Source organism: Coregonus clupeaformis, chromosome 23 (genome assembly GCF_020615455.1).
Source record: "Coregonus clupeaformis isolate EN_2021a chromosome 23, ASM2061545v1, whole genome shotgun sequence".
In the NCBI taxonomy this organism is placed as follows: Eukaryota; Metazoa; Chordata; class Actinopteri; order Salmoniformes; family Salmonidae; genus Coregonus; species Coregonus clupeaformis.
The window spans coordinates 23,233,016-23,377,194 of NC_059214.1; the positions used below are offsets into that span (position 1 = coordinate 23,233,016).

The 144,179-nt window shown below is 42.1% G+C and overlaps 3 protein-coding genes and 1 pseudogene across 4 annotated transcripts in view; all 4 read left to right on the plus strand.

The window, feature by feature from the left end:
* Positions 1-18,071: 18,071 nt before the first annotated feature.
* On the plus strand, positions 18,072-67,349 carry LOC121536733 (ATP-binding cassette sub-family C member 4). Its single transcript, XM_041844218.2, has 31 exons — positions 18,072-18,313; positions 18,834-18,944; positions 19,050-19,170; positions 21,150-21,374; positions 21,594-21,683; positions 21,770-21,933; positions 22,496-22,621; positions 23,878-24,127; positions 24,469-24,579; positions 24,951-25,040; positions 25,532-25,723; positions 25,873-25,967; positions 26,196-26,282; positions 26,417-26,513; positions 27,173-27,388; positions 31,187-31,318; positions 31,493-31,530; positions 31,890-31,990; positions 32,467-32,613; positions 38,558-38,637; positions 46,913-47,063; positions 47,776-47,895; positions 47,996-48,106; positions 48,246-48,346; positions 51,059-51,250; positions 52,430-52,585; positions 55,775-55,864; positions 56,353-56,525; positions 57,101-57,206; positions 60,935-61,069; positions 64,207-67,349. The coding sequence occupies exons 1-31, from the start codon at positions 18,240-18,242 to the stop codon at positions 64,300-64,302; spliced, it is 3,978 nt and encodes a 1,325-aa protein (XP_041700152.2). The 5' UTR covers positions 18,072-18,239; the 3' UTR covers positions 64,303-67,349.
* A 30,617-nt stretch (positions 67,350-97,966) lies between these two features.
* sox21b (SRY-box transcription factor 21b) lies at positions 97,967-99,236 on the plus strand. The gene is made up of 2 exons (XM_041844259.1): positions 97,967-98,240; positions 98,446-99,236. The coding sequence occupies exon 2, from the start codon at positions 98,468-98,470 to the stop codon at positions 99,197-99,199; it is 732 nt and encodes a 243-aa protein (XP_041700193.1). The 5' UTR covers positions 97,967-98,240; positions 98,446-98,467; the 3' UTR covers positions 99,200-99,236.
* Positions 99,237-122,621: 23,385 nt separating this feature from the next.
* LOC121536112 lies at positions 122,622-132,461 on the plus strand (annotated as a pseudogene).
* A 1,431-nt stretch (positions 132,462-133,892) lies between these two features.
* The window catches only part of LOC121536738 (L-dopachrome tautomerase-like), a 21,147-nt gene continuing 10,860 nt past the window's right edge, over positions 133,893-144,179 (plus strand). For both annotated transcript variants that reach the window (XM_041844227.2, XM_045206589.1), the window contains exons 1-4: positions 133,893-134,380; positions 135,517-135,816; positions 136,410-136,510; positions 136,603-136,769. In XM_041844227.2, coding sequence (XP_041700161.2) covers positions 134,092-134,380; positions 135,517-135,816; positions 136,410-136,510; positions 136,603-136,769 — 857 coding nt within the window. In that variant the 5' untranslated portion in view covers positions 133,893-134,091. The remainder of the gene's footprint in view (positions 134,381-135,516; positions 135,817-136,409; positions 136,511-136,602; positions 136,770-144,179) is intronic.

A 144,179-nucleotide genomic window follows, 5' to 3' on the forward strand; every position in this document is an offset into this window, starting at 1 on the left:
GTTTCTAACATGTATTGACTCAGGGGGGTAAATACTTATTTAATCAAGTTATAATAATGTTTTTAGAATTTGTCTTCCACTTTGACATTAAATAGTATTTTGTGTAGATTGTTGACAAAAAAAAAGACAATTAAATACATTTTGATCCCACTTTGTAACACAATAAAATGTGAAGAAATCCAAGGGGGGTGAATACTTATTATATACTGGACAGTACAATGCCTATTATTCTTGGATATCCAAACGTTTCAGTTTTGTGTTTTAAATAATGCAGTTTTAGTTTAGTTCCTGTATTTAACAAATTGATGACTTATGAAGATATTCCTGCTTCAATACATCAGTTCTGCACATAGAACTCTGTAATGTTTAGCTAAGAGTGACACCATCAACTGTCCAGATAAATCTTATGCCAAATATGAATCATTTAATTGTCAGCTATCCATTCTAGTCTGTGATTAGTACACTCTTAGAAAAAAGGGTTCCAAAAGGGTTCTTCGGCTGTCCCCATAAGAGAACCCTTTTGGGTTCCATGTAAAACCCTCTATAGAAAGGGTTCTACATGGAACCCAAAAGGTTCTAACTGGAACCAAAAGGGTTCTACCTGGAGCCCAAAAGGGTTCTTCAAAGGGTTCAGCAGATAAAAAAAGAGAATAAATAAAATGCCCCAAGCAAGCAAATTACACAGGGGACAGGTGTTCCACAGAAATGATTTACACTAACGACATTTTGCCTCGCACCATTTACTGAGAAGAGAGGGAAAGACATGGAAGAATAAAGTCAACTGACGGTTATTTTCTTTCTTTCTTTTTTTGGGGGGGGGGCTTTTTGTTTTGCTCTCCAGATTTGGTCTTTGAGTGAGGTGAAGTATCATATTAACATAAAAAAAAAAGGACAATCAGTAAGCCATATGACAATCAGCAATGTGACAAAGTCCAGTTACTAGTAAACTATTGCTGCTTAGAGGAAGACCAACTTGCTGCGTTCGTAACCAAGTGGGAGGTGGGAATTTATCAGTTGTGAAGTCGTAAATACCAGTTGGACGCATTGACGTGCTTTGAACTCGTTGAGAAATGCCGATTGGCTAATGGCCAACAAGCTGTGTCAACCATAAACTAAAAGTACAGCTATAATGCTTGTAAACAAATTATAGATTTCAGAAACCATATTAATAGATTGCTTTTTATAAATCATGTTTTCTTGTTACATTTAACTGCGGAAAATTCTGTTATCATGGTCGTTTACTTAGTAGGTGACGTCAGAGGTCAGCATGTGGGAGAAGTCGGAGCTCAGGAATGATAGACGAGTTTTCCACTAGTAGTTATCAGTTCGAAGGGTGTTCAAGTGGTTTTTCATACAGTCATGTGTGGTAAATTCCCACTTCCCACTTGTTTACGAATGCAGCATTACGGTAAAAATACCTTTCGTTTGACCTTAAAGAAACATTAAAGGCTATAAACTCACTATTATACAATGTATATGTGTTAGAAAGAACCCCCCAAAATGTATGTCTGGAAAAGGAAACAGGAACCTATATCATGAAAATACATGATGCATTACATGAATTCAATTAACCCAAATGCAAATGTCAGGAGCTGACCGTCTTAATTGGGTCAAATTCATTTTGAAATGGGGACCCTGACAGAAACTCCATATATGGGCATATCTGGCTCCTGTAGAATTTGTGTTGAATTGGGGCCCTGTCAGGAACTCCATATATGGACAAAATAATGATGTTGGTAATTCATCACACCTGAGCTCAATCTGAGTTAGGAATCTGATTGGATAGGCCTTTTTATTTAAAAGGGGTGTTCAGGCCAGAAAGAGTTTGAAGCCTTTCATTTGAATGTTGCTGCAAGTCTAATGCAGCAGCACATTTTGTGTGTAGATTGTCTTTGTCTGTTTGGGTTGCTGGAGAGACTCACCTGCGATATACAGGCACACCAGGCCTGATACAGATAAGGGATTCATTTGTGAAGTACCAGTGACTCGCTCAGTACGGAAGTGGTCCAATGAAGCGGATGCTAAGCTACAGGACTGTTTCGCTAGCACAGATTGGAATATGTTCTGGGATTCATCCGATGGCATTGAGGAGTTTACCTCATCAGTCACCGGCTTAATTAATAAGTGCATAGATGACGTCGTCCCCACAGTGACCATACAGTACGAACATATCCCATCCAGAAGCTTTGAATTACAGGCAACATCCGCAATGAGCTAAAGGTAAGAGCTGCCGCTTTCAAGGTGCGGAACACTAATCCTGACGCTTATAAGAAATCCCACTACACCCTCCGACGAACCATCAAACAGGCAAAGTGTCAATACAGGACCAAGATCAAATCCTACTACACCAGCTCTGACGCTCGTCGGATGTGGCAGGGCTTGCAAACTATCATGGATTATTAAGGGACACCAAGCAGCGAGCTGTCCCGTGATGCGAGCCTACCAGATGCGCTAAATACCTTCTATGCTTTCTTCGAGGCTAACAACACTGAACCATGCATGAGAGCACCAGCTGTTCCGTACGACTGTGTGATCACGCTCTCCGTAGCTGATGTGAGTAAGCCCTTTAAACAGGTTAACATTCACAAGGCCGCAGGGCCAGACGGCTTACCAGGACGCGTACTCAAAGCATGCACTGACCAGCTGTCAAGTGTTTTCACTGACATTTTTGACGTCCCCCTGACCCAATCTGTAATACCTACATGTCTCAAGCAGACCACATTTTTACATAAAAAAACAACAACATTTTAGTCATTTAGCAGATGCTCTTATCCAGAGTGACTTACAGTTAGTGAGTGCATACATTATTTTAAAAAAATGTCATACTGCGATGCAGTGCCTTAGACCACTGCGCCACTCGGGAGAGTAGGAGACCACCATAGTCCTTGTGCCCAAGAACGCCAAGGTAACCTGTCTAAATTATTATCGCCCCGTAGCGCTCACATCTGTAGCCATGAAATGCGTTGGAAGGCTGGTCATGGCTCACATTAACACCATTTTTTTGGGTCATTTTTAGCAGACGCTCTTATCCCTAGCGACTTACAGGAGCAATTAGGGTTAAGTGCCTTGCTCAAGGGCACATCGACAGATTTTTCACCTAGTCGGCTCGGGGATTAGAACCAGCGACCTTTCGGTTACTGGCACAACGCTCTTATCCACTAAGCTACCTGCCATCCCAGACACCCTGGACCCACTCCAATTCGCATACCGCCCCAATAGATCCATAGATGACACGATCTCTATTGCAATCCCCACTGTCCTTTCCCACCTGGACAAAAGGAACACCTGTGTGAGAATGCTGTTCATTTACTACAACTCAGTGTTCAAACACCATAGTGCCCTCCAAGCTCATCACTAAGGTAAGGACCTTGGGATTAAACACCTCCCTCTGCAACTGGATCCTGGACTTCCTGACTGGCCGCTCCTGTGTGGTGAGGGTAGGGAACAACACAATCACCATGCTGACCCTCAAAACGAGAGCCTCTCAGGGGTGGGTGCTTAGTCCCCTCCTGTACTCCCTGTTCACCCATGACTGCCGTGCACAACTCCAACACCAAGTTTGCCGACGACACGACGGTGGTAGGCCTGATCACCGATGTGACTGCCTACAGGGAGGTCAGAGACCTTGCAGTGTGGTGCCAGGACAACAACCTCTCCCTCAACGTCAGAAAGACAAAGGAGCTGATCGTGGACTACAGGAAACGGAGGGGCGAGCATGTCCACATCAAAGCGGCTGTAATGGAACAGGTTGAGAGCTTCAAGTTCCTCGGTGTACGCATCACTAAATAATGATCATGGTTCACAACCACCAACACAGTCGTGAAAAGGGCACGACAATGCACGGCAAGGTAACCTGTCTAAATTATTAATTTTATTCCGATCTCTTTTGCATTATTGTAGCCTTTTCTGTAGCCTGTCAACTATGTGTCTGTCTATCCCTGTCCTCTCCTCTCTGCACAGGCCATACAAACGCTTCACACCGTGTGGCTGCTGCCACTCTAACCTGGTGGTCCCTGCGCGCACGACCCACGTGGAGTTCCGGGTCTCCGGCAGCCTCTGGAACTGCCGTTCTGCGGCCAACAAGGCAGAGTTCATCTCAGCCTATGCTACCCTCCAGTCCCTCGACTTCTTGGCGCTGACGGAAACATGGATTACCACAGCAAACACTGCTACTCCTACTGCTCTTTCCTCGTCTGATCATGTGTTCTCGCATACCCCGAGAGCATCTGGTCAGCGCGGCGGTGGCACAGGAATCCTCATCTCTCCCAAGTGGACATTATCTCTTTTCCCCCTGACCCATCTGTCGATCTCCTCATTTGAATTCCATGCTGTCACAGTCACTAGCCCATTCAAGCTTGACATCCTTATCATTTATCGCCCTCCAGGTTCCCTTGGAGAGTTCATCAATGAGTTTGACGCCTTGATAAGTTATTTTCCTGAGGATGGCTCACCCCTCACAGTTCTGGGTAACTTTAGCCTCCCTACGTCTGCCTTTGACTCATTTCTCTCTGCCTCCTTCTTTCCACTCCTTTCCTCTTTTGACCTCACCCTCTCACCCCCCCTACTCACAAGGCAGGCAATACGCTTCACCTCATCTTTACTAGATGCTGTTCTTCTACTAATCTCACTGCAACTCCCCTCCAAGTCTCCGACCACTACTTTGTATCATTTTCTCTATCACTCTCCTCCAACACTACTCACTCTGCCCCTACTCAGATGGTAATGTGCCGTCTGAACCTTCGCTCTCTCTCTCCCGCTACTCTCTCCTCTTCCATCCTATCATCTCTTCCCTGTGCTAAATCCTTCTCTCTCCTGATTCTGCCTCCTCTCCTCCCTTTCTGTGTCTTTTGACTCTCTAGTCCCCTATCCTCCCGGCCAGCTCGGTCCTCCCCTCCTGCTCCATGGCTTGACGACTCATTGCGAGCTCACAAAACAGGGCTCCGGGCAGCCGAGCGGAAATGGAGGAAAACTAGTCTCCCTGTGGACCTGTCATCTTTTCACTCCCTCCTCTCTACATTTTCTTCCTCTGCTTCTACTGCTAAAGCCACTTTCTACCACTCTAAATTTCAAGCCTCTGCCTCTAACCCTAGGAAGTTCTTTGCCACCTTCTCCTCCCTGCTGAATCCTCCTCCTCCCTCTCTGTGGATGACTTCGTCAACCATTTGAAAAGAAGGTTGATGACATCCGATCCTCATTTATTAAGTAAAATGACACCGCTGGTCCTGCTCACACTGCCCTACCCTATGCTTTGACTTATTTCTCCCCTCTCTCTCCAGATGAAATCTTGCGACTTGTGACGGCCGGCCGCCCAACAACCTGCCCGCTTGACCCCATCCCCTCTTCTCCAGACCATTTACGGAGACCTTCTCCATTACCTCGCTCATCAACTCATCCTTGACCGCTGGCTATGTCACTTCCGTCTTCAAGAGAGCGAGAGTTGCACCCCTCCTCAAAAAACCTACACTCTATCCCTCCGATGTCAACAACTACAGACCAGTATCCCTTTCTTTTCTCTCCAAAAGTCTTGAGCATGCCGTCTCTAGCCAACTCTCCTGCTATCTCTCTCAGAATGACCTTCTTGATCCAAACCAGTCAGGTTTCAAGACTGGTCATTCAACTGAGACTGCACTTCTCTGTGTCACAGAGGCTCTCCGCACTGCTAAAGCTAACTCTCTCTCCTCTGCTCTTATCCTTCTAGACCCATCTGCTGCCTTTGATACTGTGAACCATCAGATACTCCTCTCCACCCTCTCCGAATTGGGCATCTCCGGCGCTGCTCACTCTTGGATTGCGTCCTACCTGACAGGTCGCTCCTACCAGGTGGCTGGCGAGAATCTGTCTCCGCATCACGTGCTCTCACCACTGGTGTCCCCCAGGGCTCAGTTCTAGGCACTCTCCTATTCTCTCTATACACCAAGTCACTTGGCTCTGTCATATCCTCACATGGTCTCTCCTATCATTGCTACGCAGACGACACACAATTAATTTTCTCCTTTCCCCCTTCTGATAACCAGGTGGTGAATCGCATCTCTGCATGTCTGGCAGACATATCAGTGTGGATGTTGGATCACCACCTCAAGCTGAACCTCAGCAAGACGGAGCTGCTCTTCCTCCCAGGGAAGGACTGCCCGCTCTGATCTCACATCACGGTTGACAACTCCATTGTGTCCTCCTCCCAGAGTGCAAAGAACCTTGGCGTGACCCTGGACAACACCCTGTCGTTCTCCGCTAACATCAAAGCGGTGACCTGATCCTGCAGGTTCATGCTCTACAACATTCGCAGAGTACGACCCTACCTTACACAGAAAGCGGCACAGGTCCTAATCCAGGCACTTGTCATCTCCCGTCTGGATTACTGCAACTCACTGTTGGCTGGGCTCCCTGCCTGTGCCATTAAACCCCTACAACTTATCCAGAACGCTGCAGCCCATCTGGTGTTCAACCTTCCCAAGTTCTCTCATGTCACCACGCTCCTCCGCACACTCCACTGGCTTCCAGTTGAAGCACGCATCTACTACAAAACCATGGTGCTTGCCTACGGAGCTGTGAGGGGAATGGCACCTCCTTACCTTCAGGCTCTGATCAGACCCTACACCCAAACGAGGGCACTATGTTCATCCACCTCTGGCCTGCTAGCCCCCCTACCTCTACGGAAGCACAGTTCCCGCTCAGCCCAGTCAAAGCTATTCGCTGCTCTGGCACCCCAATGGTGGAACAAGCTCCCCCACGATGCCAGGACAGCAGAGTCACTGACCACCTTCCGGAGACACTTGAAACCCTACCTCTTTAAGGAATACCTGGAATAGTATAACAGTAATCCTTCTACCCCCCAAAAAAAAAAAAAAAAAAAAGGGTGGTTGTCCCACTGGCTATCCTAAGTTGAATGCACCAATTTTTAAGTTGCTCTGGATAAGACTTAAATGTAAATGTAATGCCTCTTCCCCCTCAGGAGGCTGAAAAGATTCAGCATGGGCCATCAGATCCTCAAAGTTCTACAGCTGCACCATTTGAGAGCAGTTTGACTGGCTGCACACCACTTGGTTTGGCATCCAACCGCAAGGTGCTACAGAGGGTAGTACGTATGGCCCAGTACATCACTGGGGCTGAGCTCCCTGTGATCCAGGACCTCTATACCAGGCTGTGTCAGAGGAAGGCTCTAGAAATTGTCAAAGACTCCAGCCACCGAAGTCATAGACTGTTTCTGTGCTACCGCATGGCAAGCGGTATCAATGCATTAAGTCTGGAACCAACAGGAACCTGAACAGCTTCTACCCCCAAGCCATAAGACTGCTAAATGGTTAGTTAAATAGTTCGTCTGGGTAGCTATTGATGATCTGCATTGACCGTTTTTGGACTAACTCTTTTGACCTATCACATACGCTGCTCTTACTGGTTGTCTATCATGTTGCCTAGTCACGTTATCCCTACTTACAGTGCCTTCGGAAAGTATTTATACCCCTTGACTTATTCCACATTTTGTTACAGCCTGAATTTTTAATGGATTAAATGTATTTTTTTTCTCACCATCACACAATACCTCATAACGACAAAGTGAAAACATAATTTAAGGTTTTGCAAATGTATTGAAAATGAAATACAGAAATATCTTGTTTACATAACTATTCACACCCCTGAGTCAATACTTTGTAGAAGCACCTTTGGCTGTGATTATTTCTGGGTAACTAAGAGCTTTCCACAACTGGATTGTGCCACATTTGCCCTTTTTTTTTTTTTTTTTTTTTTATTCTTCAAGCTCTGTCAGCTGATTTTAAGTCAACTGTAACTCTGCCACTCAGAACCATTCATTGTCTTCTTGGTAAGCAACTCCAGTGTAGATTTGGCCTTGTGTTTTAGGTTATTGTCCTGCTGAAAGGTGAATTCATCTCCCAGTGACTTAACCAGGTTTTCCTCTATGATTTTGCTTGTGCTTAGCTCCAATCCGTTTATTTTTTATCCTGAAACTCCCCAGTTCTGAACGATTACAAGCATACCTAAAACATGATGCAGCCACCACCATGCTTGAAAATATAGAGAGTGGTACTTAGTAATGTATTGGATTTACCCCAAACATAACACTATATTCAGGCGAGAAAGTGAACTGCTTTGCCAAATTTTTTGCAGTATTACTTTAGTGCCTTGTTACAAACAGGATGCAAGTTGTTGATTCATCCTCAGTTTTCTCCTATCACAGCCATTAAACTTAGTCACCATTGGCCTCCTGGTGAAATCCCTGAGCGGTTTCCTTCTCCGGCAACTGAGTTAGGAAGGACGCCTGTATCTTTGTAGTGACTGGGTATATTGATACACTAACCAAAGTATTATTAATAACTTCACTGTGCTGAAATGGATTTTCAATGTCTGCTTTTTATTTTTATTTCTACCCATCTACCAACAGGTGCCCTTTGCAAGGCATTGGAAAACCTCCCTGGTCTTTGTGGTTGAATCTGTTTGAAATTCACTGCTCGACTGAGGGACCTTACAGATAATCTGTGTGGGCTACAGAGATGAGGTAGTCATTCAAAAATCATGTTAAACACTATTATTGCACACAGATGGAGTCCATGCAACTTACTGAACTTATTTAGGCTTGCCATAATACAGGGGTTGAATACTTATTGACTCAAGACATTTCAGCTTTTCATTTCTAATTAATTTGTAAACCTTTTGAAAAATCTAATTCCACTTTGACATTATGGGGTATTGTGTGTAGATCAGTGACACAATCTCAGCTAAATGTGGAAGAAGTAAATGGCCGTGAATACTTTCTGAAGGCACTGGATATTTACCTCAATTACCTCGTACCCCTGCACATTGACCCGGTACTGGTACCCCGTGTATATAGCCAAGTTATCATTACTCATTGTGTATTTATTACTATTATTTCTATTTTCTTCCTCTTCGTTGTTGGGAAGGGCCCGTAAGAAAGTATTTCACTGTTGGTCTACCTATACCTGTTAACAAAGGATGTGACAAATACAATTTGATTTGACTTAACCTGTGTGTGTGCGAGAGTAGCAGTTACTTGGTGTCATTGTCCTTCCCCTGAAAGCCTTGTTGTTATTCCGCAGTGTCCCTGGTGGTTGGAGGTCGGAAGGACCGGAGAAGGAGCAGCCTATCGTCACCCTCTAGTACTTGTTTGTCTGTACTGTCCTCTGCTGTTTGAGAGCAGTTCCCCCAAAGTAATCCTCCCTGTTTGTGTTTTTGACATTTCATCTGAACTCACCTTATGTAGATGTTGACCTTTTACCTACAGTGCTTCACCCCAATACTATTGAGTGCAGTGAGAATGCATGTAGTTGACACTTCAATATAGCCAGATCTGGCCCACAGGCTGCTCGTTCCAGACCCAAGATGGTAGCCTACTGTGGGCCTATGATATATTTTGTAATTGTTTTATGTACAATTCTTTTATATATATATATATATACAGTGGGGGGAAAAAGTATTTAGTCAGCCACCAATTGTGCAAGTTCTCCCACTTAAAAAGATGAGAGGCCTGTAATTTTCATCATAGGTACACGTCAACTATGACAGACAAATTGAGAAAAAAAATCCAGAAAATCACATTGTAGGATTTTTAATGAATTTATTTGCAAATTATGGTGGAAAATAAGTAGTTGGTCACCTACAAACAAGCAAGATTTCTGGCTATCACAGACCTGTAACTTCTTCTTTTAAGAGGCTCCTCTGTCCTCCACTCGTTACCTGTATTAATGGCACCTGTTTGAACTTGTTATCAGTATAAAAGACACCTGTCCACAACCTCAAACAGTCACACTCCAAACTCCACTATGGCCTAGACCAAAGAGCTGTCAAAGGACACCAGAAACAAAATTGTAGACCTGCACCAGGCTGGGAAGACTGAATCTGCAATAGGTAAGCAGCTTGGTTTGAAGAAATCAACTGCGGGAGCAATTATTAGGAAATGGAAGACATACAAGACCACTGATAATCTCCCTCGATCTGGGGCTCCACGCAAGATCTCACCCCGTGGGGTCAAAATGACCACAAGAACGGTGAGCAAAAATCCCAGAACCACACGGGGCGACCTAGTGAATGACCTGCAGAGAGCTGGGACCAAAGTAACAAAGCCTACCATCAGTAACACACTACGCCGCCAGGGACTCAAATCCTGCAGTGCCAGACATGTCCCCCTGCTTAAGCCAGTACATGTCCAGGCCCGTCTGAAGTTTGCTAGAGTGCATTTGGATGATCCAGAAGAGGATTGGGAGAATGTCATATGGTCAGATGAAACCAAAATATAACTTTTTGGTAAAAACTCAACTCGTCGTGTTTGGAGGACAAAGAATGCTGAGTTGCATCCAAAGAACACCATACCTACTGTGAAGCATGGGGTGGAAACATCATGCTTTGGGGCTGTTTTTCTGCAAAGGGACCAGGACGACTGATCCGTGTAAAGGAAAGAATGAATGGGCCCATGTATTGTGAGATTTTGAGTGAAAACCTCCTTCCATCAGTAAGGGCATTGAAGATCAAACGTGGCTGGGTCTTTCAGCATGACAATGATCCCAAACACACCGCCCGGGCAACGAAGGAGTGGCTTCGTAAGAAGCATTTCAAGGTCCTGGAGTGGCCTAGCCAGTCTCCAGATCTCAACCCCATAGAAAATCTTTGGAGGGAGTTGAAAGTCCGTGTTGCCCAGCGACAGCCCCAAAACATCACTGCTCTAGAGGAGATCTGCATGGAGGAATGGGCCAAAATACCAGCAACAGTGTGTGAAAACCTTGTGAAGACTTACAGAAAACGTTTGACCTGTGTCATTGCCAACAAAGGGTATACAACAAAGTATTGAGAAACTTGTTATTGACCAAATACTTATTTTCCACCATAATTTGCAAATAAATTCATTAAAAATCCTACAATGTGATTTTCTGGATTTTTCCCCCTCATTTTGTCTGTCATAGTTGACGTGTACCTATGATGAAAATTACAGGCCTCTCTCATCTTTTTAAGTGGGAGAACTTTCACAATTGGTGGCTGACTAAATACTTTTTTCCCCACTGTATATAATATGTCCCCCCCACTTCTAAAACCAAAATTGCACCCCTGGTCATAAGAGACCTTTTGGCAAATTTGACTGATTTATTGAACATGCGAAGCACAATGCATGCAAAGGATAGGTTAGTAATAGAGGAAGACAGTATTGAGGAGCCAAGAATACTAGAGACATATTTTGAATAATAAATCAATATAATTGCAAAATATACTGAACAAGAATATAAACGCAACATGTACATTGTTGGTCCCGTGTTTCATGACCTGAAATAAAAGATCCCAGACATTTTTCATTTTGCTGAGGAGTATTTTTGCCTGTAATAAAGTACTTTTGTGGGGAAAAACTCATTCTGATTGGCTGGGCCTGGCTCCCAAGTGGGTGGGCCTAATTTATTTATTTCAATTGACTGATTTCCTTATATGAACTGTAACTCAGTAAGATTGTTGAAATTGTTGCATGTTGCGTTTATAGTTTTGTTCAGTGTATACACTGAACAAAACTATAAACGCAACCTGTAAAGTGCTGGTCCCATGTTTCATGAGCTGATATAAAAAATCCCAGAAATGTTCCATACGCACAAAAAGCTTATTTCTCTACAATTTTGTGCACAAATTTGTTTACATCCCTGTTAGTGAGCATTTCCCCTTTGCTAAGATAATCCATCCACCTGACTGGTGTGGCATATCAAGAAGCTGATTAAAAAGCATGATCATTACACAGGTGCACCTTGTGCTGGGGACAATAAAAGGCCAATCTAAAATGTGCAGTTTTGTCACACAACACAATGCCACAGATGTGTCAAGTTTTGAGGGAGTGTGCAATTGGCATGCTGACTGCAGGAACGTCCACCAGAGCCAAATAATTGAATGTTAATTTCTCTACCATAAGCTGCCTCCAATGTCGTTTTAGAGAATTTGGCAGTACGTCCAACTGGCCTCACAACCGCAGACCATGTGTAACCACGCCAGCCCAGGACCTCCACATCCGGGTTCTTCACCTGCGGGATCGTCTGAGGGGGGGCTGGCTCCAGAGTGGGTGGTTCACACAGTCAATGAACCAAGCAGACCAGACCCAGCTGCTAATGCATAGAGTACCACAGTATGAGTCATAATACCCATAAAACCTAGCGGTCAAACAGGGAAATGGTTCCAATCGTTTTCCAGCATTCATTTTTCCCCATGTGGGATTTTAGAAACACTTAAAATAAGGGCTGTGTTTCGTGCAGGCTTACCCTGGCGTGACGTTTTGATAACCATGCAAATCTCTCTACTTTTATATTAATATTTGCATGTAATTACCCCCCAAAAAATGAAATGCTAATTTACTGCTGATGTGGCTATCATAAAGAAATACAAATGCCATGATGATCTTGACGAGACTGCCGAATTGAGGCAAAGGTAAGAATCTCTGGATTAACTATGTAATGTTAGCTAAATGTAGTAATGAATAAATTGGCTACGTTTATTTAAATGGACAATTCTGTAAACTGTCTTATGCAAGTTTTAAATTGACACAATACCTGTTAGCAAAGGTGTCAGCTAGAGATGACGTGCAGGAGCTTGCAGGGATTTGTTGTTTTGCATGATTTCTACTTTGATGCTAATTAGCATTTTAGAATCTGAGAGTAAATAGAGCCGAATATATTAATAAAAGTCACCTTGTCCGAGAGAGATTTACATGGTTATCAAAATGTCACGCCAGAGTAAGCCTACATGAAACACAGCCCTTATTTTAAGTGTTTCTAAAATCCCCTATGGGAAAATGAATGGTGGAAAAACTATTGGAACCATTTCCCTGTATGACCGCTAGGTTTTTTGGGTATTATGACACCTCCACTGTGGGGCTCTATGGGTGCCTATGGGAGAGCCACCCAGTAGTTATATGTACACTAGAGGACATATAGGAGGCGCTGTGTTGAAGCCACCGTGCCTCCATCTTGCCACTCCCCCACTGTTGTAAAAAATATTTTGTAAGGTGTAGAAATGCATTTATTAATGTCTACATTCAGTTTTGCCACATTTATTTCATTACAGACACCATAATGCATACTCTTAAATTATATTATCTGAGCTAAACAAAAACATTTGAAATATGTATTTTTTCCTTAAAGTGTATTTTTTTGGAGATTACTAATGTTACTGTCCACACCACAACAAAAATATACTTAAATACATGTAATGCTGTCCTTGAAACATTTAATTAAAATACTGTAGAATTTCATTAATTCCTATGGAGGACTGCTCCTACTTGGGAGTGCCAACATGGTCAACCGGTGGCTTCAAAGCCTCTCAATGGCAATGCATAGCAATCCAGGGTTTATATACATCATTCGAGCCACCCCATTAAGCAGACCGGAACTGACAACTTTTTCAATGGTAAACGGCCTGAGTGGGACATCTTTCTTTATCCATCATCTTCGACTATGGTTTGACGCTAGCTAGCACGAAGGAGAGGATTAGATTAAACTGCCCCAGTGAACAGGGCCAGAGAAGAAGAGCAAGAGAGAGGTCCAACTCGGTGGAACATCTGTCTCCCTCCAGCAGATGGCGTTTTTTCATTGTTTTGCCCACCAAGCAAGGAGTTTTTGTATGGAGGTTAATAAGAGTGTCGAATTTGGTCAACAAAAAAATACATGGCTTATTTGCAACGTGAGGTCTATTTGAACGAACATAAATTTCGTCATGCTTAAGTTGTTAGGAATGTACTGATATAAGTAGGACATGTGACATCCCGGCAACTTTGACTTTATACCGAGATGGCTATGCATTATATCAATGTCATGAGGCTAGTAGCATAGCATTTCTCTCCAATGAATACCGGCGGTTGTGACGTCAACAACCCTCATCGAATATTCCAAAAACGATTACAATAATGAAATATATCCACCAATCCAAAGAAAGGACAGGCGGGATCTAGACAATGACTCACACTGTTATGGTGGAGAGACGTGTATCTTGTCAGTAGATCCATAATCTTTGACCGGGCAATGGCCCGTCACGTGACCGGGCGTAGCCGGTGAGAGATACGCGCCATTTTCAAATCGAACTGTATTCTGCTCCGCTTTGTCATATTGGTCGGGTCTCCCTGCTCAGACATTGCATGCATCAACCATTAGTTGCATGGCACTTCATCGACTGCAACAGATTTTTTATTTTTAAATTTATTTAACCAGGTTGACCAGTTGAGAACAAGTTCTCATTTACAACTGCGACCTGGCCAAGATAAAGCAAAGAAGTGCGATAAAAACAACAACAACACAGAGTTACATATGGGATAAACAAAAACGTACAGTCAATAACACAATAGAAAAATAGAAAATCTATATACAGTGTGTGCAAATGTAGTAAGTTATGGAGGTAAGGCAATAAATAGGCCATAGTGCAAAATAATTACACTTTAGTATTAACACTGGAGTGATAGATGTGCAGAAGATGATTTGCAAATAGAGATACTAAGGTGCAAATGAGCAAAATAGATAACAATATGGGGATGAGGTAGGTGGGCTAATTACAGATGGGCTGTGTACAGGTGCAGTGATCGGTAAGCTGCTCTGACAACTGATGATTAAAGTTAGTGAGGGAGATAAGAGTCTCCAGCTTCAGAGATTTTTGCAGTTCGTTCCAGTCATTGGCAGCAGAGAACTGGAAGGAATGGCGGCCAAAGGAGTTGTTGGCTTTGGGGATGACCAGTGAGATATACCTGCTGAAGCGCATACTACGGGTGGGTGTTGCTATGGTGACCAATGAGCTAAGATAAGGCGGAGATTTGCCTAGCAGTGATTTATAGATGACCTGGAGCCAGTGGGTTTGGCAACGAATATGTAGTTAGGGCCAGCCAACGAGAGCGTACAGGTCACCATGGTGGGTAGTATGTGGGGCTTTGGTGACAAAACGGAGGGCATTGTGATAGACTACATCCAATTTGCTGAGTAGTGTGTTGGAGGCTATTTTGTAAATGACATCGCGTAGAGGTGGATCTGAGAGTCACCAGCAGCAAGAGCGACATCATTGATATACACAGAGAATAGAGTCGTCCCGAGAATTGAACCCTGTGGCACCCCAATAGAGACTGCCAGAGGTCCACACAACAGGCCCTCCGATTTGACACATTGAACTCTATCTGAGAAGTAGTTGGTGAACCAGGCGAGGCAGTCATTTGAGAAACCAAGGCTATTTAGTCTGCCAATAAGAATGCGGTGATTGACAGAGTCGAAAGCCTTGGCCAGGTTGATAAAGACGGCTGCACAGTACTGTCTTTTATCGATCGCGGTTATAATATCGTTTAGGACCTTGAGCGTGGCTGAGGTGCACCCATGAGCAGCTTGGAAACCAGATTGCATAGCGGAGAAGGTACGGTGGGATTCGAAATGGTCGGTGATCTGTTTGTTAACTTGGCTTTCAAATACTTTCGAAAGGCAGGGCAGGATGGATATAGGTCTGTAACAGTTTGGATCTAGAGTGTCACCCCCTTTGAAGAGGGGGATGACCGCGGCAGCTTTCCAATCTCTGGGGATCTCAGACGATACGAAAGAGAGGTTGAACAGGCTAGTAATAGGGGTTGCGACAATTTCGGCGGCTAATTTTAGAAAGAAAGGGTCCAGATTGTCTAGCCTAGATGATTTGTAGGAGTCCAGATTTTGCAGCTCTTTCAGAACATCAGCTATCTGAATTCGGGTGAAGGAGAAGTGTGGGGGGGGCAGGTGGAAAGCCAGGTGGAAAGCATGGCCAGCCGTAGCAAAATGCTTGTTGAAATTCTCGATTATCGTAGATTTATCGGTGGTGACAGTGATTCCTAGCCTCAGTGCAGTGGGCAGCTGGGAGGAGGTGCTCTTATTCTCCATGGACTTTACAGTGTCCCAAAACTTTTTGGAGTTAGTGCTACAGGATGCAAATTTCTGTTTGAAAAAGCTAGCCTTTGCTTTCCTAACTGATTGTGTATATTGGTTCCTGACTCCCTGAAAAGTTGCATATCGCTGGGGCTGTTCGATGCTAATGCAGTACGCCACAGGATGTTTTTGTGCTGGTCAAGGGCAGTCAAGTCTAGGGTGAACCAGGGGCTATATCTGTTCTTAGTTCAGAATTTTTTTAATGGGGCATGCTTATTGAAGAAGGAGAGGAAAGCACTTTTAAAGAACAACCAAGCATCCTCTACTGACGGAATGAGGTCAATATCCATCCAGGATACCCGGGCCAGGTCAATTAGAAAGGCCTGCTCGCTGAAGTGTTTTAGGGAGCGTTTGACAGTGATGAGGGGTGGTCGTTTGACCGCGGACCCATTACAGACGCAGGCAATGAGGCAGTGATCGCTGAGATCTTGGTTGAAGACAGCGGAGGTGTATTTAGAGGGTAAATGAGTCAGGATGATATCTATGAGGGTGCCCATGTTTACGGATTTAGGGTTGTACCTGGTAGGTTCCTTGATAATTTGTGTGAGATTGAGGGCATCTAGTTTAGATTGTAGGACGGCCGGGGTGTTAAGCATATCCCAGTTTAAGTCATCAAGCAGTACGAACTCTGAGGATAGATGGGGGGCAATCAATTCACATATGGTGTCCAGGGCACAGCTGTTGTTGTGCCACGTTCAAAACAACTGGGAACTGGGAACTCGGAAATCTCAAATTTCCGACTTCAGTTTGTTCAAGTCAACTGGGAACTCTGAAAAAACTAGCTCTGACTGAGAAAAATTGTTCTGAATGGTCATCCTTCTCGGAATTCCAAGTCCGAACTGGGGCCTCTTTCTAGAGCTCCAACTTTCCAACCTGAAGATCACTGACGTCATGATTTGACCTCGTTTTTTGTTTGTTTGTTCCCAGTTGTCTTGAAAGCACCATCACGTGGTTAGCTGATACATAACCTATCTAGGCATTGTAAGATCTGGAATGCGTTAGGAATTTCTGGTTATATCAGCATGTCTGGACGGTCTCTGTGGAGAAGATGGCGGAAGTGGATGCTAAGTTCAAATCAAGCAGCGTGTCGAGCAAAGTTGGTGAAGACAAATGTTCTGAATGGACATCAGTAGTATTGAAAACTGAAACAAAAAGGAAATTGTCTCAAATTGGAGTGGAGGATACGTGTATGAATGAAAATGAATTGCTTCTTGTTGGGATGCGTTTGTTGAATAAGGATGCATAAGTGGGAGACCTGTTTGAGGTGTCGAAAATGGTGAAGTCTGTCAGAGTGACCAGGAGTGGTCTTATTTTGATTAATTGTATTTCTGAAGAACAGAGGAAGATTGCAGTGGGCCAATAAAAGTTTTGTGTTTTGAACTTCGGAGTAGAGTACCCGTCAAAGGAGTCATCTCAGGGGTGATGACAAATGTTCAGGTTGAATACCTGAAGAGAATTCCTGGTGTGGTTGGTGCCCAGTGTCTGACCCGCTGGGTGAATAGAGAAAAAGAAGAAAGTCTGTCGATCCTGTTGTTTTTTGATGAAGAGCAAATATCTACGCATGTGAAGCTTGGTTATGCTAGTGAAGATAGGGTAGTAGATGCACCACAGCCTGTAGTAAACGTTTGCTTCCAGACCAAAGATACCCTGTGTGTTAAAAAGGTGGATTTTGTTGTGTTCATTGCCACAGTTATAAACTGTAAGGCACAAGGCTCAAAGAAGTCTAAGAAACTGGACATTTTTGTGTTTTTGTATTTTTTCATAGATTTTTTTTTGTAGTTTGTTTAGTTTTTGGGGAATCCTGTTTCCATCCCGCACAGTAGGTGGCAGGATGATCATTAAATTGTGTGATCGCAATACCATAGAAGATGGCATGCGTCAGCATTGGGAATTCAGATGAAGCGTTTTCATCAAAAGCAATCCACTTTTGAATGTGAACACGGAATCCTACTCATTCTTAACCTATGTCACTTTTGTTTTGAGCCGACTTCGCCGTCGTCCAGACGGGGTACTCAGCTCCAAATCGAATGCAATCAACGTAAACCCGGTTCACCCGGGACATTAATCGAATCTCCTCAATGACACCTGATGGAGAAATATTACAGCCAATCATCAACCTGTAGGCGGGGTGCGCGGTCGCACTGATGAAAGACGAGCCGCAGCTCTTATGCACAGATAATCTAGTTTCACACGGGTTTTATTATCTGTTTTGATTGTAGGCTATGTGCTGCTGGTGAGAAAATAATCTATATTTTCTATTAAGTTGCCTTCTGTATTTAATGATATCTTTTCAGCCACATACAGAGGTTGTTTTCAGTTTACAGTCACTGTTAGAGTATGGAACCTTTGCGGAAAGAGGCGAAGGATAATCCATCGGCTACAGCTAATCTTCTTTCCAAGATTTTCTTCTGGTAAGGAAAGTACAGTAGCAGCAGTGTTTGACAGCTATTGACTGGCAAAGCCGACTCGGGTTTTGACAATTGCTATGAATGGTCAAGTGTGAATGATGCTTGCAGTATCCCTATGTGTGTCCTACCAGCTCAGCTGCCATAGCCTTTTAGAGCGCAAGAACAAGGACGACTACCGGTAGATAAAGTGCTCATACAATGGCCTCATCACTTCCTCTATCAAATTTTAAACATAGCTACTGTCTGTCCACAGGGCTGTTTATGTTGATTGCTGCAGGTGTGCGTAAAGTAAACATGACATTTGAAATGTATTAGGGTACTTTGTTTATTACCCTAAACCTAATGGCCAGAAAATGCATTCAAATGTATTTACGTGTAGGCCCTCTTTTTATGCATGTGTGAATAACAAAAAATCCAACATACTGTTTGTTATTCTCTACCAGTATAACTTACACAGAACTTTAGATTTAATTGACTGTATACATGTACTGTACATAAACACATACTTGTTTCTTGTCACCAGCTGGCTGAATCCTTTATTCCGTATTGGCTATAAGCGGAGGCTAGAGGAACATGACATGTACAAAGTTCTCCCAGAGGATGGATCCGAGAGACTAGGAGAAGATTTACAGTGGTAAGTCACATCTTAATGCAACCAGACACATTCTGAGAGTTTGATGAATGCAGTAAATTGGATGCTATGGCTGTTGTTTGAGTGTTACATTCCTCTTGTCTGTAGGTACTGGGATCAAGAAGTACACAGGGCTGCTAAGGACCTGCGCACACCCAAACTAACCAAAGTCCTCATTGCATGCTATTGGAGGTCCTATTCTGTAATAGGAATATTTACTCTCATTGAGGTACCACAAACACTGTCTGCAGGCATATACTTAACATTTTCACAAAGTAGCTTACCCATGAATATGTAACCAGTGTGAAATGGCTAGCTAGTTAGTGGTGTGTGCTAGTAGCATTTCAGTAGGTGAAGTCAGTCTCTGAGACCTTGAAGTAGTTGTTTCCCTTGCACTGCAAGGGCCGAGGCTTTGTGGAGCGATAGGTAACGATGCTTCGAGGGTGACTGTTGCTGATGTGTGTAGAGGGTCCCCGGTCCCCGGTTCAAGCCCAGGTTGGGGCGAGGAGAGGGACGGAAGCAATACTGTTAGAAATACAAAACTACAATACCAGTCAAAAGTTTGGACACACCTACTCATTCAAGGGTTTTTCTTTATTTGTACTATTTTCTACATTGTAGAATAATAGTGAAGACATCAAAACTATGAAATAACACATATGGAATCATGTAGTAACCCAAAAAGTGTTTAAACAAATCAAAATATATTTGAGATTCTTCAAAGTAGCCACCCTTTGCCTTGATGACAGCTTTGCACACTCTTGGCATTCTCTCAACCAGCTTCACCTGGAATGCTTTTCCAACAGTCTTGAAGGAGTTCCCACATATGCTTAGCACTGTTTGGCTGCTTTTCCTTCACTCTGCCGTCCGACCCATCCCAAACCATCTCAATTGGGTTGAGATTGGGGGATTGTGGAGGCCAGGTCATCTGATGCAGCACTCCATCACTCTCCTTCTTGGTCAAATAGCCCTTACACAGCCTAGAGGTGTGTTTGGTCATTGTCCTGTTGAAAAACAAATGATAGTCCCACTAAGCGCAAACCAGATGGGATGGCGTATCACTGCAGAATGCTGTGGTAGCCATGCTGGTTAAGTGTGCCTTGAATTCTAAATAAATCACAGACAGTGTCACCAGCAAATCACCCCCACACCATAACACCTCCTTCTCGATGCTTTACGTTGGGAACTAAACATGCAGAGATTATCCGTTCACCCACACCGCGTCTCACAAAGACACGGCGGTTGGAACCAAAAATCTCAAATTTGAACTCCAGACCAAAGGACACATTTCCACCAGTCTAATGTCCATTGCTCGTGTTTCTTGGCCCAAGCAGGTCTCTACTTATTATTGGTGACCTTTAGTAGTGGTTTCTTTGCAGCAATTCGACCATGAAGGCCTGATTCACACAGTCCCCTCTGAACAGTTGATGTTGAGATGTGTCTGTGACTTGAACTCTGTGAAGCATTTATTTGGGCTGCAATTTCTGAGGCTGGTAACTCTAATGAACTCATCCTCTGCAGCAGAGGTAACTCTGGGTCTTCCTTTCCTGTGGTGGTTCTCATGAGGGCCATTTTCATCATAGCGCTTGATGGTTTTTGCGACTGCAGTTGAAGAAACTTTCAAAGTTCTTGAAATGTTCCGTATTGACTGACCTTCATGTCTTAAAGTAATGATGCACTGTCGTTTCTCTTTGCTTATTCGAGCTGTTCTTGCCATAATATGGACTTAGCCCTATTTGGTAAAAGACCATCTTCTGTATACCCCCCTACCTCGTCACAACACAACTGATTGGCTCAGACGCATTAAGAAAAATAAATTCCACAAATTAACTTTTTAAGAAGGCACACCTGTTAATTGAAATGTATTCCAGGTGACTACCTCATGAAGCTGGTTGAGAGAATGCCAAGAGTGTGCAAAGCTGTCATCAAGGCAAAGAGTGGCTATTTGAAGAATCTCAAATATATTTTGATTTGTTTAGCACTTTTTTGGTTACTACATGATTCCATATGTGTTATTTCATAGTTTTGATGTCTTCACTATTATTCTACAATGTAAAAATAAAGACAAACACTTGAATGAGTAGGTGTGTCCAAACTTTTGACTGGTAGTGTATATATTTCAAAACACATCCACCTTTAATAGTAATGGTGTTCTATGTACCTGCACTTTTCGGTTAAAACGTATCATGTTTCTTCTCCTCCCATCAGGAAATTATCAAAGTGATTCAGCCAGTACTTCTGGGGAAGCTGATCCAGTATTTTGAGAGCTATGACCCCGACAACATGGATGCTCTGTATGAGGCCTGTGGCTATGCTGCAGGTGTCTCCCTGTCCACCCTGGGTCTGGCTGCTCTGCACCACCTCTACTTCTACCATGTGCAGCGAGCCGGCATGAAGATCCGGGTGGCCATGTGTCACATGATCTATCGGAAGGTCAGTAACCGCCAGCTCTCAGATGAAAGCCTATAAATAGGGCCCTGAGTTTTTTTTCTTGACTCGTCACTATGGAATCACTCCTGGTTATTATGACAGGTCATTCAGTTAGTCATCATCAGCAATCTTTTACATTTCTTTACAATGCATGCAACATGAGGCATACAAATTGACTGTTGCATGAATCTAAATATACATGGTCCTTTGATATCTCCAAAGGCCCTCTGTCTTAACAGCACAGCGTTGGGAAAAACCACCACTGGACAAATCGTCAACCTCTTATCCAACGATGTCAACAAGTTTGATGAGGTATGCTCTGAAAAGACGCATTCAAGATATTTGCATATCAGATGACACTGCTCAATAACATACAGCCTTCTCCCATCCTTCCACAGGTCACTATCTTTTTGCACTTCCTCTGGGTGGGTCCTCTACAAGCAGCAGCTGTGATGGTGTTGTTGTGGTATGAGGTCGGCCCATCATGCCTTGCAGGAATGGCCGTCCTGGTCTTCCTGATGCCTATACAGACTCTGTTCGGGCGCCTGTTCTCCTCCTTCAGGTACTGTACATGTACCATAATGTATCAGTCTGTAGGAATGTATCTGAACCAGTTTTGCTTTGGCGTTGTAAGTAGCTATGTATTTCATATGTGGATACCTTGATGACACTGAATAATAGTGGTGGAGAGACACTTTGATGCCTTTTTACTTTCATGCGACGGGTTTTACAAACTTGTCTGGTTTATTACTGTATCCATGGGTGCTGTGTCCTGTTACAGTCTGCTACAGTACTTGTTCCAGATTGGTTATTACTCTAAGTCCAGGTCTCTTCATTTAAGTGTAGCTCAAGTGAGCTTTTGACCCCAGATGCTTCCTCTAGGCTGGCGACAAAGCCATACCTCCTTACAATCTACAAGGGTGATTCATAATTATGGCCCAGTTTTACCAAGCTTTAGTATAAATATCAGTTGAAAGTCAAAGTGATGAATGTAAAATGAAAACAGGTTCTTGCTGTCATCTGCTGAATAAATAGGTTTGGCAAACTTTGCACTGGCCCCAATGCCTAGAAAAAGTGAAACCTGAACCCTAGGATCTGACTAATTTGTCTCTTGCAATGTTTAGGGGCACAACCGCAGCCTTGACAGACAACAGAATCCGCACAATGAATGAAGTGGTCTCTGGGATCCGAATCATCAAGATGTATGCATGGGAGAAGCCTTTTGCAGCTCTGGTAGATGAAGTCAGAAGGTGAATTATGTTTTATTTACTTATTTTGTGTTTGATTTACATAGTTTACGAAGATTGAGTCTGAATTGTATAGCCTGAAGTCATATTATAACTATTAATACTCTATCAGAACAGTTCCACCATTTCCCAGTGCCTAATCAACCCTATTTTGCAATATGCTTTAGAAAGTGGATACTATCCCAACGCACAGTATTTCACATGTTGAAGTTTGGTGGAATGGATGTCCTTATGCCTCTCCACTTTGTGCTATTGTATACATTAATTAAAGGTAGACTTCAGCGATATGATGTGGATGCAGAAAGTAAACAGCATAGTGGGTAAATTTCCACAACAACTAAGAGCGTTGAAGCACGAGGCCCAACTTCTCTGCTGTTTTGGTCCCGTGGCTACTACGCTCTAACAGCAAGAAGCGATTCTGTACGCATCTGCAGATACTGTGTGAGAGCGAAGTCTTGCATCTCGCTCATCTCATTATCTGTGGTGCTGCACGTGGCATCGTCATTTTGCTGAGTCTACCTTTTTAAGTCAGTCATCATAGTTAGCCTGGCCAGGCATGAGGACCTGAGGTAGTCAGCACCTGACACTCATGAGTTTTTGACTTTGAATGTGTTAGATTAGTGTTTCTTAATCCTGGTCCTTAAAACCCAAAGGAGCGCACATTTTGGGGGTTTTATCTCGCTGAGATGTTGCATGCATCAACCAATGGTTGCGTGCCACTCATCAACAGTGCCTTCGGGCACCAGATTGCTATAACATATGATGTAGTTAGCTGATACGTAAAATACCTATCCTGGCATGCGCCAGAAACGTCTGAGCAGAGGAACACAACCTTAGTTTTTGGCGTAGAACTACACACCTGATTCTACTAATCAAGGGTTTGATGATGAGTTTATTACTTGAATCAGGTGTGTAGTGCTAGGAGAAGGGGGGGAAAAAAGGGTCCCTAGGACCAGGAAAAAAAACACTGTCAGATACCTAAATTAAAGATCTCTTATACAACACAAGTATTCTCTTCATTCAACAGAATGTAATCTACTGCCACCCCACTAAAAACGTAGTCCCCCTATATTAAGAGGGGAAGTTAGATATGATCAACATGTTTGTTCTAATATTATACTGTAGGCTAAACCCAAGAGGTCAACATCAGATTTGTGACCTAGCACCCTTCTGCTCCTTAGGCATGGAACTCATCGTGCTGTAAAATCTTTGTAGGAAAACAAACATCTGAAAACCTCTCCCTCTCCTTGTACTTTCAGGAAGGAGATCTCCAAGATCATGAAGAGCTCTTACCTGAGAGGCCTCAACATGGCCTCCTTCTTTGTGGCCAGCAAGATCATCGTCTTCATCACCTTCACTGTTTACGTGTTGATAGGGAACAGGATCTCTGCCAGCCGGGTGTTTGTGGCTGTTTCTCTGTACGGGGCTGTGAGACTCACCGTCACCCTCTTCTTCCCCAATGCCATAGAGAAGGTCTCTGAGGCTCTCATCAGCATCCGCAGGATCAAAGTAAACGCTCCTGGATGAAATTTCCCCTAGGTGCAGATCTTGAGATCAGCTTCCTCTACCCCAATCCTAGCATTAACAATTAGTGGGAGAAATGCAAAACTGACCCACGATCAGCGTCTAGGGGCAACTTCACCCTACACTAAAGTAAATACACACAGGCATTAACTAGGTACAGCTGGTAGAGTTGAGTATGATACTGCTGTGACACCTGTAGGCTAGAGTACATCATTATTTTACCTGATGGTCTTATGTTCCATTCATGCAGTGATGTAAGGTTTATGTGTCTAAAATGTGTGTTGCTAATCGGATCGTTCGTTTTTTTTTTTTTTTCTCTTTCACAGAATTTCCTTATGTTGGATGAAGTTCGGACGGAGCAGGATCTTAGACTCCCTGTGGCAGAGAAGAAGGACTGTATGGTGGAAATAAAGGATTTAATCTGCTACTGGGACAAGGTGGGGAGGCCTAGTCTTTTGTCCTTGATACACCATAAATATGGAGGCATGTTTCAGTATGGTTGTTTTAACCAAGACTCAAGCTGTTTCAGCGTCAATAGAAAATAGTGTATGTACAAGTCTGCACCAGGATTTGATACCATGCTCCCATCAGTTATCGGCACTCTATGCAACCTTCTAGAAAGCCGCTAGCTTATCGCTTCAGTAAGGACAGTTGACCTTAGATCTCAGGAAGGTGATGTCACTACGCAAATTACCAAGCAGTATCTTCCTTGCTACTATAGGCCTAATCTTGAAGCTGTAAGTGTACAGTAGCCAATGTACTGTAAGGATGTTGTTCACACACTCATGTTCCTCTGTGGTCCCTACAGACAATAGACTCTCCGACGCTGCAGAACCTGTCTTTCACTTTGAGGTCAGATCAACTCCTGGCTGTCATTGGACCAGTCGGGGCTGGAAAGGTCAGACTGACATTTTATACCGTGAAAAACTCACTACAAGTTAGAGATGAAGATGCATACAGTATGTCTTATGGGGCATATGGCGGCGGGAATATAAGCATGTGGTAGTAGTACTCAACAACCTGAGAATATATCAATGATTATCAGAGCGAGGATATTGCCTTGCCAGTGTTTTGTTCTTGACGGCTGGCTATGCTGAAAGCTTGACCTTAATCTTCATTAAACCTTTAAATGGGCAGTATGCCACTGCATTCCTTAATCAAATTACAATTTACTTTCTAGTCTTACTTTACACCTGGTAGAGTTGTACGGTTTCAATGCCATATCTTAACTTCTGAGAGGCCCACACAGAATGTTGCGACTCTCCAGTGCTTCAGGAATAAAAAGCAACTGAGGAGCAACAATATTCTTTGTGCGAGCCCCTCATTTCTTTATCTAAGTATTATTTTATCTTTTTTTTCTTATCTTTAATAACTTATCTCATATCTTAGTCCTCTCTGCTCAGCACCATCCTGGGGGAGCTGACCCCGGATAAGGGCGTGGTCAAGTTCAAAGGTGAACTGACCTACGCATCCCAGCAGCCCTGGATTTTCCCAGGGACCATCAGGAGTAACATCCTGTTTGGCAAAGAGCTCCACCCTCAGAAGTATGAGAAGGTCCTCCGAGCCTGTGCTCTCAAGAGAGTAAGACTCTCATTGACAAATATTCATAATCTGAATCATTGCCGTTCTGGGTTAAATAGATCACTATAAACGTTCTGTGCAGTGCACTGTGTGAATGTGATTGATTCCCCATGGTAAGTGTCGTAGTCTGCTACTGTCTGTATGTGTAGGACATGGAGATGCTGCCTGATGGGGACCTGGAGGTGATCGGGGACAGAGGGGCCACCCTCAGCGGGGGACAGAAGGCCCGGGTCAGCCTGGCCAGGTACGTCTCTCTCTCTGCCCTTATATCAAAAAGCAGTAGTGGAACACATCCACTTTATATTACAAATAGGGCCAAGTGTTTTCCCTAGCCAGGTCATATGGTCAAGAAAACCAATTTTCTGTCATTATAACATATATTATGTATTGTTTTTAAGTTAAGTATGTATTATAGCTGTTGTGTCATTGGTTAAAGTGAATGAACCCGTGTGTGTGTGTCCTTCCTTCCCAGAGCAGTGTACCAGGATGCTGATATCTACCTGCTGGATGACCCTCTCAGTGCTGTGGATGCTGAGGTGGGGAAACACCTCTTTGAGCAGTAAGTCCTTGAGCAGCTGGAAACATTCCCACTAGCACAGCATCTCTCTCCCACATGCAGTTTGAATACTTTGACAAAACTAGTATGCTGTTTATAACATGGTTTGTTGTGCTGCTATCTGTCTATTTGCCTAGGTGTATCTGTGGCCTGTTGAGGAAGAAGCCTCGCATCCTTGTCACCCATCAGCTGCAGTACCTGAAGGCTGCAGACCAGATCCTAGTTCTGAAGGAAGTGAGTGTGTGTATTTGCGTATGGGTGGCTCAAATGGGGTACCATACCATCTCTATTCATGGGTTTCGTCACTATTGTTTTTGAACATTTGTTTAAGGATGACGATCGACTGAGCGTTCTACTCAATGCATTGTCAATTGGCGCTGAGGAAGATTTAATGAACAGGGCATTACAGTGGTTTGGAAATTAAGCAAATAATTAGTAGGAAAACCTTTTGTCATAATTTTGATGTTGTCAGATTTACTTTAGATGCAGTATAATGTTCGCTAGCTAGCTAAGATTGAGGGGAGACCACCGGATTTTAGCATTGCTAGCTATTTTTGACAAACTTTGCAAGCTAATGACGACATTGCTATCTGTCTAAAGTAAATTTGAAGACATGATAATGATGGCAAAGTTGATTCCTACTAAATATTTGCCGCCTTTAGCAATGTCATCGTATTTCCAGGCCACTAGTGTAATTTAGACGAAACCGTCGTAAGCCCCTGTTCAGAATGGTGGGCATCTCTGGACTTTTGGGCACCAATATGGCTGCTGTGTCTGTAGAATGTTCTTAACAATGGCAACGACGCGACAGCGTGACAGAGGTGCAAACCATGAATAGCACAAAACTTTGTAAACACACTTCAGAGGGCTGACTAACAATCTTCTCTTTCTAGGGTCACATGGTGGCGCGGGGTACGTTCACGGAACTCCAGGGCTCCGGAGTGGACTTCACCACGCTGCTGAAAAACGATGAGGAGGACGAGGGGAAGGGGGACACAGAGCCTGCCCCAGGCACACTCACCGGCTCCCCACACACCCTATCCCACAGCTCTATGCCCTCCCTCTCCTCCTCCATGCATTCTGTGATGGAGGGAGTGGACCAACCAGAGGTGGGTAACAGTGTAGTAACACCCTCCCCCCTTTGTGTGTGTGTACTTCCATTCAGTAGCAGTTGAGACAGTTAGAGAAACTGCATTGACTATCCATGTCCAATAGAGGTCGCAGAACCTTCCTGTTCTGTCTTGTTTGTCAGAAGAATTACAGGGCATCATATCTCTGAGGTAGCATCCCAAATGGCAGCCTATTCCATATTTAGTGTACTACTTTTGACCGAAGTCCATAGGGCTCTGGTCAAAAGTAGTGCACTATATAGGAAATAGTTCTGGTCAAAAGTAGTGCACTAAATGTAGACTATGGTGCTGTTTGGGACGGTGACGGACTGTATCAAACCAATGACAGCTCTGAAGTTAGTTGTATACCATGTTCTTTGCAGTTTGTTTCGTGCATTACTTCATATTCCCGGGTAGAACTATTGGAATATGAATCGCTGAGTACTCACCGTCCACCCAACATTTCCGAATTCTCGGGGGAAATGGTCCAGCCTCTTCGGTGAGGCGCCTGGGAGTCCTACCGGTGAGAGGGAAACTCTGACGGAGAGGCAGACGTGGAGGCATCTTAGTGAGATTGAGACGCCTCCATTACCAAGCATACTACTCGCCAATGTTCAATCACTGGTGAATAAACTTGATGAATTGAGAGCGAGGATCTCCTTCCAGAGGGACATCAGATTCTGCAACATACTCTGTTTTTCTGAGACTTGGCTTCCCTCCGACATCCAAACAGAATATATACAACCAGCGGGGTTTACAATTCATTGAATGGATAGGAAGCGGGCTCTCTCTGGCAAGAAGAAAGGCGGTGGCGTCTGCTTTATTACCAATAACAAGTGGTGTGAGGGGGAAACGTACCGGAACTTGCAAGCTTCTGCTCTATCGCCACTGCTTTGTACATCCCGCCCCAGGCAGACACCAAAAATGCTCTCAAGGATCTTCATTGGACCTTGAATAAGCTGAAGACCGCGTGCCTGGAGGCAGCATTCATTGTCGCAGTGGACGCAATTTGAGGTCCGTGCTCCCCAATTACTATCAACACATTGACTGTCCAACTTGCCGAAATTCTAGATTTGACAACTGCTACATGCCTTTTCGACAAGGGAATAAGGCCTTCTCCTTTCGGCAAATCTGACCACGACTCCATTTTGCTCCTTTCCGCCTACAAACAAAGACTTGAGGGAAGTTGCGGTGGTCAGGTCTGTGCAACGCTGGTCTGACCAATCACAATCCATGCTCCAAGACTGTTTTGATCACGTGGACTGTTTTGATCATGTTCCGGGGCGCCTCTGGGGACTAAATCAATGAATACACAGACTCGGTCACCGGATTCATAAAAAAATGCATAGATGATATGATACCGACGGTGTCTTTCAAAACTCACCTGAATCAAAAACTGTGGCTTGATGGCAGCCTTGTCGGGAAACTGAAGGAGAGGGATGCTGCTTATTAATACTGCAAGGAGACCAGGGACCATTGCATGGTTAAACAGTACAAATACGACCTTCGCAGATCGATCAAGATGGAGAGGCACAAGTAAAGGGACAAAGTGGAGGAGCAATTCAGCGGGTTGGACACGATGCGTATGTGGCAGGAGCTTCTAACAATCACGGATTACAAAAAGAAAGCCAGTCATGTCGCTGACACAAACGCCACCCTACTGGATGAGCTAAACGCCTCCCACTTCGAGCATAACGGCTCTGAGCTGCCGAGGAGAGCCCCTGAGGACAACGAGGGCTACGTGTTTACAGTCTCCACAAAGGACGTATGTAAGAGTTAACCCTCGCAAGGCTGCCGGCCCAGACGGTATCCCTAGTCGCACCCTCAGAGTATGTGCATACCAGCTAGCTGTTGTGTTTTCGGGCATTTTGAATCTCTCTCTAGCTCAGGCTGTTATCCCCACCTGTTTCTAGAGGTCCACTATCATCCCTGTGCCCAAGAAATGGGAAGTAACTGAACTGAATTACTACTGACCCGTAGTACTCATTTCCGTCATCATGAAGTGCCTCGAGAGACAAACACCACCTCCCTCCCAGACACACTCGACCCTCTCCAATTCGCCTATCGCCCTGACAGTTCCACAGACGACGCAATCGCCATTGCACTACCAACTGCCCTTATCCATTCCTTTTGTCCAGGTGGGTATGTGAGGATGTTGTTCTTCGACTACAGCTCAGCCTTCAATACCATAGTGCCCTCTAAGCTCATCACAAAGCTCTCAACCCTGGGACTGAACTTCTTATGCAACTGGGTCCTGGACTTCTTGATGGGCCGCCCCCAGGTGGTGAAGGTAGCCAACATTACCTCCTCCACACTGATCCTCAACACGGGGCCCCACAAGGGTGTGTCCTCAGTCCCCTCCTGTACTCCCTGTATACCCACGACTGCGTGGCCTCACACAGTTCCAACTCCATCAAGTTCGCTGACGACACAACAGTAGTAGGCCTGGTTACCAACAACGACGAGACGGCCTACAGAGAGGAGGTAGGCACTCTGACGGCATGGTGCCAGGTAAACAACCTCTCCCTCAACGTCAGCAAAACAAAGGAGCTGATTGTGGACTTCAGAAGGAACCAGATTGGGCACGCCCCCATCCTCATCAACGGGGACACCATGGAGACGGTCAAACATTTTCAAGTTCCTCGGCGTACTCCTCTCCGATGAGCTGAAGTGGTCAAACCACACGGACACCGTGGTGAAGAAGGCATGGCAGTGACTCTTCAACCTCAGGAGGCTGAAGAAATTCGACCTCTCCCCGAGGGCCCTCAGTGTTCTACAGGAGCACCATCGAGAGCGTGCAGTCGGGCTGCATCACGGCCTGGTACGGCAACTCCACTGCCGCTGACCGCAAGGTTCTACAGAGGGTGGTACGCTCATTGCCTTCCCTTTCGCAGGAAGGCCAAGAAGATCATCAAGGACCTCAGCCACCCAAGTCACGGCCTGTTCTCCCCGCTTCCATCACTCAGACGCAGGCAGTATAGGAGTATCATGGAAAAAAACTGTCAGACTGGCCAATCGCTTCTACCCCAAGACCATCAGGCTGCAGAATAGCCACTAGGCAGCCACCTGCTCCCCCTGCCCCCCAAACTTCCTATCCCCCCCCACCCCCAATGGACATTTTATCATTGCTAGTTGTAAATGTGTATTTATTGATTGATTATTATTTTATTATGGTCTCATTCTCTTTTCTGTTACCTGCACTGTTGGAGCTTGGAGCATAATAATTTCACTGTACCCTGCGATTACATCCTGTGACTTAAACTCATCTACTCTACTGAAGTAAAAACATTTGTCTGCTGCTTCCTCTTTTCTCCCACCAGAGGGCAGTAGATATTCTCGCTTGATCTACCATCACGGTGGGCCTACATCAGGGTTCCCCAACAGGCAGGCCGATTTGCCCGGCGGGTAGTTTTATTTGGCCTCCCAAATTTTCTGAGGCAAAAATACAAAAGTAAAAATGTTGTTGGATGTAAAAGACTGTAAAAACACCAGCAAATCAGCTCAGAGATTTTAGTTTTGGAAATCTGTTCCGAAGTATTCCCATGCATAATAGAGATGTATGTGTGATAGCTTACAAACGTAAGCAAGGTTTGAAATGATTGTTTTAGTCAAATATTATATTTGTTTGGGCTTCTTGCGGTCAATTTGCAGTCTACAAATTATTTCCAATTATGTTCTGGCCCCCTGATCATCTGCTCAAGAAAAAAATTGTCCCGCGGCTGAATCTATTTGATTATTCCTGGCCTACATGTACAGAGTAACTGAATCATTTGCATTACTATTTGTGTGTATTTTTAGCCAGTGCAACACATGGTGGAGGAGAGTCGTTCAGAGGGAACCATCGGTCTCCATCTTTATCTGAAGTACTTCAGAGCAGGCGCTAACATCCTGGTTCTCGTGGCCCTAGTTTTCCTTAACCTGCTGGCACATGTGAGTGGCTTTTACACTACACTATAACACAGTAAAGGTATTTTAATGTAGCAACAAAACCGGAATCACAAATTGGCTATTGAACATTTTCTAACATACAGTAGGAGATCAATGTGATTGTAAGGAATAATGTGAAAGGTAGAACTAATGTGCTTTTTCATATATATTTTCAAGATCACATATATTCTACAGGATTGGTGGCTTGCTTACTGGTGAGAAATTCAATCATTTAATGTTTTGATTCCGTTAATACCTATGTTCAGTTGCTGAATTTGTCCCAAAAATTATTTTGACTTAACATTTATAACCTGTTTGCTTACAAATGAATGAAATAATTGGTCAGAACTTTGTGAGAGCTCATGGTTGATTGGACTTTATTGAAATACCATTGGTTTTATGATCCCCACCTATGGTGTTTTTGTTGACCTTGATGTGTTGCCATTCAGGCTGACCTTGTATCCCGGGTTAGGATCATATTGCTTTGTACCCTGCCTCCAGCTTTCTGCTTTCTTCTATTGATGACTGCTGTGTTTATTTGTCCTTGTGGCTTTCATTCCTCTGTGCCGGGCAGGGCCTCTGAACAGGAGCATCTCAATGTGACGGAGCCCATCCACAATGGTAGCAGTGCCACTCAGCAGCTGGACCTTGACCTTTACTTGGGTGTTTACGCAGGTGAGGCACAGTGAGATCCGCTCCCTTTGTCTGCCGCTGAGGCTCCGCACAACCCAGCCATTCACTGAGCACATCCCCGGGCTTTGGCTGGAGCCCAAGGCCTTCAAGGCCCAGTGTCTGTACTCTGTGTACGGGCCTCAGCTGCTAGGGAAGATAGGAGTGCTGTTCTTGTCTTCAAGAGTTGGATTGCTCTCAGGTCTGATGTGATTGTCTTCCCATGACTCCTCACCTCTTCAGTTTCCCCCTCAGCCTGTGTTCACAGTCACTATTGGCAGCTCAGCCTTTGAGAATAAAAAGTGAATCACTGAGGGAGCGATTGTAGTGGAATCTAGCCCCATTTGGAGTTTTCAAGCCCAACAATGGTGCAGTAAAGTGAACAATTGACCTACTTGGAGCAGGAAGAGGGGAAAAAATACTACTGCACACTCCTGATGTATTTTTTTTTTTTTTTTTTACCTTGTTCTGTTGGTGTGTAGGTTTAACGGGGGCCACAATCATATTTGGCTTCCTGCGTAGTCTTGTGTTCTTCAACGTGCTGGTGAACTCAGCCCAGACCCTCCACAACCGCATGTTCACTGCCATCCTCCGCACCCCTGTCCGCTTCTTTGACATCAATCCCATTGGTAAGGGGCCCGGCCATCCCAGGGTTATACCGTTCTTCAAGGACACACAGTATAACCACAAACCACATCTGTTAAAACCACAATGGGCCAGTTAATGTTTCAAGGAGAGATGCCATCCTTACCTATTTAATTTTAAATGTACAGTAGGTTTGCTTACATTTTGGAGTCCTCATCTTAAATGACTATTCTGTCCACTAGAGTGCAGACTATTCCTGGGACATACCAAAGCTTCTGCCTTGGCTTACATACAGTAGGGTAGATGCACACCTATGTCTGTCCCCACTTTACAACTGCTCTCCACTGAGGTAAACACAAAAACACCTTTAGACAATAGATTTGTATCTGTTAAAATTCAAAATATTAGATTTGATTCAAATCAAATACATGCACTATTCTTAGTAATATTGTTATTAATCAATCTAAATAAATTGTTCACGTAATAATATTTTTACATTTTAGTCATTTAGCAGACACTCTTATCCAGAGCGACTTAGTTAGTGAGTGCATACATTTTTCATATATCTGCTAGATATGGTTACAATTCCTGAGTGATTATTATTACAGGCTTACCTTGACTTTAAAGAGCTACTTGCCACTTTTTAGTTATATGGGGACTGTTTAGGGGTTAAGGACAATACTGTCCATTTGGTCCATCCCAGAGTTGATTTTGTTTCAAATAACTGCTTCATATAAACTAATCATTAAAACCAATCACCCGAGAGGCCAATTCTGAGTCAAAATGCATGTGAAATAAGTCTAGACTTAGGTGTAACGTCTTTTGGAAATGAGTGAGAAGATGGTTATCTATTAACCATGAGCCTGAACCAAGAAGCAAACAATGATATTGAATGAATACTGTTTGCAGTAGGTCTTGGACAGAGTGTGGTATTTGAACGACAGAGCTGAGCAAATACAGGTCGATTTGCCTTGTGCGTTGTATCAGAAATCTTTGATTATTTAATTAGCTTTATAGGCTGTAGCTGTTTGGACAGAGTGGAGTGGGCATATGGACATGATCTTAAAACTGAGCAAACACTACAACTAAGATTACCTGCTCTAAAGGAGACTTCCTCCTTATCTTCATATAACAAGGCTGCTTCACAATACGTCTCCATATAAAGGCAGTTTCAACAAGTCTACCTAAATTGTTCAATTAGAAGACTAAATTAGTTCTTCCGCATTTTTAAATTTGACTTCATCTGAAAGTTGATGGTTCTGTGGTAAATGTATGTTTAGGTAAGGTAATGTCATTGCCCATTTTCATTCATATCCCAGGTCAAATGTCATGTGCCACTTTGATAACTAGTCTTTTTCTAGGCCATTGTTCACCTGTCGGCACATAATTACTCAGGCTAATCTCTCCATAGTGACATGCATGTACAGCACAATCAGCACGGTTGGGAATTTTCAGCATGAAGGAAACTTTTATCAGTATAATGAGTCACAAAAGATGGTAACAAAACTGCAAGTATGATTTGAGGGTGTTTTTCGGTAGCGTTGTGGTTTCTGTTGGCATTAGAAGTGGGTGTAGCGAGGCAGGTTGCGTTTGGAGCAAACACTGTGGGTCTTAATCTTAGGGTTTTGTTTTTACTGCTGCCGTTCTGTTGTGTGCTCGTCTACCTGACGGCTTATCTGGGCGTGTACCTCCCTGGTAATCTACACATAGGAGGAGCACAAACAGTTTGAATAATGTAATCATCTGTTTAATAGCGCAGTAAAGGAGAGGCTTAACAGACACTGCTATCTGATTGCTGTTGTGTTATCAGTAACCATTGATGGACTGGTCCAATCATTCCAGCTTCAGCCCTAGACTGGAAAACACTCCAGTATGTCTGACCGGATTCAGATCAGACACAACAACAACGTTATATTAGAACATAGGTTCTCCTCTGGCCCACCCCCCAAAAAAAGATATTGACAACATATCAAACCACCACAACATATTTCTGCCAGTTTTGAATGGCATTCCCAAGGTTTGTCTATCTGTTATGTAGTCTTCTAAATCATGCTGTACTTTTCCCATGCTGTAATTTGTGAAGTAGCTACATCCCGTGAATGAATAGAACGATAGACAGAGCTATTGTCATCAGGGGCATTGTCAGCACTGGTATTACTGTCTCTCTCGCTCTGTTGTGTTTTTCTCTCAGACTTTTTGCAGCATAATGTCTGTGACTTTCCCTTGTTGCCAACAGAAGTGTGAGTGATGCACTTGTAATTGTGCCTGCGTTGTTAAGGATATGACAGCTGTTTACACTTGTAAGTGATGTGTGCTGCTGCTTCTGAACAGGCCCTGTGTTTGATACGTTGTTGGCTGCCAATACAGTCTTACTGGGAGTTAAAGGTTACCACTGCACAAAAGTCTTCTGTGTCATGCGATAGATGTGGTTTGTATAACAATTGAACTAATCAATGGCGGGTTATGATTGATGGATAGCTATTCTAGATAGCTATTGTAGCTCCGCAATACTGTATGTTTGGCTGAATGACTTTGGAGGCTTTTTTCGTGTTATTCGATTGTTTGACAATCTTATATCTAGATAGATTTAAGTCGGTTATGATGCGTAAAACAACATTTGACTGAATATCCAGATATAACACGATAGCTGTTTCTTTCAACATGATACTCACATGTTTTGTGATTATCACTGCTCAACCAATGTGTTCCATTGAGAGCAGCAGTGGATGTGTTGAGCTGATGTTGATCCCTTTAATTTAGTGTCATTGAATGGGCTAATCCCCTCAGAGACTGCAGGCCCAGGCCGATCAGCACAGTTCCGTAGTGAAGTATCAGCGGTCATCACACACACGTACCTGCATAGACACGCATGCAGGCAACACACACACACACACACACACACTCATGTAAACACACATACACTCTCCCTTTAACATCTACCCTCACTTATCAGCTGAGAGTTCAACTCCAGTGTCTGTTGTTGACACAGGGAAATGTCAATGCAATGTCTATGTAACAACAGGACAATCTAACTGTGTCTACGGAGGCAATGTTTTTAATGTCTATATTTGTTATTTTGGGCTCCAGTATCAGTGTAGGAGAGAAGTGGTGAAAGAGCTGCAGAGAGGACGATGATATCGAAGTGTGCAAATTGAATGTGGAGATGGAGCCGTGTGTGTGTGTGCAGTGTGGCTGATAGGGCTCTCCTTCACTCACCACTTCCACTATTTAATTGCATGAAAGGGAAGTGGAGGAGATTGCAGGACCCTGGAGGTGTGAGCGGAGAGAATGGATTTAGAATGTATTAGTATTGGCAGCAAGGTGCCGGCGGGGCGGGGTGGGGAGGCGGCCCCGGCCCCCAGGCCTCTGGGCTTCACAAGAGTTCAGGTGAGCTGTAGCCCACCACCTCAGCAGCCTCCAGCCCCAGCAGCAGTCAGCCCACTCCCCAATTCCCTGCATTATCGCTCCCGCCTCAGTGAAAGGCCGGCCCAACAGCAGCGGGGCCCACACATGGAGTGGCTCATAGTGGCCCCCTTATCTAGATGTTTACAGGGAACAGCGATTTGCCACACGCCCTGCTCCAGCTCCAGACCCCACTGTTCCACTGCTTCAACTCTGATCGGAGAGCCCTACTCGCCTAATGTCTCCACCCAAGGGGCCGCTACCTCGCTCTGAAAGGCCTGACATTTCACCAGCCCCCCAAAAAGTGGTGCAAATCACCCCTGGAGACTAACACCATGAGAAATGGTTTGATATTAATGCTACTGATATCCTGAAATTTCTTTCCCCCTCCACCACACAATATGTGATATTGTTGACAGCAACCAGTCGTGATTGAAGCTATTGTTCCGGACCTGTCTTACCTCATAGGCATTTCCATGCACTGAATGTCTTTGTGTAACTATATCCCTGTAATGGATCTTACCTATAGTTTGTTGAGGGATTTCAGGTGCATCACAGTTGAAACGGCGAGCTGCTAGTGAAACAGCTGATTGCTCTCTGGTGCGCATACCCCCTGAAACCATGGTATGATGTAACTCGGGGTAATGTATCCTGTTTCTGTACGTTTTTGTTTGCTGGATTCACATGAATTTAGGTCATCTATGGCTTAGACAGTAACATTATACATGCGTTATAGGATCTTCCACAAACACAGTTTGACAAATAATTCACCCCCCTCCTGTTTCCAGAAGAAAGCGGAGAGACTAGGAAAATAACAACAGTCAGCCGCGTTACTTCCCCCTTGGCTTGAGCCCTCCCCTCAGGAAGTCTGCATGCTAAAGGGCCACTCACACTGTGAATAAGATTAGTCTGCCTCCAAGTGTACAACATGCTTACGCCACTTGACTTTGAATCAGTGCTGATTTGGAGGCATTGCTGGGTTGTAAGGGGGAATAATGCTCCGGCTGGGTTTATGCAATGGCTGTTATGGAAAGCCCTGGCCTCGTCTGCATGCATGTTTTTAGGCGGGAGCGGGGAGCAGCAGCGGTGGTTTTGGATAAAGCTGTAAGCTGCTTATGGCCGTGGAGAGTAGTGATTACAGGGCCCACCACCATGGGACCCTCTGGGAGCTGCCGAGACAACTTTTAGGTCACCTCCACATCCCGCCAAACCTCCCCTCCATTCTCCCTGCCTTCCTATAGTCAGCTAGCTCCCTCCTGGCTGCTCTAACTGAGCTGGCAGTGTGTTTGGAGAATGAAGCTCACTACAGGGAGGTGAGGCCCTGAATACTAGAGGCCTGCCTAGCATACACTCCATTTATGAACCAGATAGTACTACGCGTGTGGTGACCTGACACATTGTGAGTGGGTTGTTATGGTGAGTCATTCTGACACTATCTTGAAGTAAAAGGGATGACAATCAACGTGCAGTCTGTTAGTGTCCTTCAGCCAATTCAAGTGGTGTTGTCACTCCTAGCCCTACATGGTGCTGAACAGCATCCGGCCACACTGTTCAATCTGAAGTATTCTTCCTCCAAGCCAAGTGATATGAGAAGCGCTCCTTTCTGTCCTGCCAGTCTCTCTGCCCATGGCTTTGGGATTAGCTATGACTGGGCCTTACAGTAAACTGTGTGTGCTTGTGTATGTGTGCGTGTTTGTGTGAAAGCAGCTGGAGTGTAATCTTATGTACTCGGGGATCAGGCTGGGGAGCAACGTTTGTAAAGGATGCACAATAAAGGGCGTCAGGAACACCTGCAGAGCCCCGCTCCCTCCCGCTCCAGAATAATGAACACCTGAGCAGATTGGACGCAACTCAATTAACGTCATTGACTCTGGCAGTCAGGACAGAAAGGCAGGTACGGAGATTCTGTTTCCCCTTTGTTCCCAAACAAAAGGGTCCCCAACGTATTCAGTCTAGAGTAGGGCAGGCTTTATGCAGCCTAGACCAAATAATGATTCATTGTTTAATTTAGATAAGCCTCTCTATTTGTCCATCTGATATCGCCCTCTCAAGGTGTATATACATAATTCTATTAATATAGCAGCCACCTAGGTAACAGAGATTAATTTCAATAGAAGCAGCAACGGACTGTTGCAAAAGGAATCTAAAACATTATTGAGTAACGTCTTACGTTGTGTGCAAAGTCCGCGAATAAATTAGTCCATGGATTAGAAATATTATGCTCTCTTGATATGTAGTGTTGTTCCTCCCAATGTACGACAAGCTGACTTAATGGTGCGATTCAACAGAAGTCGAAATGAGTCATGTTTGCGCACCGCCCTGTGAATAGAATTCCTACTACTGTAAGTCTTAGACAATGTCACATCAAGCTTTCCTAAGGTTTAACTGATGTGAAACTCAATCACACCAATTTGTCAATTTTTTTTATTTTTCAATACGTTTTTTAAAAGCTAATGCTAATCAACATCACACACCATAGTGAAACTAGATACTACTACTTGACAGTGCACACATGGTGCAGAATACCCTCATTGGTCCACATGTCTAATATGTAACCTCTGTGCTCCATCCCCTGTTGTGACCCAGGAAGAATCCTCAACAGGTTCTCTAAGGACATCGGTCACCTGGACTCTCTGCTTCCCTGGACCTTTGTGGACTTTATCCAGGTGAGTCTCACCTCACCAGGTTCCTGCTGCCTGCCTCTCTCTTCTACTGCATGGGGAGGCCATTTCATGCCTGGCTAGTCCTGCTTTGTGGTCCGGGTCCCCTAATCTGGAAACAATTACTGTAGGATTACCCGCCAGCGCGGCCCAGCGCCCGCACAGATTTAATAAAAGTGTCTGCACATAGGCAGAGGGTGTGGCCGTGGCTGCCTGGCGGTGCCACGACACAGGCCGCGACGCCAGGGAATGTGTCAGGAGACTAGCAGAGTGATTGGGAGAAAGAAAGGTACCACATAGGAAATAGTGGCTACATCAGGAAGATGTGGGAGATGAGGCGGTGGTGAGTAGGAAGGAGAAGGTAGGAGGATCTCTGGAGTGGCAAAGAGAGGGAGTGTGAGTAGCAGCCATGTAATATATGGATGGATGGATGGATGGATGGACAGAGGTGCTGGAAGGGAACAGTAGAGGAGGAATGGGACAGGTCAGTTGAAACAGAGAAAAGGAGACTATCCTCTAGCATCCTCTCCTGGCTGCTTGTCTACTGCAGGCCTGGTAGCCAAGGCCCACCCTGACGCATAGCCAGGTAAAGTTACCCACCGCCACCACACAGCAGCGCAACAATAATCTCCCAGGAAAGAAAGGCCTGCGAAGATGAGCCAGCTCATGCACCTAGCACCACAAAAGAGGGAATGTTCGCCGCACAATCCGGTGTAGAGCAGCAGGCGTGGCTCCTTGGTTAGGGCCAAAGAAAGGAACAAAGCTGGGCTGAAAACGAATCCCTCCTCCACAATGCCTGAGTGATGTTTGTGGCAGATACCCATCTCACAGGAGACAAAGCCATCTTAAATGGTGAAAGCACAAAAGATCATAAGCACAAAGGCTTTTTGTCCACCATAGTTTTCCCATTTTAATAATAAGGTGGATAATGGGCAGAATAAAATAACGCTGCGGAGGGCCTGTAGCACCAACTGATAAACTGTTAAAGCTAGACTAGGTCATAACAGAACAGAGTCTTGTGTTTGTGTTGCACATACTCTATAGCTTCATGTTTATCCATCTCTTATTGTAGAAACACAACAGAAGTTTAACAATACGCAAATAACATACACTATCTTTTAATTATTGTATTATGTTCATTGTTTTGCTGTGAGAAAATATGTGTAGCCTAGGCAACCCATGTTAGAACTAGGCTTTTGTTGATTTGAACTAGCTGGTCAAATCTAATATTGGAGCCCAGCCAGATACCGTGTTGGTACTATGTATTCACAATGTGGTCTTATACTGCAAGATAAATAGGGACTCATTGTGTGAGCGACAAAGGTGGCATCATTTCCCTTACAACAAAAAAAACACATGCCAAATTTGCAGTTTCACACATGTGAAATCTCAGTTTTACATGTGAAATAGCTGTTTTCACATGTTGACCTTAAATTTCACGTGAAACCATATTTTCATGTGTATTAAATTTAGTTAAAATGTTAACACCACTTTTTCACATGAGTTGCTCATGCGAAATTAATGGTTTCACATGTTAACTTTCACGTGAAAATTGGATATGCAGTTTTACATGTGAAAGTTCGATTTTCATATGAAAAAAAATTTCACATGTGGAATTGCGAGTTCATGTGGTGGTGAAATAGTTGTATTCTCCTTACATGTGAAATGGTGGTGTAGAAATGTTTCCACATACAGTATGGAATTGCAAATTCTGTAATGCCATTCTGTAAAAAGGTAACTTAGCCTAACTAATAATAATAATAATAATAATAGTGTGTGTTAAAAAGTATTACTTCTTATGTCTGAGCCATCAATTCAGAGTGTTACTGTTGCAGGCACACGCCTCTCTTCTTCATACGTTGGTCAGTGACCGTTGGAAGAAGCCCAGTGAAAAGAATAGAGAAACTAGCGCTGCTTGTCTCCTTATTTATCTGTTTTAACATATTATAATTAGCACTGTCAGAGTTGATAAGTTAAAGATGCACTCTGGGATCTTAAACACAACATACTGTACGTAACATATTGCACTATTTGGATTTGTACCATATCAGACGAATTGCAAAATTCGTAACATATCACACGAAATGGATGATGTAGTACACAAAAAATGGTACACAAAAAACGGGGACCTGTTTTGGCTCGTGAGCACCACTTTCAAAACTACTGGCTGAAAGTTTGAGAGTGCATCTTTTAACTCAAGTTAACTTTTTGAAAGCGTTCAAAATACACTGAAAACATCCAAAATACATCATCTATACAGGTAAAAACAACAATGCGATGTCAAAACAAGTTGACTTTGAGGTGTGTTTATCCATTTACCTGATTTTGCTAACTGTTACTTTGTACAAAATCTAAACAGCAATATTCTTGAAATGCTTTCTGTATAAAAAAAATATATTCAATTACAGCTCCAAGTTTAGCAAATTATGAATTTGTGCTTAATCGTGATTAATCACAGCAAATCCTGCAATAAACTCAGTTACATTATTTTATGATTGACAGCACTAGTTGACATTCAAATGTGAAAATGCACATGTGAAAGTGTAGAGGTCATGAGTCGGTCATGGTTGCTCATGGTCACATGATGAGGTAGCCCTGCCCGCGACATCAACATTAGTGTTGGCCCTCTTGGTTCTGTGGTCAAGACGTCAGCGTCTCCCGTGGGAAACCCAGGTTTGAATCCCGGCAGTTACAAAATCACACATGTGAAACTTATAATATCACGTGAAATGTCTGAGTCAATTTTCATGAGTAAGACATGATTTTCGGACACGTGTGACGTTTAAAATTTATTTTTCACCATTTTCCCATATGACATTTTTCCCATGTGATTTGTCAAAAATTCATGTGAAACGTCTCACGTGTCCAAAAACAATGTGTCTGACTCATGAACATTTCAAATGTAAAAAAAGTATATATTTTTTTTGTGATTTGTTCACACGGGATTTCTTAATACATGTGTCTGAACCACGCTTTTACACGTGATATTATTTTTTTGTAGACGTTGGACAAGTGCTTTTGTTTGCCGCTCTTTCTACTCTTGTTTGCAGGTGCCTTTTATGGAGCACTCTTTTAATGCTTTCAGGAAGGAAGATTTTCACTCTTTTTATCAAAGTATTAGCCGGACAGAAAAGCTGCTGATCATGACCATTGTTGCTCATTCTTGGAGGGACATTTCCCCACGGTCATTGTTTAAATGGTTGTCAGGGGTAATAAAGGTAAACTCCATAAACAATGGCCTAAGTGGTTTATCTCCATCTGTGGGGAGAGGCCGCCTCTGTGTGGGGATTTGCATCAGAGCTGGGCCCTTTATGGTGGAGTGAGCGCTTCACAGCCATCACCCCCCCACCCCCATACACTTCCTAACAAGGGGATTCCCTCAACTTCGGGAACCCAGTTACATTCCAAAGCCATATTTTTTCACGGGTTTCATTTAGTCGCAATTTAGTATTTTGAAAAAAAGTGCAATTTTCTCTTCCCTCTGTTATGGGGACAAAGACAGAAATGTCAATTAAAAGCACCTCAGGCAGTGTAGACGGCCGGCCTTTGTGTGGACTTGACCTTTAAATCCTGGGTTGCCTGTGCTTTGAGAGATGGGGCAGGACAATACAGGGGGCTCTGAATGGACCCATCCCTTGTGAAGGCTCTTGACCAAGTCACACCACTAACTGTGGGGTCCCTGCCTACAGTCATTGGCCATCAGTTAAAATGTTGTTTGTCAGTAGAATCTGGGTAAGAGACCAAGTCTGTTTGGATTTACGGGACTTCAGAGGGATATTTAGTATGTTTTAAAAATAATTGTATCCCTACATTTTGCAATGTTGTTTGGATTCTGAACTAAATATTCCAATTAGTTTTCTGGTGACCTTTAGCTTGAGTGGGGCTGACCCTGGTCTCACCAGTTAGTAACAAGCAGAGGCCAACACAGCCCCCCGTCATAAATTACAGCAGGAAAGCATCGGTGGTCTGGAGGTGGGAAGAGAACAGTCTGAGTGTACAAGAAACACTTTGAAGACACATAGGGCAGAGGATGGCCATTGTTTGAAAACACTGGCGGGTGGATCAGTGATCGCTGTGCGAGACTGTATATTGTGGTACATTGTGTGGTGGGCCTCTTCTTTGGTTTTGTGGGCTATGAGAACTGCTGATGTAACCGTGAGTGCTGTGTGGGATGGGATTTCACCGGCTTTCTCTGGTGCCATTACCAGCCGGGTGACAGAGGAAGTGAAGAATGCATTGGCTCCAGGCACCACACATACCTGGTTAGTCAGAAACACTAGAGGTCGATCCATTATGGAAATATATATGCCATAAATTCCTATTGAACATTGTTATCTGACAGGACCATTGTCTTGCTGCTCACGGTGGAAAAACATGAGTGACACAGAAAGGTGAGAGGCTGAAAATATTCAGTAAACTAACATTTTGGGTTGTAAACTAAATTTTTGGGTTGTGTACTTGTGTATTTTATTTAGTTGTTGCACATGCACTTTTATCATTTAGAGTGTGTGTGTCACTCATTCTTTCTCTCTCTGTGTCTGTCACTGTGTCTTTCTGTGTGTCTGTGCATTAGGAAGGGGGTTAGTTGTGACTCTGACACCTAGCAGTACCTCTCATGGTAATGGCGAGTAGGCACTGGCCTGTGAAAAGATCCAGAGTCTCTGTGTGGTCTGGTCTCTCATGGCACTGTGGTCTGGCACATCTCCTGACTCAGCCAAGCTGGACAACCACTGCTATGAGCCTGGGAACCCGGAGAGAGCGCGCGCGCGCACACTCTAGTCTACTAGGCTTTGCCCTGAGACCGCACCAACAACTCTATCAGGAGGAGGATGATACCATATGATGGCTTTGACTATAAGGCTGCTATTGTAGAACATGTATTGTAGTTTCCTTCCTGTTTCTACGAAAATGTTTGTGTTGTGGTTTGTGTGTGTGACTGACAGACTGAGCGAGAGAGAAAAGGGGGCGGTTGTATGGCTGTATGTGAGGGCATGCAGAGTGCTGGGCAGGCAGGGCAGCTGCTTTCTGGTGGATGCTAGTGATTTATATGAGAGAGAGAGAGAGAGCATTTCAAAGCCTTTCTCTTATTTCCAAAATGGGGGTGGAAATCAGCAGCTTGACTGAGCTCAAATAAGTGACTTCTCTTACCTTTTCACAGCACACAAAGGCCTAATCCTGGGACTACTTGAGCCACCAATGTAGACAGCGACTGAGACCACCACAGTATGTGTCAGGCCCTCCTCACCACACACAAAACACATTGACTGCAGCTTTATGAAGTGAAAATGGCACAGAAAGGGAAAATGTGAAGGAGGTGTCCACAGTAATTTCTCCCAAAGAAAGGCCCCAGCATCTGGGCATTTAGGGGTAAAATAAAGCCCAAAGCAGAGCAGAATGGATTGGGTCACTCCTATTGTACCAGAGCCCAAGTGGAACGGCCTTGCTTTGTTTCAGTACCACTGACCCCTACATTTTATTGTGCCTACTCTGTCAGGGAAACCCTACTCTGTCAGGGAAAGTGTGTGGTGAAAAAAATCTAGCGATGACAGAGGATTTTCTTTACCCCTTTTCTCCCTCCATTTCCTGTTTTGTTTGTGTTTTTTTCCCCCCAGCAGCCGTCTCTCTCTCAAACACTGCACGCTGTCACTAAAGAAAGGGGAGGATGAAAAAAGAGTTGTAAAGAAGCGTACCGAGTCCTCATGTCCGGAGGGATGTTTAATTGTCGGGAAGTGTTTATGCTCCGCTCTGGAACAACAGTTGCTATCAGCACCCAGCACAAATATAGCAATTAACTTCAATTTTCTACATTTATTTGGACATCAAAGACCTGATGGTATCACCTCCCAAAATAAAGCAATTAGGGGTCAGTGGAGATGTGAATGGTCTTTGGGCCCAGCAGTGTGCCCTGTTGGTATGAATGAGCTGCATGGCATCGCATACCTACTGTAGCTTTCTTCTTTGGCTAAAGAGCAATTAGAGGTAATGCTTTATTTAAACTGTTTATATACAAAAGCTTTTATCCACTTTTATGTGCAGCGGGCTATGGCTTGCCTCGGACAGGGAGTTGTCCTGTTGTTCCTGTGTGGTTGCCGGGGGGAGTCGGGGTATATGTGATGTGGATGAGGACAGGGGGTTGGTGGGGGAGGTAGGTCAGTGCTTATCGGGGCTCATCTGTGTGTAGTGTGGGTGGGGGCCGTGGTTTTTCTCCGATGCTGACATGATAAGCGGCAGACCACGCAAATGCCTGAGATCAAACAGCTAAGGCCTTGGCGACAGTGTTGCCCAGGGGAGCAGGAGAGGCTGTGGCAGGACTCCTCTCTCTAATGGATCCTACTGCCTCCTAGACTCCTTCCTTCCCCTCAGATGACCCTACTGTCAGACACTCACAGTAGACAGTAAAGAATTAAATGGGCTTTACACTAGACTACCAGCAGGCCAGTTTTGTCGCATCTCAGGGATTTGAAAAGGACTCCGCTAGTGTTACATACTGCACATCATGACACATCACTGTAGCAAAGCTCAAAATCAAAGTTTTTTGGTAAAATAGTGTTATTTCAACTATTGACAGAAAATAAAATAGGCCTACACATTTGTTGAAATGTGTAAATAGTTATGCCAGTCACTCAGTGTGAGCTTGGATAACATGCGGTAATAGTGTGCGTCGCTCCCATCTCACTTTGCAGTCCGGTAGCCTTCCATCATAGCCCAGATTGAAACTTATGTACTGTGAAATTCTTGGGATCAGTTGTGCTCAGTAGTTTCCACTCACTGCTTGATTGTGTGTGCTGCAGCGCGGCGATGGTGGGGCTGGTAATACCTTCTTATCTGCACTGTAAACGGAATTGAGTGGCTTTTCATCATAAAACGACATTGAAAGTGATCATGCTTAAACGTGCGCTTAAGCGCCCGATAACATCCATAATTAAGGTGCTAAATTAAATGTTCATCTGGGAGGGCTAGTCTGAGACCATTGAAGGTAACATACTGATCCTAATCTGTTCGTCTTAGAAGTCATTTTTGAGTTTGTCTCTAATTTCAGGGTGTGAGGTTTCAATTTTATCAGCTATCTAGTGAATATCAAATATGCCGTGGCAGTATATCTTTAAGGTAAAATATGTAGTGAAGGACTCTCTCATACCGGTTTATTATAATGCAATCTACCAAGTTAAACTGTTTAGTTAAATAAAACTAGTTTTCAGATTTATGAGTGTTGTTTGTACTAAAAGAATACTATATACAAAGATCATATTTGTGAAAAGAGTATCTACTCTATCCACCAAGTTAAACCAATGAGAATCATCTGATATACAGTACAGTGAAATAATGCACTGCAAGGTCCTCAATCTCTGTCATTGGGTAGGAAACTGGTGTTTCTGCAGCCACCAAGGTTTCCGGTGCTGCTGTGTCACTGTCTGCAGTCCCTCCCGTTCAGGCATCAGATTGCATGTGGCTAGTGGTCTACCTGCGTCAGGTGGCCATTAACAAGAGTGATGAGTCATTGTGTTATTGAGGCCTATGTCAGGGCTATGCGGTCTGCGTGTACTGAAGTATCAGACACCCACAGTGTGGTTCCCACAGCTCTCTGCCAGTCACAGTGACTATACAATGCCTACTGGCTTAGGCCACAGCAACTTGGCGAGGGAGGCTTAAACCTTAGGTGTTGAAGGGAAAGCCCCTGGGGGTTAGGGTTAGGGAGGTGAGCCACAGTGGAAGAGCGGCAAATTGTCACCTGCCACTAAGTGCCACCATCCTCTCACCACTGTGACACACACGCACACACTCTTCACATAGGCTGCTGCTACTCTGTTTATTGTCTCTCCTGATTGCCTAGTTACTTTTTCCCCTACCTACATGTACGTATTCCCTCTACCTCGTACCCCTGCATATTGACTCTGTACTGGTACTCCTTGTATGTACCCTCATTATTGTTATATTATTTTGTTACTATTTCCTTTTTTTTGGTGCATATTTTACTTACTTTTTAACACTGCGTCGTTGAGAAAGGGCTCGTAAGTAAGCATTTCATGGTAAAGTCTACACCTGTTGTATTCGGCCCCTGTGACAAATACGATTTGATTTGACACACACTCTCCTAATGTTGCTGTCACCTTCTGCCTTTGGAGCTGTGACAGAAAACAAGAGGGTTGCTTACATCATCCCTAGTGTAAGGACAGGCCTCCAACTTCAGCGGTAGCCCACAAGTCAGCAGGAGTCCATTTACTGAGCTGATGTTGAGCTCACCACACCGATCTGTTCTCTCCCTCTGTGTTCTGTCTCCCAGGTGTTCCTGCAGATCCTGGGGGTGATCATTGTGGCGGCTGCCGTCATCCCCTGGATCCTCATCCCCATCGTCCCTCTTCTCATCGTCTTCCTGTTCCTGCGACGCTACTTCCTGCAGACCTCCAGGGACATCAAGCGCCTGGAGTCCACCAGTAGGCTTCACTGTCTTTAGGGACATGTCCGTTTATGGTGGGAGACAAAGGGAGAGCTAGCGCGGGAATGCTAATAGACCATTGAATAGCATTGAAGAAGGCCCTGTGCATTAGCATAAAAGGCTAAAGGTGGTTGTGGCCCATGGGTTGCCCACACACAGTTTCCTTAAGCGCTGGGAGTTCATGGCATCAGATACAATGGAGGAAATGCCAAGTGGGCATGGCGGGCCCGTGGCAGGCACTAGTTCATCCTCTGTATTCATCCTCTTTATTCTGGGCTGATAGAAGGACCGGTACGCTGATCTTAAGGAACAAAAGTGGCTATTAAGAAGCTCCAATGGAACGTTCAGGCTTTGTCTCTGTTTTTATGAAGCCTAACGTTAATACATCTGGACTACAGGAATGCTAATATTAGCCATTTTCTTTAAACCATTTCTTTCAGAAGCACTGCTTTTGGTAGCAAGGTGTACATGAAAATGTATGGGAGACGTGCATGAGGGGTTATCACGTTAACTGTCATGTCAGCTGAGCTTTATAACAAAACAGACAATTGAATGTGTTCATTCGTCTGTATTGAAGCCGGATTTAACCAGCTTTGTACAGTCTAGCAAAATGGTGTGTTCTTTTGAAAGAAATGAATAAACACTGTGTATACTAGAGGTGTTTTAAATGTTAACTTCTTCATTCAGAATTTGGTTGTTATCCTCTACAGCCCGGAGCCCAGTTTTCTCCCACCTGTCCTCATCCCTCCAAGGTCTGTGGACCATCCGTGCCTTTAAAGCCCAGCAGAGGTTCCAGCAGGCATTTGACGCACATCAAGACCTCCACTCCGGTAAGAACCAGAACTGATGTCTACACACAGAATTACATGTTTTAATTTGGTGTAAAAACTATAGTATACAATCAGTAACCATGCTGTGTTCCTTTTGCAGAGGCCTGGTTCCTATTCCTGACCACATCCCGATGGTTCGCAGTGCGTCTGGATGGCATCTGCTCCATATTTGTCACCATCACTACCTTTGGCTGCCTGTTCCTCAGGGATGGTACAGTATGGCTCCTATATCAACCATAATAATAATCACCTGGCCATACATATAATCAACAGTATACACCACATACTCTGCAGTACTTAGAGGAACATGCAGTACAGTGAGTTAGTTTCTCTCTTTCCTGGTGTGACAGACTTGAAGGCAGGTGCTGTGGGCCTGGCTCTGTCCTATGCAGTGACCCTCATCGGCATGTTTCAGTGGGGAGTCAGACAGAGTGCAGAGGTGGAGAACATGGTAAAAACCTCTTTACTGATTAGATCAATGTCTTGACTTGCCTGGCTGAAGAAAAGTTGAATAATATAGTTAGCTATTAAAATAATGTAGCTATACTTGTTTCTAATTTTGCTAATGTACAGTGCATTTGGAAAGTATTCAGACCCCTTGACTTTTTCCACATTTTGTTACATTACAGCCTTATTCTAAAATGGATTATATTGTTTTTTCCCCTCATCAATCTACACACAACACCCCATAATGACAAAGCAAAAACAGATTTTTAGAATTTTTTGCAAATGTATAAAAACTGAAACATTTACATAAGTATTCAGACCCTTTACTCAGTACTTTGTTGAAGCACCTTTGGCAACGATTACAGCCTTGATTCTTCTTGGGTGTGACGCTGATTTTAAACACCTGATTTTGGGGTATTTCTCCCATTCTTCTCTGCACATCCTCTCAACCTCTGTCAGGTTGGATGGGGAGCGTCGCTGCACAGCTGTTTTCAGGTCTCTCCAGAGATGTTCGATCGGGTTCAAGTCCGGGCTCTGGCTGGGCCACTCAAGGACATTCAGAGACTTGTCCCGAAGCTACTCCTGCATTGTGTTGGCTGTGTGCTTAGGGTTATTGTCCTGTTGGAAGGTGAACTTTTGCCCCAGTCTGAGGTCCTGAGCGCTCTGGAGCAGGTTTTCATCAAGGATCAATCAAATTGTATTTATAAAGCCCTTTTTACATCAGCAGATGTCACAAAGTGCTATACAGAAACCCAGCCTAAAACCCCAAACAGCAAGCAATGCAGATGTAGAAGCACGGTGGCTAGGAAAAACTCCCTAGAAAGGCAGAAACCTAGGAAGAAACCTAGAGAGGAACCAGGCTCTGAGGGGTGGCCAGTCCCCTTCTGGATCTCTCTGTACTTTGGTCCGTCCACCTTTCCCTTGATCCTGACTAGTCTCCCAGTCAATACATGTTAGAAACACCTTTGGCAGCGATTACAGCTGTGAGTCTTTTTGGGCAAGTCTCTAAGGGCTTTGCACACCTGGATTGTGAAATATTTGCCCATTATTCTTTTCAGAATTCTTTAAGCTCTGTCAAGTTGGTTGATGATCATTGCTAGACAGCCATTTTTAAGTCTTGCCATAGATTTTCAAGCAGATTTAAGTCAAAACTAACTAGGCCACTCAGGAACATTCACTGTCTTCTTGGTAAGCAACATAAGTGTACATTTGGCCTTGTGTTTTAGGTTATTGTCTTGCCGAAAGTGTCTGGTGGAAAGCAGACTAAACCAGGTTTTCTGTTTATCTTTATCCTGAAAAACTCCCCTGTCCTTGCCGATGACAAGCATACTCATAACATGATGCAGCCACCATCATGCTTGAAAATATAGAGTGGTAATCAGTGATGTGTTGGATTTGGCCCAAACATAATGCTTTGTATTGGGCACAACAAGTTAATTCCTTTGCTACATTTTTTGCAGTATTACTTTAGTGTCTTTTTGAAAACAGGATGCATGTTTTGGAATATTTTTTATTCTGTACAGGCTTCATTCTTTTCACTCTGTAGTTACTCCACAATACTAATATAAAACAACTGTTGATCCATCCTCCTTTCACAGCCATTAAACTCTGTAACTGTTTTAAAATCAGCATTGGCCTCATGGTGAAATCCCTGAGCGGTTTCCTTCCTCTCCGGCAACTCAGTTAGGAAAGATGCCTGTATCTTTGTAGTGACATCCAAAGCCTAATTCATAACTTCACCATGCTCAAAGGGATATTCAGTGTCTGCTTTTTTTACCATCTTCCAATCGGTCCAATCGGTGCCCTTCTTTGCGAGGCATTGGAAAAGCTCCCTGGTCTTTGTGGTTGAATCTGTGCTCGAAATTCACTACTCGACTGAGGGACCTTACATATAATTGTGTGTGGGATACAGAGATGGGGTAGTCATTATAAAATCATGTTAACCACTATTATCCATTAAACTTTTCATGTGATTTGTTAAGCATATTTTTACTACTGAACTTATTTAGGCTTGCCATAACAACGGGGGTGAATACTTACAGTGCATTCGGAAAGTATTCAGACCCCTTGACATTTTCCACATTTTGTTACGTTACAGCCTTATTCTAAAATTGATTAAATTGTTTTTTCCCCATCATCAATCTACACACATCAATCTACACACAATACACCATAATGACAAAGCAAAAACTGGGTTTTAGAAATGTTGCTCCATTAATCTTTCCCTCGAGGGTCTGAATAAATATGTAAAGGTATTTCTGTTTCCTTATTTTTTTAATAGATTTGGAAACAAAATCTAAATAATCTTTATAGGGGATTGTGTGTAGATTGATGAGGAAAATTTTTTATTTAATCAATTTTAGAATAAGGCTGTAACGTAACAAAATGTGGAAAAAGTCAAGGGGTCTGAATACTTTCCGAATGCACTGTACATAACCAAGACATGTTTTATACATTTTTTAAATAAATTTTCACTGACATTATTGAGCATTTTGTGTAGATCAGTGACAAACACACACAATTAAATCAATTTCAATCCCACTTTGTAACCCAACAAAATGTGAAAAAATACAAGGGGTGTGAATACTTATGATAGGCACTGTAGGTGATCACAGAATGAAATAGAACAGAATATTCCCTCAGAGTGAATAATATGATCTCGATGTTAATGGCCATAGAATAACAATGATTCTCTAATAATGTTCTGACACTCTAGATGACTTCTGTGGAAAGGGTGGTGGAGTACACCGAACTGGAGAGTGAAGCACCCTGGGAGACGGACAAACGCCCTCCACCTGATTGGCCCAGGCATGGTTTCATCACCTTCGACCAGGTCAACTTCTCCTACTATGCGGACAGTCCTGTGGTCCTGAAGAACATGACTGCGGTCTTCAGATCCAGAGAAAAGGTACCCACTAGATATTCTTCTGAAATATGTCCATGTTTACGACAATGCACAACACACCCCAACACACTCCAGTTGATATGCAGCCAGTGTAATAGGTGGGGTGCTGTTCTTTTCTATGTGTCATTATTTTTCAAATCAATTATTAAGGGGACACCTTATTGTGCCGCTGATTCCCAAGGAATATACCATTTGTGATTCATGGAATACATATCATGTAATTAAGACTAGTCAAGTGGATCCATTTTGTTCCCATTTGCATTCTAGGAGACCTGACGGTGACAACTGTTTATTCACTATATGAGAGCGAGAGGGAGAGAGAGAATACGAGAGGGAGAGAGAGAGGTGGAGATGGTTGAGGGTGATTGAAACCCAGCGTTTAATGCAGGGGGTGTATTTTGCATGGCCACGGTTCGCCAGGGCGGCTGATTTCACAATGGATGGGTTGATAAGTGAAGAGGCCTGGACTCTTGACAGCCCATGGGAGGGATCTTCACCCGATGCCGTGGGCCTGAACAGGCTTTGTGCATCCTGACAGTCCCCCTGAGACAACGTTTTCACAGGGAAACGAGCACCTATCTAGCACTCTGAACACTCCTCTCTCTCTACAAACACACACACACACACACAACACGCAATGTAATATTGCTGATTAGTTAGACGCACATCTTTGGGAATCGGAATCCGAGCATATAGGCTACTGTAGGAAGGGATATGTGATTGATCCATGCGGAACGTGGTTGATAGCACCTACAGAAAAGACACTGAAATGCATACATTACATTACGATAGCATCTTATACGATCATGCCAGCTTTAGCAGTATTCTGCTGTTTTAATGTCACATTGCTTGTGGGGCTGTCACGTTAACAACTGATGTGCTGATCTCAAACAGGAAGGAACATCTCCACAAAGATAATCTCTCATTCTGCTGGAGAACTGGCCATGAAAGGCAAAGGTTCCATCATAAAGGACATAGATGATTAAGGTTACAATGATGCAATGGGAAGTGAAGTAGACCTTGAATTTAGCACTTGGAAGTCAACTTTGTACAAGGAAGAGGTCTTGGCTAGGAGGTTTTGAATGGTGTTATATAATATTAACATCAGATTTTATAGTAGAGAAAATGTGTTCAGAGAAAAACACAAAATAAAACATGAATTCTCTGTATGTTGAACTCTAGGTTGGCATCGTGGGGCGGACTGGCGCTGGTAAAAGCTCCCTGATCTGTGCTCTGTTCCGCCTGGCTGAACCTAATGGCAGGATTTCCATCGATGGCATTCTCACCTCTGAGATCGGCCTGCATACCCTGCGCCAGAGAATGTCCATCATCCCCCAGGCATGTACATTCTCTGCCCTCCTACCGCCTATTGTAGTCTATCGGCTAGGCTGCATTGTATAGCACATCTTTAGTTACTTCAGCATAATCCTGTAAGTCCTTTGATAGTACATTTATAGTACACATGACATGACTATGGAAGCCTTAAAATGACAAACATTACCTCAGTCATTATAGAGCATTAAGTAAAACAGTTAAAGCCTGAATGTGGGAGGTTCAGGGTTCCCTGACATATTCTGTAAGGTTCTATGACATATTTTTAGCATTCCCCAGACATGATGCACATTCAATGGCCAGGTGAACTTCCATTGGTAACCCAAACCCTCCCACCTTTGTGAGGTCTGGCCTGCTTTTTATGTCCCTGTTGGTTTCAAAGCAACAACAGGCTGAGGAGAATTACAGTCGTCACTCAGTGGATTTTGGAAAGTGAGACAAACGGATGCCTTGAGACAGTTTAACTTTTATTTCCGCTTGTTGAAAGTGATACAGCATTAGGAAAATGCCACCCCCTGGGTGAGTCAGCGCTCTGTGGCGGTGAAGACTCCCACGGCCCAGCTCTGAGAGGAGAGCAGAGTAGCTCCCTACCCGTCAGTGACAGGAGATTAGCATTCTACCCCCGAAACATCAGCAAAGCTGCTTAGGAGACTTCTCAACCCATCCCCATCCTCACAGTCCCACATAGGTCTACCAACATCATTTAGCCCAAGTGTTGAACATTTCACACATTGCAGCCAAAACAAGTTCATTAAAGGTTTTTGGTATGGCTTTGATGGGTTTCTAGTAACGCAATAGTTTACCAGATTAAGTTTCACTCCTATATTAGAACTGGTTTTGTTTTACCACTACCTGAGTGATGTCAAGGTAATGTTTTCCTATTGGGTACTGCTCATTCTGACAGGGGGACAGCCAGTTGCATCATGGGTAAAACAGCAAACAAGGCGGGGTGGGGAAAGTGGAGGCATATTTAGATTACTTCTGTTCTGAACGCATAACTGAAATGTTGGCTTATCTAAGAGGAGCAGCACTGTATCTGTACACAAACAGAATAGAGATGATCTATCGGGTTCGATTATTGTCCTATTATTCCACTCAAAAAATTCAAGCATGAAAGACACAGAGTATGATTTGCTATTACTAATATTACAAGGATTGGATTTCTTCTGCCTATATTCCCATTTTTCAGAACTTCCCTTAGAAACGGAAAAGTGTAAGTGATTATTCACTCAGCCTTTTAAATGGAAAATAACTTGATGTATAAGATGCTTGTTGCTCTACCTTGTGATGTGGAGTCTTCAGATTCTGATATGTATTCTATACATTGCCAGTGAGGACTTTTTATTATTCTACAGCTTCCCTCAGATTTGATTATGATAAACTTTTATTAGTATATGGCATTAAAAAAGAATCCATTTCAGGTTCTATTGAAATCTCAGGAATGACTTCACAGTAAAAAATGAATTCGGCGGCAAACAGAGGGCTTAGAATTGTTGGAGCACATAATCGTCTTTGGAAAGCTGTGCTTGAAAGCAGTTTTTCCAACTTAACATTGAATCCTCAATTAAAGTGAGTCACAAAACTAGTTTGAATTGGGACTTGAGCTGGCTTAATGACAAGGCAGTCTGCTGGTGGCAGGGGTAAAGCTCATTGGGAGTAGAGAAGTGGAACAGTTTTTAGGCTATAGAGCGAAGGGGATGAACTCCTGAATGCTTAAAATTCACAGCTCTGTTTTCAAGGAATCTGCTCAAAGTTAAACACTTGCCATGGGTTTCGAGACTGACACAAAAGTCTGTATGTGTGTGCGCATTGTCTTCTCAACCTCATGTTATTGGTGCTGTCACAGTGTTGGCTCAGAGCCTATGACCTGCATCAAAGCAGCCAACGGGGCATGGGTGATATGAGTCACTCACACAACAGTATTCTTCTAACCACGAGACATGATTATTAGTATCACAAAGTCAGTAAACAGCTAGTGAGTCTTCCAGTGACTGTGTACTTTACTCCTGTTCCTGGCCGTATCTTGCAGTTGCCAGGTAGGAGGTCAGATTAGCATCTTGAGTAAACTTGATTTATTATCGTCTTCCCTCCTCTGCATTGTGGATTGACAGTTTCTCCATGTCCTCCTTTATCTCTATTGCTATTACACAGGTCTATACAGACTCGTTAATGTTTTTTTTAATAGTCATTATACCCATTAAAGCCTCATAAACTCTGTTGTGTGTCACAGAAGAAAAGCCCTCAAGTATTTACTTAGTGATAAAACAATGAGGAAATTATCCTGTGAATGTAATCTAGCTTTATATTGTTCCGTGAATGCTGTGACGTTTTGTTTATGGCTAGAAAGGAGAGTCCCCTGTAAGAGATTTGTAAAATCACTTTTATGTTGGGCTAGGATTTCTGAATAAATATATTTTAGAGAGACTTGGCATGAGGACGTGTAGCCGTGCTCCTGTTTGCCAGGTTTACAGCAAACACAAGGGCATGCTGGAACAGTGTCTTCGGAGTGGCGAGCTATTTTTTCTGCACTATAAGAAAGAGCTGTATTTGCTCTCTTAAGGGTGGTTGTATGCCTGAACCTTGATGTAGGTGTGTAGCTCACTGTAAATACACAGAGCTCCCACAGAACTGCTCCAAGCTGTATTTTATAGCATGGAGAAAAATCTGCCAACTGAAGGATAACTCCTTTTTACTCAACTAGGGATGTTGACATAAACTTTTCCAACTGTAATTTAGAGAGAGCATCTATCTTCATGAATTTGAATGAACATTGTTAATTTAATTTTTTATATATATATTTTTTGCAGCTTTTGAGAGATGATTTAAACATTTATGACTATAGTTTACCTTTAGGTAATTTGAGAAATGCTTTAAAAATGTTTTATGATTGCATACATAGTAGCTGGTGCACCTTTTCTATGTCCAGACAACCTTTATACACATCCTTTGCTCTCAAACAAGACCACAGCACAAGCTTTTCCAAAGTAAAAAGAACTTAATGTTGGATAGTGGGCCGGAGCCGAGGTATTGAATCGGGCTCCTGAGTGTGGCATTGCAGGCCCCATTGTGAACACCTATCCCTCACACATAGCGCCGCTTTATACAGCCTGTCTTAACCCTTTCAAACGTCTCCCCCTCGTCATTATCCTAACTGGCCATGGCCTTCTCTTTCTATATCCATCCATCCCCATGCAGGACCCGGTCCTCTTCACGGGCACCATGAGGAAGAATCTGGACCCTTTCAGCCAGCACACAGACGAGGACCTGTGGAATGCACTGGGAGAGGTACTCCAGCGTGGGCTCTGAATGCTTCCCCCTCAGCGGCCCATGGGGGGATCCCTCTGTCCCCATGCACAATGCTGCCATTCAGCCTCCGTGCTCGCCACAAGTCATGGGGGGAAATCCCATTAGGGCCGTGGGGCCCAGCTCAATGTGCAGCTTGTAACTGGGAGCCATTCAAAGTGCTGGGGAAATGTGTGTTGTGCTGTGTTTGCCAGTTAGGCAATAGAGGATGAAGGCAGGGTTCCCCCACAGTGAAGGGCTCCAGCTCCTGGTCCTCAGTCTCCCCGCTCCTCAATGGGTTTGCTGGCCTGGATTAAAGCAATAGGCTGGTCACAAGGGAGCGGTGGCCAAGGTCATCAGTGGACCTGGCCCTGCATTGTGCCAGCCGGTTAATGGGTGTGTGTTGGATGTTTTTTTAAAGAGATCCCCCCCCCGGGAGGCCTTTCTCCAGGGGTAATGGAGGGTCCCTGCTCCCTCTCCTCTCCCTGCAGGTGCAGCTGAGGACTGTGGTGGAGGAGCTGCCTGGGAGGCTGGAGACGGTGCTGGCTGAGTCGGGCTCCAACTTCAGTGTGGGTCAGAGGCAGCTGGTCTGTCTGGCCAGGGCCATCCTCAGACGGAACAACATCCTCATCATTGACGAGGCCACCGCTAACGTGGACCCCAGGTGAGAACACGCTTTGAACACTGACCCACATATTTGTGCTAGTTGTCATTGTGATGTTGTAACTCCTGCACATTGACTCTGTAACGGTACCCCCTGTGTACCCCCTGTATATAGCCTTCCTACTGTTATCTTATTTTACTGCTGCTCTTTAATTATTTGCTGTTTTTAATGTTTTACTTAACAGCATTGTTGGTTAAGGGCTTGTAAGTAAGCATTTCACTGTAATGTCCACACCTGTTGTATTTGGCTCATGTGGCAAATAAAATTTGATTTGATTCGTAACATTGGTCTGTCCCATAGATCAGTACATTCCATTTTAGGACAACAACATAATATAGATGTAACTAAAACAAAAGTATATACAAAGGTTTAACACCTTCATGAATAAAGCTATGGCCCCTGGTACTCAGTGACACTGTAACTCTATCCCATTTACTTCAGTACAGCTGCACATACCTGGCTAAGGATTAGCCATTGTTTTGATGTGTAAAGTAAAATCCCTGCCCAAGGGTGTATAGGAAGAGAGTATTGTTTCTGCATGGATGCCGAGGTAATCTCTTCCCCTGCTCCTTTAGAACCGACGGCCTCATCCAGCAGACCATCCGGGAGAAGTTCAGGGAGTGTACTGTGCTCACCATCGCCCACAGACTCAACACCATCATCGACTGTGACCGGATCCTGGTGAGGCCTCCCTCCAGTAACCATATGGCTAGCACTGTCTGCACATTTTCTTCACTTAACCATTCACAGTACACTCGATATGAAAAGAATTGCACACATTTCTGCTTCCTACTATACTGTAGAGGTCTTCACGGATCCACCTGTACCCGAATACCCGAGAACCGATCCGGGAACCGAGCAGGTCCGGATCCAGAATTCTAAATAATTTGATTGGTAGGATCTGACATGATTGTTACGGGCCTCGGGTATGTGTAATTTTAACGGACTTATCCAGAAAGATCCATGCGGATCCGAATGACAATAACCTAAAAAATGTAGTGTATGTATGTATGTGTATGTGTGTGTGTGTGTGTGTATGTGTATATATATATATATATATATATATATATATATATATATATATATATATATATACATGCATACATACGGTGGGGATAATTTTAATGGTAGGTTTATTTGAACAGTGAGAGACAGAATAACAACAAAAAAATCCAGAAAAACGCATGTCAAAAATTTTATAAATTGATTTGCATTTTAATGAGGGAAATAAGTATTTGACCCCTCTGCAAAACATGATTTGGTACTTGGTGGCAAAACCCTTGTTGGCAATCAGAGGTCAGACGTTTCTTGTAGTTGGCCACCAGGTTTGCACACATCTCAGGAGGGATTTTGTCCCACTCCTCTTTGCAGATCTTCTCCAAGTCATTAAGGTTTCGAGGCTGACGTTTGGCAACTCGAACCTTCAACTCCCTCCACAGATTTTCTATGGGATTAAGGTCTGGAGACTGGCTAGGCCACTCCAGGACCTTAATGTGCTTCTTCTTGAGCCACTCCTTTGTTGCCTTGGCCGTGTGTTTTGGGTCATTGTCATGCTGGAATACCCATCCACGACCCATTTTCAAATGCCCTGGCTGAGGGAAGGAGGTTCTCACCCAAGATTTGACGGTACATGGCCCCGTCCATCGTCCCTTTGATGCGGTGAAGTTGTCCTGTCCCCTTAGCAGAAAAATACCCCCAAAGCATAATGTTTCCACCTCCATGTTTGACGGTGGGGATGGTGTTCTTGGGGTCATAGGCAGCATTCCTCCTCCTCCAAACAAGGCGAGTTGAGTTGATGCCAAAGAGCTCCATTTTGGTCTCATCTGACCACAACACTTTCACCCAGTTCTCCTCTGAATCATTCAGATGTTCATTGGCAAACTTCAGACGGGCCTGTATATGTGCTTTCTTGAGCAGGGGGACCTTGTGGGCGCTGCAGGATTTCAGTCCTTCACGGCGTAGTGTGTTACCAATTGTTTTCTTGGTGACTATGGTCCCAGCTGCCTTGAGATCATTGACAAGATCCTCCCTTGTAGTTCTGGGCTGATTCCTCACTGTTCTCATGATCATTGCAACTCCACAAGGTGAGATCTTGCATGGTGCCCCAGGTCGAGGGAGATTGACAGTTATTTTGTGTTTCTTCCATTTGCGAGTAATTGCACCAACTGTTGTCACCTTCTCACCAAGCTGCTTGGCGATGGTCTTGTAGCCCATTCCAGCCTTGTATAGGTCTACAATCTTGTCCCTGACATCCTTGGAGAGCTCTTTGGTCTTGGCCATGGTGGATAGTTTGGAATCTGATTGATTGATTGCTTCTGTGAACAGGTGTCTTTTATACAGGTAACAAACTGAGATTAGGAGCACTAAGAGTGTGCACCTAATCTCAGCTCGTTACCTGTATAAAAGACACCTGGGAGCCAGAAATCTTTCGGATTGAGAGGGGGTCAAATACTTATTTCCCTCATTAAAATGCAAATCAATTTATAAAATTTGACATGCGTTTTTCTGGATTTTTTTGTTGTTATTCTGTCTCTCACTGTTAAAATAAACCTACCATTAAAATTATAGACTGATCATTTCTTTGTCAGTGGGCAAACGTACAAAATCAGCAGGGGATCAAATACTTTTTTCCCTCACTGTGTGTGTGTGTTATATATATATATATATATATATATATATATATATATATCTATATATATATCTATATATATATCAATGGAATTAAAAGGAGAAGGATGGGCTACAACGACCTAGAGCCAAAAAGTAGGCTGCTCCTTTATATTCTGAATGGAGTTGTTGTTTGTGTAGGACGAGAAAGTGCATGCAGCCTCAATTAGCTTAACTAGCTTCTCCCGGTTTGATGCAGCCAAGACAGGTACTACATAATCATATTGGATGATAAATAACCTAGCTATGGCAGCTATTAGTCTACTATAGCGCTAGTGGGCTTGGTTGGTTGCTGTCACTCGTCTCTCTCTCCCTCCTCCCTGTGTCACTCGCTCACACACACACAACACGGCCCCTGTAGAGCGTCACCTCTCTCTTCCTCGTGCTTTATCAGCTCTGGTTAATAAAGTAGCTTACAAATGGACTTTTCGGCTGCTCCCTCACTCTAATCGGAAACGGGTCTATACGGAATGGGTCTAGTTGTCCTTGGGTCCGTTAGGAACGGGTCTCTATATTTACATAATTAATTTATGCATATCAGGTCTGGATGGGAAAGCCCCAGGTCCATTTCGGAACGGGTCAAACTTTTTAGACCTGTGAAGGCCTCTACTGTACAGTACAGTATCTAAGAATAGCTCAGGGTCAGACTTTACAATCAGCCCTGTCAGTGAAGTACCACTCAGAGTTTGTGACAGCTGGACCCATTACTCCCTAATCTCACCCCCTCTTAGTGGGGCCAGGTGGGCAGAGACTGAGAGGTGACCAGGCCAGCCCGTACCCCCGTGCCACTTGATCTTTGGCCTCTTCTAGCCCACTGCCTGCAGAGGTGCCAATTAGTGCCATTTGTGGCAGCATTTGTTTCCTGTCCTCCAGGACACTGGCTGACCCGGTAAATGGCTGGCTATTGAGATGGGCAAGGAGAAAAGCCAAATGTCACACAGCGGAAACGTTTCCACACCTGTCCCTGTGTCAAACGCCCCCAGATTGTCACGCTGTTTGATAGAACAGACTTGGGACCCACCTGAATTGCCTCGTCCAAATTATTAAGCGGCACCCCTGATGAATGGGAGAGTTTTCTTGAGTAGGAAACTCTAAGGCCTGCATATGTTCTACGGAGCTAGCTAAGGCAGAGAAATAAAGTGTTCTGTTGTTGATCACACTAGTTCTATAATGCTATGTGTTATTGTTCCAAAATTAGGCTTAAGATGTAAGAGTGGGCTTTGCCTATTTTAAGGAGATTGCTCTTGTTTAAAGGGAGCCAGAATGTAATGCTAGGCCTTTATGGAGCTCCTTGAATAGAAGGTATTCTTTGCCTGTTTTACAGTGCATGTGATGACAGAGACATGATTGTTATTTTCTGAAGCGTGCTGAAGGTGTGATTGTTGCCTTTGACACAGTTGAGGACCACCCTTGCGGTGCTGAAATGCATGCATGGATAAATGCATGGATAACCTTGCTTAGGCCTGATCTTCTGTCTGACACTGTCAGCGTACACTTTCACAGCAGCAACAGGGAATGTCCACAGCCCCGTCCGGCAGAAACAAGCCCTGGTGTTTGTTGTTGGCATGAGTCACATGAAATGGATGGTTCCGAGACAGTAGAGAACTACTGTTTCTCACTTGGCCTCTATTGTCTGTGTGGATCACTCACCAGTGAAACAGCTGAAATGCTAGTTTTTAAGTATTAAAGTATATAGCCCATGTGGCCCACGCCCTACTACTCTCTCCTGTGTCTGATTGCAGGTTCTAGATGCTGGGAGGATCCAGGAGTATGATGAGCCCTATGTTCTGCTTCAGAACCAGGAAGGAGCGTTCTACCAGATGGTCCAGCAGACAGGCAAGGCAGAGGCAGCCTCCCTCCTCCATGCAGCCAAACAGGTAATCAACCCAACCAACCCCGCCCTCCTTTGTTCTAACTGTCAGCACTCTTAGTGCACACAGCTACACTCACCCTAATCCTTATAACACACTCCTTATAACAACTGGTGTCCCTTCTTTGCCCAAAACAACAGTCAGTCATACACAACTGTGTGTTCATTAGCCTGGCATGTCAATGGAGCTCTATGAATATTTGCACTGAAAGTGTGTAATGCTATTTATGTAGATGCATTTCTACAGTGAGGGGAAAAAAGTATTTGATCCCCTGCTGATTTTGTACGTTTGCCCACTGACAAAGAAATTATCAGTCTATAATTTTTAATGGTAGGTTTATTTGAACAGTGAGAGACAGAATAACAACAAAAAAATCCAGAAAAACGCATGTCAAAAATGTTATAAATTGATTTGCATTTTAATGAGGGAAATAAGTATTTGACCCCCTCTCAAGCAGAAAGATTTCTGGCTCCCAGGTGTCTTTTTATACAGGTAACGAGCTGAGATTAAGAGCATACTCTTAAAGGGAGTGCTCCTAATCTCAGCTCGTTACCTGTATAAAAAGACACCTGTCCACAGACGCAATCAATCAATCAGATTCCAAACTCTTCACCATGGCCAAAGGATGTCAGAGACAAGATTGTAGACCTACACAAGGCTGGAATGGGCTACAAGACCATCGCCAAGCAGCTTGGTGAGAAGGTGACAACAGTTGGTGCGATTATTCGCAAATGGAAGAAACACAGAAGAACTGTCAATCTCCCTCGGCCTGGGGCTCCATGCAAGATCTCACCTCGTGGAGTTGCAATGATCATGAGAACGGTGAGGAATCAGCCCAGAACTACACGGGAGGATCTTGTCAATGATCTCAAGGCAGCTGGGACCATAGTCACCAAGAAAACAATTGGTAACACACTACGCCGTGAAGGACTGAAATCCTGCAGCGCCCGCAAGGTCCCCCTACTCATGAAAGCACATATACAGGCCCGTCTGAAGTTTGCCAATGAACATCTGAATGATTCAGAGGAGAACTGGGTGAAAGTGTTGTGGTCAGATGAGACCAAAATCGAGCTCTTTGGCATCAACTCAACTCGCCGTGTTTGGAGGAGGAGGAATGCTGCCTATGACCCCAAGAACACCGTCAAACATGGAGGTGGAAACATTATGCTTTGGGGGTGTTTTTCTGCTAAGGGGACAGGACAACTTCACCGCATCAAAGGGACGATGGACGGGGCCATGTACCGTCAAATCTTGGGTGAGAACCTCCTTCCCTCAGCCAGGGCATTTGAAAATGGGTCGTGGATGGGTATTCCAGCATGACAATGACCCAAAACACACGGCCAAGGCAACAAAGGAGTGGCTCAAGAAGAAGCACATTAAGGTCCTGGAGTGGCCTAGCCATTCTCCAGACCTTAATCCCATAGAAAATCTGTGGAGGGAGCTGAAGGTTCGAGTTGCCAAACATCAGCCTCAAAACCTTAATTACTTGGAGAAGATCTGCAAAGAGGAGTGGGACAGAATCCCTCCTGAGATGTGTGCAAACCTGGTGGCCAACTACAGGAAACGTCTGACCTCTGTGATTGCCAACAAGGGTTTTGCCACCAAGTACTAAGTCATGTTTTGCAGAGGGGTCAAATACTTATTTCCCTCATTAAAATGCAAATCAATTTATAACATTTTTGACATGCGTTTTTCTGGATTTTGTTGTTGTTATTCTGTTTCTCACTGTTCAAATAAACCTACCATTAAAATTATAGACTGATCATGTCTTTGTCAGTGGGCAAACGTACAAAATCAGCAGGGGATCAAATACTTTTTTCCCTCACTGTATATTCTATACCATAAGTTTAATTTCATGAGAAAAATTGCCCTTTTGTCATTTTACATGACTGATATTATCAAATGAATCTTCCGTGTAATCTATTTCCAAAAATGTAATTTTGAAATCATTTCAGAGATCATTCTAGAAAAGCAGCTTTCTTTGCGCTTTATCTATTTTGAAATATTGGGTTTTAACTTTGTCTCGATTTGGGATAAACTTCCTATGGGGATTACTGTAATAGAGCACATCCTTATATATATTTTTTCTTTGAAATTCATTTGTGATGTATTTCCCCTTCAGCCACTCTCCAGATAAGGGCTGGGTAGCTATTCATCGTTCAATTCCATTTTTATGTGCATCTGTCAGGGACTACAGATACGATATTGCAACTTCAAACAGGTCTTTGTGAAATAAGAAAAAGTAGGCATCATTTCATTTTCTCTCTGTCCCTGGTACAAATTTATCAGGAGAACTGTATCTCCCCAGCCACAGACTGAAATGGGTAAAATACTGATTTCAAAGACTCAGCACACTGTCGTATTATTTGGTATCGTCTTCTCCTGCACAGTGGCGGATTGGTAGGGACATTGTTCAGGCCCTTACGTCTCCTTTCTTTATTGTGGGCTGCTCTCTCCAGATCAGATTACTCCAACTCCCAGAACCGCTCTCTAGCACCACTTATTAAATACTGAGACGTCTCACAAACCGAGTGTGAACTTTCTATAGTTGTCAGTCAAGGTTTAAATACATTAAATCATCTGATACCAACCTCACACTCCTTTGTCCGAGCAGAATGAGAATCCCTGAGTTGGGAGTATATCTGATATTGTGGCTAACCGTTTTCACCTGTTTTCCTCTCTCCTTGTGCATTCGTGTTGCCAAAATACTTGGTTTGTCATAGTCTCTTTGTGCCGGCTGGAACTAGATAAAAGGACACCTTTGGCTCTCTGTGGAAAACAACCGTTTTTCAATAGCCATTTTGAATGAGCGTTTGTATGTATCAAGTTCATTTTGAAAGTGGTTGATGTAAGCAAGATCTTGATTTAGATGTTGTCTGTGCTAAATAGTCATGTTAAACAGCATAGAGTCAGTTAGAAACCAGTGTGGTGAAGTCTACGTTATTGTTGTGATTATCGCAGAAGAATTTCACAGTTCTTTCGAGACCAAAATAACCACTTTGAATGCTCTCATGCTCCTGTGGGAGACAAATTCCTCAATCCAGTCTGAGATCCATCCTAAGTCAGCCATTCACAGATTCTACCTCAGACGACAAACTACAGTAGAATCTATGTGTGACACTGCTCTCCTGATACCCTTTCAGATTCATATGAACAAAAGCCATCCCAATGTGACTAACGGACTGACGGACCTGAGCCTGTCCGAGGGGAGCTGTGTCATCTTTGAGACGGCCCTGTGACAGACCGGACACCATTGTCTGACCTTTGACTCCTGTAATGTGGCCCTCTGTGCTGGCCACACCATGAGGATGCCTCACACGCTGTACCAGAGGTGACCAAATATTATCCAGCTCTTGAATTCACAATGCCTTCTTCAAGACATCGTTTGTGGCCAGGGCTGCCGGCAAACGTGGTGAGCAGGCATTTGCCTCCGCACTTTTCAATTAGATGGGCCAGTGCCCCACCAGTTTTGATTTGGTTTAATAAAATAAAAAAAGGCAAAAGCAGTGAAAACAGTGACAAAGCAGGCATACTGTTTTTTTTAGACTCACTTGCCTTGCCTCATAATTCGTCAATGTATGCACTATGTCCTTCTCGTGTGTGTTGACCAGTCAGATTCATGAAAATCACAGGTCAGGCATGGCGCACGCCAATAGACTCCACATTCCTCTGATATTATTTTAGCAAATGGGGAAAGAACTCACTCCCGACAGACTCAAGCAATTCGATCCGACATGCTGTATCAGTCTGGTAAACTGCAGGCCTAGCCTCTGCGCGCTGTCCCATCTGGCCAGGGGAAACTAGCTGTAACGTTGTGTTCATAGCCTAAGCCAATTTATTTGTGTTAAGAGGAAATGTGAATGTGATAAAATTGTGTTTATATTCAAACTTCAGTTAGCTAGGCTACCTAGGCCTTTTTTAATCCAAAATGTATCAAATCAACAAATAGTGATGACATAGGCTAGACTTTGTTAATGCACCTGTAACTTTTTAATTACAGATGTACAGTGTATAGGCCTACACAGGGATGGAACTTTTTTTGGGGTCACTGGCCATTCCAATCCCTGGGCCTACATGATGCAACCATAGACATTAAAGGGGATGCAACCCTGCGTAAAGCAAGCTCAGTCCTGTAAGTTATTTTGTCTAATCACAGTTGTGTCCTGTTAGTCTAGTTTTAAAATATAATTAATATGAACAAGTACAAGGTTGCTGCAGTTTGACAGGGTTTTCATTCTCCCTATAGGGCCAGGAGTTTTTCCAGGAGTTTAATACTATGTGACTTGATTAGAAAAACTCTGTCCTCATCATAGCCCATATAAATCAGTTTTGAAACTGATTAATCACTATGTCATACCCTACACAGAGATTTACTATAAGGTCTGAAAGGTACTTTCTCATCGGCCAAGTCAGCAGTATTTTTTTGGTTGCCCGAAGATTATGGTCACTTGCCTGAAAATTGGTAGATAGTTATTTACAAGCAGAAATGCCATGAGGTGTTGGTCTCTTAATTAAACAACAGGGAGGAAGCAGAAAAATCTGTAACTGGCCTGCTACATTGGATGCGTATCTCAAACTTTTACAGAGCGCAAGACACTCCTATTCATTTCAACAACCTGGGCGCTCATATTTAATTTCAACAACATTTCTAATGGAAGGAAAGCGGTGAGGAGCAGAGTGGGCAGGGGAATGTTGGGCGACAGGAGCATGGGTGAGGGGCGCTGAACAGGGCGGGACTAAAGTTGGGCAAATCTTATCACACCGCGAGTAACCATTCAAAGGTCATAGCCAATCCAGTAGGTGTTGGAAGCTAACAATGGCTGTTGATACGTAGCACTACCTAACATGCATGCTAGCTTGTTAGCACCCACATGAGGGCAAAGCTAGCATGGCTAGGCTAGGCTAGCGTGGCACCGCTATATATTTAGTGTATCTTGGCCGGAGCAATAGGGTAAAGTGACTCGCTCTGCTAGCCCTGACCAAAAGTTATGCTCCCAGTGTAGCAGATAAAAAACAATCTGCTTCTTTTGCGATGCCCCGACTGGAATTCTTTGCAGTTTGGTTGTTTTCAGTTCAAAATCCCTTGCCTAATGGAACAGCGACAGAGCAGGCTCAACTTTCTCGGCTGCCATAAATGCCATAAATTGTCTGTCTTTCACTTAAACAATGGGGATGAACCAGAAAGATTCGTTTTAGGCTAAGCCTACTGGAATTCCTTACAGTTTTGTTTTCAGTAAAACAAAATCAACTGGGGCAACTTTAGAGCAGGCTCAACTTGCCCGACTTCTCAGTTCACTTGCCCCAGGCAATAGGGCAACCCTTAAGGTCCCTGCTACAACTAGGTTCTGTAGTTTTACCTGGTTACCATCATGAGTAAAAAAAATGTCCCCACCTCTCTGGGACATGTGGTGCCACCTCTGTGTGTCACATGTGATCAGCATACATAGGCTATGGGTCCATAACTGCCCAGGAGAAGTTGTTTGAAGCAATGTGTGCCTTTATTGAAACAAATGACTGGTTGTGTTGTATTGATTTATGTTCTGCGATATTTGTTTTGTATGTGTGTTGCATGGCCCCTGGGGTAGGATTATTCATAATCCTGCATTTAGGTGCTTGTAAAGATTTAGGGGTGTGGAGTGTTTTTTTTAATGGTACAATAAAAAAGTAGCTTATACTGGTTGGATACACATTTTGGGTTATTCAGAGTAAAACCTACCTATCTGTACAGTGGGTTTGACCAGTGATTCTGAATGGTTTTAAGTCAAATTTGATTTTGTACTTGTGTACCAGAGAGGATGCACCTGTCTAATTGTTTTCAATAATCATTGTGCCTTGATCAGAATATTGATCCTTTGTAATTGCACTGTATTCATTGATTGTCTTATAAGACCAGATTTGGTCTTCTTGTTCTCTGAGTAGAATGACTATTGCTACCTCTTTTTTGGAATAAAGCTATGAATGGAAAGCAGGTCAGAAGTAGATGGATTATGTGTTAGCATGTATACTAGATGACCACTCAAAGAGCCTATGAAATGATGCGAAAGGCATGAATGTTTTTGAAGAAAGAAATAGTGTGTACTATCAAAAGGTTTTTCTCCACTCTGATCATCTGAGCTAAATATGCTGCTTATGTTATATGTATGCTGTTATGGAACTTTAACCATTGATCCACTGTTTCAGTTTGTGGGACTACTACCATCAGATGATTGACTCTTAAGCTTTATCAATAAGCTATGCAAAAAATCAAGACACAATATGACCATTAAAGATGCAATGTGAATGTAATCCAATGAATAAAAACTGTATTAGTTGAATACTTTTTTTTGCTTAACTTTTTTATGATCTTGCCATGAGTAAATATACTGAACATGAATATAAACGCAACATCTACAGTGTTGGTCCCATGTTTAATGAGCTGAAAAAAAGATCCCAGAAATGTTCTATATGCACAAAAAGCTTATTTCTCTAAATTTTTGTGCACAAATTTGTTTACATCCCTGTTAGTGAGCGTATCGCCTTTGCCAAGATAATCCAGCCACCTGCATGTGTGGCATTTATTTTACCTTTATTTAACTAGGCAAGTCAGTTAAGAACAAATTCTTATTTACAATGACGGCCTACACCGGCCAAACCCGGATGACGCTGGGCCAATTGTGCGCCGCCCTATGGGACTCCCAATCACGGCCGGTTGTGATACAGCCTGGAATCGAACCAGGGGGTCTGTAGTGACGCCTCAAGCACTGAGATGCAGTGCCTTAGACCGCTGCGCCACTCGGGAGCATATCAAGAAGCTGATTAAACAGCATGGTCATTACATGGGTGCACCTTGTGCTGGGGACAATAAAAGGCCAATCTAAAATGTGCAATTTTGTCACACAACACAATGCCACAGATATCTCAAGTTTTGAGGGAGTGTGCAATTGGCGTGCAGACTGCAGGAATGTCCACCAGAGCTGTTGCCAGAGAATGTAATGTTTCTCTACCATAAGCCACCTCCAACGTTGTTTTAGAGAATTTGGCAGTACGTCCAACCGGCCTCACAACCGCAGACCACGTGTATGGCGTCGTGTGGGCGTGCAGTTTGCTGATGTCAATGTTGTAAACAGGCCACAATCAACAGCCTGATCAACTCTATGCGAAGGAGATGTGTCGCGCTTCATGAGGCAAATGGTGGTCACCAGATATTGACTGGTTTTCTGATCCACGCCCTCAACTTTTTTTAAAGGTATCTGTGACCAGCAGATGCATATCTGTATTCCCAGTCATGTGAAATCCATAGATTTAGGGCCTAATTTATTTATTTCAATTGACTGATTTCCTTATATGAGCTGTAATTCAGTACAATCTTTGAAATTGTTGCATGTTGTGTTTAATTTTTGTTCAGTGTACAACCCGTCATAACCTTATTAGTATCTGTTATAATTTTCTTTAGTTAAATCAATATATTAAGTTGTGTGAATGTTGTTTCACCTCAGGTACCTTTTAGTTAGCTGCTGTGTGAAGCGGTCTTAGCCCTGACGCCCCCAACACAACGAGTGGTAAGTGGTACAAGGCCAAACCATACGCGTAGTTGAACAACATTTTCACAATTAAACAATGAGTATGTTACATTCTTTAGTTTTTACCTTTTTTTTATTTTGATCATCAAGAAACATAACCAAATATGTTCTAATTGAAATATAATACTACTATTATCTTTTCAAATTAGGAGAGGTACTTGACTCCCCTCAAACTGAGAGCAGTAATCATCCCAGATTTGGAGAGGGGTGTCAGTACACAGTTATGTCTAAATGGCAGTATTTAGCCTTGGTTAAGTAGGCTCTAGAAAGGGGCAGAGATGTGGGTTCGTGAACTGCAGGCCATTAGGTGCTTTTAAAGCGGACTGATTTACACAATTCATTAACGGCAGTGAATTTTCAGCCTCCGTCATATTAAATGGTTACTTACTCTCAAATAGCCCCGGGGGAGTTGAATTGTTGGGTTGCGAATAGATTAAAGTTTACATTGAAACAGAAATTGAATTCAGAGGTAATCAATAGCATAATGGGCCAGTGAGAGGAGCCGGCTGCCTGAAATGAAATTACCATATTTTTAATCTTAATTTTCCACTCTGTTTATCTGACAGTGTGGATGTGCAATCCAAACAGATAATGAGAGAGTGGGATATTGACACGGCGGTCCTCTGGAGTGCTTGTTTCAGTGATTAAACGCTGTGATCTGTGATTACTTTGTGTCGGGTGTCAGGCTGGTGGCCAGGGCCCTGGGAGGGCTGAGGCGCACAGCAGCTGGAGCAGCCTGGCTCTACGAGGTGCTAATACACCTGACACAGCATTGACAGCATTCACAACTTATCTGGGACTGCAGCGCACACCACCCGCCACAATAGAAATACTCGGGGCACAATCTACAATTACAGTCAGCGTATATCCCTATGCTCGCCTCTCGATAACGGCCGCCGCGAGAATGGCAACAACAAAGTTGGCACAATAAGTATTATTAACCTGATACCTTTCCACGTTTCTCATAATAGGGCAATTTTAAGACTTATCTGAATAGGTGGGGAAATAGCAATGCTGTCAACGTAGTGCTGATGTAGCTCTAATAAATAATAGCCGTCTGAGCAACAGAAAGAGAAACCTATCCGGCCACACAATGAAGTTAATCCCAAGGAAATCAAATACAAAATGAGAGTCAGCACAATGAGGAGGCAATGAATGACATGATGGATGAATTCAGACCGTGTCAGTCAGCCCGCCTGCATTTTAAGAGACATATGATATGGTGGTGCTGATTTTAAAGAGGTGTAAGACATTCTATTCTGTGAAAAGGTGTTTCATTATCAATTGAGTGAAAACATAATGTAACAACAAGTATCCATAACAAGAAAAAGTACTGCAAATTGTGGAAGGTTGTTTTGTTAGGGCTAATAAAGAGCTAGTCACGTGGCCATTTTGGATTGATGGGACAATGTTTTTGTAACTTTTTATTGTGCCAGCATCTTCTTTTGTGAGGGATACTGTTGTTTGACAAATGGAAGCAAATTGCATGGTGTAGGGAAGTGAATGGCAGGGAGTTGTCAAACTTTGTGCTGAAAGACGGCGGCGCGAGAGCCGCAGGTTTTTGTGGGCGGCTCAGACCTGACTGATCCCAGCGTAAAGTACTTGTTGAAGAAAGGGAGAAAAGGAAAACAGGATTTTGACAGGCTGTAGTGAAATTAGGAGAAATGACTATGGGGGCTTTGTTCTTCTCTGGTGACATGGGGGAGAGATTGGGAGTCTTGAGTGATTCCCCTGAGACTGTGTGTTTAGCTTTTCTAAAGCGCCGGCAAACTGAATATCTGATAAGTTCCCAAGGCCTGTCATGACTGTCTATGCACCGCTCCGAAAAACAAACAACAACTGGCACCTTTTAAGAGACTTGCTCTGACACTGGATGAAATGTGATATGAAGTGGCATTATATCTTGTTAAAAATAGATGTTTTATTTTTTCCCTGTGTTGATTTCCTATCTTCTAGAATTATTACACTTTCTTGTTTATTTTCCCTGTTAAAGTTAAACTCAAGTGGCACTGAAAAACTGGGAGAACTATGTGACTTATAACTTTCTTTATATTTCCTCTAAAATCTTTATGAATAAAATGGTTAGTCTTCTCCCCACACTTTTAATCAGTGTTTTTGTGTTAGTCTTGTATATAAGGGAATAGAATCCAAAAGGTTGACAACGTTAAAAAAGGTTTGACATTAACACATGCTGACTATTTATTGTTTATGCCACGTTGTCATCACTTTCCTTTCTATTAGGCACATCATGCTGTCTCAGCAGTTTTCTCCCCACCCCTACCTGACCTTACTAAGACCGGGATACTAGTTACACCTCCAATTATATAGCTAGGTGGCATGTGTACTTGTCTGAAGTGCAGAGGTAGGCTCTCTTGGCTGCTGTATGTCTTTGGATAAAGCCTAACTGTCAAATCAAGATTAGTCATTTTTCATCGCAATTGCGTGGAAATTAATCGGATGCAGCCACCACATTTTGTAATCAATACCACTTTGTAATGCATAGTTATGAAATTCCAGGAATGCATAATTTATAAAATATGTAATCTGCACAAAGAATTGAGTGGACACAATACTCACTAAATTGTTAGTGTCATACCTTTTTCCAAACTAGCTTCATGAAATTGCAACTATGAATGCTCTGTTACATTTAAAACATCACATACAAATTAAGCCTTATTATACGGTGTAAAAAACAGGAAGATACTTTGGAAAAAACAAACGGGTTTAGAGTGGCAGTGATCTCTACCTGGTCCTGTTGCTTTGAACTGGCTAAGCCTGTGGCCATGTGAAAGGCCACCAAATAGGAAACCCTTTGTATGCTTTAGCTCTGAATCCTGTGCATGCTCCGTCACCTTAGCAAAATGCTGTCTGATTCCTCCGCTGCGAGAGAAAAGGGCAAAGTGGAGGGCTAGACAATAGGGAGGGATTATCTCATCAGTAAATAAGGTTACTTATTGCTTAAAGCTTAAGGAGGGAATGCTTATTGGTGATGTCATCCCTTTGTGGGTGATTGATGGAGCTTGAGGCAGGGGCTGTGTGCGTGTGTGTGTGTACACCATGTGTGTGTATATGTGTGACAGTCTACAAGTTTTCCCTGCTAAACTATATTTTACTTTAAAAGTGTGAAATGTATTTTAACTTGCTTTTAAAATTTAAAGGATTTCCTGGTAAATCTTTCCAAATGTACTTCAAAGTTCCATCTGTCCAGGGGGCTTTTAATCAGGACCATGAGAGTAGTGATGTTCTGTGCATGTAAACGTGCAGCATTGGGTAAAGGTGCAGACAGCTTGTGTTCCCCGTTATTGTTGGCCTCCATTTACGTTGGTCCAAGGGCCCAGTGTGTCTTTTGGGCTTACTTTCTCATCATTTTTCCTAATGTAGAGACCCACAGGGTTGGTGGCAGGCCCACAATGGCGCCGTTGTATGGTTACTGTCAGCTCTCTCAAATAAGGCTTCCTGTTCATTAGACTTCTTTTCACCTCGGCACAATGCGCCGGCTTTGCTGAAATACTGAGTCGACGCCCATCTCTTCAATGCCATGTGAACAGTTCTAAATAGTGTTTATGCAAGCCATTGTTGCCTTTTGTATAGTCAGTCTTAATGCACAGTGATTCGTCTGCTTTTGTGGCCTGGGATACATTATCTTGCCTGTGTGGCTTCAGATGCATACCTAGCCTTTCAGCCAGTAAACAGTCAGTCTAAAGTTAACTCCCCATGGACAATGGTCTAGATGCCTGATAAAGTGGGACAGAGTATACTAACTGGGCTGCTTCGTGTTGCTCTACAATTGCTCAAACGACTTCCGTTTGTCCATTCATTAGTTTTAAACTGTTTTGTATATCTTCTCCTCATATACTTATTTTCATGTGATTTTATTTGGATAGAGGTTTGCTAAGTGAATTGTGTTGGTTGTTGTTTTTCTACATTTTGTTATTCCAAAAAGGAAATGGCACATTGTCCATGCTATGAACAGTTGTGCTTTTCACAAACGTTAATTTTGCATAAGGTATTTATTCACTAGCTTTTATCTGGCAGTTTTGTCACTGGAAATGTGATATGTATTTAATACTGTGATATTCTTAGATTATCGTGACACTATCTGCTGAAACGACTGTCACAGAATGCTCACACACATGATAGAATGATATAAGCCTTATGTCTTTATAATGCGTCTGAGTGAATCTGAAATAGTAATACAGATGGACTGCAAGCTATATAATCTGACACGTATTACAGTCATAGAATGAAAAGAAACAGTCAAAAACCTTAGATCCCCAATGAGCTTATTGCCTGATATTGTCAAAATATTAGTCTTTAATGTCATGAAAGGGTATCTGTTGTATGTGCACGACTTTCATGCTCAATCGACGCTACATTTGTTAGAAAGTGGAAGTTAGAAAGTGAAAGTTTGAAACTGAGAAAATGAAGTAAAGCAAACAACTTATCATTTTCTAATTTTCTCAGAGACCTGGTCTTGTGTTGATGTCAATGTGTGCTTTTGTTGCCAGTTGGACGACCCCCTTCTCTCCAGTCCCCTGGGTTTGACACAGTAAATTGAACTAGCCCTGTCCTCAGCTAACTTTGTTTGGTGAGCTCACAATGTCTGAAGTGGCCTGTTATGTGGAGGTTTGTGCGCGTCACTTGGGAGATATTATTTTAAGTTGAGTCAATTTGGATGGAAATATAAGCTTGTGTTTTTGTGCTCCTGCAGAGAAAGTTTGATCCATTTATTATCTGTAAGGAAAACAATTATTTTGAAGGCAAAAAACCTTTTGAAAATGACACAGAACAAGAATGGACAGCTTATCATGGTCTTAATCTGTTTGTAACATTGTTCTAGAGAGCATATGCATCACCCCCAGTGTGTAACCGATAGGCCTGGCCATTCTCTCCGTGGATAGACACACAAAAGCAGAAGATATCTGCAGCACGGATGACATTATACCCAGTTCAAAAGCATTCACTGGAAAAGTATGCAGAAGTCTCCTCCATTGAAAAATGATTTTAATGCCGGCCAATGATTACAGGTGAGAGATGTAACTGATATTCAGGGCCATTATTGTAGGGAGATTTGGTATATTTGACCCCCTGCAGCATCCTTTACAACCTAATCTGGCCCAGCCAGACCTTGAGGAAAGGAATGTTATGATTGCTCTCAGTGACTTAATGGACACTGATACTGATACAATAATGCCACGCTATATACCTAGTTAGGTTACTCACCCTGGGTAGTCATGAGAAGGTGTGCTCATAGGTAGAACAGTTCAGGGTTTCGGTACAACTACTCAGGAGAGTCCCTGTGGAAGTTGTATTTATTTACAGTGTGAATGTGCTTTAACAAAGTGCTGTATTCCTGTGTATTGTTTTGAAATTGTTTCTCAAGCTATTGCTTGTGGAGTCGCTAAGTCATATAAAATCCATTATCAAGTCAGGTGTTTTCAACTTTTATTTAATGAACTTGAGTGTTATGGTGATTCCTTGTCTCCAACTAGAACCCTGGAAGTGTGTTCTGTGGACTGAAGTAGGAGTGTTGACTTGTATCGCTCCTGGCTGATATTTTCATTAACAGCCGTCTTATCAATTAATGAAATAAAGAATCTGTCTCTTGCCCAGTTTCCACAGTAATGACTTGTTTCTCATACCAGTTAATTGAAGAGCGCTGCACTACATACTAATACTATGTACATCTGAATAATCCGAGACAATGAACCTGTCTATTTTATGTCCCCCTCAAAACCCTCTTCATTACACTCACCAAAATAGACCAACGTTAATTGAAATGTGAGCATCCCAATTTGATAGTTGGAAAGTGTAAAATCACTAATGTTTTGTTGTTCAACTATGATCTGTTAGCGTATGGCCATTTAGCATCTCCCAGATGGATCATTCTTAGCGACGCAACAGGAATATAATAATAAGAAATCTCTTTACCGTGACTACACTGAGGAGACAATGTATGCAACCCCTCCATTGATTTGGACAGTAGCATTAATATTCACACACCTCCAGATAATCATAGCACGGTCTACATGATTTGTTTTCATTGATTAAGTGACATTTCCCCAGCTCCTCACATCATGGTTATTAATATTTTTTGCATTGATATTATTTCCACGTTAACAACAATTCCACCTAGTGGGAGAAATTACCAGACACATGCAAAATAGCATCACCTCTATGGCGCTGAAACCGATAGCTTTAATCAGAGTCACTTTTGATCCAAAATCTTTAGCATTTTAATCAATCTTTGTGGGCAGACCTTTTAGCCGTATGTATATTTGACCAGCGTGGTTTTAAAGAGGCAGTACCACACTGTCAGGGGTTTGCTAATAGTTTAGCAAATCGCAAATCATTGTAGGCATGGCAATGAGGTCGCATGGCCAAGTGATCACTTCGCTATGCAGGCCATACTACCTACAGCTTCGGTTGCCTCACAACGGTAGTCAGTTGGTTGAAGGTTTAATTGATGCAGGTATAATGTGATATAGGATACTGGAAACAACTCTGCAGTAATAATGCACATACCACGTACATGCACCATAATACTATATGTGGGCTGTGCGGGAAATAGCTAACAAATGATGGTAGTCTTTAGATGGTGTTCTAATGTTCAGCACAGCCTGTCTGTTGTTATTTGCATTTGCGTGTCTGATTGATAATTCTGACATATTCCTATAATCAGCCTCCTACAGTGGCACTCCCACCAACACCATGGTGATTAGCTGTCTAGTAAGCTAACAACCAGAACACATGAACACACCACAAGCCTGATGCAACCTAGTACAATGCCAACCTGTTTTCTTCTGAGATGTATCCCTATTTACCCCACACAATGGAACATGTTCTATCAAGGCCTATATGTCAAGACTTGTATTGTTAGTTATACTGGAGATGTTCTTACTCCTTACAATGTAATGGCTTTAACTTCAGTGTCTATTCAGTTTCCTCCCAATTTAAGACTTTCAACAGCAAGGCATATGTCTGTTTATTTATTTAGTTTTTTGTAGTTTTCTTTTGGGGGGGGGGCAGCTAATTTCCTACAATTCTACACATTTTGCCATGGGGCAAAGAGAAGATTTGCAGTTTTAAAGCTAATTTCCTGCAATTCTACTCATATTGCCTTGGGGCAGAGAGAGGCCCTCCCCCGCCTTGCGGGGGTGTGCAGTATGCCAGTGACTACACCTGATTTGATCCTTTACAGTAATCCTTTACAGTAATCAAAAGGAAAAGCTTTCCTCCATATGGTAGAGTGTACCGGGTAGACTATCAGGGCTGTCAGAGGCAAAGTGGTTTCAGATAATCAAACGGTGCCAGAGGCTTTCTCAGTGTCTTAAGGAGTATTAGTAGAGTTGTGAGTGGCAGAAGGTTATCAGTAGTGTTAGCCCCTTATGTGTAAAGCCGACAGGTTCAAGTAATCACACTGACCTTCAGTCTGCTCAGTCTTGTTATCATTGGTCAGACCGGAATGGTTTCTATGGGAAAAATGGAAAAAGATGACGGAGCTGCCTGAATACTTATACACTCAGAGATACAGTTTGTACAGTAGTCTGTCTACACACTCAAATAGGAATACACACAATTGTGTACATAACAGGGCCACAGAACAGTGCAGGAAGATTTAGAGAGCAAGAAGCTAATAGTGACAGCACTTCATGCATTTTATCACTGGGGTTTTATTACCACAGTGCACAGAGAGGATGGAATAATTCAAGTACAAATCCAAATGATGTGTTTGTTCAGCTTGGTGTACTTTACCTGGTATTGACCTTATGGAGGAAACGGGTCACTCTCTGGTAGGAGGCAAGACTAGCATAGGGCTAAAGGGCCTTATCATGAACATCTAAAAGTAGAGAGGTTTTGTGGAAAATGCTGCAATTTCGACTTAAAGATTTTGCCAGCAGACCAAACTATCTGTTCTCTCTATTTCTAAAAGCATTGATCGTCGGGGCATAGCCAATATGGAGTATAATCCATTCCAGAGTCTATTCTATGGGCTGCTTATGGAAGCATATTTACTTAGGGCAGTCATGCAAATTATTACTTACTGCCCTGTAAGCTGATAACACAAATTAGATACCCATTAAAGTTGAACAATGTATATAGAATTAAAAAAAGATTGCAAGTGATACCTGAAGGGATGCCTAAGTCATATGGTATTAAATATGCCTCATGCTTGCAAACTTTAAAAGTGGGGAAAGATGTTTATCCCTGGCACTGTAGATGCATAATGGTAATCTCCAATGCACAGAGGCAGCTGCTAAGTGGAGGGTAGCTTATGAATAGAAATGATTATAGGGACCGGGAAACATACTCACACAGAGCAGTGACACACCACCTTTTTTTATCATAAACCCTGTAAATGTGCATATCCGTCCACAAGAGAACCCTCAAAGTATCAAAAAAGCTATATTTATGGTTATAATGCATACACGTTTTGATTTGCAGTATTCCATTATGAGCTCCAAAGGTATTGGGACAGTGACAATTATTTGGGAGGCTCTGTACTCCAGCATTTTGGATTTGAAATGATACAATGACTGAGGTTAAAGTGCGGACTGTCAGCTTTAATTTGAGGGCATTTTTATACTAATCGGGTGTACCATTTAGCACTTTTGTACATAGTCCCCCCATTTTAGGGGACCAAAAGTCATTCTCTCCGTGGAGAATAGAATGTTTCTAAACACTTCTACATTAATGTGGATGCTACCATGATTACGGATAGTCCTGAATTAATCGTGAAAAATGATGAGTGAGAAAGTTACAGACCCTTGGGGGTGTGATATGTGTGTCTGTGACTTTGGTGTGTTCTTTTTATGTCTTTTTTTGTAGAATAGACATGTGTTTAGGAGAGTTTCTTAAAAGTTTTTTTTTTTTTAGTTTAAGACCTGACCTGAATTTGGGTTTGAGAGGTGAACAATGGAGCTGTTAATTCGATCCTGCCACCTGAGGGGCCTGTGAAATCAGCGCTCTGCTCCGACAGATCACCACGACTCCACTGGGGCTCCACCTGCACACAGTCACACTCCTATCAGATGTACCACTTTAATTAACGTGCCAAACTCCTGCTACAAGTCCTCTCCGAGGTGGCTGAGTAAATGTAGTGCAGGTTTGAAAGGTGACTGGAGGAACTGGCAACACGGATTGGTGTTGTTCGACAAGAAGTGGAGTGCCTCAGGGCTCTATTTAGCAACCCCTGGTAAATACTATTTTTGATTTGTCTGTTTTCTTTTCCTCCTTTCTGCTCTGCCGGCTCCATGATAGTTAGGGATTCATCTTAAAGCCTCCCTTTTGTCCGAGGGACAGTGGAGTCAGCAGTTATTCTCTAACTGCCGACTTTGAATGCGGTGCTGTGAAAGTGATGAAGCTGAAATACAAAAGCAAATTAAGGGTACAAAAACACTCGCCATTGTCCCATTGTTGTGGGTCACAAATCGTCGAGTAAAAGCCACACAGCGTGGTCAAAATGTATTCGCCTCCATCCCTCTCTCCCTCCCTCCCCTCGCTCTCTCTCTCTCTTTATATTCATTAGATTCATTATAGGCCACAAAGGATTGCCAACAAAACAGCTTGTGATTTTAGTTGAATCCATCCCCCTCTGAGGCCTGCAGGGAAATTAAAGTAGGTGACTACCACTGGAGGGGGAGCAGCCTTGACACATCTGAAGCTTTCAGTGATGCTAATAGCCAAGCGTATCCAAAATACACAAGAGCTGACCCCAAACAGATTGTGGGGGTTTAAATCATTAGTTTGCAAATGAAGCAAAAAGTAGATGGGGTGAATGTAAGAGTCAGCCCCCTCTGAACCTTTGATTAGTGTTTGTAAACTCCCCTTTTTCTACACACTCCCGCCCACACCCAATCCCCAGAAATTAATAAAGGAGACATAGCAACACTTTGGAGGGGAAACGCTTGCATCTCAAGCACCTGTTAAACAAATGCACTTAAGGCTGGAATCAAATTGCAGGCAGGTTCAAATTGCTACAAAATCTTCATTTAGATGATGTCCCCGGGACCTGCTTATTACTTGAGATTTATATAGCATTAGTTCTGCCTCGCAAATGTGCTACATTCCACCTCACTGAAATATGAAGTGCTTCGATAAAGAGCTACAACAGATTCTCTCATTAAAAACACCTAAACCTTTTATAGATTCATTAATTGAACTTGTGGCGTGCAGCACTGACATGCAGAGAGCTCTCTGCCTGTGCCTTTGGGCTCTATACGGTGTAGGATGATACTGTTAGGAGGATGCTGTGGTTCATCTGAAGAGGATCGGGAAAGCAACAGTGGACTCAGAATCTACAGCCTCTACACTGCTGGTGATGCATTGGATCCTATTTTATTGTAGCATGTCTGTTTATCATATAGCAGGTCTGAAGTTTGTTGCACAATCTAACTACTTTAGATACTAAGTGTGTGGCATCGTACCTGTTGGTTTGTAGTCTAAAGTTTTAGGTTTGAAGCACAAACAAAACAAAAAAAAGACTAGCAATGACCTGCCATGTTGGTGTGAGTGGAGCAATTCCGGGTGCAAGCTGTAAGGGAAGCTCCACAAAGGCATTTCAATTGTAGGAGTCCCCCTATTGAGTCTGTGTGTTTCAGTCACCAATCTGATTTGTTCGGGATCCTTTTCAATTTGTTTACATTTGGCCCCTGCCAGAGAGGGACAGTCTATTGATTTATTGTCCCTGCTTCCTGAGAGCGGCGTTAAGAGTGCACAAGGCCATCCGTCTCCCGGCCCTGCTCTGCATCAGTCCTGCATTGTGTCCCCTGCTCACTGGGCTCTGTCTCAGAGATAGGCCCTGCCCAAATATCACAGGGACCCCACAAGAAAAGGACCCCAAGCTATAGGCCTAAGAGAAAGTGCCCGTGCATAATGTAGCCAAATCTGAATAGAGCATGGATCGTTTGCTTCCCACAGAACACTGTTTTTCTTTTTGGGGGTTGGGATTCATTTAAACGCTCCCTCCAAAATGTGGATGTAATCATTTTTCAATTTGTTAAAAAGAAAATGTGTCTAGATACTATAAAGATATTTATCATCAGCTATTTGTAAAAAAATGTTGCTGAGTTCTAGTAAAAATACAAACATATTTTTCTTGAATTGATAAATGCAGTAACAATGTGGTTTATATTTACCCTGCATGTAGCAATATATTATTTGTATTTTTCTTGGGTGGTTGCTATTCATATTCGATGATGTCTCCTTTTGCAGATTAATATTCACTTTGAAAAGCACCTGCCTCAAAATTCTAAAGAACAATTTATGAGTGAAAAGAATCATTTCAGATGAAAGTTAAAATGCTATTGTAAAATTACCTTTTCTCTCCTGCTTAAAGATAAACAATTTCCCATGAATATAAGGCAGGGGCCCTATCGCTCACCAAAATCAGAACGTGTCCCATACTGAGCCTATTGTGGTCTATTAAAAGAAATCCTTCCCTGTGGCAACCATTTTGCAGGTTTCAAGTAGATAAATGCCTTCCAAGAGGGATAAGAATGCATTTCTACAAAACTGCATTAAAGAGTAATGTTTGTCAACGACTCCGATAAAAACTTCAGTCACAATTCTTTTTAGTTGCGGATAACGCATTGGCAATGCGCAAAGCTGATTGGTCCGGTGAGGCTGCCTACAGGTTAGCAGGCCTCATTTCCAATCTCTGACAGCAATATGTGTCGCCGCACGCTTCATCCCGATTGCTCATGTTCAACACAAACCCTGGTCACTCTATATATGGAAATCACTGTCTTCAGGGTGAAAAAAAATTAAAAAGGTGAGATTGGCACTTTAACCTCCATGGCCCCCTGCAAATATGTTTTAGTCTGATACATTATACTATTGCGAATTATTTATCAAGAAGATACAAGCTTGATATTTCAAAAAATAATGAGATGTTCAGGTGGCAGCTGGAATGTTCTGCTCCAGCGAGCAGCATCTATGAATCCGGGGAAATGAAGTAAATATGGCGGACCGGGACACACCATGCGGAGAATGTGAAAGAGTGGAGTGCACTGTTTTGGGTGGCATCGCCCAAAAAGTTTGGAATGGAATATTGCTTTGTGTTCTCGGTTTAATCTCTTTTTTTCAGAATGGAAGATGCTAGAGACATTCAGACCATGCATTAACAATGAAACATTATCATAATTCACCTGAAATCAAGGTCAAAACCTGAAAAAAACGACATTGTTGTGGGAATACTACTTTTGAAAGGATACTTAGGATTGAGAATGATGAATTTTTATTAAAAACAATATCATACAATACTTTAGACTTAAAATGCCTCAATCTTAGTGTTAAGATGAGAAAATGGAGAAATGTTGAAGCTTATGTCAGAAAGTGTTAATCGCTCACAACATGAGCAAAGGGACATAGAGATTCAAATGTATCAGACCAAACAGATAGTGTTGCTCTAACTCTAAGTTGACAGGCCACCTTTCAACACAAGCTGTATTCAGATAACAAGTCTTCTAATCACTGAAGTTATACCAAACACATCACAACAAATGAAGAATATAAATCAATTCACACACCTTTTAAATCCAGTTGAAGCACAGATGTAGGATCTTAATTTGAGCTACAGCAGGAAATTAATCCTGCAACAACAGGAAATGTGAATTGTAATTAATGGAAATTTTTGTAGGGGTTGATACATTTTTCATTAGGGCAAATGAAGTCTGAAATTTCAAAGTGGAAATTACAAACTTTAGAAGCCTTTTAAAAACTCAAATACACTACAAGTTTGCATTTCCTGCTGTGTAAGAAAAATCTTAGCAAACAGAATAATGATCAAATTAAGATCCTACATCTGTATGTCGCCCTGCGGATGATTCTGTTTTAATAAGGAACAAAGCAGACAGACTTTTAATTCAGACACTGTCAGTCATTGTGTGCCCTCCTGTGCAGCATGTCACGTTTCATACTAGATCATCATAATGAATTGATACATGTAATACAACTATTATAAACAGATGAATGACTTTGTTGTCTTCATGTGAGAACAGGTTTTTGTAGCACTATACTGTAGCTATCGCTAACATATTGATCTCGTATTTAAACATTTTAAATAACCGGATATCTTGTAAAAGGTTTATCTAGTCTGATACCCAGCTCTTGACCCAAAACAAGTATGTGCCATATATCAAGAACATCAGGCGTCCATATGATAAGTTTCAACTGGTTGATTTAGAAAAGTAAATCAAACGACAGGGAAATAAATAGGTTTATTTCAGACTGTTTCCCTTCCCTCCCCAACTCCTTTCTTTTCATTTTGATTTATTTCATCCTCTCCGAACGTCGCATTGCTTTTCAGGGCCCCCTTTGTTCTTGGTGAAGGGCCCTTTTATTTGGGAGAAATCTCCCATCTCAGACCCGCGCTTTTCCTTAATGCAGATCTTCATTAATCTCCTGGGCCGCTGTGGTCTCTGTGGCAACCAGCCGTTTTGATGGGAATTGAATTTGATTCTGCATTGTGGCTTGTATGGATGCTCACAATGGCCTGTGTTCCTTCCTGTGTCTGCGCACAATCAGAGAGACCCAATTAAATAATTTGGTACAATAAAGTGTAACAAAAGGATACGCAGGCCTAAAGTGAGGCCTCCAACATTTGCATTCTACCTTTTTTTTTGTATCATGTTAATTAATTTGCTTAGAAACCATAGGGGAAAGCACAATGGAAAACAGAGTAGCTCATTGAAAGTATGTCGGATAATGCTTTATATTCAGATGATGTGCTAAATCAACATTGTACAATAGAATATGCTCTCTATTTCTCTGGAGGACAGATAACACTCTACCGGTGGCAGAATAAGGTAGCATTTAAATGCTGTTGCTATTTTTCAGTCTAGAATTGCTATGTGGGTAATGTGAGCTTTGGACTTGGATGACAATACTGATCACATTTATGAAATTTGCCCACATTTACAGCTTACTCTTTTGTTCGTTTTGTCTTGTTCTTGTATGTTTTATAATGGGTATTATTTATTCAATCCAATGTCTAACTTGACTGGATATTCTATTTGGAAATACATATTGTTGGGTGATAACATGTGAGAAGGAGAGCTCTTTTATCAGAATATCTGATAGTGTTAAATGACCACAGATTTGACTGTTATCACATGATCATATATGACTGCTATCTAAAATGCCAGGGAGAAAACATGACCTAAATGAATAGAATGTTAATCCTGAGATAAATATAACTAACAACTCTTGTTTACAGACAGGATGTGCACCCATTTGTCATCTCCAATGAAGGCTATATGAATAGCCCCTGAGTGGCCCATGATAAGCAGTGATGGCTGTGTGCATATGGAGCTGTCTGTGGCCCTCTGTTAGGCTCTCCTGGACCAGCCAGTGTAATTGAAAGAAATGAGCCATGGAACTGACACATTAGTACTTTCCCAGGAGACTGCATAGGAAGACTGGACGGCACGGGGCTCAGCTACAGCACACACACACACACACACACACACACAAATCTACCCCCCCCAGTGTACAAATACTATTAGACTGGTGGCTTCAGCCCAGGTACCACTGGTATGCCTGGAGTGAGCCAGCAGCACCCAGTGAGAGTGAGAGACAGACGGCGCTAAAGACTCAGGGCCTGGGTGGGTCTGAGGCAGGTACGGGGATAATGAGAAACTGCCCTGCAGCGAGTTAATCAGCTCATCCCTCTCCCCAGCACTTCCATTTATTTGCTGTTTATTCCCCAGTCTACAGCCCCCGGGGGAGGGCTGTCTGTGAGGCAGCACCTGCAGCCTCCCTGCGCCATGATTTAGGGCTGTGAATGCAGCGTGTGGACTAGATTATGCTGGACAGTGATCAAACCTTATTTGCACTGTGATTAGACAAACTGCTCCCTGCACTGACCAGCCTGAAGCAATTCCCCTTTAGTAATGTTATACGGCTGGCCGTGGTAAAAATGATTAACAGTGACTGACTGAACGTGGCAGCCGGTCGTTCACCTCTCCGCAGCAATATCCTAGCAGCACTGCCCGGGTCCTGGGAGCAGCCTCACTCTCTCTGATCACACCATTTATTCACTTTTTATGGACACTGTGTATAGATGAACATAACTCAATTCATCTTCAGTGCATGGATCATGTTTATCATCATTCAGTACAAATAATGTCTGATGCCATAACTGTGTGTTATTATACATTTCTAGACCTATAGGCCTATTTGTTTTTTTGCGTATTGGTGGTTTGGAGACGCACAAAATATTCCCACATCAGAACACTGTTTTCATGTGATAGTATGTGGATATAGTGGGCTACAGTTTGGAGCAAGCAAGGTTTGGCCTGTATGGTGGGCCACCCAGTCTGTGTGTGAGAGAGGCAATGACACACAGGGACTGGCTGAGTCAGCAGGACACTGGTCCCTTTCACCTCTCAATGCTGCTGAGACTAACCTCTCACTAACGCTCTGATCTTATCACGCTCCCTAGGCCAAACAAAAGCAAACTTAGTGGGCCTTTCCGGTTAAAAACACTCAAACTTGCTTTGCATGGAACACATTGCGCCAGGAGTTCTTCCGGACAACGTGGCCTGACAAGGAACAACTCTGGGTCCTAAATTAATGAATTCCATTTAGTACATGTTATAACAACTGGCCCATAGTGAGTATACTGAAAACTGCCCTTCATGGCCACATGTTGTTCGTAGCTGTGTTCATATGTCTGCCATCACAAGAAGGCTAGACCGTATTAATGATATGAGTATTCAAAATAAATGACAATAACAAAAATGATAAGAGAAGAGGAAAAAATGGGTTATGATTTCAGCAACTGATTTCACATAGGATGTTGCATTGCGTAAAGCCGAGGCCCGATGGCCCTCTTCAAACACTTGCACGCTTGCACACACAAACACACAAAAACACACATCACCTCAAAGCAAACAATATCTCCTGTAACCTTCATGTGTATTGTGCTTAGAGGACTAAGGTCGCCCACTGCATTCTGAACAGAAAGCACTCCTGCAAAGACATTGTACAGCATATTTCAGTGCTTCAGAGGCACACAAAGCCTGCCTCTTTCTACCCAACGATCAGGCCATCTTAGATATTTACACAATGCCCCCGTCTCTGAATAGGTACTGTATGTAGTGCTCTGGCAAGGTCGCTTTTCTTTCAGCTGTCTAGAGAAGTATTAATGAAGCAGTTTTCTGATCTGCTAGCTTTACAGATGTAGGATTTTAATTTGATCACCCTATCGTAGTGTATTTGAGGTTCAAAAAGGCTTCTGAAGTTTGTAATTTCCACTTTGACATTTCAGACTTGATTTTCCCTTACAAAAAATGTATCAACACCTTCAAAAATGTCCATTAATAATAATCCACATAATAATTCACATATTCTATTGCTGCAGGATTATTTTCCTGCTGTAGGAAACTGGCTCAAATTGAGATCCTACGTCTGTACCTTGATCTTACCCCATAATGCCAAGCAACAGCATTTCTCCATCATTTCTCAAGTATTTATTACCCTAGCCCTGATGCAAGGTCCATTTAGAAAAGCTGCTGAAAGACGGGGGAAACATTACGGAAAATGTATAAACAGCTGAGAAGAATGGATGGTAATGTTCATAATGGAATCTGAAAGCTTTCATTTTTGTTCTCATTGTCTCTCCTTCCTTTTCTAAACAACCTTCCCTTTTCCAGCTATCAATGCAAAGTTCTTTGAGAGAAAATGAAGTGCATTCAGGCTGCCTGAAAGGGGCTTTTAAAGTTGAGTACAGCTCTGACAAAGGAGAAGGTAGGCTAGCGCTGGCCTGAGAATGACTCAATGTGTATAACCTCACCATGTAAGATTCAAGACCCCTGAGAAATGGATGAATACGCTCCACCAATGAATGAAACTGGGCCCAGCGTGTATAGTAACCAAACCACAATACCTGTAGCTCACTCTGTATTCAGAGACAGATTTAGATGGAAGTAGAATAAAGGGGAAGTGATGTATCGCCAGTTTTGTAGAAATTGTGAAATATTTTAAGATTACAAGAGTAGAGTTCAAGCTTTGCTGTCACTTGAGAAAGACACAGACATTTTTGCTGTTGAATTCTGTCTGTGGGCTGACAATGAAATACTATTGTTCCGTAACTATTTTTTGGAGGGAGATATTTCTCCAGCATATTATTGCAGTATTTATATTGATTTGGAAGCTTTGAAAAGATTTGAATCTTGAAGATGAATGTACATTTACGTTAAGATACAAAGAGCATTTTTCTTAGCTGTCAGCCCCTCTCCCATACAGTGAGGGCAAAAAAGTATTTGATCCCCTGCTGATTTTGTACGTTTGCCCACTGACAATGAAATGATTAGTCTATAATTTTAATGGTAGGTTTATTTGAACAGTGAGAGACAGAATAACAACAACAAAATCCAGAAAAACGCATGTCAAAAAAGTTATAAATTGATTTGCATTTTAATGAGGGAAATAAGTATTTGACCCCTCTGCAAAACATGACTTAGTACTTGGTAGCAAAACCCTTGTTGGCAATCACAGAGGTAAGACGTTTCTTGTAGTTGGCCACCAGGTTTGCACACATCTCAGGAGGGATTTTGTCCCACGCCTCTTTGCAGATCTTCTCCAAGTCATTAAGGTTTCGAGGCTGACGTTTGGCAACTCAAACCTTCAGCTCCCTCCACAGATTTTCTATGGGATTAAGGTCTGGAGACTGGCTAGGCCACTCCAGGACCTTAATGTGCTTCTTCTTGAGCCACTCCTTTGTTGCCTTGGCTGTGTGTTTTGGGTCATTGTCATGCTGGAATACCCATCCACGACCCATTTTCAATGCCCTGGCTGAGGGAAGGAGGTTCTCACCCAAGATTTGACGGTACATGGCCCGTCCATCGTCCCTTTGATGCGGTGAAGTTGTCCTGTCCCCTTAGCAGAAAAACACCCCCAAAGCATAATGTTTCCACCTCCATGTTTGACTGTGGGGATGGTGTTCTTGGGGTCATAGGCAGCATTCCTCCTCCTCCAAACACGGCGAGTTGAGTTGATGCCAAAGAGCTCCATTTTGGTCTCATCTGACCACAATACTTTCACCCAGTTCTCCTCTGAATCATTCAGATGCTCATTGGCAAACTTCAGATGGGCATGTATATGTGCTTTCTTGAGCAGGGGGACCTTGCGGGCGCTGCAGGATTTCAGTCCTTCACGGCGTAGTGTGTTACCAATGGTTTTCTTGGTGACTATGGTCCCAGCTGCCTTGAGATCATTGACAAGATCCTCCCGTGTAGTTCTGGGCTGATTCCTCACCGTTCTCATGATCATTGCAACTCCACGAGGTGAGATCTTGAATGGAGCCCCAGGCCGAGGGAGATTGACAGTTATTTTGTGTTTCTTCCATTTGGGAATAATCGCACCAACTGTTGTCACCTTCTCACCAAGCTGCTTGGCGATGGTCTTGTAGCCCATTCCAGCCTTGTGTAGGTCTACAATCTTGTCCCTGACATCCTTGGAGAGATCTTTGGTCTTGGCCATGGTGGAGAGTTTGGAATCTGATTGATTGATTGCTTCTGTGGACAGGTGTCTTTTATACAGGTAACAAGCTGAGATTAGGAGCACTTCCTTTAAGAGTGTGCTCCTAATCTCAGCTCGTTACCTGTATAAAAGACACCTGGGAGCCAGAAATCTTTCTGATTGAGAGGGGGTCAAATACTTATTTCCCTCATTAAAATGCAAATCAATTTATAACATTTTTGACATGCGTCTTTCTGGATTTTTTTGTTGTTATTCTGTCTCTCACTGTTCAAATAAACCTACCATTAAAATTATAGACTGATCATTTATTTGTCAGTGGGCAAACGTACAAAATCAGCAGGGGATCAAATACTTTTTTCCCTCACTGTAGCTCACGGCCCCCTTCTCACTTCATTCTGCTAACTGGTGTTCAAAGCTTCCCCGTCGCTGACCAAGCATCAGCCTCCCTGCACTGATAAATGGGCTTCTTTTAATTGTTGGCAGGCTGGAGGAAAAATAGATAATCCAAGATAATGTGGCTACAGTTTTTATTTCTTGTCACCCAATTAAACTGCAATTATCCCAAGTGGAAGAGAGGAGAAAAGTGGAAAGAATGGCAGAAGAATGGAGGACTGAGGCTCCCTGGGACTCTTTCTAGCAGACACATTAGCCCAGATTTGCTCCATTCTGATAAAAGAGACCATTCCTTGCACTTGGCAGTGCACAGCAAGTGACAGACCAGCTGCAACCTGCGGCTTAGAATAGAATGCCTGTACAACGTTTGTGCCATGCCTCAAAGTGGCTGGGAAGAAAAAGACCAAAATGTATACAGGTTGTCTCTCGGCTAAAGCAATATGGCATTTGGATGGGATCCCTTTGTGCCTTTTAGTGGAGTTGAGGACATCAAGGTTTTAGCCCCAAATAGTCCCTGTGGACTTTTTTGTTTTATGATGCATATGCCCAGGACACAATGTCGGAAGCAAAACAAAAGTGTGTATTATGGGAAACCTTTGTCATCACTACACTGCAAGTGACTGATCAATGTAAGAACCCTGGAATGGACTACACAGGGGTTCACAAACCTGCTTACGATCCCGGGGCGAACCCAAATCTGCTTTGACCCTGAGCCTGTGTGTGCCTACTGTTCCTTCAAATAATCAACCCGGCTGCTTAAAAAGAGAAGCTTCCTCTTCACATTGTCTGCCTGCAGATGAATCAGGAGCATGTGAAACTAACCACTGGCACAAAATCTAGGCAGTAAATGAATGGTCTTTGTAATTACTGTTCCTCGTAGTAATTATCACTGGGCACAATTTATGGATCTCATTATTGATTTGACTTGACCCTCAGCAGAGAGAGCTTAATTTGGACTGCTCAAACAGACACTCTGGGCTGTCTGATGCCTTACAACAGCTCTGTGGGGCTATAGGGAAGCTGAGCTCTATGGACGTAGCTGTCACTGGCGTCTTTAGCTGAGGACGTCCCACCGGATCATTCAATGTGCTGTGTGAGGGTGCAGCTAACCCTTTGGTGTGGCCAGTCGGTTGGGGTGGTGCTCTGCACGGGTATCGACTTTTGCCTCCCATAAAAAGCAACGGCGGTGGAAACCAAAAGGAGCGTTCATAATGACCCAGCATTAATCCTGACGCAACCGTTTAGCGCTTTGAAGTCTTTGATTTGTGAAGGCCCCTGTTCCACCGTATCACTACCCCTCCCTCTCAGGCTCCATAGATAAACAGATTATTTAACTCATTAAGCAAACATTATCTTAACGCCCAAATACAGACTGCCTGCCGTAGAATACTGATAAGTATATCCCCTTTTGCAGTAGCATCGAATAACACTGCAGCAGCGTGTGCTGCTGTCTGCACAGTAACAACTCCAGCCCCATGGCAGTAATGTATTGCTGATTATGGAGAGGAGAGTGTACTCTGTCAAAATGTGATCAATAATTCCCATAAATGTCTCATGTGCTCTGCATTAAGAACAGGCTGAATAAGCAACATGTGAGGGCCCTGTGTGAATGTAGCCTCTCCACTGCTGTGTCCATCAAATAATGAGATCACCTGAGACAGCCTCTGTCATAGCCCTCTCACACAGGATGTGCTGACAGGACACATGCCCCCACCATTGATCACGCTGTCATTCAAGCTGCCATGCTCTGCTTAAACACACATATTCACACACAGTGTGCACTCCCAGTGTCTGTGTAGGCTTGTGTGTATGTTTAAGCAGAGCATGGCAGTTTGAATGACAGTGTGATCACACACACAAACAAATACCTACTGTACATATGCATCAGAAATATAAACATAATGCAGCATCTAGAGGCTGTGTAGTTAATTTAAAAAACTGTGTCGCCCTACATGTTATAACCCAGACCTTTTGAAAACATATCCCAGTCTCAGGAATGGCCACTTGTTTTGTTACTTTGGCATGTCAGACACCATGGCTATAATAGGTTTACCTTGAGAGATGTGACATTCAGCTGCAACAATGAGCCATCTGCAGGGACACTGTTATTTTAGTCTATTGAAAAGAGCAAGTTTTTTTTTCTTTCAATGACATGGTTATTATCCTGGTCACTTAATCTCCTCAAATAAGATTGATTTCCCTTTTCAAGCAGTGTTAGAGTGGCTCTGTTGGAAAGCATCCAGGCCATGGGAACCATAGTCAAGGTTCCAATGCATCCTCACAATTCCTTCATTTGCTAGAGGTCACAGCTACTATGGGTGCTCTCTTGACATACTGATGGCCTAACATACAAAGGCTCTTTCATTGTTAGAACTGCTTGAGAAGAGCAGAAATACCTCCACAATTCATGCTAGGAAAAGATATGGTTTTGTGTGGTCCCCTGTAGCTCAGTTGGTAGAGCATTGGGCTTGCAACGCCAGGGTTGTGGGTTCGTTTCCCACGGGGGGCCAGTATGAAAATGTATGCACTCACTAACTGTAAGTCGCTCTGGATAAGAGCGTCTGCTAAATGACTAAAAATTTTGAAAATGTAAATGTGTGTGTCATATAAATGCAAATTCTCTTTATGTAAGACAATCTGGTGCATCTTGATAGACGTGGATGACAATAAGGAGATGACCTTGCTCTAGTTCTGTAATGTTATTGTTTTACACACAGTGGAGGTGACCATACAAATAAGCAGTTTTTGTTCTTCTTTTCAGTCCCATTTCATTCAATGTTTGCCAAGTGACACTGGCAGGACATCATCTATTTGCAAATCCATTACATGTAAAGTTGTCATTATACAGTGGGGGAAAAAAGTATTTAGCCACCAATTGTGCAAGTTCTCCCACTTAAAAAGATGAGAGAGGCCTGTAATTTTCATCATAGGTACACGTCAACTATGACAGACAAATTGAGGAAAGAAAATCCAGAAAATCACATTGTAGGATTTTTAATGAATTTATTTGCAAATTATGGTATTTGGTCACCTACAAACAAGCAAGATTTCTGGCTCTCACAGACCTGTAACTTCTTCTTTAAGAGGCTCCTCTGTCCTCCACTCGTTACCTGTATTAATGGCACCTGTTTGAACTTGTTATCAGTATAAAAGACACCTGTCCACAACCTCAAACAGTCACACTCCAAACTCCACTATGGCCAAGACCAAAGAGCTGTCAAAGGACACCAGAAACAAAATTGTAGACCTGCACCTGGCTGGGAAGACTGAATCTGCAATAGGTAAGCAGCTTGGTTTGAAGAAATCAACTGTGGGAGCAATTATTAGGAAATGGAAGACATACAAGACCACTGATAATCTCCCTCGATCTGGGGCTCCACGCAAGATCTCACCCCGTGGGGTCAAAATGATCACAAGAACAGTGAGCAAAAATCCCAGAACCACACAGGGGGACCTAGTGAATGACCTGCAGAGAGCTGGGACCAAAGTAACAAAGCCTACCATCAGTAACACACTACGCCGCCAGGGACTCAAATCCTGCAGTGCCAGACGTGTCCCCTGCTTAAGCCAGTACATGTCCAGGCCCGTCTGAAGTTTGCTAGAGTGCATTTGGATGATCCAGAAGAGGATTGGGAGAATGTCATATGGTCAGATGAAACCAAAATATAACTTTTTGGTAAAAACTCAACTCGTCGTGTTTGGAGGACAAAGAATGCTGAGTTGCATTCAAAGAACACCATACCTACTGTGAAGCATGGGGGTGGAAACATCATGCTTTGGGGCTGTTTTTCTGCAAAGGGACCAGGACGACTGATCCGTGTAAAGGAAAGAATGAATGGGGCCATGTATCGTGAGATTTTGAGTGAAAACCTCCTTCCATCAGCAAGGGCATTGAAGATGAAACGTGGCTGGGTCATTCAGCATGACAATGATCCCAAACACACAGCCCGGGCAACGAAGGAGTGGCTTCGTAAGAAGCATTTCAAGGTCCTGGAGTGGCCTAGCCAGTCTCCAGATCTCAACCCCATAGAAAATCTTTGGAGGGAGTTGAAAGTCTGTGTTGCCCAGCGACAGCCCCAAAACATCACTGCTCTAGAGGAGATCTGCATGGAGGAATGGGCCAAAATACCAGCAACAGTGTGTGAAAACCTTGTGAAGACTTACAGAAAACGTTTGACCTGTGTTATTGCCAACAAAGGGTATATAACAAAGTATTGGGAAACTTTTGTTATTGACCAAATACTTATTTTCCACCATAATTTGCAAATAAATTCATTAAAAATCCTACAATGTGATTTTCTGGATTATTTTTTTCTCATTTTGTCTGTCATAGTTGACGTGTACCTATGATGAAAATTACAGGCCTCTCTCATCTTTTTAAGTGGGAGAACTTGCACAATTGGTGGCTGACTAAATACTTTTATGTGTTGTAAAATAGCTCTTGAAATGTGTGCTGGGTATTTTGAGTAATCATTTATAATTAATTTATAGGTCTAAACTTGTGATCCATGCATGTACAGTTGTATAACATTTATGTAATGGTCCCCATTGCTTCCAATATCCTGAGTCACATCCACACATCTAAAGTCAGAATGGTAAGGCTTTAACTGTGGCGCTATTGTGACACAGGTATTCACTTCCCTTGAAGGCTCTATTTTCAGGCCCACAGTAACATCAGTAAAGTATTAATGAAAGTCAAAGGTTGAACAAGATAGATGTACTTTCAACCTTTACACAGAAGTGCCAACGTTGTCTCTGCTTGCCTTTGAGCTTGTGTACAATGTCACAGATGAACAAGGCATTCACTCTCTTTTGCAGAAGGACGATGGCACAATATGAAGGACCAAATAGCATGTCAGTGCGCTGCTACAGGTCCAAGGAGATTGGATCACTTTTTGTGTGCCAAACGGCCTCAATTCTGCCTCCACAGAAAAGGGGAGAGAGACTAAAAGAGGACTGAGAAAGAAGAGCCTTTGTGGTGGCTAAGGGAGAGGGTGGATGAAAAATTGCCTGGGTGCATCAGTTTCCCTCTGATCCCAACTGGAACTATAAATGTATCTGAGAGATGAGCTATCTATCTATGGCGCAGCTGCTTTCTTCCCTGTGTGCCTGTGATGAGTTAGCAGGACCTGGTGATAAAGCTGATGGAGGGGGTGCTATCAGGTGGCAGGGTGGGTAATTACAACTTTCTATTTGGGCTGTGCAGCGATGCCAGGCCCGATAAGGAGGAAATAATGAGGAAAGGGGGCAGCGATAATGCACCCGCTAAATGGTGGGAAATAGTGTATCATGGCAAAAGTCATCTCGATGCCTGCAGGGATACAAGTGTCTTCTTTGGGATTTAAACCATAGGACCCAGCGAGAGTGAAAATTGTTTTTTTTTTAGCTAAACATGTGCCCTGTGGGAGGTTGCAGAGATATCTGCGTTGAGAAAATCTGACTTTTTGACAAAAGGCTCTGAAGGTCGCTCTATAATGATTCAGGTGGTCTGTTTAGCCGCCACTGTTATTTAGTTTTGCCTCGAGGTGTGGCGATATCCCTCAATGGAAGATTATATGTAATGCACTGACAAGACTTGGTGTTCTTATCAATCTTGTGATTTCCTTGTCCTCCCTCCTCTATAGCTCTTCTTGTTCCATAATGTGCTTTCAAACTTTTGGCATTATCTGTTGTATCTGCCAATTCTCAGGTCCAAAAAGATTAAATTGACAAGCACCCCTCCTCCCCCCTCCCCAGCTCCCAACATCCCACATCAATTCAGCTTCGTGCTGAGTAAAGCAGGTGAGTTGCTATTACATCCAGTACCACTGTGGACCACTGATAGACAAACTGTGTCTACAATATGGTAGAATACAACATTCTTCAGGGTAGAGGTTACATTCTTTACTGCTGCTTTGGTTAATACTCAGCTTTATGAGAATATTATTTTTATTCATTAAATCATCTTGATATGCATAATATTTAGGTTTTGGTGGAGTAAATGTGTTGCTTCTTTACCACAGTAATTCACAGTAGAACAAAGACACTAAAGTCTGCCCTGAGGACCAATAAAGACTGTATAATTAGAATAATTACAGAACTGGAGAAGTCATTTGGCACTTATTGAATGTTTTAAGAACACATCATGCAAAATAGGTCACATAGAATTTTTTAATCCACAACACAATATTAACTTTGCTCACATTAATTATGTATTTATTCCAAGCTCAATGTGGCTCATTACAAGTAATGCAGGAGACCTTATTGTTGATTTGCCAAACCTGACATTATGTACCCTGACACTTGAGAACATTTACTAGGCATTGTACAAACACAGAAGACATGAGACAAAATGACTTCTAATCTAAATGCATACATCTTTAAATAGTAATCAATTGGATTTTACACATGACTGAACTGTTTAAGCATTATCTCTATCTCAAAAGCTGACTAGGTATTAAGATAAGATACTGAAGCAAATAGTATTTAATGGATGACAAATTGACTTTCAATAGCGTCTGACTCAGGAGATCATGCAGAGAACATTTTCTCCTCTATGTTTAATTAGATTACATTGAATCTAAACAGCTTTCACTGCTCTGCCGTTTTTTTCTTTTGAAATGTAAAGAATTTTGTCCTAATTTCTAATAGCTTTTTGTCATTGTACCCTAATTCTCAATACACAGTATTGCTCAATGCAGATACACAAAATGGGCTATGTGAGGTAAGCTGGCTAAGCTCTCGTACAATTATGGAGAAGAGAATATTGAACCTGTTTCATTTCAGCCTTATCCACTTTAATATCTCAATGTATCTCAATGATGCAAACAAAACTGTTTAATTAAAATAAATAAATAATGATGTTCTCATGCTTTACTGTACATTGAGAAGCAGCTTTAAAAACAGGAACAATAAAGATGGTTTGAAATGTTTGAAAGAAAAACACGTAAAGCAACATGAATACCAGAACATGAATACCTGACAACCTTCCTATTGGTCTAATTGGTATAGATCTACTTATAGATTGCCTTACTCTCTTCCTGGTTGTCAGGAAGGAGATGATACAGTAGGGTGAAAGGAAGAAGGCAGTGCTGTGATCAGCCAAGCTGACAGAAAAGGACCACCACATCAGGTACATGATCTGGACCCCTCCCTCTCCACATCTCCAACCCTAACCATGATAATGACCACATTTTCATGTTGGAGTAAATATGGTCGAGTCCTGTGGTTTGAAGTGGTTGACAGTAGCTGGCTGTTGTTTACCCCAGATCAGTTTACTGTGTAAAAGAAAAGATGTCTGATACCAGGAGGACAAGTCATCTGCTCTCTAACAATTTCCTCTTTAGAAATAATTTGGATATTTTCCCTCTCTGCTTTGGAGAATGACAGTAAACAACAGGGTGCAGCTATGCCTTGATACTGTAATTATCAGTGAAAGGAAAATGAAGAGAGAAACTGCACATCCTCTAAGTGTCTTTGTAGATGGGTTTCTTTGTGTCAACTGCAAGATCATAGGGTAATGTCCTTGTCAACTATGTAATACAGTACGTTGCATATTACAGACAAAGTTATATGGATTTTACTGCAAGGAAAACAACCAACTTGTGCTCCTATCTGCAAATTTGCTCACCTCTCACCCATTTCAGACTATATGATGGCTTTGGAGTGAACTGTGTGCGATCTCTCCATAAAAATGTCCCCATGCGCTTGTTGTGCTGTCTGCCTTCCATTTGCATGCAATTTTTCTTTTCAGCCTTATCACCAAACAGTGTGCTGTGAGGTGGAAGTGCTCTGCTCCCTTCGTTTCAGAGGATGGACCCAGGCTTTATCACAAGGTAATTCTCCCACTCTCACTAGCCCATCTTGAATTATTTAACTGTTATTCCCATTCTAACCCAGAGAGGGAAACACAACAGAAAAAGCTTAAAAAACACTAATTTACATCAATTTATTCAATCTTAATTACATGTGTTTGCCAAGCTGGGAAATAGTGTTACTGTGTCATTAAATAGAAAAGGCAATGAATGAATCATTGACAATCTGCTAAATCAAATAGGGGTGAGGTTCAGGTGTGGAAATACTAATTGAATTGAAGGTTTATTCAGCAAGCCCTTATCATTTATAAGAACTATGGGCATTTTCAGGAAAGTCAATCTCTGGGGGCACACTATAATCTCCTGGTCATGCTTCAGCAACAGGCTATTATGATTCAGTAATTATACACAGTATTAAATACTGCTGAGTTCAGAATTAAATGTGTGTTTTATTTCCCCCCCAACAAATTGCAATAGTGGGGAGTAACGTTTATAAGGTCCATGATTATGAGAGGATGAAAAGCATAACTTTGTGTGCTCAATGGACTGTAGGCTTACACACTATCTACAGATGATAACTTTTCCCTTAACTTATTCATATAATTCATTGCTATTTGCGTGTTTGTGTCATAAAATGAGATGCTCTTCAGAATGATTCGCGCGGTTCACTGCTGGAATGTTATCTAAGGCAATGACAGCCCCACAATAGGAGCACACCATAGTGTTGAGAGACGCGGACACTTTCAGTTAAGGCAGCAGCTTGTCTCTCTCAGAAGCGTCATCGCGCGCTTGTCAATCAACGGCCGGTCCTTTTGACGCGCATCATCTCCACCTGATCATCAGGTTTCCTCCAGGTTGAGATAATGAGCGGTCTTTCAGTGCCGAGGGCACCATTTCCCGGACACAATGATACAACATTATTCTCGCTCGTTTAGGCTTATTACATTTGAAAACGTATATCACACCAACTGAGAGAAAACGACAGCAGTCAATGGAGCTGTATTTCCCTTCTAAATAGCGCATCCTATTGAGTTCATCCAATGTCATTCAATCACAACTTTTTTTCTTAATTAATTGTTCTCATGCATGATTTATAGCACATTATCGCAACGTATCTCATCAACCCCTCTCCTTGTATTACTGTTGATTTCAACATTGTAATGGCTGATGGGATGTGCCGGACATGAGAGTTTTCATGAGAATTAATTGAAATTGATGTTAAGACTTTACATAGGACACATCATTTATATGCAACAATAATAATGATAATGATACTACTACTACTACTACTACTACTACTACAAATACTACTACTACTAATAATAATAATAAAGAAATTACAGGAGGAATAAGACTTAATATTGCCACTGTTAAGTATCTTACCAGCTGAGGTGTCAGAAATTCCGACTCAGCCTACAAGTGCAAATCATTCTTGAAAGACGACTTTATATTTAATTCAATTTAGCATTAATTCATACACTATATCAAATAAAACCCAATGACTGTAAATCGGCATTGTAAATTGTTTGATGCAGCCTTCTTTTCACTTTTTCATTTTAATAATTATGCACAACAGAGAAGGTGCGGGAACAAACCACTTAAACATACAATTTACTCAACGAGGGTTTCAGATAACTGTAATTGCTTAGTTGAATATTCGACAACCTCATTTCGATTGTCGATTCGCCGCCCTTGGGAAAGTCTTTTGAAGTGAAAGTGAAAGGGAAATTCAGGAAAATAATTAATTTCACCAAGCACGTTTAGAGACACTCTACCCTCCTCTATATTTAGGCATATTTATGACAAAATGCTTTTGCACAATATAAGAAAATTAAAAAAGACATTCTTTACCACGTTATCTTGCGTCTAGACGTGTAACATTTCTGTAATACCAGTGCCACCCATGGAGCAAGGGACAGGCAGTAGCCTACCATTCAGGAAGAGATTAAATGACAATATTAGGCTACTGTAAATGTAAGAGCCAGTGCATAGTAGACTATAACAGTAGGCTATTTAGATCAAATAACAAGTAAAGACAATAGTTATTTAGAAATAAAATAGTGTGCAGTCGGGGAAGAGGGAGAGAAAGAGGAGCGAGAGAAAGGGAGAGAGAGAGAGTATAGCCTATTCACGTTTCCATGATCTTTCCCCTGTCATTGGGCGTCATATGCAATCAATTGTTTTAAAACAAACCTTTTATTTCATTTATTGAAACCTCATGCTTTTAGTGATCTTAAATTTACTGTACGTCTTGGGCTGAATTTTCTACATACTTGGGGAATTACTAAAGCTAGGCCTAGACAACACTTCTCAGGAACCGTCCACTTTTGGTTGCAAGCCATGTATATGTCCCTGAATATGTCTAACTATACTAAAATGATTACTTAAATAAAAAAAGTTTGCCTTACTAATAATATTACTAATTTATTATAATATAATAATATATCGTGATAAATGATCCTTATGATAATATGCTTTAAAGAACTGTACAATTAATTTAACTATAAAGGGCACATAGGATATCATATAGCCAAGGATATGGTGATGCGTTTTCCTCGGAGTCCCTAGTCCTCCGCGCGCTCAGGGTGGGATTAAAAGAGCGCTCAGTGTGTGTTAGACATACTGCGCATGCTCCTGGGGCACTTTCACTACCTGCCTCTGAAAACCTTATTTCACATGGGGCAGCCCGGAGTTATCAACCATTTGCGTAAACGCTGGATTCAAGTGCTGAGTGGCGGTTAACAGTCTCTGGCGATAGCAGCAAAACAAGATAAGAACTACAGCGCTAGATATATTGCCTTCTGTCTTCTATGCTATATTGTCCTCGTCGGATATCAACATGCATCAGAGAACCTAACTTTTATAGAGTTTCTCATCAGAATTCTGCGCATTGCTCTTTTCAAAACGGATATCTTACAACGGTGTGATGAAGCACTGATATTTTACGTAAGTAAAGGAAATATACTATTTGAAGCATTTTATCTCACACAATAATATTTCTCTGCTAAATATATTTTAATTGGAATACTTAATTGTATTATATATGTAGGCCTATGTAACTTTTTACCGTGTGTTAGGCAAACTGAGGCTTTACTGTCACTAAATACTAGAAAGAGACTTGACATATTGTCTGTGATATTTACCTTTTCAGACCAAAAGTATTTTGTACCAACATGTCTAAACCAATGGATCACGTAAAACGCCCGATGAATGCCTTCATGGTTTGGTCCAGAGCGCAGAGAAGAAAAATGGCTCAGGAGAACCCAAAAATGCACAACTCCGAGATCAGCAAGAGATTGGGAGCGGAGTGGAAACTTCTCACCGAGTCAGAGAAAAGGCCATTCATTGACGAAGCTAAACGACTGAGAGCCATGCACATGAAGGAACACCCTGACTATAAATACAGACCTAGGCGGAAGCCAAAGACTCTGATGAAAAAAGACAAGTTTGCCTTCCCAGTCCCCTACAATCTTGGGGAGCACGACGCGCTTAAAGTTAGCGGTCTATCTCATGGAGCACTTCACGAGTCCCTATTAGGGAACCCAGACAAGGCAGCAGCGGCAGCGGCGGCCGCAGCAGCGAGAGTCTTCTTCAACCCGTCCATGACCACGAACCCCTATTCATTTTTTGACCTCGGGTCGAAGATGTCAGAGCTTTCCTCGCCATCGTTTCCTTACCCATCTCTGGGGTACCCTGGTGGCACGGCTTTCTCTGGAACTGGCGGTGTTGGTGGAACACACACCCACACTCACTCTCATCCAGCCCCGGGCAACCCAGGCTACATGATCCCCTGTAACTGTACGGGCTGGCCCTCTGCGGGTCTTCAGCCACCGCTAGCCTACATCCTGCTGCCTGGCATGGGCAAACCTCAACTTGACTACCCTGCATATGCAGCGGCATTATGATAGGCTATATCGGATTTAGGAGACGTTTAAATGTGAAGAAAAAAAATATTCATGCAAGAGTTTATTATGCATGCACAAACTTGTACATGTGATGAAGTGCTCGTTGTCTCAGATATCACATGTGTATGTATATTGATTAATGCCTTTATCTAAGGTAATTCTTATATAGAGAACTCTCTAAACTAATATTCAGCCATCACCGGGCAAATCCCAGAGGGATAGAACAAAAGGATGGCAGAAATACTGAACTGGGGAGGAAAGGGTATGAGACCTATTTGCCCGTGTCAATGTGAATACTCATTTGAAAGGTACCATATTTGATTTATATCTGTTGCAAATGCACCTGCTTTATTTGTTGTTATCAAGTAGTCCTAGCTTACTGCGTCCCACAACAAATCAGATATAGGTAAACATGAACTGGCCATAATTTTCTAAATATATTGTATCTGATAATTCAATATTGTTTAAGGAGTCTTATCACTGGCTATTATGATTTATATTGTTGGTCAAGAAGGATTGGTAATTGTTTGTCCGTCTGGCTACACTCATGTTGCTTTCTTGTTTCAATCAGAATGACATAAGCCTGTAAATGTGTACAGATAAATGATGCTAATAGTTAATTTGCCATTAGGCTAGTGCTTGAGATAGGGCCTGGAACTGACTGGGTTGTTTGACTAGAAATCCAGTGTATATTTTGAGTTTTTAAACACTGTTTTATAGATGTCTGTAATATTTATTGTTTAGTGGAATGATTATGGTGACCCTGTCGATTGAACAGAGGACATACCTTGTCCTGTAACATTTTCACAGGAAATAGGAATTGCTTATAGGATGTAATTTATTTAAAAGTATGACCAGCTCAAAAGTTTTTTAATTCGACTACAATCGTTCGCCTTTCTTTCAACATTGGCAAAACACAAAATTATCACTGATCATTTTTGTTTCTTGAGACCTCTGCATTTACGTGCATAAGGAGCATCATTCGTTTTTACTAACTCTTAATGAAGTTGTCTGTTTTGTGTTTTATTTAACACCACTTACATGTACTTTAAACTCTTAAATGCTATTCTTTTCATTTGTTGAACAAAGGATTATAATAAAGCGTATGCGGACAAACATAAATCATCGCTGTAGTTCTTGTTGAATTGCTAACAAGATTTGTATCTGAATTGCCCTGACGTGGTCAGTCCAGGTGAAGTGTAAGGTATCCTCCAAAGGCCGCTTTTGTTGGTGCTGTGAATAGCATTACTTGGAAATCTAAATCAACCCATTGTAATCAAGAGCCAAAACCTGATTTATCGCAATTTTAATCGTGAGTAGGAAGGAAGATACAACTGAGTGGGTTTCTTTTAAGCCCTCTATTCCCAGTAAAAAGGGAGCTCTTTGGGCCTGTAGAACAGGCATCTCTTTGAGGTTTAAAACAGGGCTGAATTAGGTCTAAGTGCCAGCGTCCAATTACAAAACACAACTAACAGCATTGTATTTAATGTATTTTTCTTATTCAATGAAAATACTTCAATATTCTTAGCTATGGCACAGTTTATCACCTCTGCTGTGTGTGTGGTGTGTGTGCGTGTGCGTGTGCGTGTGCCTGTGTCGGGGATATCTGAATTTATGCTCATTATGACATGTAATACATTGGACATGTTATTCAAGCAAACTACCCCTCATAGATAACATTAAGAAGTTAATTCATATGGATCAGAGCGATTATGCAAAACTAATTTAGACTGTCCAGGGATAATTATCTCCGACACGGTTAATTAAACCCTTTCACCACTCTGGATTCTCTATTGTAACACCCCGATCACTTCTCTCCACGGAACTTCCTACTGCGTCCTGGAAATAACGCGCCATTGAGCTTGTTTCATGCAGTATAAAACAAAAAAATAACAAACATTTATCCTCTCATTTATTTCTGCACATTTGAAAACAAACGAAGTCAATGCTTCACGGGGGACTTTTATCTGTATCTTTGGTCCCCATTCTGACACCAATATTTTATAACTTGCTGCTTGGCCTTGTTAGATAATAGGCCTACACGTCAATAGCCTAGAGTATAGGCTATTGTGTGATTTTATTTCGAAAACAGAAAGGATATCTTTTGATTATTGTTTTCTTGAAAGTTAGGCTATCACTTGATTGTTTTTGGTTTGAAATAAGATATTCTGAAAGTGTAGCCAACAGTTTGCTGACCAAAACTCCTGAGAAGGTCGCCAGGTTGATAAAAGAGCGCGCATTACCAGCTCTGTGACCATTTCCCTCTCTTTCTTTGCCCTTTTATTATATTTTACTTAAGGAAAGGGGGAAGAAACCTGAAAGAACTTTTTCTTCACTGGGAGCGTTTAGACGGTCGAGGAGGTTTTGTCTGGGAACAAAACGTGGGTTGGGAGGTTTTTGTGAGAGTGTTGTTTGTTGAAGTGGAGCTCAGCAAAAAGCGGCTGCTTTCCCTCATTGCGATGAAAGCAATCAGTGGTATTTGGAAAACTGTTAGCATTGTGCACTTCTTCTGTGTCCATTGTGGAGGATTTCTTTTCACAAGGTTTTTTTCAGCCGATCCAGCTGGCCGGAGTGAATAGCACTGCGATGTGTACACGCTTTGTCCCACCAAGCCCTTCAAGTAGCCCACTTTGAATGGAGTGAGTTGACACTGCATGACAGTGAAACAACACAATAAAAAATACATGAGCACATGAATAGAAGCAGGAGCATAAATAAATAAAATGGGTGGCCAAAACTGGATAAACTGAATGACAAAACGGTGAAAGAGGAACAAAAATATATTTAACACGCTAGATTAGCATTAGAATGCAATCTACAAGGCAGAACAATTGATGAATAGGTTATCCGGCAAAGAAAGAAATGGACTAAATGCCTTTTGAATAGATATGCTTTTTCTCCATGGAAGAAAACTGGACTCAATGGGAAAGGTGGAGATGCAACTATGCAAATAACTAGGAGGAAACTTTTTTTTCCTAGAACATGTTTTTCCAGAGTTGATTCCAAAATAGGCAAGTCATAGAATTACAGACTTTCAGGACTGAACTCCCTGAATGTGAGTGCCAGTGTTGAAAAGGGCTAAACATTTTAAACAATCATGCTCATAAACAAGATTGGATTTCATTATAATTTCATTTTCTAAAAATGTCTTAAAACTGAATGCACAAAGACTGACTGAGGATCTTTCTCAAATCCCTCAATCACAGCTCAAAATTGTATTTAATGTCTCTGATTGCTCCAGTATAACCAAACTCAGCCTCATAGCCAAAACCATGGCCACCAAAACACCATCTATCATGCAGGCTCACACTTGTAGAATCCAGAATGGCTGCGGCGGTATGTCTGTTATGTGACAGTCCAAAAACACATTGTATGGTGTACAGCATAAATCAAGGTTTGACCATATTTTTTTGAAATGGCATGATGTGGACATGTGAACTGAGGGAAGTGTTTGAGATGGCCATCCCTGTCTGTCAAATTCATCCCATGGGGAATGAAGGGTTTTAGTTTGACCCTGCTGAGGTGAATATGGCCAACAGGTCAGCATGGAAGGAAACGGCTTGTCTCAGCTTGTCTGCAGTTGATTATGCTATTACACTTTTCGTCCAGACTTCCATCTACCAGTATAATTCTATTCAGGTCTGAAACTAAATATTGTAATACCCCGCTGTAAATAAACTGCATGATTCTCTAACTAAGTCACGTGTCAAACCCGAGAGTCTGCGGGTTTTCACTCCTCCCTTGTACTTGACTGATCAATAAGGTCACTGATTAGTTAGGAACTCCTCTCACCTGGGGGTCTAGGTCTTAATTGGACACAACATTAAAAAGAAATAATGAAAACCAGCATACACTCGGTCCTCCATGGAATGAGTTTGACACCCATTTCTCTAAGTGAACAGTGGTCATGCAGCCTTGTGGCAATACAACCTTTCTGTCGTGTGCTGTAATTGGCAGATGGTCACTTGCGTGTAGATAAGGGAAATTAAAATGGAACTAGGGCCTGGATTCAATCAGATCAAGCGTTAACCAGAAGTGGAACTGAGTTGGAGCTGTCAAATCGGTGAGCAGCTGCTCTTGTGATCATTGTGTCGAAGCCACACCCATCTCACTAGCGTTAGAAGTTCAGAATGAAAAAGTGTAGGTTATATATATATATATAGTTTTGGCAAGTCGGTTAGGACATCTACTTTGTGCATGACACAAGTAATTTTTCCAACAATTGTTTACAGACAGATTATTTCACTTATAATTCACTGTATCACAATTCCAGTGGGTCAGAAGTTTACATACACTAAGTTGACTGTGCCTTTAAACAGCTTGGAAAATTGGCTTTAGAAGCTTCTGATAGGCTAATTGACATCATTTGAGTCAATTGGAGGTGTACCTGTGGATGTATTTCAAGGCCTACCTTCAAACTCAGTGTCTCTTTGCTTGACATCATGGGAAAATCAAAAGAAATCAGCCAAGACCTCAGAAAAAAAATTGTAGACCTCCACAAGTCTGGTTCATTCTTGGGAGCAATTTCCAAACGCCTGTAGGTACCACGTTCATCTGTACAAACAATAGTACGCAAGTATAAACACCATAGGACCACGCAGCCGTCATACCGCTCAGGAAGGAGACGCGTTCTGTCTCCTAGAGATGAACGTACTTTGGTACGAAAAGTGCAAATCAATACCAGAACAACAGCAAAGGACCTTGTGAAGATGCTGGAGGAAACAGGTACAAAAGTATCTATATCCTCAGTAAAACGAGTCCTATATCGACATAACCTGAAAGGCCGCTCAGCAAGGAAGAAGCCACTGCTCCAAAACCACCATAAAAAAGCCAGACTACGGTTTGCAACTGCACATGGGGACAAAGATCATACTTTTTGGAGAAATGTCCTCTGGTCTGATGAAACAAAAATATAACTATTTGGCCATAATGACCATCGTTATGTTTGGAGGAAAAAGGGGGGGCTTGCAAGCCGAAGAACACCATCCCAACCGTGAAGCACGGGGGTGGCAGCATCATGCTGTGGGGATGCTTTGCTGCAGGAGGGACTGGTGCACTTCACAAAATAGATGGCATTATGAGGAAATAAAATTATGTGGATATATTGAAGCAACATCTCAAGACATCAGTCAGGAAGTTAAAGCTTGGTCGCAAATGGGTCTTCCAAATGGACAATGACCCCAAGCATACTTCCAAAGTTGTGGCAAAATGGCTTAAGGACAACAAAGTCAAGATATTGGAGTGGCCATCACAAAGCCCTGACCTCAATCCTATAGAACATTTGTGGGCAGAACTGAAAAAGCATGTGCGAGCAAGGAGGCCTACAAACCTGACTCAGTTACACCAGCTCTGTCAGGAGGAATGTGCCAAAATTCATCCAACTTATTGTGGGAAGCTTGTGGAAGGCTACCCAAAACGTTTGACCCAAGTTAAACAATTTAAAGGCAATGCTACCAAATACTAATTGAGTGTATGAAACTTCTGACCCACTGGGAATGTGATGAAAGAAATAAAAGCTGAAATAAATTATTCTCTCTACTATTATTCTGACATTTCACATTCTTAAAATAAAGTGGTGATCCTAACTGACCTAAGACATGGAATTTTTACTAGGATTAAATGTCAGGAATTGTGAAAAACTGAGTTTAAATGTATTTGGCTAAGATGTATGTAAAACTCAGACTTCAACTGTATATAATGACTCTCAAATTTAAAATAATTAAACAAAATAATGAAGATTTATATTAGCCCATGCTCAGTCATAGGGTTGCAAAATTCTGGGAAATTTCAATAAAATTCCCTGGTTTTCCTGAATTCCCGAAATCCCAGTTGGAGGATTCCCGGAAGCAGGAAATCCGAAATCCCTCAACCAGGATTTCTGGAAAACCAGCGAATGTATTGAAAGTTCCCTGAACTTTGCACCCCCTACTCAAATCAAATAAAAGTTTATTGGTCATGTACACATTTTTGCAGATGTTATTGCAGATGCAGTGAAATGCATGTTTCTAGATTAAAAATATTTTTTTCTCTTACATCTATACACAATACCCCATAATGACAAAGTGAAAACATGTTTTTAGAAATTGTAGCACATTTAATAAGAATGAAATCCAGAAATATCTAATTTGCATAAGTATTCTCACCCCTGAGTCAATACATGGTTAGAATCACCTTTGGCAGCGATTACAGCTGTGAGTCTTTCAGGGTAAGTCTCTAAGAGCTTTGCACAAGGATTGTACAACATTTGCACATTATTCTTTTTAAAATTCTTCAAGCTCTGTCAAGTTGTTTGTTGAACATTGCTAGACAGCCATTTTCAAGTCTTGCCATAGATTTTCAAGCCGATTTAAGTGAAAACTGTAACTAGGGCACTCAGGAACATTCAATGTCATCTTGCTAAGCAACTCGTGTATATTTGGCCTTGTGTTTTAGGTTATTGTCCTGCTGAAAGGTGAATTTGTCTGTTGGAAAGCAGACTGAACCAGGTTTTCCTCTAGGATTTTGCCTGTGCTTAGCGCTATTCCGTTTATTTTTATCCTAAAAAACGTCCTAGTCCTTGCCGATGACAAGCATAACCATAACATGATGCAGCCACCACCATGCTTGAAAATATGAAGAGTGGTACTCAGTGATGTGTTGTGTTGGATTTGCCCCAAACATAACACATTGTATTCAGGACATACAGTTAATTTCTATGCCACATTTATTTGCAGTTTTACTTTAGTGTCTTATTGCAAACATGATGCATGTTTTGGAATACTTTTGTTCTGTACATGCTTCCTTCTTTTCACTTTGTTATTTAGGTTAGTATTGTGGAGTAATGAGAATGTTGTTGATCCATCCTTAGTTGTCTCCTATCACAGCCATTCAACTCTGCAACTGTTTTAAAGTCACTATTGGCCTCATGGTGAAATCCCTGAGTGGTTCCATTCCTCTCCGGCAACTGAGTTAAGAAGGACGCCTGTATCTTTGTATTGACTGAAAAGTATGAAAATGTATGCACTCACTAACTGTAAGTCGCTCTGGATAAGAGCGTCTGCTAAATGACTAAAATGTAAAATGTAAATGTATTGATGCACCATCCAAAGTATAATTAATAACTTCAACCTGCTCAAAGGGATATTCGATGTCTGCTTTTTTATTTTTAATGATCTTCCAATAGGTGCCCTTCATTGCAAGGCATTGGAAAACCTCCCTGGTCTTTGTGTTTGAAATTCACTGCTCGACTAAGAGACCTTACATATAATTGTATGTTTGGGGTACAGAGATGAGGTAGTCATTCAAAAATAATGTTAAACACCATTTTTTAAATTAAACTACTATTATATATGATGAGCCATGACTAGAATACAGTATACACACACACTATATATACAAAAGCATGTGGACACCCCTTCAAATCAGTGGATTCCGCTATTTCAGCCACACCCGTTGCTGACAGGTGTATAAATCCGATGACACAGCCATGCAATCGCCATAGACAAACATTGGCAGTAGAATGGCCTTACTGAAGAGATCAGTGACTTTCAACTTCGCACCGTCATAGGATGCCACCTTTCCAACAAGTCAGTTCGTCAAATTTCTGCCCTGCTAGAGCTGCCCTGGTCAACTGTAAGTGCTGTTATTGTGAAGTGGAAACGTCTAGGAGCAACAACGGCTCAGCCGCGAAGTGGTAGGCCACACAAGCTCACAGAACGGGACCGCCGAGTGCTGAAGCGCGTACCGCATAAAAAATAGTCTGTCCTCGGTTACAACACTCACTACCAAGTTCTAAACTGCCTCTGGAAGCAACGTCAGCACAATAACTGTTCGTCGGGAGCTTCATGAAATGGGTTTCCATGGCCAAGCAGCTGCACACAAGCCTAAGATCACCATGAAAATGCCAAGCGTCAGCTGGAGTGGTGTAAAGCTTGCCACCATTGGACTCTGATGCAGTGGAAACGCATTCTCTGGAGTGATGAATCATGCTTCACCATCTGGGAGTCCGATGGACGAATCTGGGTTTGGCGGATGCCAGGATAATGCTACCTGTCCCAATGCATAGTGCCAACTGTGAAGTTTGGTGGAGGAGGAATAATGGTCTGGGGCTGTTTTTCATGGTTCCAGTGAAGGGAAATCTTAACGCTACAGCATACAATGACATTCTAGATGATTCTGTGTTTCCAATGCCCCGTGCACAAAGCGGGGTCCATATAGAAATGGTTTGTTGAGATCGGTGTGGAAGAACTTGACTGGCCTGCACAGAACTCTGACCTCAACCCCATCGAACACCTTTGAGATTAATTGTAACGCCGAATGCGAGCTTAATTGCCCAACATCAGTGCCCGACCTCACTAATGCTCTTGTGGCTGAATGGAAGGAAGTTCCAGCAGCAGTGTTCCAACATCTAGTGGAAAGCCTTCCCAGAAGAGTAGAGGCTTTTATAGCAGCAAAGGGGGGTTCAACTCCATATTAATGCCCATGATTTTGGAATGAGATGTTCGACTAGCACATGTCCACATACTTTTGGTCATGTAGTGTAGGCGGTGCAGTTGCTGTACCAGACAGTGATACAGCCAGACAGAATGCTCTCGATGGTGCATCTGTAGAAGTTTGTGAGGATCTTAGGAACCAAGTTGTCCATGTGGATGGGGGTGTGCTCTCTCTGCTGTCTCCTGTAGTCCACGATCAGCTCCTTCGTTTTGTTAAATTTGAGGGAGAGGTTATTTTCCTGGCACCACTCCGCCAGGGCTCTCACCACCTCCCTGTTGGCTGTCTCATCGTTGTTGGTAATCAGGCCTACCACTGTTGTGTTGATAGCGAACTTGATGATTGAGTTGGAGATGTGCATGGTCATGCAGTCATGGGCGACCAGGGAGTACAGGAGGGGGCTGAGCACACACCCCTGTGGGGCCCCTGTGTTGAGGATCAGCGTGGCGGAGGTGTTGTTGCCTACCTTCACCACCTGGGGTCTGCCTGTCAGGAAGTCTAGGACCCAGTTGCACAGGGTGGGTTTCAGACCCAGGGCCCTGAGCTTAGTGATGAGCTTGGAGGTCACTATGTTGTTGAAGGCTGAGCTGTATTCGAGGAACAGCATTCTTACATACTGTAGGTATTCCTCTTGTCCAGGTGGGATAGAGCAGTGTTCAGTGCAATGGCTATTGCATCATCTGTGGATCTGTTGGGGCGGTATGAAAATTGTAGTGGGTCTAGGGTGTCAGGTAAGGTGGAGGTGATCCTTAACTAGCCTCTCAAAGTACTTCATGATGACAGAAGTGAGTGCTACGGGGCGATAGTCATTTAGTTCAGTTACCTTCGCTTTCTTGGGCACAGGAATAATGGTGAACATCAAGTGGGGACAACAGACTGGGATAGGGAGAGATTTAATATGTCCGTAAACACTCCAGCCAGCTGGTCTGCACATGCTCTGAGGACGCAGCTTGGGATGCCGTCTGGGCTGGCAGCCTTGCGAGGGTTAACACGCTTGAGTATCTTACTCATGTAGGCCACAGAGATCGGGAGCACACAGTCCTCGTGAGCGGCGGGGGCCCACGTCGGCAGCTCGGTGTTGTTTTCATCAAAGCCGGCAAAGAAGGTGTTTCGCTTGTCCGGGTGTCCACGACGTGGCTTACTTTCCCTTTATAATCAGTGATTGTCTGGAGTTGTCTGGATTTTATTGTCTGGATTGTGTAGATTTTAATTCACACATGTTTATGGACATTTGTGAGATGCCTTGTAGGCCTAGCTATGGTATGTGTTTGTCTTGTCTTTGGGAAAGGGTTCTGGGATGGCAGTTTGTGTATTGTAGAGCAACTCCTGCTCTAAAAAAGGCCCTGCATCTTTTAATGTTCTGAGATTAGAGGCTTGTCCGGGATCAATGACATTTCACAGATACTGGGACACTTGCTGTAAGAGAAAAACATATTTTCCATGTTTAATGAATTGGTTATTACATACCGACTCAATGAACACTACATGTGTGTTATTTAGCACATTGTTTAGTGTGGGTTACTGCTAATGTAAGCTTGAAAGTCAGCTTTATTCGTCACTGACTATAGGACAACATTTATCAGTAATTGAACTGAGGAGTAGAGAGGTCTACAAAGATATCATGTTGGCAATTCATGCTGGCTATACCATTATGTCTTGGACCTTGTGGTTAAGTAATGGCTGTGGAAATCTTTGCAGGGGACAACATTTTTGTCATTATCTTGGATGGTAACCCTATGGGGTAAAACAATTCCCCTGTTACTCAAAATGACACAATCACCTTTTGCTAGAGGAGTTGTATTTACGTAATTTTCACAATGTATTTGAAAATACAATGCCTCTTCAGATGAGGGGGTCACACAAGATCAATACAGTAAAGCACTATAATTTCCCATAGATTACATAAGGCAATATGTAATTTATTATAAATTACTCAATAGTTGGGCATTTCTGAATTTGTTTAACTCTTATATGAGTCTCTCATTATACATAATCTTGGAAATTGATGTTTAAAGTGATTTGTGGTCCTCTGTAGCTCAGCTGGTAGAGCACGGCGCTTGTAACGCCAAGGTAGTGGGTTCGATCTCCGGGACCACCCATACACAAAAATGTATGCACGCATGACTGTAAGTCGCTTTGGATAAAAGCGTCTGCTAAATGGCATATTATATTATATTATTATTATTTTATTTCCAGTTACAGAATAAATTAACAAAATAATTCATTAAACAAAGATGTAGTGTACTGTAAAAGATAATGTAGTGCATTAGAGAATGAAGTCTCATCATTGTCAACATATGCAAATGTTTTTTCTAGTTTCACATTATTTAAAATAAAAAATAAATAAAAAATCCATCTGCACTACACTACATCAATTACATATTGAGAGGCAATGTAAAGGTTTCTCTTATACGATTTCAAGCCTTGGCTGTCTCAGATTTTCATAAACCCCTTCTGATGCACTGATATCATTAGTGTCTTAGTGTTAAAGCCTTTATGTGCCTGTAAGACATTTGTAGAGGGGAGATTAGGCAAATTATCATACATATGTAGCGCTGGTTCAACTCTATGTTGACCTCGGATTGATATACAGACGTTTCTACATTCCTAATTCGCTCGGGGCTACCCCACAAGGGGTTGGATTAAAACCTGGCTTCAATGGGTTAGATGGATCACATTTAGAATTATTTTCTGAGATGAATAATAATAAACCATCATCAGCTCTTTGTTGTTTTTGGGGTATTTATATACAGTATATACATTCTATACATATTATGTATTTACTTGCGGCATGTATTTGGGAATCACCTGTATATTCTAATTTAGTATGTGTGGAGTCAGAGAGCTACTGCTATAGGGTAGGTTTCTCTCTTAAGAACCTCAAAGAGATCGCTGACTTCTCCAGCTCATTTTAGGCAAATCAAAATGTGAAATGTTCTCTCCTGAAGCAATCTCTCCATCACCAGGTTGTATCAAGAATGTTTATGAAGGCTATGTGCAATATTACCTGTAATCTCCAGAGAAGGACTGGCTACATTTCTTGCTTCTCTATGCTCCCAGGAGGTGAAAATGCCTCAAAAATTATCTTGCTTTGCACCTTTTCCACCACACCTCCATGTCTCAAATCAAAGGCTGCAAACCATACATGTCACTATGCCCAAGGTGACCAGAAGAAATGAGAAAATCTCTATATGCAGTACATTCCCATAAACATGCCACATCCTCTGAAGTCTGGCTCCACTTTTAGGAGGTCCAAGTTTGTTTAAAAGTACATAATGCAATGGGTGTATGGACTCTGCTGGGGCTCAGGAAGGCATGCTGAAATTAGGAACTGCGGGGTGAGTTGAAGGTCTCTTCATGCCCAGGTGAGAGCATGGTGGAAACCAATGTATTTATCACATTTCCACTAACATTATCCATGGGTATCTCGGAAATATTTGAAGTGGTGATTTGGTCTTTTATCAAATAGTACTTTTAGGAATCCATATTATTAAAGGCCACCACAAGATGAGACATTTTTAACTCAAATAACTGGGTTAAACTCCAACAACTTTACATACGTATGCTTGTACTGTCACTGTGGTAAAAATTTTTTGTTGCTGCAGGAGGAATTCGTGAAACTATTTCCTCGTTCTTGTGTTTGTGGAACATCATGCTTTGGAGACACTGAGGAATGATATCTGTGATCATCTGTAAGTATTTTTGGCATAACTGTACAAAATTATTCAGGGAAGGTTTGTTCAGCCTTTGTGTGGTCATCAAATTACTCATCGTTTTCCCCCAGGCCAAGAATTCATCCAACGAAGTCAAGCAGTTACGCAAGATATTATGAGGGAGAGGACTGGGATTTCCTTATGATCTTCGCACGAAATAACAAAAATTATGATCTACAGTAGATATAGCAGCAGCAGTTGACTCAGTGGTCAGCTCTTGTGTTCTGTAGCCTGCCAGACAAAGCTAGCTAGGTCATCTGGGAGCCATTTCTAGGGAATACCTTGTCTTTATTGACAGTATCAAGATTAGACTTCCTGTATAAAGTGTTCAGTGCCTTTCGTAAATAGTTGTGGTATATCACAGAGAGTATAATTCAAAATGGTGTCTTTATTAACTGTATCAGTATCATGTTTACTGTCATCATCAATTACAAATTACTCATAGGAGTAAGAGGATTCGAACATGAATCGAATTGCCATAGGTGTTAGAGACAGGTAGGTGTTAGACAGCTAGGACCAGGGCTACTCCACTGTCTTCATGCCATGACTGTACACTTGTATCCCTTCTTAAACACACATTGAGGACTTGGTAAACAACAGTTCGTGAGGCACAGACTCTCCTCTGTCCTTACTGTAATAAGCTGTCTAACACTAAGGCTCCCACTACTGTCTGAAAGACATTACTACAATAACATTCTCCGATAAGAAACAGTGGAGCTGCTTGATGGTTCTAGATTGTGTCATTTCAGTTCATGAATCCTAGTGGTTTGGTCCAGGGGGCAGTATGAAATCTTCCCACTGACACAATGTGAGTCCTTCTACTCAGTGAGTACTCACTGTACTGGTTCATTGTAGGGATTACTGATCGATTAGTCAATGTCTAGGATTACTGGGAATTGTCAATTCAACTGTAGAATAACTCTAATATGTTCAAGATTGATCCCTGGTTCAGTAGAATGTGTTTACAGAAATAAATGTGGAACATCTATGGAGAGGTATTTATTGTTTATTTTTTTACTGTATTTTATTTTAAGACATTTAACGTCAATTCGAAGGTGTGATTTGGATTAAGTATTTTATGTGATGAGATTAGATAAGACTCGGATCTGAATGATTTAACATGGAATCATGGTGGAGACATGACAGATAAGTAGAGGAGACCGAGGTTGGTTGTCTCACGGGTTAGTTGTCACAGTGCTTATTATTGTGTAATAATTTAAAGATTAAAATGTTTGAATTATTTGAAAGAACTCATCCACCGGGTCAATTAATTTCAGCATGACAAAACATTGAGGTGAGGGGAATGTATGTGTTTTTCAAAAAGGGTATTGGTATTTTCATTATAAATGTTTTAATTATGGGAGTATACATAAAACATAAAACAATTATGTTTGTTGAAAAGAGGAAAGGGAGTGCTACATTCCTAACCAATTTCTGAGTTGCTAGGTCAAGCCATGTGGGGGATTGTTGTCACATGCAATGTGGGGTTGGTAGTCACTATCAACTCCATTATAACCATATTGTTCAGGGACATTGCCACTAGTATACAATAAATCCCAAGCTCTTTTGTGCTGTTGCTTTAAATACCTCCCTTCCCAGTAAACACGAACACCTTTGGCCAACTTATCAAAATGTGTTGGAAATATTTGGTGTGGACAGCGTTTGCACATTGGGAAGTTGTCGCCGAGACATCAGAATAGAATGTTGATGCCTGGCCGACATATAAACGATTTTTGAGCTGTAGAATTTAGAATGTAGGTATTCTAAATACATCTATGTCTTGCCAATTAGCAAACTGTCAAAACTGCATCTTCCCGATGCATCATGTATACATCTGTTGGGCAGAGCTATCTGTGCTATCTGGGTTTGTTGCCTCTCTCTCGCACATTTCTTCTGTCACGCATACACACACAAATATGTTGTTCTCAAAGCATAAAATGCAGGATCTTGTTAGGAATATCGTTTTATCAAAGAAAGGCTTGGCTATTTCTAAGACTCTGTATGGTATAGTCTCCCGAGTGACGCAGTGGTCTAGAGATCCTGGTTCGAATCCAGGCTCTGTCGTAGCTGGCCACGACCGGGAGACCCATGGGACGGCGCACAATTTGCCCAGCGTCGTCCAGGGTAGGGGAGGGAATGGCCGGCAGGGATGTAGCTCAGTTGGTAGAGCATGGCGTTTGCAACGCCAGGGTTGTGGGTTCGATTCCCACGGGGGGCCAGTATAAAGAATTAAATGTATGCACTAACTGTAAGTCGCTCTGGATAAGAGCGTCTGCTAAATGGCTAAAATGTAATGTAAATGTATATTGCTTCATTTCCTGTTACAAAATGAATAAGCTACTAGAAAACATTGTGACAACCAACTACATACTGTGTGACAACCAACCCCGCGATGGGGCTGGTTGTCATAAGTGGACAGATTGCATTTGATGGCTTATAACTCCATGTTGGAATAAGATATGAGGATAAAAGGGGGTCCCTATTTCAACCCAAGACCTTGGTTTTCTATTAATGTTGAAAAGAGTCTTGTAAGATATACTGGAGCTGAGAAATACAGACGAGTAAAAAGTGTGACAACCAAACCCAATCTCCCCTACTGTGTTGAAGGAAAGAAATATGATTACTCTCACAAGCCAAACGTGTAATTATGTAGACAATAACCTATTGTTCAGCACAGTCAAACAATATATACATTGACAAAATTAGACTTTGTTGAAATATTGCATTCTACTACTGCTCAGTGTGAAGTAAGAGCATCCACTCTCCCCTTGAAAAAATCCAAAGTGTGTGGCATGTGTAGGATTACTTTGTGAATCCATCAATACATTAAAATAAGATGGAAGGTATACAGCTTTTAAAAAATATTCTGTCAACTGACATGACATTTTTTTGTTCCATTTCCAAATGACCGCTGGCAGAGATTGTCAGCTCTCATATTAAATTCTCAGGTTTTTAGGGCAAAATATATATATCGGAAAGAGAAATAATGAACTTGAAGAGCTGATGCCCCGAGGAGCAGTCACAAAGAATTATATCCTTCTATAAGACAGGACACAGGCAAAAGATAAGTACCTGGCAGTTGGCACACACTGCTACATGTGCCTATCAATAAAACAGATTATTTTAACTGGTTATTACATTGGAGATCTGGGGGGCTGTAGATTGCACCTTTAATGAGAAGGAATGATTCCTTCCCACACTCTCCACAACTACTTGAAGTAAGTGAGATGTAATGCTCACTTCTTCTCCATTTCTCCCAGCACATTAAAATCAAATCTTGCCCACATTAAGTCATAGGCTTTATTTATTCACATTTCAACAGGATTATAATATGCAAAGCTTGATTTGGGATTCACTCTGTGCATTGTGATATCATGGTTTTGCACACAAATTCTGCATACTTGCTTTAATTAACAACAGCAGCAAAATAGATCATTGCCAAATGATATGTTGTTCCATTACTAATCTCCATGTCCTGACATTTTTGAATCCTCAGCCCCCACTTTAGTGGATGACAACTTTGGCTTTATCAGTGGAAGGAGGTGCACCACCTGGTTAACATTAGATTCTGAAAAGCAAAAGGTGAATTTAATCCCAATTTCCTGATGTCAGTTTATTTTAATTTAATTTGTATCTTGAATCGCTCATGGCATCATCAACAACAGCCCCATGTCTACTGTGTAAGAAACACTTTTAAACTATTTTCTGCCTTTAATCTGTCTCTTTACGTAGTAAAAACCATTTGAATACACTATATATATATATACAAAGGTATGTGGACACCCCTTTAAATTAGTGGATTCTGCTATTTCAGCCACACCCATTGCTGACAGGTGTATAAAATAGAATACATAGCCATGCAGTCTCCATAGACAAACATTGGCAGTAGAATGGCCTTACTGAAGAGTTCAGTGACTTTCAACGTGGCACCGTCATAGGATGCCATCTTTCCAACAAGTCAGTTTGTCAAATTTCTGCCCTGCTAGAGCTGCCACGGTCAACTGTAAGTGCTGTTATTGTGACGTGGAAACGTCTGGGACCGTCAACCCTAATAACGGCTCAGCCGCGAAGTTGTAGGCCACACAAGCTCACAGAACGGGACCACCAAGTGCTGAAGCACGTAGCGCATAAAAATCGTCTGTCGTCGGTTGCAACACTCACTACCGAGTTCCAAACTGCCTCTGGAAGCAACATCAGCACAATAACTTTTAGTCGGGAGCTTCATGAAATGGGTTTCCATGGCCGAGCAGCCGTACACAAGCCTAAGATCACCATGTGCAATGCCAAGCGTCGGCTGAAGTGGTGTAAAGCTCACCGCCATTGGACTCTGGAGCAGTGGAAATGTGTTCTCTGGAGTGATGAATCCCACTTCACCATCTGGCTGTCCGACGGACGAATCTGGGTTTGGCGGATGCCAGGAGAACGCTACCTGCCCCAATGCTAGGCCCCTTAATTCCAGTGAAGGGAAATTAACGCTACAGCATACAGTGACATTCTAGATGATTCTGTGCGTCCAACTTTGTGGCAACCGTTTGGGGAAGACCCTTCCTTGTTTCAGCATGACAATGCCCTGTGCACAAAGCAAGGTCCATACAGAAATGGTTTGTCGAGATCGGTGTGGAAGAACTTGACTGGCCTGCACAGAGCCCTGACCTCAACCCCATCAAACACCTGATGAATTGGCCTAATCACCCAACATCAGTGCCCGACCTCACTATTGCTCTTGTGGCTGAATGGAAGAAAGTCCCCACAGCAATGTTCCAACATCTAGTGCAAAGCCAACCCAGAAGAGTGGAGGCTGTTATAGCAGCAAAGGGGGGACCAATTCCATATTAATGCCCTTTATTTTTGAATGAGCAGGTGTCCACATACTTTTGTTCATGTAGTGCATATGTAAATAGTGTGAATCATGATTTATGTATTACAATACTTCAAATTGTATATAGCTACTGCTGTATACCCTGCCTGTGCTGTCATGGTGTACTGATGGTCACAAATGCATAATTGTTATGGGACCCATGTCATATTCAGCAGCAAATGCACATTTTCAATCTTTAAACTTGGTCAGCATATGAAACGTGCCATTCGTTGTACTCATTAAGAGCATGACTTCATACCTTAATTGTGAAATAATGTAAAGGTCTTCAGAATAAATCTATTATGAATGGTCCACTCAGATTTCACATGTTGCTGTGTGAACACATCGAGAACAGAGCAACTGTTGTAATGTTGTCTGTTCCTTGTCATTATAGTAGAGTTATACAGAGCAGTACTGACTCTTGAACAAAGCATGTGTATTGGCTTTGTTTTGAGGTGCTGTGAAACTGACCTGGATGTAACATGTTCACATCTTAATTGATTAATTAATTCAGCACACCTCGACTAACCTGTACCCACGCACATTGACTCGCTACCGGTACCCCCTGTATATAGCCTCATTATTGTTATTTTATTGTATTACTTAAAAAAATATGTTATTTTTTCTTTTTTTCATTTAGTTTAGGAAATATTTTCTTAACTCTATTTTCTTACAACTGCATTGCTGGCTAAGGGCTTGTAAGTAAGCATTTCATGGTAAGGTCTACACCTGTTGTATTCGGCGCATGTGACAAATAAAATGTGATTTGATTTGAAGTCAGGAGGAGGACTGGAGAGAGGGATGGAAAAAGCGAGCGAGAGAGAGAAATAGAGGTCCGTCCATACTTCCTTTTCTCATTGTGATGACTATAGACTAACAAAAGCAGGCATGACATGTTCAAGTACCTGTGGACATTCCTTATTCTGAGATCTCTCTCCTCAGTCAGAGAGGCCCTTCATTTGGAAGAGTGTGTTGAATAATGTTCATGCTTTTTTATATCACTTAGCTTACATGGTCTCATTCTGCCCTAGTGCTGCCTTAAAGTGCATATAAAATAGCTCCCATATAAAGCTGCCAATAGTAACATGAATGTAAAGACTAGTTATTTGGCCCAATGGTACAGAGTGGCAGCACTGCTTCTGCAGTCAATGAGGCCACAGATTAAAGTTTCCTAGGTGGAAAAGGTCTGAAACTGCCTGCACACAAAGTTTTCAAGCAAATAGGAAATGTAGTTGTTTGCTATAATCTGAAATGGGTCATGTGGAAAAGTGTTTCTTGAATTGCTATTTCAAAATGGGTTGAAGGCTAGAGCCTTCACCAGCACCCTAACTTTTCCTTATGACTGGTACCCATAGAAAGTGTCATAGGTGACACACTAGGAACTTGAATGAGTTCAAACCAGCTCCAGACTTTACTGAAGAGATTAAGGAAGGCAGGTGTAAAAATACATATAGTTGACATAGAGCACTAATGAGACATAGATTTATGGATGTAGGGCGCTTTAGAAATGCAAAGTCAATGACTGGGGCTGTCACCTTAATTTTACTGTTGCGTCATTCACCATGCCAGAGTATATTTTTGCCAAATACATTTCTCACCTATGTCTCATACCACAGACATCTTGTTCTCACAAACATGCAAACAGATATTTGAATATCTCACATTGTTGGATGTCTCTCATATATATTTTTTGTTTTTTGGTGAACAGCAAGTAGTCATGCTGGAATATGTATCCCTAATTTGATGTACAATGCATCTTGACTGCTTGGGTATTTCAGGTAGCTGAATCCTTCAGTTATTAACAGTCAGTTATTCATGCAGTTTCATTTCCCTCTACATGAACAGCGTAGCCTACACAATGGGTAGTAGTCATCCCATTATGCTATCAAGATGACCCTTTGACTTAGTGATCCATTGACTCATTTCTATTTAGTCCCATATCTGTATCACCCAACTCTAGCCCTATTTAACCTATTCCTCACCCAGCGCCTATACAGTAAATATAGAGAAGGTGGTAGAAGAGACAGGGAGTGAATGGAGGGCGTATACATTGCAGCCAGCAGCGATTACAGAGGTAACATGAACACTTGGATCAGATTCTGAGACACAGGGCTCTTTTTGTCTCTCCTGAATTACTGGACAGCTCCAGGGCTGACATTTAAAACATAACATCACCAAACAAAAAACACATTAAAGGAGAATGGCAGAGCAGGGGGTTTAAGCAGAAACCTGAAATTCAAGTTTTGGCGAAGGAAGCTGACCCAAATTTCCTGCCCCTTCTTTTCGGTAACGTGCCTCTGCAAGCCTGGGCCCGGGGGTGACATCGTATCCCTTACACAGGGATTGCCAGTGCATTTACATAGCATGGTTAATGAGAGATCAACACCAGGAAAGCGTCTCGAATATAAAGCTTTCTTGTAAAAATAATGAGCGAGCGATTGATCCGTACTCAAACAAACCGGTTTGCTGAGTTAATACCAAAGGCAGATTAAAGCCAGTGCCAAAAGGTGCCCTGGCATGCAATGCCTTTCGCTTAGAGGGTCCCCAAACTTGTCATCACATTAGCACATGGTCAAGGAGTACATCCTACCACTCTCATAATCTGCTTTCCTGCACAATTAGCCTTCTATAATAAGGCAGCTGTCTGACAGCCCACAGGAAGAAAAGAGAAAAAAGGAAAATCACTGAGTCTTTACAGGCAAGGATCTTTGACTTCTTCTGAAATGTAGAAGCTTCTTTTTCTGCTTTTACTTTCCCACTTGCTGTGTTGGTATTAAGTCTGAATGTTATGACAACACAGAGACATTGCTGCTTTATTGTGCAGACAGGCCATTGTGCTTTGATGAAGCCAGACAGAGACGGATAAGAAGAGAGGAAGAGAGAGACAAAGAGGAGGACTCCAAACCAGGGTGGATCTTTCCTAACTCCAGAAATCTGATGTTAGAGGTGGCAGGAAAAATGGCAAGTTCTCTGAATAAAATAATAGATCATTTCATCCCGACAAAGGAGAGGAAACTATGAACAAGAGGAGAAAATAGCAGGAAGGTATGGAGAAGTGAAGGGCTATGAAAAGAATGAGGAGAATTCAGTGCTGCTTCTTGCAAGGGAAAAGAGAAAAAAAAACATTGATGACACCCGGTTCCATTCTTCCGCTCTCCCCTTTCTCTGCTCTTCGCCTCGCAGCACGGCGGGCTAAGCTGGGAGCTGTAATGTCATTAAATTGCAAATGCTTTTTTTTCATTTCCGACACACACTGTTTACTTATCTGGCAAAAACATATGTTGGAAGGAATCCGTTAAATTCTGCCCATTGCCTTGGGTGAAAGTGCAATAGAAACGGGCCCACTGAGCTCCTTCTGTCGTCTCCTTTTAGCACTTTGCCTTATCTACAAGGCTGCTTAGCAGCAAACTGGCGAGTTCAATGAAAAATGAAGATACAGTGCAAGATTAGGGAAGAACAGTGAGGGGAGAAATGCTTGGAGAGAGGGTCATCCCATTGCAAATGATTTCACTCCTCTCCATCTGCATAAATGACTATTTTTAAGGCATCTCCAGCGTCTGTATATTTTTCTCACTCTGCCACACATTTAATTTCACGCCCCGTGTTCTGAATATGCTTAAATGCATATCTCTGATGCACCTTTAAGCCAGAGGAAAGAGGATGGGGGAAGGAGGGGGGGAGGGGGGGGTACGAAAGCAAAATTAAAGATAAAATGGTGTGATTTGCACTACAAGTCTATTACTTTATGGCATTTACATATAGTTTACCTCTGCAATTCTAAGATTTTTTTACCACCTTCCTATCAGCATTTGGGCTTGTATAAATATGTATAAATCTTTGTTGAGAAAAAATAGAATTCCCAGCTGTTGTGGAAAGTTTGAAGGGTGCACTTTCTTCCCTCAACTCGTTCCCCTGCTCCTCCAGTAAACCTACGGTAGACACACTGGGGGGTGCTCCCTGGGCTGGCCCCACAAAGACACAGGCATGGACCGCTTTGTGTCCCGTGAGCCCTCCAGTACTCCCCCTTCAGTTTTGTGACAGAGAGTAGAGATGCTCTGGGTCTGGGTCAGATTGGTAAAGACTCAGCAGCATGATGAAGAATCCATCACAAGGTAAATACTGAACAGAGCACACTTCAACAACATGGTTCTCAGCCTTGGCATAGTGTCAGAAAATATACTGTCAAAATAACAGATATGCTCTATAACACTTGTTAGCAAAGTGACAATTTCAATAGTACCCAGCTACATGTCAAATATAGCCAGGCTTTCAGGTGGCTGTGTTTGTTCTACAGTTTTGTGGAGGGGAAGTTTGAGCTGAGAGAGAAAAGCCCGCCCCTCAGAGTAGGGAAGGAAAAGGCATTGGATTGGCCTGGGAGTGAAAGGGAGAGAAAGAGAGGGCTATTCAGAGCACGATTCCTCTCATTCATTGTCTGCCCCCTTACATTTGAATACTCTCTCTCGCTGCAGATGAGAAAATGCTTCAGCCTTCGCATTGTTGGCTTTCTCTCTCTTCTTTTCTATTTGCAATTAAATGCATTTTCAAATGGAACAACTGTACAGAAAGCAATTCTGATAAGAGGGAAATCCATTGCTTTTTAACCTCCTTTGTTAGGGTTTAGCATTTTGGGGTGTGTTTTATATTATGTGAATTGCACAATCCAAAACATATCTTTGTGGAGAAAACGCCATACAACTTAAATAGTTCTTCATTGAAAATTAAATTGTGTTTGGAAAAATAATTTGTCTCTCTTATTTTCCCTCTATTTTGAATCCAGAGCCTGTGTTTCAATGAGGCTCTTGTATGCAACAACCAACAGCAGCCTTGTTGTCCTGTGTGGTATCATAGTCTCCACCCAGGTCATGTGATGGGATCAGTTTATTAGCATAGACTGTCATCTGGTCATTTGTAGCTTAACACCCTCCATATGCATTGTGTTTGCTTTGTGTGCAAAGCATCAACTGCAAAACAAATCTCTTCCTCCAGCCATGCATTTTGAAGGATTTGAACGCTGTAAATAACTCCAAAACCTCTTCTTACGAGATTTACCCCTGGAGCACTTTGTAACTTATCAGGGCTGCCTTGTGCCTCCTCTAATGCCTGCATTATGTTCAAATGTAAATCGGTAAGCTGCCAGAGAGGTGGGCGGGAAGCACTGGAGAAAGAATCACTGGTCTAGCCAATATTCTGATTTTGGCATAGCAAAAAATAAATAGCAGTTTTGTTTTCAGCAGCCAGTTCCACAACAATATACCATATTTTATTCCCTTGTTATACTGTAATTGTTGAACAATTGTCTGTGCTTTGCAGATCCTGAGATCCAGGACAGAGGACAGTGAGCAAAATGACGTTGAAATTAAGTTAATTTTTGGTTCTGAATGAATGTTGAAAATACATATTTTCCGGATGTTGAAAATACATATTTGTTTTGGTCATTGTTTCTATGGCCAAATTTCAACCGTACATACATTCACTTATGTCTACATGTCAATGAAGAAAGCATTATATCACATTAAAAATATTTTGTTCCAATTAAAATAGGAAAATGGAGCAAACTGAAGAATATTTATTATTCCTCCCATCTTTCACATGGACTTAGGATAGCTTATTCCAAAGTTTTCAAAATTGTAGTGATCATGTTAAAAGTTTTCAGACCAACAGAAAAAAAAAACAGAACACCTAAACTACAATAACATTCTCAGTAACAGTAACAGAAAAGTGTTTCTTGCTATGACAGTGATGTGTGTTTGTTTATCTATCTTAGTTGAATGCACTGACTGTAAGTCGCTCTGGATAAGAGCGTCTGGTAAAAGGCCAAATTGTAAATGTGAAAAGTAACATTTTCAAAGCATGCTGGGTATTATTCGAATGAGCTCCGGCCCTCAAACAAGACCAAATTTGGTTGGACCAGATGTCTAAGCTGACCGGACATCTGTGTCTCACAAGTTTGAACAGCACAGTACAGTACAGTGAAGCACAGTAGAGTTAAGTTCAGTACAGGACAGTAGAAAACAGTACAGTAAAGTACAGTAAAGTACAGTAGGGTCCAGTACAATATAGTACATTATACTGTACTTTACTCTACTGTGCTCTACTGTGCTGTACTCTACGCTATTGTACTGTACTGAAATAGACTATACTCTACTTTAATGTACTGTACTCTGCTGTGCTCTACTGTGTTGTACTGTGCTGTCCAAACTTGTGAAACACGGATGCTTGGTTCAGATTTGGTAATGTAAGCCTATATTCAGTAGTCAATAGTCATCAATGTTGGTCCTGGTTGGGTAATAGGTATACAAAAGTGTTTAATTACAAAGTCATATGAGTCATCTTAGACCTCTATGTTTGGGCAAAATCAAATTTCAATTTCTTTTCAACGTCCATGGACGTCGGTGTCGGACGGTACTAATGCAAGCTTATATTCAGTAGTCAATAGTCATCAACGTTGGTCCTGATTGGGTAATGGGTATACAAAAAAGTGTAATGACAAAGACATAGGAGTCATCTTAGACCTCTATGTTTGGGCCAAATCAAATTTCAATGTCTTTTCAACATCCATGGACGTCGGTGTCGGACGGTGCTCACTGGAAATGCTCACTTAAAGAGGATAATGCATTATAGCTCTTGACAGGATTTGTGAGAAGAGCATGGAACAGCCGAGCACTTTAAACACTCAACGCTCTTTTTATCCCTCTATAATGCAACTTGAATGTATTCTGATTGAAAAGTGCCCAAGGTCTTTTTTGTACTTCTAATTTCCATTTCTAATGGTACAAGGAAAGAGATTAGTAATTAGGCCAGGGCCCTTTAAATGCATGTAATGAGCGTTGGTTGTACTGTACTGTAGGTTGCCCATATAAACCTTATGTTGATGATCATGGATAGCATCTCGATTACTTTCAACGCATGTTGACCTTTAATGGCAATTTATCTAACAACAATGTTTTTCATGCTGCTTGTCCTTGAATTGGCTTTACAATTTGAAGATAACATCATGGGAATCTTCTAAATAATTGACCTGAAGCATTATTTCACAGCAACAATTAATCTTATTTTCCAGTGACTAATTAGGCCAGTTTGTGAGAGAAGTTAGTAAACTAGTTCGTGAGGATAAGTTGCCTCTAGTTATTAGTTTGAAGGTGGATATAGAAGTCTTAAAGAGGATTAAGACGGTATACTGGGACACTCAATAGGCTTACATCTATAGGCTACACCACCCAGACCACCGTAAAACCTGGAATGGTTGGAATTTTAAATGGTGGCAGTTAATAATGTACAAATCTTTCCATACCTAGACTATTTCATGGTGTGTTTGGGAAAGCATCATGAAGGCAATGTAGATGGCTTGGTCAATCATGCCCCTGAACAATACAAAACAATACTGCCCCCCTGATGTCATTTCAACATACTGCATCTCTCTCTCGCTCTCTCTCTCTAGAAGTTCCTATAATACATTGTAAATGTAAAGCAATTCAACAGGTGATGACCTATATAGAAAGGTGCCTATATACAGAGCTGGTGAAGAAGGCATGAACTATCATGAAATAGAACCCAAAAGTAGAAATCGGGCCACACCTGTAACCTCATATTTACATTTGTACTATACCTTCTATGATTCTAAATGAAGGTTTCTAACACTAGCATGGGTAATTGGGTTTACACTGTATCTCTGCTATAAGTAGATGTCAAAGCATCCTTTCAGCTGATAGAACACATTGAATCTGAATGGCTTTCATACGCAACACCACAAAATAAACAAGGTAAGGTCTTTCTTGGTCAGCCATGAATAAGAGTGCAAGCATCCACCATACTCCAGTCCCGTTCACTTTTAACAGTGTGTGATTGCCTCAGCAGGCGTGTCAATCGCGATCTGAGAGGACAAAAGATGCCTTTCTATCAATTAGACTGAGGTGCTGTGAGTGTGGGTTACAGTGCTGGTTTAAATCAGGTGATTCAGCTGCTCCTCCAATCAGTTCTTCCTATTTTCAGACCACTGAGCTCGGTTCTCAGTGAATGAAACTGAAGTACTCTCGATTACAATTAGAAAAGGCCCTCTTTCTTCCAACCAACACATTATATTCCTCCAATTCTGTACAGAGCACAACACACTGAACAGAATATTCACATATCCATTAAGGAAATGGATGCATTTTGCCATCAACATGGTAACAAGTAGATCATTTCACAAATGAAGCATCACCTCCTTCTGTGATATCTCTTTGAAATGCTATTAAAGGAGAATTTTCATTTGCAGCACTTCAAAGGCTGAGCAGCACTTTCCCTTTATGTAATGCTGGCCTTTCATTTGGAACTTTCCATTTTAGAACAATGCCACTTCTATTGGGGCTGATACGGGTAGGACTTTCAACACAACCGGGCAATATTGTCTCTCAAACCAAAACAAAAGAGGACAGCACTGCATGCATATTCCACACTGGTGCAATTAGCAGCTCAAAAATCAACAGCGCTCAAATTGTTCTCATACAGTGTTCAACCACTCAGTGCAAAATCAAAGGTTGATATTACATTAATTTAAATGATAATGGGGAGGAGGTGAAACAAATGGAGGGGATAAAAGCATTACCGGGCACAACAGACAGGTTAGCTAACAACGTCACAAAAATGATGCGCGCGCTTAATGGGGCAGAAGGCCATGTGTTGTTGTGATTCTGGATGGCCAGATAGCTGAAAACAATGACAAGAAGCTGCCATATGGGGAATCGTTGGTGGCTCGTTTCAGCTAGTTTTATCTTGTTCTTGATACCATGTTTTGTATTGAGGTGTTTTGACTGATGTCACGTTTATACTAACATGCAGGGCAAGCTCCAGGGGACCAACCAAATCTCGCTTAGTGCCCCCAAAAGACTAGTGCCTATTTCTGAGTATTTCCTGTGTTTTCTTAGAATTTAGTGTAACTTCACGATATCAGGGACAGATTATGTATTAGTAGGTGCCAAATCTCAGGAATAAACTAACAGATTACACGTCTGAATAGCTGGGTCGTTCCACCAATTAGGTGCCTTTTGAGTAGTTTAACTTGGTGAAAAAAACGTTTATTTCATCTAATTTTAACATTTTGTCATAAAGAGCACATGTTCAACTTAATAAAAAACATTTCCCATCTCAAGAGGTTAAATTTAAAAAAGGGGCTATAGTAAGTGCCTATTAAGTGCCGAAGAAAGTAACAGGGTTGACTGTAACAGTGTTGACTATTTCATCTTAAATCAGCCATAAATCCCCTTGTGAGAGGGGGAATGGAAGCTTGTTGTGTGCAACAGGGAGGGGCAATTGAAAGCAAGCTTCACAAAAAAATGTAATTGTGAACACATTTCTAGCCTGTCTATCTGTGGGTAACAGGGTTGACGTGTTATGCTCGACCCGTTCAGTTTTCCACCACAAAACCAGTACCTAGAAAAAAAGAGTATAACCAGCTCACCTGCTTTTACACTATGATTTGACTATTAGATGTTCAATGTTTGTTTTGAAAAAAAAAAAAAGTAAAATGGAATAGTATCACCTTATTAAAACTAGAGTTCAGTTCCGTTCACGTAACATGGTTGAACTTAAAATGAGGGACAGGCTTTATTATTATTTTTTTAATCATTAATCACATGAAATCAATAATAATCTTTAGAAATTACTTAGTCAAAGCAACAAATTAACTAGGGCTTTACAATGATGGTGAAAATGTGTCCACATTTTGGGGTTAAATGGGTTCAAATCTACCTAGAAGTCACAGAGGATGCACAGAGGGACATATCAAAATGCTGATTTATTTCATTTTCCATGTGGTCTATATTAAAGGGAACTTAATATAACAGGCTTTAAAAAGTATTTATTTGTGCACAATTTCTATTTAAAATATCAAAGGGACGCAAAAGGCACTCATTTCGTGGAACGACCCAGCTACAACCCATTTACCTCGTTATGCTGGTACTTTCTAAAGCTATAACAGGAAGAAATTGTACCTTGTAACATTGGAGTGCTGGACTACAGTGACAAGCTGAACATAAGAAGTCACTTATTCAACTGTGTACATAACCTCAAATACTTATTTTCCAGTACACTTGCCGCCATTGTATTTCAAAAATGGCTCTCTAGCACCACCATGTGTTTCAATGGAGGCTTTGGGGTTCTATATGACACATTTCCCATTTTATGATATGTAAAAGCTTGATTTAGGATATAATGTAATAAATTCAAAGTGCTCTAAAGATCTATTGAAATGAATGGTAAACCATAAAGATTTTTTAGTCCAAGAAAATGTGATTGTTTGTGGGGGGAAATATCTTGAAACTGTACTTCTAGATGGAAGGAAACTGGTATAATATGACTTATGCACTGCTTGAAAAAGTACATGATGAGAAGCATTTGCACAAATTCTAAAGTTGTTTTGTTTTGTTGAAAAGTGCATATTCATTGAAGTTTGGGCAACATTCAGTTGAACACATGATTCGAAAGAGGTCCTTAGGGGTCTATCAGATGATACCAGTGTGACTATAGTCACATACTGTAGTAGAGTACATGAAAGGTTAGTCATCCATTGGATATCAATTTTAAAAAGACACAAACAAAGACACTCAGAAATGTAAATGTACATTAATGTACATTTACAGTGTCACCAGATAAACAGTGAAGACCAGATAACAGTAAACAGAGAAAGGTACACACATGATGATGAAAGTTATTTAAAATGTTCAAATTGTTTATGACTGTGGAGATGAAACACCTACTGAACTATGCCTTTTTGCATTAAAAGCACCAAAGTGGAAGTTCATACATTCTGCCAGGGGTCAGTTTTAGAAAACAATGGTAGAGTTGAAAGTGGTGTGAATAATGTCAAATAGTTACAGTTACTGTGGTACTTCTGTGGTTGGGAATGGGAATGGGCATCAGATTAACTGTATGAGAAAAACTCAGGCTTATCTTGTCACATGATCAATTGCCAGGAGGGCCAATACATTTTTTTTTTTCTCATCTGCTACCACGGGATCTTTAACTGAGGGAAGGCATTGTGCAAACATACTGACATCATTGTTATCTGGGATCTTAAAAGACACAGGGTGGGTATTTTTATCACTTGTCCCCAGAAATCTTAGTTCGTTATTTCTGGAAAGAACGGTTGAATTTACTGTAGGCCTGCAACCCACTGTCAATGCTATCTGTTATTGTGCTGAATGCGTTGGAAATTACGAAGTGGACCTTGAAATATATCTTTTTTTTCTAAATGGGAAAGACAAAACCATGAAATGTAATTAGTTCCATCGCTGTGTTTTATTGGAACTTATTGACCACATCATTGCTGTGAACTGGGGTACAAATTAATTTTTAGGGAGAAGGCAGAAGATTACAGCTGTGTGAAAGATGATGAGTCTGTAGCACGGTGGAGGGGATCGTCTCAAAGCAGTGCTGCCCTGCTCTCAGCTCTGATCCTGCTAATGTGTGTGGAACTTTATCTGGACGAGGAAACTGCTCCGACATCAGAGTCAGTACCAAACCCTGGGGTGGACCATATCGAATGAGAAACCGAGATGACCGTGAAAGGTGGCCAACAATTTTTGTAATCAAACTTGCAGGTGCTTCGGTAAGTAATGACATTATAATATTAAAATATTAAACTGCACACTTCCTCTAAGGGATCTGTATTATCTATATAAGTATCTACAGTGGGGAGAACAAGTATTTGATACACTTCCGATTTTGCAGGTTTTCCTACTTACAAAGCATGTAGAGGTCTCTAATTTTTATCATAGGTACACTTCAACTGTGAGAGACGGAATCTAAAACAAAAATCCAGAAAATCACATTGTATGATTTTTAAGTAATTAATTTGCATTTTATTGCATGACATAAGTATTTGATACATCAGAAAAGCAGAACTTAATATTTGGTACAAAAACAGTTGAAGTGTACCTATGATAAAAATTACAGACCTCTACATGCTTTGTAAGTAGGAAAACCTGCAAAATCGGCAGTGTATCAAATACCTGTTCTCCCCACTGTAACTTTAGGTTAAAATGAAATGTAAACAGCTTATTAGTATATTGTACCGTATACCTATGATCTATATTCCCTTTATGTGTCTAGGTAACTTTGGTGGCTTCGACTGTGGCCAGTGTAAGTTTGGCTGGACAGGACCAAACTGTGACGTGCGTAAAGCCCCGGTGGTGAGGAAGAACATCCACTCTCTGACTCCAGCGGAGCTTCAGGAGTTCCTGGATGTGTTGGACCGGGCCAAGAACACCACCCACCCAGACTATGTAATCGCCACACAGCACTGGCTGGGCCTGCTGGGGCCCAATGGAACCCAGCCCCAGTTCTCCAACATCTCCATCTACGACTTCTTTACGTGGCAGCATTACTACTCCGTCAGAGAAATGCTCCTTGGTAAATGTGATGTATCACACAAACAATCAAACAAACAAGAAAGTATATTGATGACCATTTACATGTGCACAATGTTAAAAAACGGAATATCTATTACATTTCTATGACCAGTATGTTAAATATTTTCTAGGACCTGGACGTCCTTTCAAACACATTGATTTCTCCCACAAAGGACCTGCCTTTATAACCTGGCACAGATACCACCTACTCAGTCTGGAGAGAGACCTGCAGGTAAGAGTGAGGAGGTCATTTCTTTGTGGCCTTATTTTTCTCACGAGTATGTACATTAATGGGAAATGTCTACAGAATGTGTATAGTAGAATGACCTCTCTTCTACAGAAACTGACTGGCAATGAGAACTTTGCTGTTCCATACTGGAACTTTGCCACAGGGCAGACTGAGTAACCAGTCCAGGTTCTCCAATTGGGGGGTGGTGTGTAAAAGGTCTGGAGCAATTTATGTCACAATGCTGAGTGTATGTGGCTAAGCTGATTACATAAGTGAATGAGTATTTTGATGGTCGCTGTAACATTCCTATTTTGGTGTGTTGATGAAAATGAGTTTATTTGACTGTGTGTATTTGTGTGCACATGCATGCACAGGAGCGTGTGTGTTTGTGTGTGTGTGCGCATGCACACAAGTGCGTACCTGCACTTATGTGTACAGGGGATAGCATCTCTGTTCATAATTAAATAACATCTGTCTTCTCTCCCAGCATGGATGAATATAACCGCCTGGCCACTTTGTGTAATAATATTATGCCATTTAGCAGACGCTTTTATCCAAAGCGACTTACAGTCATGTGTGCATACATTTTTACGTATGGGTGGTCCCGGGGATCGAACCCACTACCCTGGCGTTACAAGCGCCATGCTCTACCAATTGCGCTACAGAGGACCACGGACGTATAAGGACAGGTCAGGTAGGGAGGAGCAACATGAGTCTTCCCACCATGAATGACGTCAGGAGCTGTCTCAGACTCAGAGACTTTGACAGTGCTCCCTACTACAAAAACTCTACCTTCAGCTTCAGGTAATTTTCCTTTGATAACTCACTTTTTCTCTGGGCAAAAGTGTTATGTGTGTACCCTAACCATAAAATATAATCTGTTATTAACAGGAATTCTCTTGAAGGCTATGACAAACCAGATGGCGAGGCAGAACTTGACTCCTCAGTGAACAACCTGCACAACCTAGTCCACTCCTTCCTCAATGGAACCAGTGCTCTGTCTCACTCTGCAGCCAATGACCCCATCTTTCTAGTAATGAAAAATAAAATAAATAAGAAACATTTTAATTAAATAAAACAAAACAAGTAAATTTCATAATACTAGAAATATGTATTTGCTTAGTTTGTATAACTAAGAAACGTATTTGTATAGGTTCTCCATGCGTTCACTGATGCCATTTTTGATGAGTGGATGAGGAAGTCTGTTCCACCAAACTCCAGTTTCCCCTATGAGATGGCCCCCATTGGTCACAACAGAGATTACAACATGGTTGTGATGCATGTGATAGAAGGAGTCAGGCGCAGGAGAGCAATACGCATCCAAAGAGTTTATTCCGTCGATAAACAGTTGCGCAAGCATGCGACAACAAAACTCAGGCACAGGGGAAAATATCTATCCTGGCAACAACATGGCAAGGGTAGCTCAACCGAGCTACACACAGCTCACAACAAACAATCACCCACACAGACAAGGAAGCAGACGGAACACTTATACAATGACTAATTGTGGATAAGGACCAGGTGTGTGTGATAAATTAGACAAGTGGAGTGATGATAAATGGATCGGCAGCAGCTAGTAAGCCGGTGACGATGAACGCCAAAACCTGCCCGAACAAGGAGGGGAGGCAGCCTCGGCGGAAGTCGTGACAATGGTGCCATTCTTCCCTCCTGTGACCAATGAAGAGATTTACGTGGCTTCTGACCAATTGGGATATTCTCATGGTAGTCATGGTTTACATGCTGCACCGACGAAGAAAGCGTGGCTTTGAACCCTTAATACAATACAATAGAAAGTACATAGACAACTCTTGAACTTTTCTTGAACTAAAGTCTAACAGTAACTAAAAGAAAGCCTACAGTTTCTGATTAAACTTGTATGCAATGTTCATATTCATCTAATAAATGGTCATACTTATAGGATCAATTAAAACATACTGTAGCTCAAGAAAGTACTTAGGGTAGAATGTTCGAGTACTGTAATATTTATATTCAGCCGATCAGAACAACACAAGGAATGAACCCACACAGAATAATGAACATTTACTGAATATTTACTCATTTTTTGAGAGCCCATTTTCAGTTCCTGCTCTGTAATGTTTGATCATATGTCTTGGACAAAAATGTAGCCTATGTTTGAGAATAAATATTTGTACACCCTTTGATTCTGATTCCAATTATGTTTCCTATCCTTTGTTTTCAATTCAATTGTGTGCATTAAGTTTTACTTGAATTATACAATAACTCCATGGTTTACTCAATTCACTTCTTCTTTCTAATTTCTACAAACACATTCCATTTGGCTTTTTCCAGTAATCCTTCTGGCTAATCCTGTTAAGTGCAGTGACCCTCATAGTACCCGTTGTATAAGGCAGTGGTTCCCATACTGTGTGTTGGGACCCACTTGTTGGACGCGACAGATGGTGACATTTTTTGTACTTACAAATAATGTCATTATTATAGTCTATTTTTTTGAATTGGTCACAAGTGCCCCTACTCAAATCCGCATTCAGTTAAATGTTTTGAAGAAGAAGGTTTTATGAATAAATTATTAACTTATTATTTTGATCTGGGTATGTTTTTTCACTGCTTAACCCTGGTGGGTCGTGACTCAATAGACACCTAAATTGGTAGGTCACGAAGCAAAATGTTTGGTAACCTCTAGGAATGTGTAGAATTTACATACCTCTTGAATGTTATGTCATAATGTATATTTCCGCCTAAATAGACAGCAAGTTTCTGTTTACTGTCATGAATCTTGCTATGGAGGCAGAACTAAGCGATTTCCTCCAGACGGGCCAACTGCAAAGTCAAAATGGGCTATATCGTAAAAATTTATAAAAACAAACATTTACTTTTTGGTCTTAATTTAAGGTTAGGGTTAGGCATTAGGGTTAGCAGTGTGGTTAAGGTTAGGGTTAGGTTTAAAATCAGATTTTATAACTTTGTGCCCGTGATAGTTAGTGACCACTCTGTAGAGCTGCCTCCGGGTCAAGAGTCATGACAATAAATGCCAACCTGCAAATAGACATACCCAAAAGTAATAATTTTTCATGAGATGGCCATAACGAATAACTACTAATGCTGCATACTTCTAGAAAGGTCTAGATCTCACCTTTCTGGTAAAATAGTTATAAATTGCTGTGGTGTAGTCACTTTTTAGTACACAAGCTCAAGTACATAGTACAAATACTATAAAAATATAAAAATAAAAACTATTCTTTGTCTAGATAGGTCAGAAAATGTGACACTCACTCCCTATGCAAATGTGGGTCTGAAACCTGAGACTTCAAGTCAGCTCCGCTGGCAGAGTTGTAGTGGAAAGCAGATAGATGGGGCTTTCTGGCACTATAAGGCACTGGACCCTGCCACATTCACAGAACACTTTGTACACCAAAATGTCAGTCAGAACCGGTCCAGAACAGCTCACAGTCCCCTAAATAGGGGACTTAAAATCTAACCCTATCTAAGAGGTATGGTCAAACAAAGGGAATTGTAAAAAATTATCTCATGCCCTCACTAGCAGTATATGTAGGTATTCATGAACAGTATGATATGCAATGTGACTTTTCACTTTCCACTCAACAGTCACATGCCAGGCCATAGGTAAGAGGGGGAAGGGGAAATCTAGCTAATCACACAGGCACAAAGCATATGACATCAGACATTTCTGCACTGGTGTGCCATGCATCATACACCTTCATTGATGTGTTTGGAGCTCCTCACACAGAACAAAGAATGTTTGGTTCTCATTTGATGACTTTTTCCCAGCATAGCAAATAATTCTTAGTACTACATTATACACTATAGCCTACTTGTTCATGATGTTGCTTAAGGCAAACATGTAATTTAACTCTCCCAGTCCATAGAAACAACCCTACAAGAGTAGCCTACGTTAACAGTCTAAGTTTAAGAGTTAGGTTGTGGTTGGCACAAGGGTGACCCTTTCAACATGCTCTGTACTAAAAGATCAGAGGATAAATATCTCATGACCCGAGGACTTGTTGAAATACGTTAAAGGAAAGGAGATTTAGTACAGTAATACACCAGAAGTACGGCATTAGACTGAAACGTCTGAACATAGTTCAGATTATACCAGAGAAAAGGGAAATGATTGGTCAAAGCATAACATTTCAGCCCGCACGTTCTAAATCCACATGGCCTTCATACGCCAAAATGTGCGCAATACGATCAAGATATTTTAATCATTTTTTCCCTATGCAGAGTTGTAGTAAACATAACTTTCGGTAGTCTCTTTAGTTTTTGTGTTCAGATTAAGATTTCTTTGCATGAACTATGTGAGCCATGTTTTGTAGGACTAGGCGATCATGATTTAAACAATTTAAGGTTATATGTATGATATGTCATGCGATAAAAACGGACAAGAGTAGGAAACCAAAAATCCTATCTGTTTGTTATCCCTATTTCATATCAATTAGCCTACTGTACAGTTCATATCTGGCAAAAACAACTTCATCAATTAGAAATGACACTAAGCAGAACTGATGACTGGATTATAGTTAGTAGGTTATCAGATTTGCAAAAGTGATCTGATTTCAGCTTTTTTAACAAGGCAAAAATGTTGTCTGCCAGTCCACATTAGCCTTTCGAATGAGAATATCATTGATGGGCATCACTTGCTCTCCAAATGTATAGGAAATGGGTGCATTTAGGATTTAGTACACATGTAAAGGCGAACATGACACATTTTCTGCAGGTCAGGTGTTTATGTGTTTTTGCTGAAGCATGGAATGTGCATGTGTTGAACTTCTAAATATCTGTTGTGTAAATTGTGTAAACTCTTTTTTGATTATTCATGGGACTAATATTGTGAGTTTCACAGTATATAGACCTGTAGATACCATAACTGTTGACTAACCAACGCCCCATGTATTTTGGCCTGAGGCGTTTCACTGGTATGAGCCCAGCTCATAGTCCTTTGGTGTCAGGTGATTACCACGAGACCATGGTCTTAATCCTTTCTGACCCTACTTATAGAGGGCACATACATTGGAGGCTTTTATAGCGTTCATGAGACTGACCGGATCACAGTCTACTTTCTCTCAGGCTGTCCTTCATAAATTACATTTATGACTCTAGCCAAATGCTGAATAAACAACTGAGGAGCGTTACAAATGTGATTCCATACCCTTTAGGAGAAAATAATTGAGTACGTAATTGCTGTGAACTGGTGTACAAACTGATTTGTGAGTGGCCAGAAGAGGACCAGAGTGTTGAAGATGATCAAGGCGCTGGTGCTAGGGTTGGTTTGTTTTGTGACATTTCCTGACTCTACAGAGGCTCAGTTTCCTCGATTCTGTAGCACGGTGGAGGGGATCGTCTCAAAGCAGTGCTGCCCTGCTCTCATTTCTGATCCTGCTAATGTGTGTGGAACTTTATCTGGACGAGGAAACTGCTCTGACATCAGAGTCAGTACCAAACCCTGGGGTGGACCATATAGGTTGAGAAATGTTGATGATCGAGAAAGGTGGCCTACCAAATTCTTCAATAGGACATGCAGGTGCTCTGGTAAGTAAAAGTAAAATGAAGTGTTACATTTAAAGGGGTGCTGTTGCTACATCCATTTTTGGACTTGTGAATTAATGATATGTAGCCATTGAGTCTTGGAGAAAATAACTTATAAATGCCTCATGAGCTTATTTAAACTGTTGTACCCCATCAGAACCCAAAATATTTACATTTTACATTTTAGTCATTTAGCAGACTTACAGTTAGTGAGTGCATACATTTTTCATACTGGCCCCCCGTGGGAAACGAACCCACAACCCTGCCATTGCAAGCGCCATGCTCTACCAACTGAGCTACAGGGGACTGTAATCTTGTTTTACTCCAATGTTTGTATATAAAGTGAACATAAACAAACACTATAGACTAAAAACATGATTAAGCTCTGTCTAAGAACTTGAGAGTGGTTACATTTCTCCAGCCCAATCCTTCAGATTTTTATCGAATCAGGGGCAACTTTTTCAACTGCTGATTGCGGCTTTAAGTGTTAAATAAATGATTTACTGTTTTCAGTAAATCAGTGTTCACTATTGCATAATATAGGTTTTTGTTTGGATCACATTAAAACCTAAAATAACAATTGAAAATTGCTAAAGGGCAACTTGCCCACTTTTTCATCCTCATATTGATTATCTCCAGCACCAAACCAGTGTCTACATATGTCAAAACGGCACGTTTTTATGATCTGTGGTTAAAAGGATGAGAAGAGAGGTGCTTCTCTGTGACATCCCATTGTAGGATTAAAAGTAAGAAAAACAGGGATTTTCAAAACCTGCAATGAGTTTCCAGCCAGAGGGAGGGTATTTTCTTGCTCCCCACATCACCGTGAATCTCATAGTGTTTGAAAATCACTGTTTTTAAAATGTTGATGACATCATCAGGTAGAACTTTTTAACGTAATATTTTTTTATACAAAACATAGAAATATGCCATTTTCACATACAGTATTTAGACACTAGTTTGGTGCTGGAGATAATGAATATGAAGTTGAAAGTGGCGGAGTTGCCCTTTAAGTGGGAATTGTGATAATTGGGAATTGTGATAATTGGACTGTTCCCATAAGTATATGGAATGGTCCACATGTTTGACTGTTCCCATATACTTGATTTACATGATCTATATTCCCTTTATGTGTCTAGGTAACTTTGGTGGCTTCGACTGTGGCCAGTGTAAGTTTGGCTGGACAGGACCAAACTGTGACGTGCGTAAAGCCCCGGTGGTGAGGAAGAACATCCACTCTCTGACTCCAGCGGAGCTTCAGGAGTTCCTGGATGTATTGGACCGGGCCAAGAACACCATCCACCCAGACTATGTAATCGCCACACAGCACTGGCTGGGCCTGCTGGGGCCCAATGGAACCCAGCCCCAGTTCTCCAACATCTCCATCTACGACTTCTTTGTGTGGCAACATTACTATTCTGTCAGAGACACACTTTTAGGTAAAACACCCATTGATTATTTTCTAATTTCATACGTTTATAGATTAAATAAATAATTTCAATATATTTCAATATATAGCAGTGTTGCAGTTCTTGACATAAAACAATGCGCCTGGCACCTACTACCATACCCTGTTCAAAGGCACTTAAATATATTGTCTTACCCATTCACCCTCTGAATGGCACACATACACAATCCATGTCTCAATTGTCTCAAGTCTTATTAAAAAATGTTTTTAACCTGTCTCCTCCCCTTCATCTACACTGATTGAAGTGGATTTAACAAGTGACATCCATAAGGGATCATAGCTTTCACCTGGATTCACCTGGTCAGTCTATGTCATGGAAAGAGCAGGTGTTCTTAATGTTTTATATACTCAGTGTATATTCAATTACATTCAACCTTCAAACTAATCCCTTCTTGGTTGGAACATGAATGAAAATGAAAGCCAAATGTTATAAATTACTCACTTGCTGTGTTACTTATTTACTAGTTATAAGTTATATAATACTCTCCAATCTCCATGTACTGTATAGATAGCAGAAGAGAACATTCAGAAGTTGCTCATGAAAAACCTTGTGTTTCTCTCTAGGTCCAGGTCATCCTTTCAAGGCCATTGACTTTTCCCACAAAGGACCAGCCTTCGTCACCTGGCACAGATACCACCTCCTCAGTCTGGAGAGAGACCTGCAGGTAAGAGTGGGTTTAAATGATGACGAGAAAGACATGAAAATCAGCTTCAAACATTGATGAGAATAAAAGTAAACCTTTCCTAAATTCTGCAGAGACTGACTGGCAATGAGAACTTTGCTGTTCCATACTGGAACTTTGCCACAGGGCAGACTGAGTGTGACGTCTGCACAGATTCTCTCCTGGGGGGACGCAACCCAGAAGACCCCTCCCTCATCAGTAACCAGTCCAGGTTCTCCAATTGGGGGGTGGTGTGTGACAGGTGCATTTTTGGAAAGAAATGAGTTAAAAACATTGTGGGCAGGTTTCCTGGAAACAGATTAAGGCCTGGATTCAATCAGATCGAGCGTTAACCAGTGTTAACCACTGTTGGCCGACATCTGCATAGCAGATGTTTTGGCGGGGTTGAAGGTGGAACTGTGGTATGAGCTGACATATCGGTGAGCGGCTGCTCTTGTGTATCACAAACCACTTCATTATTATCCCTACTGGTTTGAAGTTCCATGTTAGAAATATTGACTCTCAAATGTCAAACCATTAATGTGTTAGTCTCAGTGTTGATTTTAGCATGTCAATCTTGGTGGGGCAAACTCAACATTTAAAAAAAAATGCATGCCAGCAAAGCCACTACACAACACAAAACAATACATTAATTGCACTATAACGGTGACAAACGGTGCCCACAAACTGTTAGGGCCTACATAAATCTGTCTTTTCAACATCACGGAATGAATACTTACCACCGCTACACCTGGCTATCAGCGGAGCCTCATCTGGCGGCGAAAAAGTTCATTCAGCCTCATTTACTGCCTTTTTAAAAACAACATCTGATATCAAATCAAATCAAATTGTATTGGTCACATACATACATTTAGCAGATGTTATAGCGAAATGCTTGTGTTCCTAGCTCCAACAGTGCAGTAGTATCTATCTTGAAGCTTTTCACCTTCTCCACTGTGGTCCCGTCGACGTGGATAGGGGAGTGCTCCCTCTGCTGTTTCCTGAAGTCCACGATCAGCTCCTTCGTTTTGTTGACGTTGAGGGAGAGGTTATTATCCTGGCACCACTCCGCCAGGGCCCTCACCTCCTCCCTGTAGGCTGTCTCGTCGTTGTTAATCAGGCCTAGTACTGTTGTGTTGTCTGCAAACTTGATGATTGAGATGGAGTTGCGTGTGGCTGACTTGCTTAAATAAGTAGGGTTTCTACTGACTCCTTGTGGATTTGTGTAACTCGATAAAAACCTCATTCTCCTTCAATAATAACTAATGCCGACATCGGTTTTGACTTTTGAACCATACACAAACATTATTACATTTATGTTCAGTAGATTCATAATGTTTGTTCTTATATCATTAACACTAAGCTCTAAGTATAAGCAAGTGCAAGCAAACGAGCTGCGACGAGGTAGGCCTTCGTTCAGCACTTTCAAAATGGATAGAAATTCAGAAAGATTCAGCAAGATGTTGAGGCATTAACTTTACTCTTCTTTAAGTCACCACAGAGAGAGAGAGAGAGAGAGAGAGAGAGAGAGAGAGAGAGAGAGAGAGAGAGACAGTTAGCCTACCATTTGAAGTATTTTATTAGGCCAATGTGGTCTAAAAGGGAAGGAAAATACAATCAAGAGGATCCACTTTTATAGAAAATAGGCCTATACCGATGCACAGACAGCACATTGCGTAAACAAAACAACCCTTGCAATATCAACTGGAATTACATGGGTCTGTTACTTAAGTTTCACTGGCAAACATGGTTAAAGACCCAACAACATTATAGTATCCCCTCCTCGTGGAGAAAAGCACATGAGCTAATTATAATTCACAAAGTAAGCAAAACAAAGAAATGCATTATTCCAACATTGCCTAAAATAATGAATAAAACACTAGTGAGACAGACCTACAGTACATTCGGAAAGTATTCAGATCCATCGACTTTTTCCATATTTTGTTACGTTACAGCCTTATTCTAAAATGGATTAACTCGTTTTTTCCCCTAATCAATCTACACACAATACCCCATAATGACAAAGCAAAAACAGTTTTTTTGAAATTTTTGCAAATGTATATATAAAAAACAACAACAGAAATATCACATTCTCATAAGTATTTAGACCCTTTACTCAGTACTTTGTTGAAGCACCTTTGGCAGCGATTACAGCCTTGAGTCTTCTTGGGTATGACTCTACAAGCTTGGCACACCTGTATTTGGGGAGTTTCTTCCATTCTTCTCTGCAGATCCTCTCAAGCTCTGTCAGGTTGGATGGGAAGCGTCGCTGCACAACAATTTTCAGGTCTCTCCAGAGATTTTTGATTGGGTTCAAGTCCTGGCTCTGGCTGGGTCACTCAAGGACATTCAGAGACTTGTCCCGAAGCCACTCCTGCATTGTCGTGGCTGTGTGCTTAGGGTCGTTGTCCTGTTGGAAGGTGAAACTTCGCCCCATTCTGAGGTCCTGAGCGTTCACAAGAGAAAGCATCCGAGCGAGCGAAACAGCGCCCCTCTGTCTCCCTACGTGTAGGCCATCTATCAGATGCTGTCTGGTTCAAACGAGTATTGTTGCCGCCCGTAGCATTGAAAGCTAGGGAAGCCAGCAAGCATCTGGCCTCCCTTGACAAAAAAAGTATACAAAATTAGTTTTACTTAATTCTCCATACTGCTCAATGATCATAACGTTGATTCTGATCCAACCATTAATTCATCCATTGTTGTGCCAAGGCCTGAGAGGGTGGAAGTTCAATATATAACTACAGTGGGGAGAACAAGTATTTGATACACTGCCGATATTGCAGGTTTTCCTACTTACAAAGCATGTAGAGGTCTGCAATTTTTATCATAGGTACACTTCAACTGTGAAATCCAGAAAATCACATTGTATGATTTTTAAGTAATTCATTTGCATTTTAGTGCATGACATAAGTATTTGATACATCAGAAAAGCAGAACTTAATATTTGGTACAGAAACCTTTGTTTGCAATTACAGAGATCATACGTTTCCTGTAGGTCTTGACCAGGTTTGCACACACTGCAGCAGGGATTTTGGCCCACTCCTCCATACAGACCTGGCTAGGCCACTTCAGGACCTTGAGATGCTTCTTACGGAGCCAGTCCTTAGTTGCCCTGGCTGTGTGTTTCGGGTCGTTGTCATGTTGAAGACCCAGCCACGACCCATCTTCGATGCTCTTACTGAGGGAAGGAGGTTGTTGGCCAAGATCTCGCGATACATGGCCCCATCCATCCTCCCCTCAATATGGTGCAGTCGTACTGTCCCCTTTGCAGAAAAGCATCCCCAAAGAATGATGTTTCCACCTCCATGCTTCACGGTTGGGATGGTGTTCTTGGGGTTGTACTCATCCTTCTTCTTCCTCCAAACACGGCGAGTGGAGTTTAGACCAGAAAGCTCTATTTTTGTCTCATCAGACCACATGACCTTCTCCCATTCCTCCTCTGGATCATCCAGATGGTCATTGGCAAACTTCAGACGGGCCTGGACATGTGCTGGCTTGAGCAGGGGGACGTTGCGTGCACTGCAGGATTTTAATCCATGACGGCGTAGTGTGTTACTAATGGTTTTCTTTGAGACTGTGGTCCCAGCTCTCTTCAGGTCATTGACCAGGTCCTGCCGTGTAGTTCTGGGCTGATCCCTCACCTTCCTCATGATCATTGATGCCCCACGAGGTGAGATCTTGCATGGAGCCCCAGACCGAGGATGATTGACCATCATCTTGAACTTCTTCCATTTTCTAATAATTGCTCCAACAGTTGTTGCCTTCTCACCAAGCTGCTTGCCTATTGTCCTGTAGCACATCCCAGCCTTGTGCAGGTCTACAATTTTATCCCTGATGTCCTTACACAGCTCTCTGGTCTTGGCCATTGTGGAGAGGTTGGAGTCTGTTTGATTGAGTGTGTGGACAGGTGTCTTTTATACAGGTAACAAGTTCAAACAGGTGCAGTTAATACAGGTAATGAGTGGAGAACAGGAGGGCTTCTTAAAGAAAAACTAACAGGTCTGTGAGAGCCAAAATTCTTACTGGTTGGTAGGTGATCAAATACTTATGTCATGCAATAAAATGCAAATTAATGGATTTTCGTTTTAGATTCCGTCTCTCACAGTTGAAGTGTACCTATGATAAACATTACAGACCTCTACATGCTTTGTAAGTAGGAAAACCTGCAAAATCGGCAGTGTATCAAATACTTGTTCTCCCCACTGTAGATGTAGAAGGCTAATGTTAACTAGCTAACGTTGCCCATGAATGGAAGCTAGGCTAGCGAGCAAGCATTTTAGCCAGGTAGCCTAGGACAACAAAAAATAAAAGCGTGTACTGTATGACAGAGTGATAGACCGTTTTGTCAACATGAAAGCGAGGAGCATGGCATTGGAGTCAATATGCACACAGAAATCAGATCCATGGAGGGCCACATCATATTTCGCTTACGTTGATTGGACTAAATTGTTTTTGGTATCTTTTAGTTGTCACTGTATTAAACTAAGCAGAGGTGATTTTATGATGTTGAAGTTGAAATGGTGCGGAATAGTGGAATAGTGGAGGCAGTTCCTGTTTTCTTTGCAACTTGCAGTATTTGTATTTATTAAGGATCCCCATTAGCTGACATGACATTACATTTCATAACACTTTACCCAATTAATTTAGTGTGTTCCCTCAGGCCACTACTCCACTATCAAATATTTACAATCCAACATCCATGTGTATGTGTGTAGTGTGTGTGTCTTATCATGTGTATGTGTCTGTGTCTGTGCCTGTGTGTCTCTTCATAGTCCCCAGTAACTCTCTGTGGTTGTAAATCAATAGTTGTTTAGTGGTCCGGAAATGTTGGAAACATTAATTTGAAAACAACGCAAATATCACAACACATAGGTTGTAATTTGGCTTTGTTTTGGGGGGGGCTTCCCCAGTGATTTTGCCCATGCACCGCTACTGATAAGAGGCAAGCTGTAATTTCGATGAAGACTAATGAACGAGCTCAGATGCACGATATTACTATTTGTTCAGCACTTTTGTAATGGACAGCGACAGAATTCAGAACATGGGCCGTGACAACATGACAACATGGCAACATGGCAGCAGCACAACATGGTAGCAGCACAAACATGGTACAAACATTGTTTGGCGTAGTCAACAGCACAAAAGGCATAAAGGTAGAGACAAAATACATCACGCGAAGCAGCCACAAGTGTCAGTAAGAGTGTCCATGATTGAGTCTTTGAATGTAGAGATAGAGATACAACTGTCCAGTTTGAGTGTTTTTTGCAGCTCGTTCCAGTAGCTAGCTGCAGCGAACTGAAAAGAGGAGCAACCCAGGGATGTGTGTGATTTGGGGAAGTTCTCAGGGGGAGAGGGACCAAATTCTTAGGGTGAGACAAATGGGCTACTTACAGTTTACTACACAACATACACTTAGTATTACTTTCTTACCTACAGTATACATATCACCCTGGCATATTACTTCATTTATGCAGCAGCATACAAGACTTACGCCTATTTTTGGACTCACCGTTGCTGTGCTGTGCTCACTTCAAATCAAATAAGAAATCTAATCAAATTGGATTTGTCACATGCTTACTTACAAGCCCTTCACCAACAATGTAGTTTTAAGAAAAATAAGAGTTAAGAAAAGATTTACTAAATAAAGTAAAGTAAAAAAATTAAAGAGTAACAATCAAATAACAATAACAGGGCTATATAAAGGGGGTACCGGTACCGGGTCAATGTGCGGGGGTACAGTTTAGTTGAGGTAATTGAGGGGGGGGGGGGGGGGTCAATGCAAATAGTCCGGGTAGCCATTTGATTAGCTGTTCAGCAGTCTTATGACTTTGGGGTATAAGCTGTTAAGAAGCCTTTTGGACCTAGACTTGGCACTCTGGTACCGCTTGCCATGCGATAGCAGAGAGAACAGTCTATGACTAGGGTGGTTGTAGTCTTTGGCAATTTTTAGGGCCTTCCTCTGACACCACCTGGTATAGAGGTCCTGGATGGCAGGAAGCTTGGCCCCAGTGATGTACTGGGCCATACGCACTTCCCTCTGTAGCGCCTTGCGGTCGGAGGACGAGCAATTGCCATACCAGGCGGTGATGCAACCAGTCAGGAATGCCCTCGATGGTGCAGCTGTAGACATTTTTGAGGATCTGAGGACCCATGCCAAATCTTTTCAGTCTCCTGAGGGGGAGGTTGTTGTGCCCTCTTCACAACTATCTTGGAGTGTTTGGACCAAGGGAGGTGTTTAGTCCAAGGGTCCTTAGCTTAGTGATGAGCTTTGAGGGCAATATGGTGTTGAACGCTGAGCTGTAGTCAATGAACAGCGTAGGTGTTCCTTTTATCCAGGTGGGAAAGGGCAATGTGGAGTGCAATAGAGATTGCATCATCTGTGGATCTGTTGGGGCGGTATGCGAATTGGAGTGGGTCTAGGCATTTCTGGGATGATGGTGTGATGTGAGTCATGACCAGCCTTTCAAAGCACCTCATGGCTACAGACGTGAACAGGAAGGTGGTGCGGCGGTCCTTCTTGTGGGCAAACTTGTCATCCAACTTTGTCATCAAAGTCTTGCATTCTCTGGATTTATGGTGCTTTCAAGACAACTGAGAACTCTGAAAAAAACTAGGTTGAATCATGACGTCAGTGATCTTCAGGTCGGAAAGTCGGAGCTCTAGAAAGTGACCCGAGTTCCTGACCGTTGAAAATGTATTTTCCCAGTCGGAGCTCTTTTTTTCCGAATTCCCAGTTGTCTTGAACGCACCAAAGTCAGAGATTTCCCAGTTCTGAGTTCTGAGTTCCCAGTTGTTTTGAACCCGGCAGAAGTCATGCTGGATTGACAGCATGGCCAATGTATTCAACCTTTTCTGGCCCATAGTGTTGCGTGTGAATGTTTATCCTTTTAAGCTTGGAAAAGAGACCCTTCCACACAGATGTTTTAAATCCTTAAACCCAGACTTGGACAACGCACCCTCTCCACCGAATAACAGGCAGGGGACGCAAAATAGTGATTGCTTTGCATCGCAGTGAGCTGCTGATTCCTTCCAAACCACTCATTGTTGAATTTGAGATTTCCGACTTGTTGTGCAATGTTTATGTCCAATAGCAGAAGAGCACAAATACGTTTTATCTATAATTTCTCTTCACATGACAAGGATTGAAAAGGACTTGCCAGTAGATTGTCAACGTGATTCATGATGGCGACTGCTTGTCTAGCTAGCTCGCTAGCTAAGATTTTGCATTAAGTATGATGTTGACATGATCAGTCCAATCAAAGCTACGGTAGATATAACATGATTAGACGTCATTTTATCTGTGGCCAATGACCTTGAGCCTTCTTGGACGGGCACTCTAATGTAAATCTATGGCAGCTCCCAAGGGGGCTTGAACTGTCTATCTCTCCCTGAAGAATCTGCGGCGACGTAGTGTCCCCGTGAGTGACAGAACAATGAGCCAATCACAGCGCAACTAGAGAAAATGACCTTTTAATGTTTTTGCTGCTTGCCACTCCACCACAGAAAGCACTGAGCTAGGCTGAAACGCCTGCATTTTGGAGCTGCCGTTTTATTTTTATTTTATTGTTTGCAAACTGATATGTAACCAAAAATATGTGCCAAAATAGGCCAATTATATATATATATAATACTTTTTTTTTTTATAGCTAGACAGGTAGAGTTGCCAGTGATT

Coding starts and splice junctions, on each gene's coding strand:
- sox21b (XM_041844259.1), top strand. CDS start 98,468: ATGTCTAAACCAATGGATCACGTAAAACGCCCGATGAATGCCTTCATG.
- LOC121536733 (XM_041844218.2), top strand. CDS start 18,240: ATGGAACCTTTGCGGAAAGAGGCGAAGGATAATCCATCGGCTACAGCT. Junction 31,319..31,492: donor TCCTTAACCTGCTGGCACAT/GTGAGTGGCTTT, acceptor TATATTTTCAAG/ATCACATATATTCTACAGGA. Junction 55,865..56,352: donor TGTGGAATGCACTGGGAGAG/GTACTCCAGCGT, acceptor CTCTCCCTGCAG/GTGCAGCTGAGGACTGTGGT.